This window comes from Oncorhynchus mykiss, chromosome 12, assembly GCF_013265735.2.
Source record: "Oncorhynchus mykiss isolate Arlee chromosome 12, USDA_OmykA_1.1, whole genome shotgun sequence".
NCBI classification, from domain to species: Eukaryota; Metazoa; Chordata; class Actinopteri; order Salmoniformes; family Salmonidae; genus Oncorhynchus; species Oncorhynchus mykiss.
Genome location: NC_048576.1, coordinates 64,636,632 through 64,780,810, shown reverse-complemented (window position 1 = coordinate 64,780,810; position 144,179 = coordinate 64,636,632). Strand labels below are relative to the sequence as shown.

At 42.1% G+C, this 144,179-nt stretch overlaps 4 protein-coding genes across 10 annotated transcripts; all 4 read left to right on the top strand.

Moving 5' to 3' along the window:
- The first annotated feature begins 31,759 nt into the window (after positions 1–31,759).
- On the top strand, positions 31,760–33,965 carry LOC110538935 (aquaporin-5). Its single transcript, XM_021625903.2, has 4 exons — positions 31,760–32,303; positions 32,510–32,671; positions 32,877–32,957; positions 33,086–33,965. Exons 1-4 carry the CDS (start codon positions 31,794–31,796, stop codon positions 33,251–33,253), a joined length of 921 nt encoding a protein of 306 aa, XP_021481578.2. The 5' UTR covers positions 31,760–31,793; the 3' UTR covers positions 33,254–33,965.
- Positions 33,966–34,518: 553 nt separating this feature from the next.
- itga2b (integrin, alpha 2b) lies at positions 34,519–48,731 on the top strand. Its single transcript, XM_021624569.2, has 31 exons — positions 34,519–34,939; positions 36,527–36,657; positions 36,826–36,923; positions 37,294–37,465; positions 37,869–37,918; positions 38,120–38,165; positions 38,754–38,873; positions 39,137–39,181; positions 39,505–39,548; positions 39,639–39,704; positions 39,865–39,917; positions 40,093–40,168; positions 40,615–40,750; positions 41,060–41,245; positions 42,240–42,285; positions 42,424–42,531; positions 43,059–43,114; positions 43,217–43,368; positions 43,733–43,843; positions 44,002–44,069; positions 44,251–44,398; positions 44,676–44,768; positions 45,181–45,260; positions 45,574–45,654; positions 46,042–46,147; positions 46,381–46,533; positions 46,754–46,852; positions 47,133–47,249; positions 47,469–47,570; positions 47,757–47,879; positions 48,127–48,731. The coding sequence occupies exons 1-31, from the start codon at positions 34,758–34,760 to the stop codon at positions 48,250–48,252; spliced, it is 3,174 nt and encodes a 1,057-aa protein (XP_021480244.2). The 5' UTR covers positions 34,519–34,757; the 3' UTR covers positions 48,253–48,731.
- Positions 48,732–48,941: 210 nt separating this feature from the next.
- fam171a2a (family with sequence similarity 171 member A2a) lies at positions 48,942–113,403 on the top strand. The gene is made up of 8 exons (XM_021624570.2): positions 48,942–49,257; positions 69,068–69,295; positions 79,033–79,125; positions 95,629–95,787; positions 96,256–96,435; positions 104,973–105,086; positions 108,201–108,327; positions 108,772–113,403. The coding sequence occupies exons 1-8, from the start codon at positions 49,092–49,094 to the stop codon at positions 110,423–110,425; spliced, it is 2,721 nt and encodes a 906-aa protein (XP_021480245.2). The 5' UTR covers positions 48,942–49,091; the 3' UTR covers positions 110,426–113,403.
- A 494-nt stretch (positions 113,404–113,897) lies between these two features.
- On the top strand, positions 113,898–140,280 carry syngr1a (synaptogyrin 1a). Of its 7 annotated transcripts, none has more exons than XM_036938084.1 (5): positions 133,010–133,228; positions 133,769–133,828; positions 135,932–136,169; positions 137,148–137,293; positions 139,431–140,280. In XM_036938084.1, exons 1-5 carry the CDS (start codon positions 133,175–133,177, stop codon positions 139,638–139,640), a joined length of 708 nt encoding a protein of 235 aa, XP_036793979.1. In that variant the 5' UTR covers positions 133,010–133,174; the 3' UTR covers positions 139,641–140,280. The 7 variants fall into 7 exon arrangements, with proteins under 7 accessions (XP_021480241.1, XP_036793982.1, XP_036793979.1 ...); XM_036938083.1 differs by having other exon boundaries at positions 133,191–133,304; positions 133,774–133,828; XM_036938086.1 differs by lacking the exon at positions 139,431–140,280 and adding an exon at positions 137,933–138,902 and having other exon boundaries at positions 133,191–133,304; positions 133,774–133,828.
- Positions 140,281–144,179: the final 3,899 nt, after the last annotated feature.

Genomic DNA, 144,179 nt, shown 5'->3' with positions numbered 1-144,179 from the left:
TAACACAGTATCCAGAGAAGGGCCATATGTATACAGAATGGTGTTGTCTCCATAGAGGTGGATCAGGGAATCACCCGCATCAAGAGCGTTGATATATACAGAGAAAAGAGTTGGCCCGGAAATTGAACCCTGTGGTACCCCCATAGAGACTGCCAAAGTTCCCGGACAACAGGCCCTCCGATTTGACACACTGAACTCTATCTGAGAAGTAGTTGGTGAACCAGGCGAGGCAGTCATTTGAGAAACCAAGGTAGACAAAGAGGAATGTGTTTGCTCAAATTATTCTTCTGATATGATATTGACACTGAACTATTGCCAGTTGTCTTTCAGACAAAATGTTCCTTCTCTGTCCTCTAAGATGCAGCATGTTCCTTTTCATTGTTTGTCTTGCTTGAAAGGTCAGAAATGACTGATTAGTTTTAGGCCTCAAAGCTAGAGATGTAACCTGTATCCCTTCGAAAGAATAAGCATCCAATTGACTTCATACGGTATGTACCAAAACCAAAGTACAAAGTCAGTTGGTGGTATTTTTTGGGAGTGTCTGAGCAAATTCATATGTCAATGTGGTGTCCTGGTGAGAACCCCTTCATCTTGCCAGCATTACGTCAACAATTGCTTTCTTATAATACTGTTTATTTTCCAAGATAGATGGCTCAACCCCTGTCTAAGTCCAAGGCCCATACACACATAAAAATGTATCAGTGTGATAAACCGATAGTTTTGCTGTTATAACAGAACCGCTTTAAATCAATATGTTTTCCCGCTTGTCTTAAATGCGGTGGTATGCTCCCCCGTCTGTTTATGTTAGGCAGGGGATGAAGATTTACCGGTGTTCCATCTTTCTTGTAACTGAAGAGTGCTTTTCTACAATGATTAGCAAAGCAGACATGGGACCTATTTTTTAATAGGTCTCATCCACAAAAAATGTCAGACGTCTGCCAACTCAGAGGGTCTCGTAGACAGTGATTGTTGTTTAAACGCTTGACCACATTGCTTTATGTTCTTTCTTTTTTTCTTGGTATCCTTGAGACAAACTACGTGATGGCGGGGCTTTTGAGGTAGAGGGAGAAAATCTCTAACTATTGACAGCTTACTATATATTTTCATTTTTATATACTCTCAGATTTATATTGTGACAAAAACAACATTTAAGTGTCCCATCAGATACACCACAATATATTGTACTAGGTTGATTTGATACACATGTGCAATATTATTGTAACGACCGTTGGTGGAAGAAGGTGAGGACCAAGATGCAGTGTGGTAAGTGTTCATCATTATTTTAATAAACTGAACACTAAATACATCAAGGAACAAAAGAAACAACCGAAACAGCTCCGTCAGGTGCAAAACACACTAAACAGAAAATACCTACCCACAACCCATAGTGGGAAAACAGGCTGCCTAGGTATGGTTCTCAATCAGAGACAACAATTGACAGCTGCCTCTGATTGGGAACCATACCAGGTCAAAACCAGAAATACAAAACATAGAACAAAAACATAGAATGCCCACCCCAACTCACGCCCTGACCAAACTAAAATAGAGACATAAAAAAGGAACTAAGGTCAGGACGTGACAATTATACATATTTAGGAACATAAGAACATTGTTATTCTGTAGCTCCCCCTCTCTCAGTGAGATCATGGAGGCCTCAGCAAAAACATAAAAATATCTTGTGTATAAGACCTGTAAACAACTCTTTTATAAAACCATCCAGTGCTTGACTTGGACTGAGATATGTACCGGTACTGTTTACATCTGGGTGCAGGAGATCCACAATATTCGAAGCTTCTATTCGAGGTGTCGGTACTCAGCTTCGGTGAGCCCCTGCCCTGAAAATATAATCTTGTTTTCAGGAGAAAACAGCCCTATTGAACCTTAATCCTCAATCCCCTTTCATTAAATGTAATTTGTCTCTCATCTCGCACAATAGCGCACACAAAGCCATCGAATTGCGTCTGTATCTTATTTAAAGGTTTGAAGTTAGGCTGCTGAAAATAGGTGTAGTAATTGAATTTTTAAATGCTGACACGTTGTGATATTCCTCTACCTGGGAAGGAAAGAAATCACCACAGATGAGTCCCCATGCTCAGGTGATACCCTCCGAATGCCTGAGGAATTGTAATGACTGCTCAAAACCTATTTCAGTAATTCCTTCCCCAAAAACGTTGTTTTGTCCTATAAATGCTGAATATGAAGTGTACTGGATGAGATTCCATAACACACCAATCAATCAGGTAAGTCTTTCGGCCTGATGGCCACTCATCAGCCTTTTCTTTAAAGGAATATACTGTAATATTTGTACATATAGTAAGTAGCTCTATAGTCAACCAATTCAATAAATGCATTAAATATGTCACATTACAAAACAAAGCAGTTCAATCATTCTCATAGATCATTATATGATGTTAACATCCTAGATTAAGGGAAGGAAGGGGTTAAGGTGTGCATTTCTTAAGATTGAGGTCAATGTTCAAGCATCTTAATGAGTAGACACATACATGAACGCATATAGCCTACCCATATAAATACGTAAACATCCGGTGTCCCTGGACACAGACCAGGCCCAGTCCATGTCTGGAAAACCGGCCCTCAGGCATCCACATATCCATCCTCTCATGTATTGGTAGAGATGGGCATCAGAAATCAGGCCTGTAATTGCATCCCACATCTTGTTATGTCGTAATTCAAAATTCAGGACAGTTTTTCCAAAATAAGTGTGTCCAGACAAGTTCTGATCCACATTTCCTCTGACACAACATCACTATTCTTCCAATTCAGTGACGTTTAGCACACATACACGAAAAGGACATTCAACTTCTTTCCAAGATGGTTCAATAGACATATCCAAAGGGACCTATATTCCGATGTTCCATTCCGATAAGGGCTGAAACTGATTTCAATACCATGGACCAGTATCGGATTCATTTAGGGTATTTCCAGATCATATGTATAAATCGTCCATTGCCACCACTACAGAGCTAACATTTGTCAGACACTTTCACTTTCAATGAGTTTCAATTTCCTAGGAGTAAGTTAAGCTCTACGCAGAAATATTAAATTGATAATTTTATTCCGAACAGAGTTGGACTCTTTGCATGTTTTTCCAGATATTTCCCATGTTTCAGGAGAAAGGTGGACACTCAAATTATTCTCCCAGCACAGTGCTACACCGTGGCATACAGAAGATCTGGAGTTATTAAGGAGTTTATAAAGTTGACTAGCTACAGTATGTGTCTTTTGGACAAAAACAATCCCCCCCCAAAAAATGTCAGTCTACTCTCCTACATGTTTTGAAAAAAGTGACCTTATTTGTAAGTAGAGTAGGAAGTATTTATTGGGTAAATTGAATTAATTTCTGAGTTGTTCACGCAATCTCATATTGTTTTCATCAAAGAAATCAGAGTCCGTGGAAATGGCCGCTCATCAGCCTGATGGCAAAAAAACATGATGTGTCCTGTTGAGTCAGAGACTGACTCCTAAATAGTTTCCTCGCACCATCTCCTTTCTGTCATTACCACTGAGAAGTCATAGGACTGGATAGATCTACCCCAGACCTAGAGTGCCAGATGGGTGGGATTTGCACTTTTGGGACTATTGCACCAGTTGCACCAGGTAATATAAATCAAGCCTGTTTGAAGCATCCGCAATGAATTGATTAGGCATGCTGAGCTCCTTCCATCAGATGTATGACTCGGGTAGTTAAAGACCATTGTGTTTGAGAGTAAGAGGTGGATCATGAGGGGTTGGTGGCTGCTGAGTGCTAAATGAAGGACGAGGTAAATGACAGTGGAGAGGGTGCATCAAGGTTGCCTCGGGTGGTGGATGAGACTGGGGTGGGGACATCATTATTGACTCCAGCTTTCTGAAGCTAATATGGATGATGACGCACATGATGAGTGGTGACCTGCCAACGTCACCATAGGTGTTCATCTTTATCACAGCGCCTGCTTGCCAGTGAGGTGGCCATATGTCACTAAGCACATGGATGGATCGGCACAGTCTGCGCCCTCTGAGGGTACAGCCCACCTACCCAGCACAGAGGCCTGAGGTCTGTTCAGGAGGGTGAAACTGTAGAACTTAAAAAAACAAAACAGAGCTCACATAATTGGACTAACTTGCACATTGTTTGGAGTTTTGTGGTACAGAAAAAATGTACCCTAGAACATTCTGAACATTGTATCATATTGTTTGTTGTGGTTTGTGTACTGTTCAGTACCATTTTAAAAAGAGATTTCACCTTGTCATTTCAATTTAAAATAAAAACTGTAATTTGGAACTTAACTCTGACTCTCTGGTGTCTGTGTTGGTGTGGCCGGTAATCCTAAAACCTGAAAGGAAAATACATATGTTTAGTAACTGTTACAAACCATAAGTGAAAAAGTTTTATCTTCACTGTATTATCTCCAAAGGGAATTCTAGCAAGACGATGGAAGACATTTGGTGTCTTATGAAATCTTTAATGTAATCGCCTTCATGACAATGCTTGTCTCAAATTAATTTGCTTATTTATCCCTTTTGTCAGGCAAGACCTCTAAACAGGGTAACCAGAGGACCAAACAGGGTAACCAGAGGACGGAACATAATAGAAACCAGGGAATCCTTCAACAACCTGCAATTCATTGCTAGAAAACATTTAGGCCTAGGCTACAAGCTGTGATGTACACGGTGACAGTCAGTCTGTATAACAGTGTTATGTTGCAGCTTTCTGGGCTATGTTAATTCAGTGCTGTGTGTTTATTTTTAGAGCAGTCCTCTTGGAATTTCTTCTCTGAGTTGTTGCAGATTTTTTCGCAATGACTTCCCTGAGGAAGGAAGACACCATGCAGATTAGTTCATCCCTGGCACATAGGGCTCTGGTCCAAAGTAACGCACTATATAGGGCATAGGGTGCCATTTGGGACATAATCCAAATATTTTATTCCTCAGAACAATTAACCAATAGGATAGTCTATAGAAGTACATTAATAGCGTTTGAAAGAAATATACTGTCTGTTCTGGGGCTTTTTTTCTTTGTTGCGGCGGTTGTTGTTGCAGTGGAAATGGAATCAGCAAAATCGGAACGAACACACAATTGCCCCTAAAGCATCCGGTTAGAACTGATGGATAAACCATTCCATATTATATCATTCATTTCTAAGGCAGGAGGATTGTACAGTAAACCTCCCACATACATTCAACTGTTAAAAGGCTTATATTCCCTACTCTCTGTATCCACAACACACCAGACCTGAAGTACTGTCTCAGCTCTGTCAAGGGGATCTCATGGAGAATGCACATTGGATATGTCACTTAAAAATGATTTCTCTGTTGGTGCTATAGGCTTCTATAGTCCATGTCACCTCCTTTCAGTCGTGATTACGGGTGATATTTGTCAGGATTTGGCCAGGATTGTTCCGGTTTTGGTCACTAGATGCCCCCATTGTGCCTTTTTGACCCTTTTGTTTTCCCTTGTTTCCAGTTATTATTTGCACCTGTGCCTCGTTTCCCTTGAATGTATTTAAACCCTTAGCTTTCCTCAGTTATTTGCTCTGTGTTTGAATGTTAGCACCCAGCCCCAGTGATGCTGTGAACGTTTGTTACTCCAGTTGGACTCTCTTGTGGTACTCTGTTTTTGTTCTCGTTTATTTATTTTTGATTATCTTTTGAGGCTTTTTCCCTGCTGTACCTACCACCTTGTGGATTTTACTTTTGACTTTATGACCTTTATCTCTTGGAATTACTTTTGACATTGTGGATTTATATTTTTGCCTGAAGAACCTTCCTTTTTACTTTATTAAAACACTGTCTCAAGTACTGCTGTGTCTGCCTCATCTTCAGGGTTCTGCCGACTATTAGTGGCTCAGTTTGCTAAGTGACTGTTTCTCACACCGCAGACCCAAGTTCGTAACCGGGTCCTGACAATGTTATGAGTGGGCTGCTCCCCTCTGTCACCTATATGATGTGTGACTGTGAGAAGTTGGAGGGGGTGGTGGGAGGAAGGTAGATGGTCAAAGGTGTAGCCCTGGTTTACACTTCATGAGTATTCAGGCTTCTGCACATATTAAAACCTGGTTTAGTTGACTAGTTTGGTTCAAGCACAGGCGGAGACTTTGTAGGTATTTAAATTGGAGCTGAAGTACAGTAGACGTGTTTTTAGGGGGGTTATCAATACTGTAAGAATATTGGGTCTTAAACATAGCCGTGGGAAGTAGTTTGGGGGTGCTTTAGTTTTTGAGATAATCAGACTTCTGTCAAGGGAGGAGCTGGTTTTTACATATTACATATTTATTTATTATGCTGAATGTAAATTCTTGCCATTTTTTCTAAATGCTTACTTTTATTTCACTAGCTGGACAGGCAAACACCGCTGAGTACTAAAGTGTAAACCAATCAAAAATGGTAGACTATCCATCGTACTATCTCTGCTGATCACGTCTGCCAATCATGTTATCCAAGCCTATGGCTTCATCTTCATCACTAGAGTCAGTGTGCCGGGCTGGGCTACTCAAGGACATTCATAGATTTGTCCCAAAGCCACTCCTGTGTTGTATTGTCTGTGTGCTTAGGATCTTTGTCCTGTTGGAAGGTGAACCTTCGCCCCAGTCTAAGGTTCTGAGCAGGTTTTCATGAAGGATCTCTCTGTACTTTCCTCCATTCATCTTTCCCTTGATCTGTCTCCTACTCCCTGCTGCTGAAAAACATCCCCACACCTTGATGCTGCCACCACCATGCTTCACCACAGGGATGGTGCCAGAATTCCTCCAGACGTGGCACATGGCATTGAGGCCAAAGAGTTCAATCTTGGTTTCATCAGACCAGAGAATCTTGATTTTCATGATCTGAGAGTCCTTTAGGTGCGTTTTTGCAAACTCCAAGTGGGCTGTCCTATGTCTTTTACTGAGGAGTGGCTTCCGGCCGGCCACTCTACCATAAAGGCCTGATTGGTGGGGTGCTGCACAGATGGTTGTTCTTCTGGAAGGTTCTCCCATCTCCACAGAGGAACTCTGGAGCACTGTCAAAGTGACCATCGGGTTCTTGGTCACTTCCCTGAGTAAAGCCCTTCTCCCCCGACTGCAACAATCTATAGGACAAGTAGTGTAAATCTAATACAGTCATCAAGGCAGGACCCACCAATTCCATTCATACTGACAAATAAGACATGCCTCATTATCCCTGTCAATAGTTGGAGTAGGATGATTGCGGGATGTTAATTTAGCTCACAACCTACATTCCTTTGCTGTGATGATTTATTTGATTTATTCTTGTCACTCACTTTTGTCTCACATGATCCCTGAGATCAGCCAAGTACTATTCACCAAGCAAGGGCTGATTCATTCATCTATGAGGAGAACCATCCCTCTGCCACTTGAACTAGCCCTACTGTCACTATTTATATTCTGGATTCTGTCTAACACAGTCTAGTGTGTCTTAGAAGAACACCCACTTGAGATACACATGCTTGTTTGAGCATCTTTATTCATTGTCTCACTTTTCTCTCCCATGATCTATTCACCAAGTCCTTCAGTTTGAACTAGCCCTGCCATCACTATTTAGACATTGAGACCACATGTGCATTTGCCTAGCAGTTGAGTGTTGGGCCTAGTAACTTGCTGGTTTGAATCGCTGAGCCGACTAGGTCAAAAATCTGTTGATATGCCCATGAGGAAGGCACTTGTACTTAGTTCCTCCTGTAAATCGCTCTGGATAATAGTGTCTGCTAAATTACTAAAATGTCATGTAAATGTCTCTCTCTACATCAATCAGCTACATTGGTGACCAGGGATCCTTTTGATATGCCTATGAGGCCTGGGCACACACATTTTCCTAGAGAGAAGCATGTGTTGATGACAGTTCCACAGTCTCCATTAGAGGCCCAGGCTTTTGGCATAGTTGGTAAAGCTCTCATTTCAGGACTGCAATATAGGATTGTGCCTTCCACAGCACTTGATATACATTGATTTGTAGGTTACACTACAGAACAAAAAATATAAACGCAACACATAAACTGTTGATCCCATGTTTCATAAGCTGAAATTAAATATAATTTTCCATATGCACAAAAAGCTTATTTATCTCCAATTTTGTGCACAAATTTGTCGACGTCCATGTTAGTGAGCATTTCTCCTTTGCCAAGATAATGCATCCACCTGACAGGTGTGGCATATCAAGAAGCTCATTAAACAGCATGATCATTACACAGGTTCACCTTCTGCTGTGGGCAATAAAAGGCCACTGGGTTTTGTCACAACACACACAGATGTCTCAAGTTTTGAAGGAGGACACAATTTGCATGCTGACTGCAGGAATGTCCACCAGAGCATTTGCCAGAGAATTTAATGTAAATTGTTCTACCATAAGTTTCCTACAACATCATTTTAGATTTGGCAATACGTCCAACCAGCCTCACAACAGCAAACCATGTGTAACCATGCCAGCCCAGTACCTCCACATCCAGCTTCTTCACCTGCAGGATCGTCTCAGACCAGCCACCTGGACAGCTGATGATACTGAGGATTATTTATTTCGGTAATGTGAGGAAGAACTCATTCTGTGCCCCTGCCCAGCCAGGACTGGGCAGGGGCACATTCATGGGTGGGCCTGGAAGGGCATAGGCCCACCCACTGGGGAGCCAGGCCCAGCCAGCCAGAATGAGAAATCCATAGATTAGGGCCTAATTAATTTATTTCAATTGACTGATATCTTCCAGCCAGTCATAATGTGAAATCCATAGATTAGGGCCTAATGAATTTATTTCAATTGACTGATATCTTCCAGCCAGTCATAATGTGAAATCCATAGATTAGGGCCTAATGAATTTATTTCAATTGACTGATATCTTCCAGCCAGTCATAATGTGAAATCCATAGATTAGGGCCTAATGAATTTATTTCAATTGACTGATATCTTCCAGCCAGTCAGAATGTGAAATCCATTGATTAGGGCTTAATGAATTTATTCCAATTGACTGATTTCTTTATGTGAACTGTAAAATTGTTGAAATTGTTGCATGTTGTGTTTATATTTTTTATCAGTATTGATACTTCAAATACAGTCAGACACCTTTGCTGTTTGTCTCGGTACTCAATACATAAAACACCTTGTGATGGTGTTCTTTGTTCATGTGTATATGCATGAAATCTACATTATGTAAAACATGTCTCACTCAGTCATAGTTAGTAGAATAATGAAAAGATTGGCAAGATTTTAGCACAGTTCACTTTTAGTTAGAAAGTTAATCATCTAAGCCACCTAAATATACACACATTCACTGAACATTTAGTATTTGAAACTCAAACATTAATTTCCCAACTGCTTTTTATATAATACTAAAGGCTCTTGATCATTCTCCATACCAGATTTTCCAATGCATCCATCATTATGCATGCCCACCATTGTATTTGGAACTGCTATTTGACAACTCATCTGGTTTAGAAATCAAACTCTTGTTCTCTTATTGCAGAGCACATTGTACAACTGTTTTTAGAGAAGATTGTATTGTAAGGTATGCTATATGTGTAGCCTATGTGTTACAGGTTTTGGCTTTTCCATTTCTATTTTGAGATTGGACTTTTAGCGTGTAAAGCACACCGATTGGTGTCACCTCGTTAATCAGTATGTGTTGCACCTGTGCTGGCTTGTCCATCTTGTTAGACGGAAGGTGTTTCACCTGTGCTGGCTCAGGTGATATTTAAGAGTGGCTGGCCTAGTTCTCCAATTGTCTTGAGAGATGTGGAGTCTACACCTTTAGTTGGCTTTCCCGATTTGATTTCTAGAAAAACATTCCTTTGATCTTCCCTGTTTTCATTTTGCTCAACTTTTTGGTTTGCTTCCTGTCTTTAAGTTTGCTGTGGGATTTTTTTGTTGCCTCTTAGTGGGCAAATTTGGTGGTTGTCTTTTAGAATTGAGGCTGTTCTGAGGGCAAAAGTGTGTGCGCGACTCAATATTAGGAAAATGTTCCTAATGTTTTCTACACTCAGTGTATGATTTGAATGTTTCTTGAAGCCTGCAGTTAGTTACTTGAAATAAGACGCTCAAAAATCAGCTCCTCCCTCGACGGGATCGATCAACTTCACGTTTAAAGGCTTCGGCCCACCACCTAGCTGGCTAGTTATTGTCATAAACTGAAGTTCAATTTCATTAAGAGAACAATGTTTCTTGAAGCCTGCAGTTAGTTACTTGAAATGAGACACACTGTAGAATCTTGACAAAACATTACTCAACTATTGAATTCACTGACAGAGAGAGCTAATGAAACACAATTGACGTGTACAGTAGCTGGCTAGTCTAGTCTCTAACGTTGGCTAGCTTTCAATAAATTTGATAAATGGTCAATGGAGTTACCTCGAGACAATTTGTATTGAAAGCTGCATATTTCAAGCGCACAGATATATCTTATTTCATTCTGGGAGATAGCTAGCTATCTCTGTTCATCTTCATCAGACAGCAGCTCACATTTTCACAACATGCTGTGTTTACATTGTACTGGCTGCCTTTATCATGAGGGGTGCGTGTGGGAGTTTTGATTGGTTCCAAGTGTAGTCGTTCGGCAAATTTGCCTGAGTGTTGAAATATACTTTATGGTTAATCTGCAAGAATTGAAGGAGCCAATAAATGTTATAGTCATCATGTTTTACTGTCGTATACAAAAAACAATCTCCTCCCTCGACGGGATTGATCAACTTCACGTTTAAAGGCTTCAGCCCACCACCTAGCTAGTTTATTTCATAAACTGAAGTTCAATTTCATTAAGGGAACAACAAGTGGCTGCCCAGTCACATGGATTCCTAAATCATTGCTAAGAAAATGTAACATTATTGCAGTTTTCAGATTGGTTACATTGGTGCTAGTGCTACGTAGGAACCAATCTAAAGCTAGCTAGCTACAATCCTTTCTGAAAGTATTCACCTGTTGTTTTTTTTTGGTCACTGGCAATACCCCATAATGTCAGTGAAATTGTTTTTCAACATTTAAAAAAATGTATAAATGTAAAGCTGAAATGTTCTGATTTAATAAGTATTCAACCCCTTTGTTCTGGCAAGTCTAAATAAGTACAGGATGAAACTTTTGCTTAACAAGTCATACGTTGAATGGACTCACTCTGTGTGTAATAGTAGTGTTCAATGTGATTTTTGAATGACTAAATTATCTCTGTACCCCACATTTACAATTACCTGTAAGGTCCCTCAACCGAGCAGTGAATTTCAAACACAAAGACCAGGGAGGTTTTCCAATGCCTCACAAAGAAGGTCACATATTGGTAGATGGGTTTTAAAAAAAGCAGACATTGAAAATATCCTTTGAGCATGGTGAAGTTATGAATTACACTTTGGATGGTGTGTCAATACACCCAGTCACTACAAAGATACAGGCGTCCTTCCTTTCTCAGAGGAAGGAAACCGCTCAGGGATTTCACCATAAGGCCAATGGTAAGTGACTTTTTAAAACAGTAAGATTTAAATGGCTGTGATAGGAGAAACCGAGGATGGATCAACAACATGGTAGTTTCTCCACAATACTAACCTAATTCACAGAGTAAAAAGGAAGCCAGTACAGAATAAAACATATTCTAAAACTTGCATCCTGTTTGCAAAAAGGCGCTAAAGTAAAAAATGTGGCAAAACCATTTTTTTTCCTTGTCCTGAATACCAAGTGTTATGTTTGGGGAAAATCCAATACAACACCTTCCATAATACCACGCTCCATATTTTCGAGCATAGGGGTGTCTGCATTATGTTATGGGTACGCTTGTAATCATTAAGGACTGGGGAGTTTTTCAGGATAAAAAAAATAAAAGGAATGGAGCTAAGCACAGACAAAATCCTAGTGGAAAACCTGGTTCAGTCTGCTTTCCACCAGACAGAGATGAATTTACCTTTCAGGAGGACAATAACCTAAAACACAAGGCCAAATCTACACTGGAGTTGCTTACTAAGAAGACAGTGAATGTTCCTGAGTGGCCGAGTTACAGTTTTGACTTAAATCTACATGAAAGTCTATGGCAATACCTGAAAATGGTTGTGTAGCAATAATCAACAGCAAATTTGACAGAGCTTGTAGAATTGCGGAAAGAATAATGGGCAAATGTTGCACAATCTAAGTGTGGAAAGCTCATAGAGACGTACCCAGAAAGACACACAGCTGTAATCACTGCCAAAGGTGCTTCTGCAAATTATTGACTCAGGGGTTTGGATACATATGCTCAACAAAAATATAAATGCAACATGCAACAACTGAAGATTTTACTGAGTTACAGTTCATATAGGAAAATCAGTCAATTGAAATAATTAGGCCCTAACCTATGGATTTCACATGACTGGGAATACAGATTAGCATCTGTTGATCACAAATACCTTTTAAAAAAAGGTAGGGGCGTGGATCTGAAAACCAGTCAGTGTCTGGTGTAACCACCATTTGCCTCATGCAGTGAGACATCTCATTTGCAGAGTTGATCACGCTATTGATTGTGACCTGTGGAATGGTGTCCCACTCTTCAATTGCTATGCGAAGTTGCTGGATATTGACGGGAACTGGAAACCGCTGTTGTACACTTCAATCCATACCACCCCAAACATGCTCAATGGGTGACACGTCTCGTGAGTATGCAGGACATCGAAGAACTGGGACATTTTTCACCTTCCAGGAATTGTGTACAGATCCTTGCAACATGGGATCGTGCATTATCATTATGAAACATAAGGTAGATGACAGCGGATGAATGGCACGACAATGGGCCTCAGGATCTCGTCACGATATACTGTATCTGTACATTGAAATTGCAATCTATAAAATACAATTGTGATCGTTGTCTGTAGCTTATACCTGCCCGTACCATAACCCCATCTCCATCATGGGACACTCTGTTCACAACATTGACATCAGCAAACCTCTCACCCACACACACCATCTTCCCGGGACAGTTGAAACAGGGATTCATCCTTAAATAACACTTCTCCAGCATGCATACTAATGGCCATTGAAGGTCTGTGAGGAAGACGAGCATGCAAATGAGCTTTCCTGTTACGGGACAGTTTGTGCAGAAATTCTTTGGTTGTGCAAACCCTCAGTTTCATCAGCTGTCCAGGTGGCTGGTCTCAGACTATCCCGCAGATGAAGAAGCTGGATGTGGAGGTTCTGGGCTGGTGTGGTTACACGTGGTCTGTGGTTGTGAGTCCAGTGGAACGTACTGCCAAATTCTCTAAAACAGCTGAGGCGGCTTATGGTAGAGAAATTAACATTCAATTCTCTGGCAACAGCTCTGGTGGACATTCCTTCAGTCAGTATCCAAATTGCACCCCCCCTCAAAACTTGAGACTGTGGATTTGTGTTGTGTGACAAAACTGCACATTTAAAGTGGCCTTTTATTGTCCAAGGTGCACCGGTGTGATGATCATGCTGTTTAATAATTTTCTCTATATGCCACACCTGTCTGGTCGATGGCAAAGGAGAAATGCTCACTAACATGTAAACAAATGTGTGCAAACATTTTGTGATGTGATTATAGAAAATGTAGGATCTTTTATTTCAGCTCATGAAACATGGGACCAACACTTTACATGTTGCGTTTATATTTTTATTCAGTATAAATGAGATTTCTGTATTTCATTTAACAAATGTGCAAAGATTTCTAAAAATATGTCTTCACATTTGTCATTATGGGGTATTGTATGTAGATGGATGAGAAAATAAATCATTTTAATCAACTTTGAAATCAGGCTGTAACACAGCAAAATGTGGAATAGGTCAATGGGTATGAATACTTTCTGGAGGCACTGTAGCTACCCCAGAAGTTGCTAATAACATCCGTATAAACTATATTTGTGAGTCACTTTGTTATGCTGCAAACTGAAGTCACAATGTTGTCAAAATGATTGATTGATTATTTTTCTGTACTTTGACTAGCTAGAATGAATCAGGTGCAACTGTTTGAGATGTGGCTGGCAGGCAGAAGCATTTTACATGTCAAGTAGTGAATATTTATTGTCCCGCAAAGACCCAAACGAAGTTCCATAACCTGATGGCATATCTAGAACCAGACTACAAGATGCCATGTCTAAAAACAGTGATTGCCCGGATGGAGAAATTGTATAAACGTCCATCATTGCTGAGTGGGTAGAGGACAGCAGGAAGGTGAATGCCATCTGGTAGCCATGACTGCAGTAGATGGAACTGCAGTGCTCCCTAGCAGTCATACGTGGGGCCATATCTGCAGTGTGAATTCACATGTCATGTTAAGATTTTTTTTTCTTATCCTGGAATAAACATTTAAGTATATAGCTTGGACACATTTGTGACTTTCAGGTCAAAAAGGTCAAACTCGGTGTTTGAAGAAATCTTCCTTTCCCTTGAGCATCACTGTGCATAGGAAGTTAATGTACCGCTACCACCAATCCAGTCCTGAAAGCATTTGGTCGCAAAATAACGTTTTCTTTATGATTTTTTTTTACAATCGCTTTGGCTCATTTTTTTTAAAGCACTCTTAATAACATTCTCTAAACTGTAAGTGCAATTGTCACAACTGTTTTATGGGACATCACAACTCTATTGCATGTCTGCAAAATGTGGTAACTCACCCAAAACATTGAATTCATGCTTCAAAACCTAGTTATTGTGTCAGTAAATTGGCCAATGCCGCCAAAATGATTTTTTTCTTTTTGTCATCGTGTGAGTCGTACTGGTTTAAAATGTTTAGATGTTTTTTCACCACGGCAGTCAACCCTGGAAATGTTTGTTATATACAGCTTTTTAGATACCAATTTCAACAGTAGGTCAAAGTTTACAGGGAAAAGTCAATACTGTACAATACTGTAGTCCACAGAAAAGGAAAAGGTGTTACATGCAAAACAGAAAATTCACATTTGCATGTCTATTTTTACATATTTCTTACATGTAAAGTCATATATAGTGAACAGAAAACTGGCCACAAAATGGCATCCATGCAAAAACAAATACCCGCAACAATGAAAAAACCTGCTATAGTTCTGTAAAAAAAAAAAAAAAAAAAATGTACCTCCTCACAGTACGTAACACTACAAGTTCCCATCTTCTTGGTGGACATCCTGTCGCTATTGTTGGTCTGGCCAGAGATTTGTCAACGTCACATCTGATGTTTTCACATCTGAAATCTCCTTGCGTGGCGCAACCATCCCCTGCAATGATCACCTGTGATGTCCTCACAAGCAGTATTCATGGCATCTAACAGGGACATCTGATCTTGTGTCCGATAGTCATATATTCCACCTCCATGCTGAAAAAAATCGGATTCAGGAACGGGGAGGATGGTGGAAGGAACTCCATGGTTATCCTTTCATGCGCAGCAAAAAACTTCCCCAACAATGTTGGTTCTGGGGAAGCTGACATTATCCCACACAGTCACATAATTTGGCAAATCTGGTCTAACGTAATCTCTTTTGTGTTCTGGTACCAGGTGAAGTTGAGTGTTATAGGTCCCAATGTGTGGAATATGTGTGCTCACACCATTCTCAGAAATGGTAGCACACATTATAATATTGCCCCCACGTTGACCTGGTGTGCCAATTGTGGCTCGCAATGAGATTGCGGCCACGTCTCCTGCCTTTGGCCAGATTGAACCCAGCCTCGTCCACAAAAACAAGAATGTGGGTCATTTCATGTCCTTCCAACTACATTATTCTCTATATAGTAACACAGACACAAAATATAAATTGAGTTTTGTACAGCCTATTCTAGAATCGGACAGTTTAGTAAAGTAGAAATGTTTTCTGTTCTTATGGGTATCTACAACTTCAAGAAGTATATACAGGCATCATTGAAGTACAGAACCCCCTCCTAGTCATTTGATTTTGTTTCACAACTCTGTTGATATTTGCAAAGATATTGTTGTCATTTATGATTGCACTTTGGATCTCTCTTAGCCTGATGGAATTGTTGGCTATGACCATGTTGCACATTTCTTGTTCTTGTTGATGGCTGAATACTGCTGCTCTGCCACCAGCAGAGCAGCAGGTTGTTGTGCAGTCCTATATATGACACGTAGAATTCACAAATAGATCATGTTACAGAAGTATATTGTATTCAATTTATGCTGTATTGCTGTATATTCCTAATACATATCTTACAGTACATTGTGATTTTCAGACTTGCATTTACAGTGCCTTGCGAAAGTATTTGGCCCCCTTGAACTTTGCGACCTTTTGCCACATTTCAGGCTTCAAACATCAAGATATAAAACTGTATTTTTTTGTGAAGAATCAACAACAAGTGGGACACAATCATGAAGTGGAACAACATTTATTGGATATTTCAAACTTTTTTAACAAATCAAAAACTGAAAAATTGGGCGTGCAAAATTATTCAGCCCCTTTACTTTCAGTGCAGCAAACTCTCTCCAGAAGTTCAGTGAGGATCTCTGAATGATCCAATGTTGACCTAAATGACTAATGATGATAAATACAATCCACCTGTGTGTAATCAAGTCTCCGTATAAATGCACCTGCACTGTGATAGTCTCAGCGGTCCGTTAAATGCGCAGAGAGCATCATGAAGAACAAGAAACACGCCAGGCAGGTCCGAGATACTGTTGTGAAGAAGTTTAAAGCCGGATTTGGATACAAAAAGATTTCCCAAGCTTTAAACATCCCAAGGAGCACTGTGCAAGCGATAATATTGAAATGGAAGGAGTATAAGACCACTGCAAATCTACCAAGACCTGGCCGTCCCTCTAAACTTTCAACTCATACAAGGAGAAGACTGATCAGAGATGCAGCCAAGAGGCCCATGATCACTCTGGATGAACTGCAGAGATCTACAGCTGAGGTGGGAGACTCTGTCCATAGGACAACAATTGCACAAATCTGGCCTTTATGGAAGAGTGGCAAGAAGAAAGCCATTTCTTAAAGATATCCATAAAAAGTGTTGTTTAAAGTTTGCCACAAGCCACCTGGGAGACACACCAAACATGTGGAAGAAGGTGCTCTGGTCAGATGAAACCAAAATTGAACTTTTTGGCAACAATGCAAAATGTTATGTTTGGCGTATAAGCAACACAGCTGAACACACCATCCCCACTGTCAAACATGGTGGTGGCAGCATCATGGTTTGGGCCTGCTTTTCTTCAGCAGGGACAGGGAAGACGGTTAAAATTGATGGGAAGATGGATGGAGCCAAATACAGGACCATTCTGGAAGAAAACCTGATGGAGTCTGCAAAAGACCTGAGACTGGGACGGAGATTTGTCTTCCAACAAGACAATGATCCAAAACATAAAGCAAAATCTACAATGGAATGGTTCAAAAATAAACATATCCAGGTGTTAGAATGGCCAAGTCAAAGTCCAGACCTGAATCCAATCGAGAATCTGTGGAAAGAACTGAAAACTGCTGTTCACAAATGCTCTCCATCCAACCTCACTGAGCTCGAGCTGTTTTGCAAGGAGGAATGGGAAAAAATATCAGTCTCTCGATGTGCAAAACTGATAGAGACATACCCCAAGCGACTTACAGCTGTAATCTCAGCAAAAGGTGGCGCTACAAAGTATTAACTTAAGGGGGCTGAATAATTTTGCACGCCCAATTTTTCAGTTTTTGATTTGTTAAAAAAGTTTGAAATATCCAATAAATGTCGTTCCACTTCATGATTGTGTCCCACTTGTTGTTGATTCTTCACAAAAAAATACAGTTTTATATCGTTATGTTTGAAGCCTGAAATGTGGCAAAAGGTCGCAAAGTTCAAGGGGGCCGAATACTTTCGCAAGGCACTGTACCTTTACAATAGTGGCTGTATTGTTGTGAATTAAATGATGTAACAAAAGTTTAAAAAATAAATATCTATATATTTAAAGTAAAGGACAAGTACATATTTACCTGTTTTCCTTATGGAATGTTTGCACAATTGATGACACTGTGGACCTGTTTACTCACTGACCAGCCTCTTCCATTGTAAGACAATGGTTTATGACATGGTCCACATTTGTGGCTCTGATTTCATCAGGGACTCTTAATCTTTGCCTTCTACCTCTTCGTCTATTATGTCTTGCCCTAACACCACCACCACACATTCAAACACATCTTATTTCTCTTCCACGAGCATGTAGCTGCTGTTCAGGGTTGTGATGTTCCTCCATGTTTAAAAATGGTAGTGATTGTGCCGTGGGCAAGCTCCATATATATGCTTCCAAACTTGATTGGTTGATTGGTAAGATTGTGTTTCCTATTTCAGTACTATGTCACCTGGCAGGTAATTTTCCAATTTAGCAGACATCACAAACATTCCATGTCATAGATAATTATAGAAAATACCTGTAAGTGCATCGAGGACGTTGTCCCCACAGTGACTGTACGTACATACCCCAACCAGAATTCATGGATTACAGGCAACATTCGCACTGAGCTAAACGGTAGAGCTGCCGCTTTCAAGGTGTCGGACTCTATCCCGGAAGCTTGTAAGAAATCCTGCTATGCCCTCCGACGAACCATCAAACACGCAAAGCGTCAATACAGAGCTAAGATCGAATCATACTACACCGGCTGCGATGCCCTTCTTATGTGGCAGGGCTTGCAAACTATTACAGACTACAAAGGGAAGCACAGCGGCGAGCTGCCCAATGACACGACCCTATGCTCGCTTCGAGGCAACCAACACTGAGGCATGCATGAAAGCATCAGCTGTTCCGGATGACTGTGTGATCACGCTCTCCGTAGCCGACGTGAGTAAGACCTATAAACAGGTCAACGTTCACAAAGCTGTGGGGCCAGACGGATTACCAGAACGTGTGCTCCGGGCATGTGCTGACCAACTGACAGATGTCTTCACTGACATTTTCAACATGTCCTTGATTGAGTCTGTAATACCAACATGTTTCAAGCAGACCACCATAGTCCCTGTGCCCAAGAACACGAAAGCAACCTGCCTAAACCTGCCTACTAGCACTCACGTCCGTAGCCATTAAGGGCTTTGAAAGGCTGGTAATGGCTCACATCAACACCATTATCCCAGAAACCCTAGACCTAATCCAATTTGCATACCACCCAAACAGATCCACAGATGATGCAATCTATATTTCAGTCCACATTGCCTTTCCCATTCTCACCTATGTGAGAATGCGATTTATTGACTACAGCTCAGCGTTCAACACCATAGTACCCTCAAAGCTCATCAATAAGCTAAGGACCCTGGGAATAAACACCTCCCTCTGCAACTGGATCCTGGGCTTCCTGATGGGCCGCCCCAGATGGTAAGGGTAGGTAGCAACACATCCGCCATGCTGATCCTCAACACTGGAGCCCCCCAGGGGTGCGTGCTCAGTCCCCTCCTGTATTCCCTGTTCACCCACGACTGCACAGCCAGGCACGACTTCAACACCATCATTAAGTTTACAGACGACACAACAGTGGTAGGCCTGATCACCGATAACGACGAAACAGCCTATAGGGAGGAGGTCAGAGACCTGGCTGTGTGGTGCCAGAATAACAACCTGTCCCTCAAAGTAACTAAGACTAACGAGAGGATTGTGGACTACAGGAAAATGAGGACCGAGCATGCCCCCATTCTCATCGACAGGGCTGTAGTGGAGCAGGTTGAGAGATTCAAGTTCCTTGGTCTCCACATCCCCAACAAACTAGAATGGTCCAAACACACCAAGACAGTCGTGAAGAGGGCACGACAAAGCCTGTTCTCTTTACTACCGCATGGCAAGCGGTACCGGAGTGCCAAGTCTAGGACAAAAGGCTTCTCAACAGTTTTTACCCCCAAGCCATAAGACTCCTGAACAGGTAATCAAATGGCTACCAGGACTATTTGCATTGTGTGCCTCCCCCAACCCTCTTTTACGCTGCTGCTACTCTCTATTTATCATATATCCCAAGTCACTTTAACTATACATTCATGTACATACTACCTCAATTGGGCCGACCAACCAGTGCTCCCACACATTGGCTAACCAGGCTGTCTGCATTGTGTCCTGCCACCCACCACCCGCCAACCCCTCTTTTACACTACTGCTACTCTCTGTTCATCATATATGCATAGTCAATTTAACCATATCTACATGTACATACTACCTCAATCAGACTGACTAACAGGTCTGTATGTGGCCTCGCTACTTTTATAGCCCCGCTACTGTGTGTAGCCTCGCTATTGTTATTTTTCACTGTCTTTTTCACTGTTGTTTTTATTTCTTTACCAACCTATTGTTCACCTAATACATTTTTTTGCTCTATTGGTTAGAGCCTGTAAGTAAGCATTTCACTATAAGGTATAAACTTTGATTTGATGTCTGACAGATTTTGATAATTGAATGGATCATGTTGCCTGTGATGGTTCACATGATTAAAGAATGTTTAGAAGTTGTGAAGAGTATGACATTTTCACTGAGAATCAATTAATCAGTTTTGATCAGCAAGCCATGTGCACGTAGTAATTGTGCAAATTGTAGACAATTTACTTACTCTTTTGCACACGTGCCAAAACACGTGAAATTTGCTTAAATGAATAAAAAAATTAGGTCTCTGGTTTGAACAAGAAACTTATTGTTCAGAGATTTTAACATATTGCTTTGAAAAAAAAAATTCTAATTTGAGAATTGAGCCAAAGCGATTGAGAAAACTGTAATAAATGTTTGTCTATAGCTTGGATGCATTTGTGATTTCCGTGTTTAAAGGGTTCCCCCTCCCTGTCTTTCCACATAAACATGGTTGACTGAAATTTCCAGCCCTCACTCTTTGAGGTAGCCTCTCGGGAGGACATTTTTGAAATAAGCCCTGAATATCCCTACTGATTTAATGTCCTTCTGGTCATAAAGAGCCAGTTGATGATGAAGAATGGACTAGAAGACTGGTCTGGACTGGAGTATCCTCTCTGTCCAGCGTCCAACACAAACCTGTTTTCCTGTAAAAACAGGGTGAAGATAACAAGTCTCTCTCCAGTATAAACAAGCTGAGGGATTTATTGAGTGCCTGCTAAATTTGTTGGTTCCCCATTATAGAAGATCCTCATTCTTGAAATAATAATGAAAACACATTATGTATGTGAGTGGAGTGTCATTGCATAGTATGCATACAATACATACCTGGAACTCAGCAGGTACAGTATATTATGGGGAGAGAGGTCTAGCTAAATATTACATCATTTTAGAAAGTCTATCCAACACGATGAGACAATGAGTATGTGTTGTATTTCAACTTGAACTCTTCACGGTGATACGAAGCTTCAGGGAGGATCCCAAGTATCACCGTAAAGTGGTTCCAAAGAGCCAATGTCTCTCATCGAGCTCATTGTGATTGGTTAATGGGATGTGTAAGCTCCCATGGCTATTCCAGTGACATCTCTGGGTTTGTGTACTTTGCAGTATTCCCACTATTTTCGAGCATGTACTGTTTGACCACAGAGGATGGCGTTTGTTTTGTAAACACTTTGTCAAAAATGACTACATGTAATATGCAGCATGATAAAGGCTACCAGAATATTGTGAATAATTGTGCAAATGTATCTGCTTTTCTCTTAATGATGAATTTAACATTTTACAAATACGGACATAATGGTTCTCCATGTGCTGAAAGTGTCCATTTAAGACGGTAAGTTGATGAAAATTGAACATAAGTGTTTTGAACAGTTTGGAAAAAAGGACAGATCAAGAACAATTGAGCACTCTGTTCCAATCAGTGGCTTTATAGATATAGACAAGCACAGCTCCTCAAACTAAAGCAACTGAATGGAGAGGAGTGACCGATAGAAGCCCTAATATTCTGTCACAGTTCACTGTGACAGCCTCTCTAGGCTTCTGCTGATGATCACCGTCTACCATTTAGCCATAGGAAACACTCTCAAACAGTTGACCAGTTGAACAACACCCATTGGCGACACTACCATTTATTCAGCAATTAGATCCTGGTCCAGTGTCATCGTGATGCGACGTGAACACTCCTGGCTATTACTAATCTGTCCGGAACTGGAGGACAGAGAATGGGAGACCTTGAAGGCCGGGAGCCTCAACCTTGATCGTTTTCTGAGGCATGCGACTTGCCTGCCAACATAAACTTCTCTCCACGTCAGCTCTTATTTCACTGTAATGTCCGAATACAATACTGAGCGAGGCGCCATAGGATTGTTTGTGTTCCGCTGGATCACTGCCGTTTCTCGATCCAGCAGCCTGCCTCTCTTGGATTCTTCCTGTCTCAGTGTCTCTTTCTCTCTCTCTTGTATAGTAAGTAACATGTAAGAAATATGAACTAACGCATTGTACAATTACTTGGCTTTTCATTTCATCTTTATAGATTCACATGTACCCTTGAAAAAAGATCATGGGATACTCTGAGTTGTTTGATTAGGCTCACTGCTTTGTGTCGGGGGGAGCCACGAAGCTCTGTTTTAAACGAGTGCAGATGTTACCAAGGTGATGTCAATTACGTGCAGACTTACTGTAGGAGAGGGATTTGCCGTCTTTTGGGGATGAAGGGTGGAGGAACTCTCAAAATCATGTTTTTAGCACAGTTTATTTGCTAAACAAATCTGGAGCACTACATCAATGTTCAAAAGAGATGAATGAACTACATTGTATTTTGAGAGATGACCTGACGAGTGGATGATCAGTTCAGTTAAGTGTTGTAGTGCTGGGCTGGAGGAAAAGCCTGCTAACTGAAGGTCACCAGAACAAGGTTTGGTGAGTACTACTACAGTATATCTGACTGAGTTGGTGATTTTTCAAAGAAGCAATGTTGCCCTCTAGTGAAAATAGTCTTTAAAAGCATGCTGTTCAACTTGTCCTTTTGAGCTTGTTTACTGGCTTTCTGAAAGCCATTAGAAAACTAAGGTTTAAGAACACATGCAGACATGTACGCACAAGTGCGTGCACACACACATTTTAAGCAGACATCCATCTCCCCACACTGTGCTCTTAAACCCTTTTTCTCCTTATCCCTCGTTTCCATTAATAATATTAAGGGTGTTTGACTGACGCATAGCTAATGATTTCACAAACACAACTTAAACCATAACGCCGCTGAATGGTTATTTAGCGTACCAAACACAGCATGAAAACAAGCTAACATTGACATTTTGCCACATTTATGATGGGCTTACTACAGCACACAAGCCTTTCCAAAAAAAGCTTTCCAGTCGTGCAATAAGAAAGTGTTTATGATTCCTTCATTAGATTAGTTTAACTGCAATAAAAAATTTAAAAAGCCAGAGAAGCTCGATAATAAATTCCCTGCTTCAGAAAACACTCTTTTTCATTAAGGTCTGACCATTTCCATCCTCAAATGGTTCTGGCAGTGTGCATTACGACTTCTGACTCTGCTGCCAAGGTCATATAGCCATCAACAAAATAAAACTTAGCTGCTAAATGATGTTGGCTGCGTCGCAAATGGCACCCATAGCCCTTGGTCAAAAGTAGGAGTGCTCTATGGACACTGGACAAAATAAGTGCACTATGTAGGGTGTCATTTGAGACGTAGGCTGTGACTCAGTTTTTCCAGCCCAGTAGAAAGACATAATGAGACAATCAGACCATGAACAGCACATTGGAACAGGTGTCATCGGAACTAATCACGATTTACAAGCCGTTTGCATTTGGCGTAACCCAACCCAGGACAGGGGCCCCGAACAGGGCCTATATCAATGAGATCCTTGTGTTTTGTTTGAAGGTCCCCAAGGTAGACTCCTACACAGCTACAGTGCCTTCGGAAAGTATTCAGACCCCTTGACTTTTTCCACATTTTGTTAGTTTACAGCCTTATTCTAAAATGTATTAACAAAAAAATAACAAATCCCTCATCAATCTACACAAAATCTTCTTGGGTATGCCTCTACAAGCTTGGCACAAATGTACAGCTATTTTTGAGTCTCTCCAAAGATGTTCGATCGGGTTCAAGTCCGGGCTTTGACTGGCCACTCAAGGACAGAGATTCAGAGACTTGTCCCGAAGCCACTCCTGGGTTGTCTTGGCTGTGTGCTTTGGGTCGTTGTCCTGTTGGAAGATAAACCTTCACCCAAGTCTGAGATCCTGAATGCTCTGGAGCAAGTTTTTATTAAGGATCTCTCTGTACTTTGCTCCGTTCATCTTTGCCTCGATCCTGACCAGTCTCTGCCACTGAATAACATACCCACAGCATGATGCTGCCACCACCATGCTTCACCGCTGCAGAGATGGTTATAATCGGTATAAGACACAGGCCACCCATTGGATTGGGTCATGAGCAATACAATAGACCAGGCAAAACTTTAAAAAAGATATATAAAATTGCCATTTCAATAAATACTTAGGACTACAATCACATTACTGTCACTTTTAAAGCAAATGTCATTTATTCATTATCATAACAAATCTACCTGGTGAAGCCACCTTCATCAAAAGTATGGAGGAGCACAGGGAGTGGTGCTTGGAGCAAGAACTACAAACGATAGCCTACAACCCTGAACACGGTGTGAACTACGTTTAGGACGGATGCCAGTATGAGTTTGCCCCAGCCAGAGCTCCACAGCTCAGACTAATGTAGTTCTTGTACTCCAGCACCATGGCCACGCTCCTGCTCCCCACACTGCCCTAACACCTGTGCACCATAGTTTATATAGGAGGCAGAGGGCGTTAACTGCAATGAAAGAGAGTAGTTTAGGGGATGCTCCAATCAGGAGGGTGGTTAAAAAGTTCAGACCTTTAGGCACAGCAAATCACAAAGTCACAGCACACACATGCAATCAATTAAGGACAATCAGCAATCAATTAAGGTCAATCATTTGTGAGAGCATGCAAATATCAGTGGAAATTCTATTCATAGAAGAGCTAAAGTCCACCCTATTATTTATTGAACTGCATTATTGGTTAAGGGCTTGTTAGTAGGCATTTACAAGACCCTGCTAGGTAAAGTCCCGCCTTATCTCAGCTCGCTGGTCACCATAGCAGCACCCACCCATAGCACGCGCTCCAGCAGGTGTATTTCACTGGTCACCCCCAGGGCCAATTCCTCCTTTGGCCGCCTCTCCTTCCAGTTCTACTACTTTGCACATTCACCTACTGCAAATCTACAATTCCAGTGTTTTTAATTGCTATATTGTATTTACTTCGCCACCGTGGCCTTTTAATTGCCTTTACCTCCCTCATCTCACCTCATTTGCTCACATTGTATATGCACTTGTTTTGTGTTGTATTATTGACTGTATGTTTGATTTACTCCATGTGTAACTCTGTGTTGTTGTATGTGTCGAACTGCTTTGCTTTATCTTGGCCAGGTCGCAGTTGTAAATGAGAACTTGTTCTCAACTTGCCTACCTGCTTAAACAAAGGTGAAATAAATAAATACATTTCACGATAACGTCTACACCTGTTGTATTATGCGCATGTGACAAATACAATTTGACTTGATTGGACATATACACACACACCTTTATAGGGCCTGTGGTGCTTCATAGATGGGAGGCCTGTCAAAATAATGACTGATGGCTTTAGGTGCCACTGCCAAACAGCTCTTACAACTGAGTTATGAATGATTAATAACAAACATATTAATACTGTACATAAATTCAGCCTATTTGCTCTAACATGAAGGTCAAGACATTTGTACAGTCTCAGGGTTTGGGGCCCTGAACAACATGAGAGCTCATCTCACCCATGGCACTTTCTGAATGATTTTCTATGATGAATTGGCACTAAAGAGTTTCACATGGGCATAGAGGGAACACTAGGTTGTTTGTGGGCACAGATTTTTGGCGCTGGAGAAAAACTGATAGCCCAGGCAAACGCATGGCGCCAGAGTGTAGCCTACCAGACACCTCTTCTCTCTAAAGTAGGACAACGAGATGTAATGTTTAGAAAAATACATATAAAAGAAGCAGTGTAGGCCTACCGTTGAGAGATGTTGGAATATCGTTAGAATTTTACAATCCTCCTGTTTTTTAGTTCACAGGGTAAATATGTTTCCTTTAAATGTTCCCTTTTGGCAGCAATTACAGCTGTGAGTCTTTCTGGGTATGTCTCTAAAAGCTTTGCACACCTGGATTGTACAATATTTGCATATTATTATTTTCAAAATTCTTCAAGCACTGTCAAGTTGGTTGTTGATCATTGCTAGACAGCTTGCCATACATTTTCAAGACGAATTAAGTCAAAACTGTAACTAAGCCACTCAGGAATATTCACGGTCATCTTGGTAATCAACTCCAGTGTGTATTTGGTCTTGCATTTTAGGTTATTGTCCTGATAAAAGGTGAATTTGTTTCCGTGTCAGACTAAACCAGCTTTTCCTCTTGGATTTTGCCTGTGCTTAACTCCCTAGTCCTTGCCGATGACAAGCATACCCATAACATGATGCAGCCACCACCATGCTTGAAAATATAAAAAGTAGTACTCAGTGATATGTTGTGTTGGACAAACATAAAGCTTTGTATTCAGAACAAAGTTAATTTCTTTGCCAATTTTTTTGCAGTTTTACTTTAGTGCCTTATTGCAAACAGGATGCATGTTTTCAAACAGGCTTCATTCTTTTCACTCTGTCATTTAGGTTAGTATTTTGGAGTAACTACAGTGTTGTTGATGCCATCCTCAGTTTTCTTCTATCATGGCCTTTAAAGTTCCCATTGGCCTCATGGTGAAATCCCTGAGTTGTTTCCTTTCTCTCTAGCAACTGAGTTAGGATTAATACAATATTGGCCTCTTGCCAGATTGATGACTAAAGCCATAGATAAATGGATGTCAGCTCAACTGGATTTATAACTATTAATGAGTGTTGAATTATACAAAAAAACAACAGAAATGTGATATTTGGGGTCTCCTTTGACATACCAAATCACTGCTTAATTTTCATGCAAGGAAAACTGGGTCCGGTTTTGTAAGGCTTAAACACCATATGACGTGATTAGAAAAAATCTGGGCCCATCATAGCCCATATAAAACAATTTCACAGCTGATTTATTACAAGGGTCTGCAGTTGTATCTGGTTAGGTTAGCCTACCAGATCAGGAAAAACTCTGGGCCCCATGAAAATAACCTCACGCCTCGAAATGTTGAGATAGTATTGACGTTTATATTTTAAACAATAGGTGGTGGGAATTTGCATACATACACTGGTGACATCTGCTGGTCAGGAATAAATATAAGCCTATTTGATGTTTACCAGTTCCTTCAGAAAGTATTCACACCCCTTGACTTTTTCCACATTTTGTTATGTTACAGCCTGAATTCAAATGTATGAAATTGAGATTTTTGTCACTGACTTACACACAATTATTACCCATAATGTCAAAGTGGAATTATATTTTTCTAAATATTTACAAAATAATCAAACATTTTAAAGCTGAAATGTCTTGAGGCAATAAGTATTCAACCCCTTTGTTATGGCAAGCCTAAATAAGTCCAGGAGTAAAAATGTGCTGAACAAGTCACAATAAGAAATTCCTTTTGTGGAACTAGTTGCTCTCGTTCAGACTCACCACAAATCAAAGCATTCAGTGATTGTCCAGAGGTTCAAATTTAACTTCCATTTTCGGAAATCAGGTCAGTCTGTTGCTAACTTTGTTGCTGAATTATGTGAGCTCTCTGAACATTGTGAGTTTGGGGCTATGTTAGAGGACATGCTCCGTGACTGATTAGTCTGTGGCATTAATGAGGACAGCACACAGCGCCGTTTGCTGGGGGAAGCCACACTGACTTTCAAGAGAGCATTGGAACTCTCTCAACGGATGGAAATGGCCGCTAGTAAAATATTCAAAAGACCAACAGTGTCAGTTGTGCAGTGCATCAGGTGACGAAAGAGGCGTCAGAAAAAAGGGGAAAAGCAGTGGAAAGTTTCAGAAGTGGGGGAACACATTAAGCAAACAACTGTAAGTTCAAGGATACGGTCTATCACAATTGCAACAGAAAGGGATAATTAGCAAAACAATGCATGGGTCCTAGGAGCAAGCCAGATGGTGGGCAGACTGGGCAGACCATGTTCACAGCATCGAAGCAACAGTCAGCAGCGCACCACCTAGAGAACGCAGGGGAGGAAGAGCATTGTTCCTTCAACATGTTTAATGTGAGTGAGCCGCGTGCAGAGCCTATCGATGCTACAGCGGAGGTAGATGAGGATGGAGGTTGACACGGGGGCCTCTACCTCTGCTGTCAGTGAGGAGACCTACAAACAAATGTGGGGCTCAAAACAGGCTTCTTCCCTCACACCGGTAGGAATCATGCTATGAATCATGAATCATGCTACATACACCGGGGAGACCATACCATTGCTGGGGGCTCTGGAGGTGGACATTGCATACAACAGCCAGGAAGCGAGAGCACAGCTCCTGGTGGTGAAAGGTAATGGCCCTAGTTTACTAGGGTGTGACTGGCTCACCAAAATACAACTGAACTGGGGTGTGTCACGCCCTTGCCATAGAGAGGCTTTTTATTCTCTATTTTGGTTAGGCCAGGGTGTGACTAGGTTGGGCGTTCTATGTTCTTTTTTCTATGTTTTTGTATTTCTTTGTTTTTGGCCGGGTATGGTTCTCAATCAGGAACAGCTGTCTGTCTCTGATTGAGAACCATACTTAGGTAGCTCTTGCCCACATGGGTTTTGTGGGTAGTTATTTTCTGTTTAGTGTGTTTTGCACCTGGCGGAGCTGTTTCGGTTTTTTCTTTTGTTCCTTGATGTATTTAGTGTTCAGTTTATTAAAATAATGATGAACACTTACCACGCATCTTGGTCCTCAACTTCTTCCACCAACGGCCGTTACATAACTACCCACCACAACCGGACCAAGCAGCGTGGTAACCAGGAGCAGAGGGTTCTGGACTCCTGGACATGGGATGAGATTTTGGACGTCAGTCAGGAGCCGCCACAGCCGCCCGTCAGTCAGGAGCCGCCAGAGCCGCCCATCAGACAGGCGCCGCCAGAGTCGCCCTTCACTCCGGCGCCGCCAGAGTCGCCCTTCACTCCGGCGCCGCCAGAGTCGCCCTTCACTCCGGCGCCGCCAGAGTCGCCCTTCACTCCGGCGCCGCCAGAGTCGCCCTTCACTCCGGCGCCGCCAGAGTCGCCCTTCACTCCGGTGCCGCCAGAGTCTCCCATCTATTTGGGGCACGCTGCAAGGGTCCCCAGTCCGAGGTTGGCGGCGAGGGTCGCAGCTCCAAAGGCGCCACTTAAGTGGGCCAAGACTATGGTGGAGTGGGGTCCACGTCCCACGCCAGAGCCGCCACCGCGGACAAATGCCCACCCAGACCCTCCCCTATGGGTTTAGGTTTTGCGGCTGGAGTCCTCGCCTTTGGGGGGGTACTGTCACGCCCTGGCCATAGAGAGGCTTTTTATTCTCTATTTTGGTTAGGCCAGGGTGTGACTAGGTTGGGCGTTCTATGTTCTTTTTTCTATGTTTTTGTATTTCTTTGTTTTTGGCCGGGTATGGTTCTCAATCAGGGACAGCTGTCTGTCTCTGATTGAGAACCATACTTAGGTAGCTCTTGCCCACATGGGTTTTGTGGGTAGTTATTTTCTGTTTAGTGTGTTTTGCACCTGACGGAGCTGTTTCGGTTGTTTCTTTTGTTCCTTGTTGTATTTAGTGTTCAGTTTATTAAAATAATGATGAACACTTACCACGCATCTTGGTCCTCAACTTCTTCCACCAAAGTCCGTTACAGGGTGAGATAAAACACACATGAGTGAGATTTTCAAAGATGAACTGGGCACACTGCAGAGCACTGTTCGTGGATCCTCAGACCGAGCCTTGCTTTTTCAAGCCCAGGACAGTGCCACACACCATGAAAAAGAAAGTTGAGGATGAGTTGGAGCGGCTGCAGGAAAAAACACCATTACTCTCATTCAGTACTCCCGCTGTGCAGCTCCAATCGTTCCTGTTCTGAAAAGTGATGGCACAGTGCATATTTATTCCAGTGTGTCCTATGGCCATGCAAATGTCAAAAGTGAGTCTAGAGTCGAATGTGTTAGCGTGACCACTGCATGGGGAGTATTGGCAGGCCATTGAAAGTTCAGAACCCAGTCTCATAATTTAATCTCTGTTAGCTACAAACTGAGACAGAGTCCTCCTAACGTTTCTGGAGAGTGGAGAGGAGAGGGACTCACAAATAAGTGGGTCATCATCGGATACATGGGGAATGGGCCAGGCATGGGAAACAGATTAGGCACACGTAGTCATCTGAGCGAATCGGCCCCATAGAAGAAAAACAAGTTGCTCAACCTTTGCAGAAAAGCAAAGGAGGAGGGAAACGTAAAAGGAACAAGTGCACAACACCTTAGATTCTGTTGCCGCCAATTCCCTGTGATGGTGCCACGGCACACGTGACTGTCACAGTCCAAATCCCCTATACCCATTTATCCATTAGTGTTAAGTACTGAGGGCCACTCAAAGCTGTTTTAATCAGGGGAGGGGGTGCATAAAGGAATTCTTTGTCAGTAAGGAAGACAGGAAAGCAGGAGAATGAGGATACAAGGAGGCAGGAATCAGTAGAGATGATGGAGGATATCACAATGGATCGATGATTACTAACTGAAGGACAGCAGATTCTACACTAACTGAATTAATCGATATATTGTATTTCATTGCACAGCATCTGCAGCTAACCATTCTTAACTTTTGCTCTAGTTATAAGAAAAAAAAGACTATAGTCTGCTTTTTGAAGATACCCACCTCATGTTTTTACATGACAAACATTTCACAAATGCAGGCCTCAATAGTCTCCCCTTGTTACACACACACACACACATACTGTAGTCTCCCTGTTTTCCGTTTTATGTATAATGTCCTACTATGACATTCCCTGTCATCTACATTCATCCCCATCTCCACATGTTGTTGAAACACCATCTCTCCATATCATATTTTACAGTTATCCCTGTCCTGATTCAACCAGCCTCAGGTACTGTATCAATTTCCATGACCTTGGTAGGAAGCTATCTCTGCAGGGGAATCTCAGTATAACTGTACTGCCATTGTTCCTTACTGACCTTCACATGCTTTACTGTGGTCGTGTTTAGTTCCCCCACCCTCTCTTAGTCACCCTGTTACACTAAAGCTTCCCTGGCCACTCTCTGTGATGAGAGAGCTCCCTTTGAGGGGATTAAAAATGCCTCTCTCTTGGCATCCTTTACCTGCTACTGCTGGCTTAAAATGCTGTATCTGGATTGTTTTTTGGGTGGACAGTATCTTGATCAGTTTATTTAAAATTATCCTAAACTCTGGTTGACCCCAGGTCAGGAAAGTACAGCTTTTCGATTAATCCCAGGGCACCACTAATTGCAAATCAGTTAGTTGGCTTTGGCTTGTTCAGCTCAATCCTCAGCCACACTCCTCTTCTACCTGAAAGATAGAAAGCTTCAGGTAACCATATAATCCTCTCTGGTGAAGCACTTTTCTTTGAGAAACAGAGGCAAGGGGGAATGTGAGAGAGTTAGAAGAAGGAAGAGGGGAGACTCCCCAGCTGCAAAGAGAGACCAGAAGTTAGCGCCCCCTCGCTAATGGCTGCACATTACCTATGGGTAATTCTGTGGCCCCCCGGAAAGAAGACACCACTCGACATTTACCGGCAGCCATCTGAGAGTACAGGAAAGCAGAAAGCCAAAACATGCATTGGCTAAGCTAAGCCTCCCCACCTCACCTCACCTCCACCCTTACCCACCTTCAGAACACATCACAATACAAGCAGTATACTGAGGGGACAGGTAAATAATCGCAGCGGGGAAAGAAAGAGGCCACCTTCCTGATATATGCGTCACACAGCGGTAGATGCCCCCTCTATATAGGTTCCCATTGCAGTCCCTTGTGGTTGTTTGGTTCTGCTGCTGCTGACTCCTGGATGTGTTTCATGGCAGAGCAACAAAAAAACAGAGAAACAGCACAACAGAGAGACAGAGATTCATTCATCCATCATGCAAGTCCTTTCCAGTCTGGCGTTGGTTCTGAAGAACATTTGGACACTTTCTTTCCTCCGGGATCTCCTGTGTGAATTTGTGGGCACTGCCATCTTCCTCTTCACCAGTCTGGCCTCTGTGGTGCTATGGCCCCAGCTTCCAGCCTGGGATGGGAGCCTCTCCAGTCCCACCAGTGATCATCATCTCCATGACTTGTCCTCAGAGTCCGACCCATCCTTTCTCTCGGACTCCCAGCCCCTCTCCGAGTGCCACCCTGACCCCCTGCATGTGGCCTTGGCATTCGGGGCCTCCGTGGCTGTGGTGTCTGTGTGCCTGGGTCCTGCTACCTCTGGAGGAGGGGTCCACCTGAACCCGGCTGTGACCCTGGCTCTGGCTGCAGGACTGAGGGTGAGCCCCTGGAGAGCTATCCTCTACGTGGGGGCACAGCTCCTCGGTGCACTCTGTGCTTGTGCACTTCTCATGGGAATGGTGCCTGCCCCGCTCAGAGGGCATCTGGGGCTGAACGAGGTCACGAGTCATGTCTAATATATTTGTATTTGATTCTAGGTTGTAGTGAAGTATTGTTTTCCTGTAGTATTGTAGCTTCCGAAAAGTCATGATTAGAAATGTTTTGCCAAAACATTTTGTATGGGCTTAATTGATTATGGGTGTTTATAAACATTTTAACTTAATGAATCCAGGTCTGATATCTGTAAAAATGTTTATTTTTCCAGGTAGGCTTGGGTGTCCACCCATGCCAAGCCTTCACAGTGGAGACAGCCATCACCTTTCAGCTGGTGGTCTGTGTCCTCGCCACGTCTCGACCCACATCAGCCTTCCACCTCCTGGGTCCTGTAGTGGTCGGCTTGTCTGTCATTCTGGGGAATCTCGTGGCAGTAAGGAAGAATCCAGATCCTATTTGTGTTTGTTTAAATTCTGTCTGACCATAATAGATTTTCTATGGGTAATTTGATGGATTTTGTCTAGTAAAACATTTTGTAGATCTTTACATTTTTCCTATGACTTATCTTTGATTTCACCCCCCCCCCTCTCTTTTTCTCCCCCTCTCCCTCTCTCTCTTTACCTTCAACCTTTGACCAGATTGGGTACACTGGCTGTGGGATGAATCCTGCTAGGTCTTTTGGTCCAGCTGTGGTCACTTTAAAATTTCAAAACCATTGGGTGAGTCTGGCCAAACACAAGTTGACTCTATGAAATTACAAAAGTATTATTGACACTATTTACTAACATCACACCACAGTTCACACATACAAATCTACTTACAAAAAAAGTTTCTCTCTCCTCTGCAGGTGTATTGGGTGGGGCCGTGTGCGGGGGCGTTACTAGCTGGCCTACTACATGACTTGGTGCTCTACCCACGGTGGGGTAGCCCTGGCGACTGGTTGGCTGAGTTTAAGGAACTGTTTCCCAAGGATCCACTCAAACAGCCCACCACCTTGGAACACACAGTGGAGTAGAAATGGAGGCAGTTATCTTACCATTGTCTGACCATTGACCAAAGGTGACCACACACACCATTCTCTGATATCTGACCATTTGCCACTGGTGTACACAAGTGGTCATGCTAGCTGGGTCCATCGTTGAGTACCACTGAGTGAAGAAACTCAACATTTGTACACATCTACAGTATTCATGCACATCTACAATGTAGCTATGATAATATACTCTGCTGTATTCTCTGGGAGACTGCTTTCTCCTCTCTTTTCCTGAGTGTACTGGATAGTTCCCTTTCTGGCCAGTTATCTGATATTTCAGAACTGAACAAAACACTAATCCACCCTCTCAGGTTCTTCACAATCATGTTGTTTGTCAGTTTGACTTCACTTTGTGCATCGTTGTACCTCTCTGAGATGTTAAACCATCTATAGAAGCAGATCATGTATATTCAGACCAAAGCCTGGACATGTCAATGAGTGTCCAAGGCGATTTCATTCAGGTCAGTACGGGTACGGGTACCAGCTGTATAATCATTCACATTACGGGACAGATCACTATAATATGTGTTTTTATATACCGCTATCATGGTGTTTGTCTTGTTATACATATTTAAATAACGGCTGTATGACTCAGTAAAATGTTCTTTATTATATCATGAATTTTACATTTGTTTTTCACTATATTGAAACGGAATGTAATGTTTTTCATGTCCTCTGTGCAAGAGTTTATTAAAGCTGAAAACCGAACTGAGTCGTCCTACGGAGTGTATATGGGAGGGGGGGGGGGGGGGGGTGTAAAGTGGGTGTGAAGCTACAGGAGTCATTTTGTGTCCGGTCCACTTACAAGTTCCATCTGTTTCCATGAAATGTCATGCCCTGGGGAGGACTCATCTAGGAAGGAAGGGCTTGGGTGTAATTGACCAGTGTCTCCATAATCTCTCAAACCCAACAACCCTGCCCTGTGTGTGTTTCTGTGTGTCTGTATCTGTGTCTGTGTGTGTCTGGGTCTCTCTCTTTCTCTCTCCCAACAATGAAAAAATTTTGAAAAATGTGTATTTGGATCCACGTCGCGATAGTTTTATACCTTGGTAATGCACACTCTTGAATCGTGTACTTACTTTTTTCATTTATGTACTATGAGACATTGTTTACGGGTTAATATAACACTATAAATATACGTGCCAATGTGTCTGAGAGCTGCAGTTCTGTTCTGACAGACTGACATCTCTTCACTTCATGTCACAAAATATTCTCTGCGAAGTCCTATCTGCAGGAAACAGTTAGTTACACTCCACTCAACACAATGCAATGAGAGCCGCAAATACATTTTGCTTAGCAAGAAAAAAATCCTTCAACTCACATCAACAACTCTGCCCTATCTATGACAGCCCTCTCGACATTACTGTGTAAGTTCCCTGACTTGCGAAAAACAACTGAAGATGATAAGAATTACTCACATAGGAAGAAGAAATTTGGATTCCAGTATCATTTGCAGTGAGGGAGTTGACGGAGACATAGAAGAGCTATGAAAAAGATGGAGGAACACCGGATTCATAGATCAATACAAATGATGGGTCTCCTGCTATTTGCTCTCCCACATTACTCTGACACCTTAAATCTAAACCTGGTTAACTTCACTGAGTTCTCTGGCCCCGAGGGAAGCTTCTTTGGCTTCTCTGCAGATTTCTATCAGTTTAGCAACAAAACGTGAGTATTGCAATATACTATTTGGTAAGTTTTGGCTTTGCTTCATTCAGTAGGCTTTGCATCATTATTATGATATCTGTTAAACTACACTGTATAGTTAAAAGTATGTGGACACCCCTTCAAATTAGTGGATTCGGCCATTTCAGCCACACCCGTTGCTGACAGGTGTATAAAATTGAGCACACCACCATGCAATCTCCATAGACAAACATTGGCAGTAAAATGGCCTTACTGAAGAGCTCAGTGACTTTCAATGTGGCACTGTCATAGGATGCCACATTTACAACAAGTCAGTTTGTCAAACTTCCGTCCTACAAGAGCTGCTCTGGTCAACTGTAAGTGCTGTTATTGTGAAGTGGAAACATTTAGGAGCAACAACGGCCCAGTCGCGTAGTGCTAGACCACAGGAACTCACAGAACGGGACTGTCAAGTGCTGAAGCGAGCAGCGCGCAAAATGTGTCTGTCCGCGGTTGCAACACTCACTACTGCCTCTGGAAGCAACATCAGCTCAAGAAGTCTTTGTTGGGAGCTTCATGAAATGGGTTTCCAAAGCCAAGCAGCCACACACAAGCCTAAGATCACCATGAGGAATGCCAAACGTCGGCTGGAGTGGTGTAAAGCTCGCCTCCATTGGACTCTGGAGCAGTGGAAACGCGTTCTTTGGAGTGATGAATCACGCTTCACCATCTGCAGACCAACAGATTAATTTGTGTTTTGCGAATGCCGGGAGAACGCTACCTGCCAAATGCATTGTGCCAACTGTAAAGTTTGGTGGAGGAGGAATAATGGTCTGGGGCTGTTTTTTATGGTTCGGGTTAGGCCCCTTAGTTCCAGTGAAGGGAAAGCTCAACGCTACAGCATACAATGACATTCTAGACGATCCTGCGCTTCCATCTTTGGAAGGCCCTTTGAGGAAGGCCCTTTCCTGTTTCAGCATGACAATGCCCCTATTGACATCCAGGCTGTATCACAACCGGCGGTGATTGAGAGGCCCAGCGTCGTCCGGGTTTGGCTGGTGTAGGCCGTCATTGTAATTAAGAATTTGTTCTTAACTGACTTGACTAGTTAAATAAAGGTTAAATGTAAAAATGTCAACAACAACAACAAAAATTGACAAAGCGAGGTTCGTACAGAAATGGTAACTCGAAATCGGTGTTGAAGAACTTGACTCTCCTGCACAGAGCCCTGACCTCAACCCCATCGGTCACCTTTCTGATGAATTGGAACGCCGACTGCCCGGCCAGGCCTAATCGCCCAACATCAGTGCCCAACCTCACTAATGTTCTTGTGGATGAATGGGAGCAAGTCCCCGCAGCAATGATCCAGCATCTAGTGGAAAGCCTTCCCAGAAGAGTGGAGGCTGTTACAGCAGCAAAGGGGAGAACAACTCCGTCTTAATGCCCATGGTTTTGGAATGAGATGTTTGATGAGCAGGTGTCCACATACTTTGGGTCATGTACTGTATATGCTGGTATTACTCTCATATTAAATTGGACAAGGTATGTGGAGTTTGAATGGCTTTTCATTAGATTCTTGTCTGAAATCCCAAAGAGAATATTTGAACCATAGTATTTTCTGTCCCACAGCATCAGTGTTGTGGTTGGGGCCCCTAGAGCCAACACCAGTCAGCCAAGAATCACTGAGGCAGGGGCTGTGTACCTCTGTCCCTGGGCACAGACAGGAGGGGCCTGTACTACCATGACCTTTGACACAAAAGGTAAACCTTTCCTAATCAAAAGTCCTATTCATGCATTTCTCAATGTTTTCTAAAGCTGTGAACATATTATCATACTGTAGATCAGTAAGTAAGTAAAGAAGATATTTATTTATTCTGGGCTCAATTACAAAAAAGGTTGAAAAACTGGGCTGTCTGATGTAACTACAGGTGATGAGGTTTATCCTCACCAGAACTTAGTGATAAGCTCTTCAAAGTCCCACCAGTGGTTTGGTGCTACTGTGCGATCCTCCGGAAACTACATTGTGGTGAGTTTTTCCAGCCGTTGTGGCACAATACTGTTACCACTCTCTCACTCTTTGAATTCTCATAAACCAGTCACTCAGGCTGCTGTATACAGTCACTGTGCAGTATAGAATGCATCAGATATCGATCCTCTAAATCTTTTACAGAACCTCTCTCCCTCCCTCAATTTATTTTCCTTCCTCTCCCAACCACCGATCCCCTCTCTCTTTCTACCAATGTGTGTATGCCTCTGCTCCTTCTTAATTTGACTTTCTTTCTCTCGCGGTCATTCTCTTCATCACTTTGTGTTACCCTTCTCTATATCACGTTCCTTCTCCCCCTCTTTCTCTTTCTCTCCTCCCTTCTCTCTCTCCCTCCCTCCCCCTGCGCCAGGCCTGTGCCCCCCTGTTCCACTGGAACGTAATAGACGTGGGGGAACGTGACGAGGCCCAGAACACTCCAGTGGGGACCTGCCTAGTGTTGAATACACTGACGGGTGAAAAGGTCAACTACTCCCCCTGCAGAGACGTCATGACTGAGAAAAATTACAAAGCCCTGAAGTACAGTAAGAGATATTAGTCATGCCAGTAGTACCTGTACAGTACAGTAAGAGATATTAGTCATGCCAGTAGTACCTGTTCTGTACAGTAACAGGTTCCTCTGTCCACTCAAAACTTAAAGGCTGCATTTATACATGCAATCCAAATTTGATCTTTTGCCACTAAATGTTATTTTGACCAATCAGATTGGGCAAAATAACAGAATTGGGCTGCCTGTGTAAACACAGCCAAACAAGTATCTTGTCAGAACTCTTTTGGTAATTGAGTATCATTCTCACTGCTATGCCACAAAACACCTCGGGTATATCCTTCTTAAAATAGCAGTTGACTTCATGTTCAAACGTTTGCCTGCTGGTTTTTCTTTCTACTCTGCATGTTTTCATCTTTGATCCTGATCTTTATTCTCAGCTACCGACAGACGATACTGTGAAGTGGGATTTAGCTCTGACATAACAAAGGTGCCCGCCATCCAAACATTTCTCATCAAACTTTTTATTTTTGACTCATATAATGTTATATACTACACAGCAATGTATGGTAGCAGAGTAGATCATTTAGATCCACGTAGTTTATGATACTGTAATGTAGTAATTACACCAACAGTGTTATGATACCATCTATAACAATAATTTGATTTGTTTCTTGCCGTACTATTCTAGGAGGGAAGGCTCCTTATCGGTGCTCCTGGAGGCTACTATTTTCAAGGTAACATGTGCCATCTGGTGCCATTATTAGCCTGGTTAAACTAGATTTCACGCTACACCTGAGGTAAATCTGCCGGGGCATAAAATTGCTGGGGCATAACATTTGCTGCTGGGGCATTGGAGCTGGATGCCACACTTTCTGAGGCTGCTGTGGGATGGGGGGTTTGTTGCTTCCGCTGCTGGAGCATTGAACAAAAATGGGGTGGACAAACACTAAAACACTAAGAACAAGAAATATAAAATGTCACCATACATGGTTCTTAGGCTGGTGGCTTCCGTAATTATGGTGGCTTCCATTATTGCATTGTTCAACACTCCTAGGATAAATGTATCCACTAATAGCCCTGTTGTTGGAACGTCTCCGGGAAGGTTGATGATGACTGAGCATGATGAATTATCATATTGTCATATAGTCTCGCAAATGCCAGCCCTAGGGCAACAACATGTCAGAACATTGTTAAAGTGGGAGGCAACCTGCATGCTTAATTTGACTAATGTTACTGAAAATATTATGAAATAAATATGTATAAACATTACTAAAGGTGTCTTCTCCAAATGATGGTTGCGGTGTTTAACCTTTCTGTTGCAGGTCAGATCATCAGTGCAGGACTGCCTGACATCGTCGACAGTGCCAAGAGCCAGAATGCCAAACCTTATGTGGTAGGACAAACCCATTCCCCTGAGACTGGTGGATACGATCATTACCATGGTAAGAGGGTGACACGCAAGACTTGTGGTCTAATGCAATGGTTTTCAAGCCTCTTCTCCGAGACGCCAAGATGTTTCACAATTCTGTTGCAACCCTGAACTAGCAAACCAAATTCACCTCATTAAGTGCTTGATGATTAGTTGAATCAGGTGTTCTACCCCGAAGAGAGGTTTGAGAACCACTGGCCTAAAATATTCAGTACAAAGATATTCAGTGACATTCTTCTCAGTTCAATAAACCCGAAAGGTTTCGTTCGCCAACAGGGTATTCTGTGGCCACTGGCGAGTTCACTGGAGACTCAATACCAGGTGAGAAAGTTCCCGTCAAAAGTGTCCACACAACCAGATAATTACTAGCCCGGTCCCAGTTTGTACTATCATTCCGACTCATTGTCATGCCAAACATTTGTTCATGTTTTGCATGACAAAGAATGGCGCAAGGAATGGAATATTAGCACATAGGCCCATACTTCCTACGTTTTATGTGCCTGGTAGTGATGCTGACAGCTGTGCAAAACCTTCAAACATTTGTCAGTAAGATACAAAAGGTTGAAACATTTCTCAATAATTAATTTGTTAAGTCTGTTTTACTGTGTTTTAAATCCAGTACACGTATTTATTTTCTGTTTCAGATTATGTGGTTGGAGTGCCTAATGATCGCAACACAGCAGGCTCAGTAAGGGCTCCCGATGGCGTCATTATCATTTACTTTTCATATTCATTTATTAGAGAGTGATCTAAGCTAATGTTGTGGCTTTGTATCCAGGTCAAAATCTATAATGGAGACACACCTGGCTTTTTGGGAGTTAAACGCACATTCTTAGGCTCTCAGGTGAGACTGCATTTCCATCATTTCCATCACATTTTATTTCGATTGACTTGTTTACAGGAGAGTGATGAAGAAGTGTCTATACAGATATGCCTTTGTGTTGATATCTGAGTCCCGAGCAACGTAAGTCCACTCAAAACCACATGCAACTTTCATCTTGCAGGTGGCCTCTTACTTCGGCCACAGCGTTGCAGTGACTGATATTAACAATGATGGGTATGTCAGAACTCTCATACTTACTTTTTTTTAAGTCCTTGATCATGGAAGTATTAAACATGAATTAACCACCTAATAACATCTAAGCCACTGTTTGCTGGCCTGCTGTCTCAAGGAACCATGAAAGAGAGCTCAAATGTCCAGCCATTCTTGCTCTGTCCTCTGTCCCCTACAGAATAGACGACATCCTAATCGGGGCGCCCCTCTTCATGGAGCGTGTGTCGGGCCAGCAGTTGCAGGAGGTGGGCCAGGTGAGTTAAAACCTGATGAGTCCTGTGTGGTCTAGCACATGGGAGCATAGTGTGCAGTCTAGCACATGGGAGCATAGTGTGCAGTCTAGCACATGGGAGCATAGTGTGCAGTCTAGCACATGGGAGCATAGTGTGCAGTCTAGCACATGGGAGCATAGTGATGCAGTCTAGCACATGGGAGCATAGTGTGCAGTCTAGCACATGGGAGCATAGTGTGCAGTCTAGCACATGGGAGCATAGTGATGCAGTCTAGCACATGGGAGCATAGTGTGCAGTCTAGCACATGGGAGCATAGTGTGCAGTCTAGCACATGGGAGCATAGTGTGCAGTCTAGCACATGGGAGCATAGTGTGCAGTCTAGCACATGGGAGCATAGTGTGCAGTCTCCATTCACCTTTTTTTTATACCCAGCTCCGAGACAATGGATGTGTGTAATCCTTTCCCAGGTGAGTGTGTACCTGCAGAGAGAGCGCTCCACCTTCCACTCCAAGCCAGACCAGAAGCTGACAGGTTCCCAGTTGTACGGACGCTTTGGCAGCACCATCGCCCCCCTCGGTGACCTGGACAAGGACGGTTTTAGCGGTGAGGCTCTAATATACAATCATTTGACTTACAATATACGTATCTTCCCTTCTAATATAGTAACTGCCTCAGGGGCAGCAGAATCAGTAGTATCTGATTTTCTGGGTAACTTAAACAAGGAATGATATTAAATGTGAAAATGTCCTCTGCAAAGACTTTGTTTCCGAAAGGAGATTCATCTTTGAGTTCATGATTCCCTCTTGAAATGCTACATTTTCTAACGGTGAGGAATGCTTTTGTCATAGCAGTGTTTCAATGCACTCCGTCCGTGGATTACTCATCATTATAAAGTGTTTCTGTCTCTCTCAGATGTTGCTGTGGGAGCCCCATCCTCGGGCGTTGAAGGGAGGGTTTTCATCTACATGGGGACTAGTGATGGACTGTCTCCCCAGTATACCCAGGTCATCGAGAGTCCCTTCCGGTCCCTAGGCTCTCCAGCACAGTTTGGCTTCACCCTGAGAGGGGCCACTGACATTGATTCAAATGGCTACCCAGGTTAGTCTGAAAACGAACTCTTCGGAAACTGTAGGCTCGTTTACCTTGATTTAGAATAGATGTGGATTTGATTATATTGGGTGTTGTGTTTTGACTTGATGTGTTTTGACTTGAAGTATTTGATTCTAGCCCAAAAAACGTGAAATAATAATCTCATCAAGATTTGAGAAGTTATGGAACAACAAACCTTACCCCGGCCAACAATTCCCAACTATGTCCCTACCTCTCTTGTTAAGCCACAGTGTCAATCCTGCCAAGACCACTTGGAGATGTCAACCTGTAAGATCACGTGGAGGTCACTCTCTTCCCTTACAACTCCACAATCAGCCTCTGGCGCAGTTCAACAACAGCAGCTGCAAATATTTCTGTTGTCTTTTTCATTGTAGTTGACTACTACCCAAGGACAAATTGCCACTACTTAACAAAGTCCTTTCAGTCCCAGTAAAAACGTCCTCTGACATGTTGTTTGTCTCCCGTCCCCCTGGAGACCAAGGCAAAGTTTCTCGGACACACGAGAGAGAAACAGAAAAGTCACTCATCCAGTAGAGTGGCCAACATTTGTCGGGGGAGAGCACTAAAATGGAGATACATTTAGTGTCCCTTGGAGACTAGTGAACTACTCTCAACACAGCAATGCTTTTTGATGTGCAACACCTCTGGCTTTTAAAGACACTCATGGCGCTCTTTGTCTCTTGTTCCCCCAGTGAGCCTGTTACAGTTCAACTTTTTTTTCAGCTGACCTCTTTCCCTGAAAATAGTTTTGTTTCCTACTTTAAGTTTCTTAGGAGTCACTGTGATATGAAAGCAGAGGTCCTGGCTGTTACCAAAGGGCAATCAATCCCATGGACTATTTTTTTGATAGCACTTTCTCATGAAAGGGTATCAATCATGTCATTTTTTCCAAAGCTGTTTCATGACGTTATATTTCTTATGTTTCAAGACTAGAAAAATAAGAGCTTGCAACTTGTTATTGTCAATCTTTGTTGCCTCACAGATCTAATTGTTGGTGCATGGGGAGTCAATAAGATTGCTGTGTACAGGTACAGTAGTGTGAGACAAACAAACAGTTTATTTATTACTTTAAATTAACTTGAGAAATGTTATCTGGAGCAAGTTTAACATTTGCATTCACAATGTACCCACACCGTCTATTCTCTGTTTGTGTGGGGTGGTGCCAGGGCTCAAGCCGTGGTGATGGCCAAGACCCAACTCTCCCTCTACCCTGACTTCCTGAACCCAGATGTGAAGGAGTGTCAGCGCCCCACCACCAACGAGCCTGTGGCCTGGTAAAGATTCTTCTCAAACCAGAGTATCATACCATTAGTGTGGGCATTATCCATAGCCGTGGGAAGTTGTTTGGGGGTGCGGGTGCTGTGTTAATTATGATGTATATTTGATATTTTTGTATTTTCAAGGGGTAGTAGAGGTGCTGAAAAAACATTTTGCCTGCCCTACAAACACTATATCGGTCCGCTAATACAGCACTATTAAAGATCCAGTGCAATACTTTTGTGACAAAATTTCTTTTAAATCAATATTATTTTTTATAACAATTTTCAGGGGGTGCTGCAGCACCCAACTGGGAAGAACATTTATGATGGACAAATGTTGGTGGGCACGGCAAACATGCACGTGTTGTCACTATGTAGAATTGCTGCAGTATCCTAAGTGCCAAACATTTTATTAAGATGTGTGACATGTCTGGACAGTTCCTGGTTGTGTTAGACTGATCTTTCCCGTGATGATGTGTGAATTTGTTCTTGTAAATTCAGAATGGCATTATGACTGATGCGGTCTGTCTCTCTCCTTACAGCTTCACAGTCATGATGTGCATTAGTGTGTCTGGCCACAGCATTCCAGAGGAGATAGGTAGGAGACGCATACTGAAGTAATTTATTCATGTGGAAACATACACATTCTCCTTGAGTTTCAGTTTTCTGTTTGTTCAAGACCCTAAATCCACTCTTGTAGTTCTAGATGCAGAGCTTCAGCTGGACAAGATGAAACAGACAATGGCCAGGAGGACCCTATTGCTGCAGACCAATCTGCCCCAAGAGTATTTTCAGCTAACCATTCAGAGAGATGTGGGAGTGGTCTGCAGGAACCAAACTGCTTACCTACGGGTGGGTTGCTTGTGCCAGTTTAGCCAATTTATAGACCTGTATTTTGGTTTACAATGGTCAGAGCTCAAAACCTGAAATAAAACCATAATGGTGCAGCAGTGTTCTCATCAGGCTGAGGCCCCCAAGTGGCCATTCACTGAAGTGACACTACAACAGGCTCCAATCACAATACCATTAGTAACCTCACAAAAAGGTTGTGAACACTGCCATTGTCAGTGGCAACAGACAAACCTGAAAGGGAAATAGATTTATATTGTCTTAACACTATGTGATCCACTAAACTGCAGTAGATCTTTACTGAATTTCAACTGAATTGAGGGTTAATTGCATCAATGTCAGTACTGCTTCCTGTCTCTCTTTCCAGCATGAGTCAGAGTTCAAGGACAAGCTCAGCCCCATCTTCATCTCCTTGAACTACAGCCTGTCCAACTCCCAGGAGGCCATGCTGCATGGCCAGAGAGCTGTGGTCGCACAGGTGACATCACGCATTACATTCTAAATGTATTAAAACATTTTCATTTGCAAAGGAAAAACATTTATAAGTGGTAATTACACGGTCGAAACCTATGAATTAGCGTAGGTGTTTGTTTCTTTGGGTATAAAAATGTGTGTGTGTGTCTGTGTGTTGTGCAGACCAGGATCATTCTGGACTGCGGAGAGGACAACGTCTGTGTCCCTGACCTGAGGCTGACCGCTGAAGCGTGAGTGTCAAACTCCCCTGAGTTCCTCATCACTCAGTAGTGTCATCTGTTTTCTTGGTCATTCTACATGTTCAGGAATTTGACCAAGTAAGGTCTCGTGGGATCAGTGTGCGGAGATAATAGGGTTTAGTTAGAGCATGTTATTCCGGTCTACTAATACAACCCTTTGACCCATCCTCAGAGGTACTGGCCGTCTTCTGATAGGGGATGACCACCCTGCCCTGCTGGTCATCACAGCAGAGAACAGAGGAGAGGGGGCCTACGAGACCGAGCTGGAAATACGCCCACCAGCCAACACACACTACCAGAGTATGGTGACTGACAGAAAGGTGACTGTGACTCTCCTGTTCATAATAAAAGGGAATTGTTAACAGAGTGGCATCAACTGTCCCACACCTGCAGGAAAAACTTTGAGCCCAGAGTTTTGCTGGTTAGGTTATTTGGTCAGCATAGCCCACCGGCCCTAAGTAAAACACACTCTCTGCGTCTGAAATGGCACCCTACTCCCTATATTGTGCACTACTTTTGACCAGAGCCTCATGGGCCCTGGTCAAAAATAGTGCACTATATAATGAATAGGCTGTCTGAGTGTGCCATCTCTCCCAGGACTTCAGCAGGTTGATTTGTGCTCAGAAGAAGGAGAACCAGACGGTGGTGATGGTCTGTGAGCTGGGGAACCCTATGAAGCAGGGCCAGAAGGTAACCACCATGTTATTAAATATAGTGTAAGTAAATACCCTCGCAAGTGCCTTGCATGAGTCAGAACGGCTCATTGGAGCAGGAGCCTATCTCCTGTTTCTGTAGCATGAAGCAGCTTGATAGACAGGACACTAATCTATCACCTTAATCTCCTTAGTGCTGTCTGAGTGCCAAGCAGAGACTCATTGGGTACCTTTTTTACATTCTGTAGTATAACTTGGCCGGGGATCGAACTCCCAACCTTCCAAACTCTGGCCGGACACACTGAGTTGGCATGGAATTACACATAGAGTAATAGTGCCGTTCTGGGTCTTCACTGTCAACGGATGTGGATGACATGTGACTGTGTTTGCAACAGCTCTGTCAGTCTGAATGATGCAGTACAGTATGTTCTTCTCTCTGTCTGTCGTAGCTCCAGGCTGGTCTGTTCTTCAGCGTGGGGAACCTGGAGGAGGTGGAGAGCCACGTGTCATTCACATTACAGATCAAAAGGCAAGAACAACACTTTCATCCCTTCTTGAGGTTTTAATGCCTTCGATGCTACCAAGGCTTTGTTTTTGTATTTTTAATACAACATTTTAATGGGGAAATTCAAGATCACTAAAGTTAATGTTTAGTGTAGAGTGATCAGCACAATGTAAGGCATATTTAGGGTCTTTGAGATACACATGGTTTACATGCTTGTTAATGAAGTTGTCTGTATTTTAGACATTCAAGGTGTCAGCTGAAGGTTCATGGCCTTTCTAATGACACAAGGGAAATGGTCAACATTCATTCAGCTTCTTCCTTCCTTTATACTCTCTAGCAAGAACAGCCAGAACCCTGACAGCAACGTGGCCCATCTGAGGATTGATGTCAGCGCTGAGGCAGCTCTGGAGATGCGGGGGTGGGTGGGCCTTCCTTCATTGTCTTCCAATTATCCTCCAATTATCATCAGAGCCATAAACTGTGCTGTTTTGTGCTACCATGGAAATGAGCACTCCTCCTGACTCCCGAGACACACTTTCTGTTTGACAATTCAGAGCTGCCAATCCAGACAAGTAGCAGACTGAATATCTAATATCCAAAAAGGATGAGTGATGTTTGCCAATTGGAAGACGTTGTCCTAAAAAGAGCGTAATACAGTACAGTAACACCATGGTTTCCTCTTGTCCTTGTAGTTATTGGCTTTCCCAGGACACGTAGTTACTAATTATCACTAGGACCAGGCTAGTGTTATCAGTGTTGTCCTCAGCGTTTGGTCCACTCTTGTAGCCTGTTGTTTTTTGGACAGGGGCTCCTCTCCACCTGAGTGTGTCCTGCCCATTGCCAAGTGGGAACAGAAGGAGCATCCTGCTGACCTAGAGGAGGTTGGCCCGCTAGTGGAACACGTCTATGAGGTAACCTTTTTATGGTTCACTCGGAAAAGAAACAAGAGCATTTAAGACATTTGTCTCTCTGAGGTTGGTGCAGTTTTAGGTCAAGATGCGTAACATCTATTTGAAGAGTCCATAAGGCCCTTATAGAGTAGGTTTTGTATATGTTATTTCATATATAAGCGAAGACAATGAGATCCAACTTAGTGAGCGAAATCTGAAATCATGTATTTTTTTGTTGTTGTTGAACCACTCAGTTGAGAAACCTGGGTCCGAGCACGGTCAACGCCAGGGTGCAGGTGGAGTTCCCTACCCATCACCATGGAGAAGTCCTGCTCTATGTGTTCGCCAATGCTTCTGAGGATTTCCTCACCTGCCACACTGACTCCCCTGACATCGACCCATATCAGGTGAGAGAGGTAGCATGATGTGGCCCTGCAGTGTGCCAGACAGCAAATCTTTCTATAGTGGGAAAACTATGTTGTTTTTCCATGAATTATGTTTCATTTAAAAGGAAATCACTATTTTATTTTATATTTGCCTTAAATAGAAGCAAAACCAGATGTTCTATTGTTCTTTTGATGATGTTTTGGTCATATGAAATTGGAGTACACTCTTTTGTTTTGGCAGTTGGTGAAGACCGGGAATGCTACTGTTGGTAAAGTGTATAAGGTCAAACAGAATAAGGTGGCACAGCAGGAGCCTCAGCGCAAAGAGACCGTTCACGTGGTAAGCAAGTGTCGCCTCACTCGATTAACATAATGACATGCATCAGTGTACTTCTGACAGCAATACAATCAAACTGTCTTGTCTTTACTTGATACTGTACGATAGGCTAGTTCCTTTTTGCTGCAATTTCAGGGACAATTTGCAATATTCTATATGTGCCACAAGAGGGGGCTAAACAACAAAATATTACATCTCATGTGGATGGGTACATTCCATTGATGTGTAATGGGGGAAACAGGTTGCCTCAGTTAGGTCTGTTCCTCTCTCTATTTCTCTACAGAACTGCACCAGTGGAGATACCTGTCTGAGGTTTGTGTGTGAGGCCACAGGTCTGGAGAGAGGCTGGAGCGCTGTGGTGAAGGTGATGTCTCGACTCTGGGTACAGACCTTCCTGGAGGTGAGAGGGACGGAGGCAAGAAGAGGGAGGGAGAGATAGGGAAAGAGAGAATCACAGTGACATATTTTCCACACAATTTTCACTATATCTGCATTCATAGGTGTAAAGGAAAAGTGCTCCAAGACAGCTCTGCATAATTTTGAGATAGCATTTTGTAAGATCTTACTTCGTTGACATTATTCCGTAATGATTATGGAACCCTCATTCTGTTTCCCCTAGAGGCCCTATGAGAATTATGTTCTCCACTCTACAGCACGCTATGAGGTTATAGATATGCCCTCCAAGATCCAGCCTGAAGAGCTGCCAAGTGGACAGGCTGAGGTAAAAAAAAATAAAAAATAATAACGTTTACCCTTTCCACTAGTGTGTAGACAACACTTATTTACTAATGACATAAACGGCTGACTTGAGGCACATACACAACCGTATCTCACAAGGTAACCATTTCTTCAGTAGTCATTGGACAGATTTAATTGGAGCCAGTTGACCATGTGTGTATGTGTGTAGACCCAGACCAGTGTGGTGTGGAGGGCTCCTGATGGAGAGAAGGAGGTGCCGGTGTGGTGGATTGTTGTGGCTGTGGTCTCTGGCCTCTTCCTCCTTGCACTGCTGGCTCTGATCTTCTGGAAGGTAATGTGCTGACATCGTTAAAACAGCAGGTGGCGCAAGATTGGGCCCTATAACTGGGTAGCATTTAGAAGGTGCTACTCAGCTATCATCGAAGTATTGATCACTCAGTCTTTTTTAATGATATGTTTTCTTAAAATGGAGACTATTTAGAGGGGACATAAAGGAGAATGTCCTCGATGACACACGAATGAAACCGGAATCGGGAAACAATATGTGGAAATGTAAATGTTTTGAGTTTGTGCTTCAGGTGGGGTTCTTTAATCGCAACCGTCCCCCGTGTGATGATGACGACGACGATGCAGAACACCTAGCTGGGGCTGGACAGTCAGAATACGCTGAGATGCCCACAAACGCAGAGGACAAGCAAGCATAAACAACTGCTGTTATCACCCTGGAAACCCTGGTGTTTTATGTATTTATTTGGTTTGACACGGACGCCCACACTTTTCCCGAGTGTTAAACTGTTTCACATGGTTTGTAAAATGTTGCTGTGGGCTTCTTGTTTTACTCCCTATAACTGCACATTTTCTATTGTGTAGCTGTTGCATTTTGTTTTAAAATAATCATATGATCGCGATTAAACACTTTGTGTCCTTTTGAAGCCAAACTGGCATTCCAATGTTCACAGAGGGGATATCCTTGTTAGTGTGATGGCATCGGCCTGCTCTCTAAGCAACCATTGTGTTGGGGAGACCGTCATGACTCACTGAAGGCTGAGCCAGCTTCCTGTTGTTGTAGAGGGGAGACCCTAGTGACAATAACACTCAGACCCGGCAACCATGTGTTTATAATTAAAAAGAATAATAAATAAATACACAGATATGGCAAGAAAAGTACAATACACATGCTTGTTTTTTTGTTACATTGACATTTTATATGCATTTCAAAACAACTGCAAATGAATAGCGGCTATTGTGCATGCAAACAGATAGATAGCCTACTTTTAAGTGATATGGAACACTGTGTTCTTACATTTGTAATTACACCGTCCTCCTAATAGGGTTCGAGATTGACTTATAAGGGCCCATAGACCTTCATAGGGGCCCATCTGTGAACACACTCTACTTTGGTACCATTAGGGGGCGATCACGACCACCCACTAAGCAGAGCAAGCGTCCCCTCCCACGTAGGACAATGGAATTGTGAAGCCACTCCGGAGCGCGAGCCGAGCAAGGAGTAGGCATCCGAGGCAGCGTGAAAAGGGAGCAGTCAATGCCAACCTCAAAAGCAATATGGATGAATGGCCACCTAAGTGGAATTGGTGATGTCGCAGTGAGAATGCCACCACCGCACATATCACGTCTTCTTTTTCTCTTTATTTTTCTCGGCAATCTCTGGGAAGGACTTGCTAAATCCATTCCGGACCAGGGAGCACTTGGTGAGTTATTCGTAGAGATTCGTCAAGGTTCGAGTTTTGAGGGGAAAGTCTGTGATGGCGAGTATGATAGGCTGCTGTAGCTAACGCATTGGATGTTGTTATTATTTGTGCCCCTCTCAGTGATGAGGATGTGTTATTATGTAACCGTCGCATTTATTCAGCTATAACAGTCTACGCACGAATGAATACAATGTAGTCGCCGCATGCTCTGGTCTTGTAGCTACTTCATTGCAGAATAGGAAACAAAGGATACTGAAGTGCAGCACCCTCCCCTGATGGGCCATCTGTAGGTTAAATCTGTAAATCAATCTAATTTAACGTAAGGCAATATATCCGATCAATAGCAGCTGCATTATTCCGTTACGATGTCCAATAGCAATTAGGCTATGATGAGGCGTCAGTTTAGTTCAAACTTCTATCCCTGCCCGTTAACTTTATGTAACTTTGGAAGATCCCAACTAGATATTTTCAATTAGCAAACGGTCAATTGTCAGACACCAATGGTTAGTAGAACTATTTAAAAAAAAAATCAAAATCAATAAAATCATTCCATGCGAGAAAAATAGGCCTATAATATATTGTGCATTTGTGAATGCGAGATGGTCGACAAGCTTGGTTTGGCTACTGTCATTTGCACGCACCCATTGTTGACATTGTTCTTGTTGTTGTTGTTATGTCCCAAGAGGCCTCATGAATGGCCAAATGACATATTATAATTTCAACAATGTTTGTTTTGGGTTCACAGGACTTTTGACACATTTAATTTATCCTGTTTCAAATCAGTTTCTCAGCAGGAATCATTTCACCATTTTATATTATTATTAAATAGGCTGTCCTGAGTCAGTAGACTATGGTTTGCAATTAAACAAACTGATATAGGCCTACTGCCTGTCATTGTAACTGAACAGGAGAAAGGGGAACTTTCAAGGTGCTTGAAGTGGATGCTAGTTTCAATGCTTGGTAGTGATTTAGACCCCCTCTCCCATACAGCTCCCTATCCTTCAACTGATCCAAGCACGGTTTAGTTCAGATACTTTCAATATGTTGCAATTCCTTGTAGATGCCTCTTTTTATAGCTAAGCAGGCTTTTAAGAAGTCGTGTCCGCTATCTATATTTCATTAGCTGAGCTGTTTCCCACCAAAGAAGCCTATTTCTGGAAGATGTGCTTATTGCTTAGTGCTTTGGACAAGACTGTCAAGATGGGTAGAGCTTCTTAACCCATACATGTCAAATTCAGTGTCATTTAATATTTTAGCTTCTCTAATCTGATCTATGAATAACCATAGATTATCCATGTGAATACCACTAGTTTCACAGACTGAGCAAACTGGTTGTGGTTGGTCTAATAGTTTGTCCTTGCAGTATAGCTATATAGATTCAACTTTCTTGAAACACTTTCAAATGGGAAATCACATCAAAGTCTCTAGCACCTTGTCGTTATACCATGCTATTACACCGTGGGTTGATAGAAAGTATCCCAACTGGAGAGACAGGAAATGTTGATTAATTCATTTGAAGGTGTTGTCGTCAACCACAACCACACCTTCGCCCCATATTGATTTGTCAGACGATGTTCTTTCATTACTTTATCATAGAGCTCATGGCCTCAATCTCTCCTCAGAAGTAGAGGTCCCTTTGAAGCAGTCAGAGAGTTTCCCATCCGAAGCGAAGTTGAGTCGCTGAAAGAATTAGGCGTTTGTGGATGGAACTGAGGCCGATGGGAAAAAGCTGGAGTGTCTTTCTTTTTTTTTATCGCAGTAGAAGTTCCTTTCTTTTAACAGCTCAGTAGCTCAGCAAGAATGAGATGAATCACCACAGCCTATTTTTTTTAAAAGTATCATATTACCAACAAAATGCTTGGTCTAGGAATTAAAAGGAAATTATTTCCGAGATCAGTGGAGGGTGATGCTGTGGACAAAGTCAAATCGTGACCGACTGTTGTCTTGTCAGCTCAGCTTCTCCTGAAGATTCATATTTAGTTATGGGTAGGTGTTTGGATACGTCCCAAATGGCACCCTATGTCCAATATGCCCGGGTTAAAAGTAGTGCACTTCATAGGGAATAGGGTGCTATTTGGGAGGCAGATTTTCGGTGCACACTTTCTGCAGCATCAGTAATCAAGGCATACATATTAATGAATGTACTGTTGAAATGTATTATGTAGGGATTAAACCTAGTCATGGGGATGTTATCTATTCAACATTTAGTCTAATAGCGCAATATTCAATGTAAGCCTGATGTCTCCAGAGAGCAGGTTTGTATGGTAGAAGAGTTAAGGATACTTAGAAATACTATATATGAAAATGGTCACATTTTTCTTTCAAACAAATTTGACATTTCACTGACATTAGAAATCCTCATATCTGAATTATTGTCCTGAAAAGGAACTTTTGATTCCAGGTCATCTTCAGTATGATGTTAACCGTGATCTTGGTTTGTCTTAACATTATTCCATGCTGAATTCTGAGATCAGAGTGACTGAGTGGAACGTGTCTTCTCTTTGTCCTCTCTTCGTCACTTGATGTTGTTGCCATTGTAATCTGTCCATGGTGAGTCCTGCCCCTTCCCCTCTGTGACCTCTATGTTGTCTCCTACCCAGTTGAGGCAGTTTGTCACATGTCCATTTGTGGCTTTCTTTTGAAGTTTGTGTTTATCTGTCTTACAAGAGCCAGGTGCTGTCTGTCATTCAGACAGAGATACTCATACGGTTGTTGATGCTTCTATGATACGAATCCTTGATTTTTCAAACGTCTGAGGCGTATTGCTAGCTACTTAGCGCCTGAGGTTGATTTTTTTTTTTTTTTTGCGAGGACGGAGGCAGTGTTGCTATTGTTGAGTTCAGGGGTTTATGTAGAAGCATCAGCTGTGTATACTTGCAGACTGACTGTGCCCACTGCCCAGAGCAACAACCAAAGCATGAAAAATGTGTGTTATTCTTGGGCTGTTTCTGCATGACCAACACCTAACTGTTCTAATCGGTCTGACAACCTTTGCAGCCTGCCCCGGTCTGCGGACAATAGCCGGCTGATGCCTGGCCAGGCAGGGGTCATATGTGAGCTGACTGCCATGGATTTGTGTTGTCTGTACCCCCCATCTTTCTCTCCACTGCCGCTGGGCAGGTGAACCATACAGGCGCAAATTCATAATTGTTCAGATTCGTAATTGTTTGGCAGAACAGTCGCTTCTGTACCCTGAGATCTAGGTTTTATTGTGTTTTTATTGAGCAAAATTATACATTTTCTTGTTTGTTTTCTATCGATGTCATGGGGTAATTTAGTTACGGGGTGGTTGTTCTGCATAGCTACACTTCAGGGGTAGTCTGTCCATATCTATACACTGCTGCACTTTGAGCCTTTGAGTTTGTTTAATTTAGGAAAACTATTCACAGGTATAAATTGATAGTTATTTTAAAATACAATCGATTTTTGGGCTAAATTGTGGTCGATTTGCAGTGTACAAATTATTATAATTATGTTTCCGGCCCCCGGACCATACGCTCCAACAAAAATTGTCAGTTGGTGTTTTATCTTTTTATGCCTCCAGCATCCATACAGTTTTTATGGAGTTTTTCCCTCATTGTGGTCATTGGGGACCCATTTCGCTTAGGGCGACAACCTCTCCAGGTCATATTATTTGATGTTTAGCCACAAAAAAAATATTGTGGATCTTTTGAAAATCTCAAAATGTAACATCTGGTTAAATTGTGATGTGAAAATGCTGTCTCACTAATCCGTCTGGGGGAAATAGCAGGCAGTGTAGAGTCGACATACACTTATGTCAAATATGGAAGCAATGTCAAGAAGAGGTCAGTTGTAATTAGCAACTCAATCGTTTCTTTTTAATTATACATTCTACTGCTGGGAGTGGAGCTGAGACACGGGCAAATGAGTTGGTTTCTACTGAGAGTACTAAGAGTCGTAGCCTGGTCCATGATCAGTTTGTGCTGTCTTGCCAAATCATATGGTCACAATGACCATAGGAGTTGGCAAGACAGTATAATAATGATCTAGGACCAGGCTAGAAAGAGTGGGTGTATCTGACTCAGGAACTTGCTCTGACTGACATCCTGTATTAGGATTCAGAGCACCGTGGACCAGGACCAGCCAGGCTGTTTTGCTGTAGCGGTAGCCTATGAAGGGGGGCTGGCTGTCTGCCGAGGAATTTTTGCCCAGGCAGCTGTACAGTGGGAGGAATCCGACTGTTGACACCTAACACCCTCTCTCTTCTCAGAGGAGACTAGTAGAGCTGTCTGGACATAGCATAGTAGCACAGCATAGCACCCCTTTAGAAATATAGACAGCCTAACACACCCGGCGCAGTCCTGCTATGACAGAGACACGCCCTACTCATTGAGTACTCAATCTTTTCTTTTATTCTATAGAATGTCTTTATTGGTTGTTCTTAAAGCACAACAAAAGTCATGTCCGTACATGGATTACTTCTCAGCAAAAGTTTTCCATGGTTTTTGTGTGCAGGACACAGGTTAATGGTGCTTCTTGTTTTTTTAGACCATACATTACTGTGTGTATATATAGGTGGACCATCATTCAAGTTATACACACATGCACTTATTCTTCCTAGGCTGGTGATAGCATATTTGAACAAATAGGATTCGTACTGGACATTTTGTTGACACAGGTCACATTTTTTTGTTGTTGAAGTCTTTTAAGACCAACAACTGTGGATCCACAATGGGTGGATCCCTGAACCGTGGCTCTTTCCTCGAATTCTTGCCTTGTGATTTCATTTTCCTCCTAATGACAAGTTTATTCTGGAATGAGATTCATTTACTCCACAGGTGAGCCTGATCAAATCTAAACAACCTGCCTTGTCTCGAAACAAGGACTACCAGCAAGCAATACCTAAATACACTGCTCAAAAAAATAAAGGGAAGACTTAAACAACACAATGTAACTCCAAGTCGATCACGCTTCTGTGAAATCAAACTGTCCACTTAGGAAGCAACACTGATTGACAATACATTTCACATGCTGTTGTGCAAATGGAATAGACAACAGGTGGAAATTATAGGCAATTAGCAAGACACCCCCAATAAAGGAGTGGTTCTGCAGGTGGGGACCACATACCACTTCTCAGTTCCTATGCTTCCTGGCTGATGTTTTGGTCACTTTTGAATGCTATAACCCACACAAGTGGCTCAGGTAGTGCAGCTCATCCAGGATGCCACATCAATGCGAGCTGTGGCAAGAAGGTTTGCTGTGTCTGTCAGCGTAGTGTCCAGAGCATGGAGGCGCTACCAGGAGACAGGCCAGTACATCAAGAGACGTGGAGGAGGCCGTAGGCGGGCAACAACCCAGCAGCAGGACCGCTACCTCCGCCTTTGTGCAAGGAGGAGCAGGAGGAGCACTGCCAGAGCCCTGCAAAATGATGTCCCGCAGGCCACAAATGTGCATGTGTCTGCTCAAACGGTCAGAAACAGACTCCATGAGGGTGGTATGAGGGCCCGACGTCCACAGGTGGGGGTTGTGCTTACAGCCCAACACCGTGCAGGACGTTTGGCATTTGCCAGAGAACACCAAGATTGGCAAATTCGCCACTGGCGCCCTGTGCTCTTCACAGATGAAAGCAGGTTCACACTGAGCACGTGACAGACGTGACAGAGTCTGGAGACGTCGTGGAGAATATTGTGCTGCCTGCAACATCCTCCAGCATGACCGGTTTGGCGGTGGGTCAGTCATGGTGTGGGGTGGCATTTCTTTGGGGGGCCGCACAGCCCTCCATGTGCTCGCCAGAGGTAGCCTGACTGCCATTAGGTACCGAGATGAGATCCTCAGACCTCTTGTGAGACCATATGCTGGTGCGGTTGGCCCTGGGTTCCTCCTGGGTTCCTCCTAATGCAAGACAATGCTAGACCTCATGTGGCTGGAGTGTGTCAGCAGTTCCTGCAAGAGGAAGGCATTGATGCTATGGACTGGCCCGCCTGTTCCCCAGACCTGAATCCAATTGAGCACATCTGGGACATCATGTTTCGCTCCATCCACCAACGCCACGTTGCACCACAGACTGTCCAGGAGTTGGCGGATGCTTTAGTCCAGGTCTGGGAGGAGATCCCTCAGGAGACCATCCGCCACCTCCTCAGGAGCATGCCCAGGCGTTGTAGGGAGCCTCATTTTGACTTGTTTTAAGGACATTACATCAAAATTGGATCAGCCTGTAGTGTGGTTTTCCACTTTCATTTGGAGTGTGACTCCAAATCCAGACCTCCATGGGTTGATAAATTTGATTTTGTTGTCAGCACATTCAACTATGTAAAGAAAAAGGTATTTAATAAGAATTTTTCCTTCATTCAGATCTAGGATGTGTTATTTTGGTGTTCCCTTTATTTTTTTGAGCAGTGTATATCGTTTGACTTGCTATATAGTTTTCAGTTTGGCTAGGATACTCACAGTTCATATCCAACTTTCCTGCCCTTAGTAATGGATCAATTTCTGCTCCTTGGAAAATGTGATATTTGGAAAGGCTTCCAGTAAGAAACCATATCAAATCCTCTGTGGATTGGCATTTAAAACTAAGTCCCCTCATTATTTTCTGTTTCTATTATCTCACTTGTGTTAAGTAGGCTTCCACATTTTAATATGGATTATGTTTGAGAACAGTTGACTAATTTGGCATGTAAAGCTTATTTGCCACACATACCCGTTTTATAAAAATGTCCAAGGAGAATTTGCTTCCATATTCCCAAAATACAGTTGGCACACAACGTATTTTGTAAAGAAAGAATGACTCAAAAAGACTGGTAAGAAAATAACTTTTTTTTCAACGCTCTTATCCAAAGCCATTTACAGGAGCAATGAGGGTTAAGTGCCTTGCTCAAGGGCACATCGAAAGGTTTTTCACCTAGTCGGCTCAGGGATTCGAAACAGCGACCTTTCAGTTATTGGCTCAATACTCTTACCTGCCCCTTTATGACATTGCAAAGAAAATGCAAAAAAGTTGCAGGAAATTATGGACACAACAATGTATTCAGTTTCGCAACTACCCTTTCTCGGTGTGAGGGTGAGTGAGCTACATCGTCGTATAACCGTCATATCTTTCCTTGATTTAATATGTTAGGTTAAGGCATGAACAGCCATAATTCAATTGTGAGATACTGACACTGTACACGGTTGTTGTATGTATGTCAGTGCCATATACTGTATGGAGATACTGTATGAAAGGCTCTGTGTATGTAATTCACCTCCACATGCTAGTTTCTCTAGCTACTCCTCTTAATCTTCTCACTGACCACATGCAGTACAAGCCAATGTGATGTCCCAGGCCAGCTTTAAACATCTGGGCTAGGCTGCAGAGATCCAAAACATCTGGACATGATGACCAAGTTGTATTACTGCATCCCAGCAAGCTGCCGTGGCCTCACTCTGACCACAGATTATTCCGAGTGTAACCAGATCGTGCAATTGTGTTTTTTTTCCCTTCCAGCAGCTGTTTGATTCAGATACCACTCTTTTTGCTCAGAGTGCTACGAGTGCCTAAACACTGTAGATTCAACTCTTCTGTGAGTTATGTATTACTATCCAACACAAAAGCTTTTGATACCATTAATATGTACTAGCTGGGGTTTTGTGTGGGCGCGGGTGAGCGTGTTCTTCGGTGATTGCCATGGTAACAAATTGCCGCATTCGGCCTGTTGTGTAGACGTCAGGTGCTGTGGAATTGTGACTGTTAACAATGGAAGTATCGTTCATTTGCACGCCACTCATTCATGTGGTGAAATCATGTGATTTTATTGGATTATTCACCACTTCCTTCTTGTGCAAATGAGCAGAAACAATTACTGTTACCCAGCAATGAAATGTAGTGACCCCCTTAATGATATGAATCAGTGTTCATAATTACAGATCAGAAATGACTATTGGTTTCATATGGAGCAGGATGGCACCGGTAAAGAAAAAGCAGGGACGGTGCATTAACTCTGAGTTGATTGTAACAGTTATGTTTCTACTTCATCAATCAGAAATGGTGCCCTCTGTTTGATTGGTGTGTGTTATCCTGTTTTCTCATATCAAGAGTATTTAGTGTCCTCTCCTTTTTCCTCTGTGGTAATCAAGGGGACTAGCCTCTTGTCACTGGGATCCTGGCTCTCAGGGAGAGCACAGTAGGGGGAACTGTTTGTGGACTTTGGCTTGGAACTGTGTTTTCCTGTACTAGAACAGCCTTGATGTGTCCTGTGAGGCTGTGCTTCCACATGGAACAATGTCTTGCACCAGGGCCAACACTGTCTGACCGGTGGATGGGTTTCCTCTCTGGGGACACTAAGCAGTAGTTTATGACACTTGGAAATCAGCCATATCAACCTGTGTACTTTTCATTTCATCAAAACTTTTACTTATGTAATGACAAGCTAAGCTATCATCGCTTGAAGAGTTAGTCAGAAACCTCCACGCATGTTACGACAAAAGCAGCAAACCATTCACTTTCTAAGCTCATCTCATGCTGGAGAGGAGCTGTAATTATTCTGAAATGTCTTGCTAAAGATGAAGTGCTTTTGGGGCCCTTCTTGTGTGTAACCCAAGATAACATTTTTAGCATGCAGGTGGTAGGGTTCAAGCTGAAAGTCTCATCCAAAGCTGTAACCCAACTTTAAGGACCCCTAACAACCTTCACACACCATATAACTCTCCCCCTGGGCCCTGGTAGATAATGGTGTTGAGGCCTGAGAGAGATCCTCTCTACTGATGTACTCCAGCTGTGGACCTAACCATGGACCCCCCCCACCCACCATGTCTCTCTCTTTCCAGCTCTCTTTGCTCTCTCTCTCCTCTCCCCCTCTCTGTGCAGCCTGAGGAAGTCCATCATGATGACTTCCAGCAGGTCAATGCGAGTAGGGAGGAGGTGATTTGGTTTGATTTATCTCCTCTTAACTCTCTCCTCGCCCCTTGGTACCTCTACCTCAAACCCTTTGTGTTTCATTTGGGTTAAGAGTGAGTCAGTCTTCTTAGATCAAAGAGTTTCCAAGGAGGTTTGACCTTGCTCACAGCAGAAGGACAGACTGTGATTGTGACACGTCAGCCTTCCATCCTATCTGCCCTCTCAGGAAACTCACCCAAACAGTTTTACAAGGCTGTCCAGATTGAGGAAGCCCTTATGGCAAAAAAAACCACCAGATTTCACATATTTTGCACATGCAACAATTTATTTTGTAATGTTATTATTGTTATTATTATAAATAATGTAAAACCATGTGGTTTTGGAAAACTTCACGTGATGCTATTTCACGCGAAGTTCTGTGAAATTTGACTATGTACTCTCTCATCATTGATTACATTTTTTTAATCTGAGGGTTTTCAAATTGCTGAGAGAAATACATTTGATCAATGATGAGAAAATTGTCAGATTAACAAATAACTAAAATAACAGTGCAGACGGCACACATTTGCTACGTGCAGAGATGTACTGTATTATAGGTAATGAATGTGTAGGGGACTTCTGAGAATTCTACAACAACAAACATTATTACACAGTTTAGCTCAACAGTGTGCCATTTAGCTTGAAGCTAAAGACCTTCATTGAAACAATACCAAAGCTGTCACTCCACCTGTGTTTTGGTGAAAAGCTGAGCGATGGGCCTGGAGAAATGTAACCCACTCTCAAATTCGTAGACAGAGCAAAATTGTATTTTTAGCCATGTTTTGTGGCTATGCAGTGTTTGTTTACATTTGCTGTTTACAAACATTGTAGTAAAACAAGCTTGTATTTTGGGTTGAACTAAGCTGATGAGGCATTTAAAAGTTATATAATGTTTTAATAAGTTAAACATTCAAATATTGTCATGTGTAGTTTCGTGGTTTCACATTAAATCGTGTTTTCACATGTGTAGTTTCTTGATATCGCATGTTGCTTTTACATTTTGTCACATTATCACATTAACTTCACATAAGATCACGTGAAATTCATGTGGTTTTTCCATAAGGGAAGTTCTTACCCCACGTCAGATACAAATTCTACGGAGCTATTCATCAGTCAAAGTGCTCCACCATATCAAGCAGTCCCAGGAGAGCTGTCTGTCTGTCTGTCTGACTGACTGGATGGAGGGCCCAGAGTCTGCTGGCTACTGAAGAGGGTCACAGGCAAGGACAGACATTCCTGCATGGCTGTGGTCTGTATGCTCCTGCTCCCCCCACCTCGCTCTCCTTTAACAAACAAGACCGCTATCTCTCTTTGGCTCTCTCTGTGACGGAGCCCTTGTTACTGAATTGCATTCTGGAACAATTACTGCTTGCACTGAGACCACCTGATAGTGAGTGTGTAATCGATGGCACATTTTAACAAGAAGAGACCGCAGCAGTGTATATAGAGGCATCGGGACAGAGGAGCTAAAGACACACAATGAAGATGATCTCCATTTTACACCCTCGTTCAGTGGAGGCATCCTCCTCGGTGAATTTCATAAAAATAGTGAAACATTAAAGTTATAATTTTTAGATTCAACTATACTGAATATATTTACATCACCAAATAATTGATTAAAACTAGAGGTCGACCGATTATGATGTTTTCAATACCGATACCGATTATAGGAGGACAAAAAAAGCCGATTACCGATTTATCGGACGATTTAAAAATAACAATAAATGTATTTGTAATAATGACTAATACATCAATAAAATAAATGTAGCCTCAAATAAATAATGAAACATGTTGAATTTGGTTTAAATAATGTAAAAACAAAGTGTTGGAGAAGAAAGTAAAAGTGCAATATGTGCCATGTAAGAAAGCTAACGTTTAAGTTCCTTGCTCAGGACATGAGAACATATGAAAGCTGGTGGTTCTTTTTAACATGAGTCTTCAATATTCCCAGGTAAGAAGTTTTAGGTTGTAGTTAATATAGGACTATTTCCCTCTATACCATTTGTATTTCATATACCTTTGACTATTGGATGTTCTTATAGGCACTTTAATATTGCCAGTGTAACAGTATAGCTTCCGTTCCACTCCTCGCCCATACCTGGGCTCGAACCAGGAACACATCAACAACAGCCACCCTCGAAGCAGTGTTACCCATGCAGAGCAAGGGGAATAACTACTCCAAGTCTCAGCGCAAGTGACGTTTGAAACGCGATTAGCGCGCACCCCGCTAACCATTTCACATCGGTTACACCAGCCTAATCTCGGGAGTTGATGGGCTTGAAGTCATAAACAGCGCAATGCTTGAAGCACAGCAAAGAGCTGCTGGAAAAACGCACGAAAGTGCTGTTTGAATGAATGCGAATGAGCCTGCTGGTGCCTACCATCGCTCAGTCAGACTGCTCTATTAAATCATAGACTTAATTATAACATAACACATAGAAATACGAAATACATTAATATGGTCGAATCCTTAAACTATCATCTCGAAAACAAGACGTTTATTCTTTCAGTGAAATACGGAACCGTTCCGTATTTTATCTAACGGGTGGGATCCATAAGTCTAAATATTCCTGTTACATTCCACAACCTTCAATGTTGTCATAATTACGTAAAATTCTGGCAAATTAGGCGGCCCAATCTGTTGCATATACACTGACTCTGCGTGCAATGAACGCAAGAGAAGTGACAATTTCACCTGGTTAATATTGCCTGCTAACCTGGATTTCTTTTAGCTAAATATGCAGGTTTAAAAATATATACATCTGTGTATTGATTTTAAGAAAGGCATTGATGTTTATGGTTAGGTACACATTAGAGCAAGGACAGTCCTTTTTCGCGAATACGCACCGCATCGATTATATGCAACGCAGGACACGCTAGATAAACTAGTAATATCATCAACCATGTGTAGTTAACTAGTGATTATGATTGATTGATTGTTTTTTATAAGATAAGTTTAATGCTAGCTAGAAACTTACCGTGGCGTACTGCATTGTGTAACAGGCGGGCTCCTCGGAGTGCAATGAGAGGCAGGTGGTTAGTGCATTGGACTAGTTAACTGTAAGGTTGCAAGATTGAATCCCCGAGCTGACAAGGTAAAAATCTGTCGTTCTGCCCCTGAACAAGGCAGTTAACCCACCGTTCCTAGGCCGTCATTGAAAATTAAGAATGTGTTCTTAACTGACTTGCCTAGTTAAATAAAGATTAAATAAAGGTGTAAAAAAAAAAACCCGGCCAAATCCTTGTCCAAAAATACAGATTTCCGATTATGAAAACTTGAAATCGGCCCTAATTAATCACCATTCCGATTAATTGGTCGACCTCTAATTAAAACACACTGTTTTGCAATCAAGGCCTACAGTAGCTGCCGGAACTCTATAGGGTAGCACCATGGTATAGCCGGAGGACAGATAGTTTCCGTCCTCCTCTGGGTACATTGACTTCAATACAAAATCTAGGAGGTTTATGATTCTCACCCACTTCCAAAGACATGCACAGTAATTATGACAACTTCCAGAGGACATCCTCCAACCTATCAGAGCTCTTGCAGCATGAACTGACATGTTGTACACCCAATCAAAGGATCAGATAATGAATCTAGCTAGTTTGCACAGCAGTGCATAAAACGAAGAAGCAAGAGAGAGAAAGAGCCAGCTATATATCTTTTCTCACTTTCACTTACAGTATTTGATCCCCTGCTGATTTTGTACGTTTGCCCACTGACAAAAAAAAATATCAGTCTAAAATTTTAATGCTAGGTTTATTTGAACAGTGAGAGACAGAATAACAACACAAAAATCCAGAAAAACGCATGTCAAAAATGTTATGAATTGATTTGCATTTTAATGGGGGAAATAAGTATTTGACCCCCTCTCAATCAGAAAGATTTCTGGCTCCCAGGTATCTTTTATACAGGTAACGAGCTGAGATTAGGAGCACACTCTTAAAGGGAGTGCTCCTAATCTCATGTTCACAGAAGCAATCAATCAGATTCCAAACTCTCCACCATGGCCAAGACCAAAGAGCTCTCCAAGGATGTCAGGGACCTACACGAGGCTGGAATGGGCTACAAGACCATCACCAAGCAGCTTGGTGAGAAGGTGACAACAGTTGGTGCAATTATTCGCAAATGGAAGAAACACAAAATAACTGTCAATCTCCCTCGGCCTGGGGCTCCATGCAAGATCACCTCGTGGAGTTGCAATGATCATGAGAACGGTGAGGAATCAGCCCAGAACTACACGGGAGGATCTTGTCAATGATCTCAAGGCAGCTGGGACCATAGTCACCAAGAAAACAATTGGTAACACGCTACGCCGTGAAGGACTGAAATCCTGCAACGCCCGCAAGGTCCCCCTGCTCAAGAAAGCACATATACATGCCCGTCTGAAGTTTGCCAATGAAAATCTGAATGATTCAGATAAGAACTGGGTGAAAGTGTTGTGGTCAGATGAGACCAAAATGAAGCTCTTTGGCATCAACTCAACGTGTTTGGAGGAGGAGGAATGCTGCCTATGACAACAAGAACACCATCCCCACCGTCAAACATGGAGGTGGAAACATTATGCTTTGGGGGTGTTTTTCTGCTAAGGGGAGAGGACAACTTCACCGCAACAAATGGACGATGGAGGGAGCTGAAGGTTCGAGTTGCCAAACGTCAGCCTCAACCTTAATGACTTAGAGAAGATCTGCAAAGAGGCGTGGGAAAAAATCCCTCCTGAGATGTGTGCAAATCTGGTGGCCAACTACAAGAATCGTCTGACCTCTGATTGCCAACAAGGTTTTGCCACCAAGTACTAAGTCATGTTTTGCAGAGTGGTCAAATACATATTTCCCTCATTAAAATGCACATCAATATATAACATTTTTGACATGCATTTTTTTGTTGTTATTCTGTCTCTCACTGTTCAAATAAACCTAGCATTAAAATTATAGACTGCTCATTTCTTTGTCAGTGGGCAAAAGTACAAAATCAGCAGGGGATCAAATACTTTTTTCCCTCACTGTAGCTAGTGAATGCAGCTAGCTTGTTCAGCCTACTCAAACACCAGGCTCTAACGGCGAGGGATGCAGTGTTAGATAGCTGGTTATGGCTATCCAACACTGGAACTCTTCCAAGTTAAGGTAAGCTTTTGGTTTTATAAATTTATTGCAACCCGGGGCCCACCGGTGTAATTACTAAACTGCTAGCTGACAACACTGTACTGCATGATTCTAGTGGGTTTACAAACATGTTAGTTATAGTAGTTATGTTTACTATGACTTTAGCTAATATGGTGACAACGATGTAGGCTGTGTGTAACAGTTATATGGTTTGGCTTGGATTTTTTTTTTTTTTTCTTGCCTGATCTGAGACAGCTGATGTGTTGTGCACTGAAGTCCACAAGCGAAGGGAAAAGGTAAGGGAGTGCGTAGATTCGAGTAGGAGTTATACAACGAGCAGAAATTATCATACTGTTTGTATGTGGCTGCTATGAAAGTAAACTGTGTTTACGTGTGATCAAGTGTGTATTCATTCCGCCGATTCTGTTGAAAAACATTTCTTAAAATCGAAGCAAACGGAACCAAACTGGGATTACAATATAAACAATTTTGTAATTGTTGGACTAATGATTACACCCTAGATCAACTTGATGCAGGCAGGAGTGTGCAAGGCGGTATTGAATGTGTCACTGTCTGTCACTTTGATTACTCAAATGAATTCCCTCGACCTGTGTACCTACGTTAAAAACTTTCATTCATAGGCTAAGTTAGATTGTTGCAACCTCATGATGGGTATAGGGAAAATTTGTAGCCTAAACCTATTGACGTTACATTGAGCTGGGTGAATGGAATATGAATGACAGTCATATTCTGTAATAGAAATAAGGCCATGCTCATAATAAAAAAAAAAAACTTCTCCCTCATCTTAAACGTCACCGACCGGCACTGTCCTCGTTCACCCCCTAAACCTCATTGTTAGTAACCCTCACGTATGCTTGAATAGGTTTGTGCGTCATGTCTGTGGAGGCTAAAGAAAGAAAGTGTGTGAACGTTGAATAACAGATGATTTCTATTCAAATAGCCTACAGTACCTCAATCAGCAAAATCACCAATTTATATTGAGTTGTGTAGTGTGAGCGAGGTGTGAAGTGACTAGATGAGATTTGGCCCGTAGCCAGAATGAGATGGCTCAGATCAGATCGTGGTGGGTAATGTCTGTGTTAAACAATGGAATGGAAATGAGCTTACTGCACATACAGGAAGAGCTGGCTGTGAGCAAACATGGAAATGGGACGTTGTTCGATTGCAGGAATACTTACCTTCCTATTCCAAGGCCACCCTGCTGCTCAGCTTCCCTCAGCCTTTTCTTAATACCCATCTGCAGAGGGAGGAAGGGAAGGAGGGAGAGAGGGAGGTGGGGAAAAAAAGAGGTACCAGAGGGAGGGAGAGAGAAAGAGGAGTGAGCGAGGGTGGGGGAGCCTATTCTCATTGACAAAAGTTGAAGGAGCGGCACTGCAACAAGACGTTAATTGACATATGTACATACACTTTTCAATTTACATCACATCTTTGCCTTACCTTTTGTTGCAGCTGGCAACATGACATTATTGCTCTGCTGCTCCAATTTGACTTAAACATCAGAGTAGCCACTAGCCGATAACAGGTTTTAACTCCGTTACACTTGTTTATGGCTGCAATCCCCCAATCGGGATAAGTGTCATCAACAACCGCTGAATAGCATAGCGCTACATACAATAAATATTACTATAAATATTTATATTCATGAAATCACAAGTGCAATATGTTAATCCACCTGTCGTGTCAGATTTAGACATTTTGCTTTACAGCGAAAGCAATCCAAGCGTTTGTGTAAGTTTATCAATCGCAGGATAAAACATTAAGTACACTTAGCATCAGGTAGCTCGGTCACACAAATCAGAAAAGCAATCAAATTAATCGTTTACCTTTGATCTTCGGATGTTTTCACTCACGACTCCCAGTTACACAACAAATGTTCCGTTTGTTCCATAAAGATGATTTTTATATCCAAAATACCTCAGTTTGTTTGTCACGTTATGTTCAGAAATCCACAGGAAAGAGTGGTCACGACAACGCAGACAAAAATTTCAAATAGTTTCCATTATGTCCACAGAAACATGTCAAATGTTTTTTATAATCCATCCTCAGGTTGTTTTTAAAATATATAATTGATAATATATCAACCGCAAATGTCTTTCACAATAGGAGAGGGAAAGGAAATGGCTGTCCAAATTCTGTTGTGCAAGCAAAACTCATGTGACCACTTGACGCGATGTTATCGTTCTGGCTCATTTTTCAAAATAAAAGCCTGAAACTGTCTGAAGACTTGACACCTTGAGGAAGCGATAGGAAAAGGAATCTGGTTCATATCCCTTTAAATCCAGCAAAGGGAGGCTATGGAACATGGCGTTTTCAAAATAGAAGCCACTTCCTGTTTTTAGATTTTCCTCAGGGTTTCGCCTGCAATATCAGTTATGTTATACTCAGACAATATTTTGACAGTTTTGGAAACTTTAGAGTTTTCTATCCAATACTAATAATAATATGTATATATTAGCAACTGAGACTGAGGAGCTGGCCGTTTACGATGGGCACCTTTTCATCCAACCCCTGCAGCCATATGAAGTTTAGAATGTGCCATAAGCTCACTTCAGAGCTGGCTTGAAATGTTGCGGATGGAGCCATCCAATCAGTAACTTTGAGGTGTATCAAACTGTTGGTACGTTGTCAAAGAGTGCGGTAACGTGTGTTGCAAAGCAGAGGATCACTGGTTCGAGCCCAGTATGGGGCAATTGGACAGTGAAGGAAGCTAAGCACACTGATCCCCGCAAGCAACTTTTCATCTAAAACAGCGCTTTTACACTCTTAAATAATACAACCAACCCATATTACACTCTTGAATATTGCAACCCATACGAATATAAAGCTACAGAGCTTGCTTGGTAGCAAACTAAACTAAATGATTTCTGCATTCTCCTTTGCTACATCAGCTAGTTAGCTGAATGCTGACGTTAGGGGACATTAGCTGAACCATAGCTAGATAGCGCTTAGGCCTACATTACCACTTCAGCGTATTACATGAAAGGCTCACCCATTTTGAATGTTATATTGTGTTTGTGCATCTCTGAGTTATGTTCTATTGATTCTCTGGGTCATTTCATGTTTTCATGTGTATCTGAAATATTGGCATTCAAGCAGGCAAACTTCACGCCAGTATGACATAGCACTGATTAAGTCGCTCTCACTACACTGGAAGTTAATAGGAATACGATTTTTAGAAAACGTCTTTCATACATGTCAGATTTCAATACTGGCTGATATCATAACTCGGGAGGATGTCTTCTCTCAAATAAGCCATTGATCATATTTTTGCGATATTCCTATCTCGAGAAATTTGTAATTTAATGGAGGGTCTAGCACATTTTTCCTACTCGTCTGCCTCTTTAGTCCAGGGTGCATTGCATGGTGCCGTTGCCAGAGATATTATAGAAATGAGATAGGAATCCAATGAATGAAGGATCGAATAACGCCCGACTGGTCGACCAATCGCGTTCATGCTGTGTCACGCGGTTTCTAAACTAATCTCGAAAGTACGAAATTGAATGATTCCAAAGCTATACGATATTACAGATAGCAAGTTAATTATCTCACATCTCAGAAAAGAGGTTGACGAAATTCATGCACATGTTGGGTTTTTGAGCTAGCGCTCAATAGACTCCCATTCATACCTTGAAGGAGAGCGCTCCTTGTCCCAGAATCATCCAGAATGCAACGCGTGACCATTGGCGTATTATTTTCAACGTTTCCGATCTCCTCAAAAGTTTATCTACGGTGGCGAATGTTAGACTCCACTTTGAGAGGCACATTGATCTGCAGGTTGAACATGGTGAGATTGTAGAGTCCTAATTTGATAGCTGTAAAATTACCTAAACAAACTGCGCTAACTAGCTACTTTACATTCTGATATTGTCTTTGGTATTGTGTGTAGTGACATTTGCTAGCGTGTACGAACAAGAAATAAACCCTTTAATTGTTTGCATATGGTTGTGAATTGTTGCAATATTCAAGAGTCTAATATTTGCAAATATAATATATGTCTATTAATTTCAGTTGTTTCAAAAACATTGCTGTGCTATTGCAATTTACACCGCACTAGTGTTGGGCTCAATGAGATAATTCTGTTTATATTGCCCTGCTTGGAGAGGAGCGAGTGTCGTACACAACTTCAGGACGTAGTGGTCAAGACGTGACACGTTTGCAAGTTTACATTACAGTAATAAGTCCATTCTCAGGATTTTGTTTGATACCTCTCGAGAATTTCCTTCACCTTTCATCAATGCAAAAAGAACCAAAGAGATATGTACCAGAGAGTGTGGTTGGAAAGATAGCAAGAGAGGGGGGGTACTGTAAGCCAGTTCAGTGTCAGGTTTAATATGACATTTAATTTGCATCTCCTTGTATTTCCTGACCATGATTTCAGCCTTTTGGCTCTTGGCTCTGTATCCTCAAAAATCAAGGAGGCACTCTCAACAACCTCAGCTTGCTGCATTGGCACAATAATATTCTGCCTACCACAACAGTATATGGTGGACCACCAACAACCTACTGATGTCACAGAGAAAGTGTTTTTGTAATCTGGGCACATAGAGTAATTGAGTACCCCTATTGAGTACAGGTTCATACAATGTGATTTCCCTCATAGCTTCATGTGGGTTGTTGTGTTTGTTGATTCATGTTGTATGTTAATTATGGAGATGATATCATCTTCTCGGTATGGCACCATGGAATCACTGGGCCTTGTCCTCCGTGCTAGATGGAGCTGGCAAGTGACCCATTTTCCCAACATTTTTATCTGGGGACACCTCATAGCAGCCTGCATCAATTGAGCCATTGACCCATTTAGAATTGAAAGAGTTTTCTGAAGGACACTGGAAAATGTGAACTGGGCCAATCAATGGTCCTGTGAATTGGCTAGCCATACACACTTTTTAAATTGTTTTATTTATTTCACCTTTATTTAACCAGGTAGGCCAGTTGAGAACACGTTCTCATTTACAACTGCGACCTGGCCAAGATAAAGCAAAGCAGTGCGACAAAAACAACACAGACAGACACACACACACACACACACACAATTCTGCATAGTGTTATCCCCTACAGAGTCTGTATCACGGTATGTTGAGAGAGAGTATCACAACCAATAAAAGCAACTGTTAACTTCCTGTCAAAAGACCTTGGACTGTGTGTGTGTGTGTGTGTGTGTGTGTGTGTGTGTGTGATCTCATGATCACGAGAGAGGATGTTTTCCATGGAATATATTCTTGAACTGAATAACTAGAATTGTACTGAACAGCTTATGAGGAGTATGCCTGTATGATCCAGGTCATCACCATGGGTACTAGAAAGCACATGGTCATAGCAGTGGAATCAGCCAGCAGTTCTGCCCCTCCAGACAGTTTGGCTGGGGTTTGGAGGATCAATCGAATCTGATGGCAGAAGTCCCAGCATGTCCTCATAGGGTCGGGCACTGTACCGCTAAAATCCATGAAAATGCTTTTTGATCTCATGGTAAACAACGATGAGTCAACATGCCTTGTCAGCTGAGAACTAGAACACCTGAACAGAGACAAGCTTGCCCAGTCACCTACTTTATGTAGGGTAAGATGACACTTTCATTTTTTAAATAAGAGCAACACATTTCCTATTGTTAGCTGCAAGGGAACTTAGAAATTACAACCCAACTATATGTGAAAAAGCAGAACAATCTGCATGTTCTCAGATTGTACGATGGCCTACAAGTGTAGCCTCCAACTTTTAATCACAACCAAACAATACTTTTGTGCGTTCACTGCAAATTATCCTGTTGATTTCTGATTTAGTTTGAATAATTGAATCATTCTATTTCCTGTCTCTCCACAGAGGTGCTCATCAGAGTCCAGGTGTTTGACAACAGTGACCTTTCACCTCTGGCAGAGGCTGCAGTGGAGGTTTATGGGAACCAGTCTAACTTGGCATCCAGCAAGGCTGCCAAAGATGGTGTTGTCATGGTCACCTTCCTGTACCGCCCTGGCACCTGGGTCATTGTCACGGCAACAAAACAGGGCTTTGTCACTAACTCCGCCCCCTGGCATGCCAGCCGCATCCCCTGTAAGTATTGCGTTTCATCCCTAACATATCACTCTTTCACCTCAGGAACGAAAAGAATGTTGTGTTGTTGTGGTTTACCACCATTCCATCAAAGTCGTATTCATGCTACTTTGTGCGATCACGTTATGAGAACGTACTCTTCACAAAGCTATGTTTTAAATACTGATGGTTAAACTATGCAAGTAATTGAAGAATTACCAGAATCCTTTGGGACGTTTGATGGAAACAAACAAGCTGTCTCTGCCAATCTATCCTCTGTGGGGTGGGGACAGTCCTACCCAGTTGTTGTTGTTTAACCTCAAATCCCCACCCCATTTCCCCTCCATTGCCTTCTCCTCTCTGGGTCCACTGCCAGGGTGTTATCCATGTAACACAGTCTGCAGTATCTCTGTGTCCACCCGCCCACCCCATCTCACCCAGTTGTTGCTGTAGTTATATCCCACCCTCGGAGCTGCAAATTCAGCGGTAAGGGAAAGAGCTGTCCTGTCGGCACTAGCGGCTGGAAGCCACTTAGCTGTTAGTGCTGGTTTACTTTTAGCATTAGAGCCAAAAAGTGACAGGAGCCCGGGCCTGTATGAACTGTATGTTGTCTTCCACCATCCACCCTTAAGAGTTAAGCAACCCCATGGTTGCATCATGGGCCCTGGTCAAAAGTAGTACACTACATAGGGAATAGGGTGCCATTTGGAATGCAAGATGCAGACAATGGCTGTGGTGTTTTTAGAGCATCTCCTCTCTGACATGGCACTGGTTCTTGAGGGTAGAATTGCATGGATGCCGTCATGCCATGGATAGGGCTGTGACAAAAAAAATTAAATAACCGTGTAATCGACAATTATGGATGAAGACCGGTCATGAAAAGAAAATAACCGTCATAACTGTTTTAATAAAAATTAAAAAATCAATTTCATATTCAAGTCGACAAATTTTACACAAAAGCCGCAAAGTAAAAGTAATCCTGATTTTACATCTAACAGCCAATATAAGGACAAATGAGAGGAAGAAAAACTAGCCAGTTTTAGAATTTGATGTTGTGGAACAAACAGCTAACTGAAGATGGGATGGCCGGCAATCAAAAAGAGGACGTGCGGTAGGGTTGGGCGGTATCCAGGTTTTCATACCGTCATAGGTTTCTGTACCATACAGGGGTATACGGTATTACCAGAAGTGCACACAAGGGCTGCTATTTACATTTCTTTTTTTTATTATATATTTTTGGGCCGCACAAAACAATTTAGGCAACAGGGCTCTTGATCCAGGAGGGGATTGAATGTCTCTGCTGTAACCAAGAAGCTTGATCTTGACCTCTAGCCACTTAGCTAACAAATGAGAAAAACCAAATGTATGTAGGACCCCTGAGCTGGATATAATTAATTTTACACATTAGATTTCTTATACTTAACTTAATTTGACCCGGATCCTGCCGGGACAGATTTGACTTAGTTTGTTCCGGCACCTATTTGCACAGATCCGGTACCTCTCACGGCATGATTTATTAATTGTTTCACAGTTCGCACTATAAACATTCTAATAAAAGTGATCAGAGTTAAGTCAAGTTGCCTCCTCGATATTTCTACCGCCCACTCAGAAAAACCATCTTGTCAAAGCGCAGCGATCCTTCACTGATTACAGACCTGCTCTCTCATTTCTACAGAGAGGTTATGGGGAAGGTCGGTGGGGTAAGTAGCTGATCTTGACACAGGTCTTGGTAGTGGTGATCAGCTAATGAAGAGGTCCCTCTGTAATCTTGTCACTTAGCCTAGGTTAGTCATCTTCCTACTGAATTTGAAATGTGGGAAAGCCAAATTAAAAATGGATAAAGAAAGACAATCGAGTTTTATGACATTTTCAAACCCAAAGAGAAAGATGGTGAATCGAACCCGAAACAAGCCGGAGAACGGTCAGTGCCGGAGGAGAGGAATGAGGGGCAATGCCTTAGCTAGCAGCGCTGCTAATCCCACCAGTTCAGCACCACCACAGGCATTTCCGCTAGCTAGTAGGCCTACTGGTGAGTCAGACTCGGCGGGAGAGGGGGACTGGGGAGGGTTTGGGGGACAGTGAATCCACCGACGAAGTGCTTGGAGCAGGTGCAGTTTGGACGGAAGCTCAGTTCAAGAACAAGCAAATGTATAACTCCTGGTGTTTCATGCAAAATTCAAAGCTGGGCTGTACAACATGCAAAAAGGTAGGGAGCTTTGGTCTAGAAAAGACTACAGGGATTAAATTAGCAAAAGAGTAGGTGGAATGTACAGTAACATACCTGAACCAAGGTGTGTTTGGTGGCAGCAAGCATTGTAGACAAGGCTAAAGAGGGTGCCCAGGCTATAGTTAACATTCAAAATTGAAAAATAGACACTACAGCCAGAGTCTTCCAAACAGCCTTACAAGGAGACTAAACGTCATGGCTTTGAGAAATAACGTACTGTCAGGAGTTAAGAACCAGTGTATCTTTAATTATATGTAAAACATGTATCTTTCGTCAAAGTTTATGATGAGTATTACTGTTATCTGGCGTACCTCTGTAATTACTCCAGATATTTTGGAGGCATTTCTGAACATGGCGTCAATGTAAACCGAGATTTGTGGATATAAATATGCATATTATCGAACAAAACATAAATGTATTGTGTAACATGATGTCATATGAGTGTCATCTGATGAAGATTAGGTTAGTGATTTAATTTTATCTCTAATTCTGCTTTTGTGACTATCTTTGGCTGGGAAAAATGGCTGTGTGTTTTTTGGATTTGGTGGTGATCTAACATAAATATATGTTGGGTTTTCGCTGTAAAACATTTAAAAAATTGGACACGATGGGCAGATTAACAAGATGCTTCTTTAATTTGCTGTATTGGACTTAATGTTAATGTGTGAAAGTTAAATATTTCAACAACAAAAAATAAAAAATTCCCAAGCTGCCTTTTCAGCGGAATGTTGGGGGGGTTCCGCTAGCGGAACCTGTGTCCTAGACAGGTTAAATGGACTTGACATGGGGAGAGTCATTGTGGGAGATTTTGAAAACTAAGGTAGAAATACATTTTTCCTTTACAAACTAGGCCATTCCAAGACATTGAAATGTTTCCCATTAAACCACTTGAGTGTTGCTTTAGCAATATGCTTAGTGTCATTGTCCTGCTGGAAGGCGAACCTCTGTCCCAGTCTCAAATCTCTGGAAGACCCGAAGCCTTAGCTTTGTGCTTAGGGTCATTGTCCTGTTGGAAGTTGAACCTTCACTCCAGTCTGAGGTCCTGAGCACTCTGGAGCAGGTTTCCCTCAATAATTTCCCTGTATTTAGCGCCATCCGTCATTCCTTCAATTCTGACTTGTTTCCCAGTCCCTGTCGTTGAAAAACATGGGATGGTCTCTCGGGGTGATGTAAGGTGTTGGGTTTGCACCAGACATAGCGTTTTCCTTGATGGCCAAAAAGCTCAAATTTGAGTCTCATCTGACCAGAGTTCCTTCTTCTATATGTTTGGGGAGTCTCCCACATGCCTTTTTGTGAACACCAAATGTGTTTGCTCATTTTTTCTCTTTAAGCAATGGCTTTTATCTGGCTACTCTTCCATAAAGCCCAGCTCTGTGGAGTGTACGGCTTAAAGTGGTCCTATGGACAGATGCTCCAATCTCCGCTGTGGAGCTTTGCAGCTCCTTCAGGGTTATCTTTGGTCTCTTTGTTGCCTCTGATGAATGCCCTCCTTGCCTGGACCGTGAGTTTTGGTGGGCGGACCTCTCTTGGCAGGTTTGTTGTGGTGCCAAATTCTTTCAAAATTAATTATAGCGGATTTAATGGTGCTCTGTGGGATGTTCGAAGTTTGGGATATTTTTTTATAACCCAACCCTGATCTATACTTCTCCACAACTTTTTCCCTGACCTGTTTGGAGAGCTCCTTGGTATTCATGGTGCTGCTTGCTTGGTGGTATTTTATTTTATTTTTTATTTTTTTTGTCGCTTCACCAATTTGGACTATTTGTGTATGTACATGACATGAAATCCAAATAAAAATCCATGTAAATTACAGGTTGTAATGCAACAAAATAGGAAAAACTCCAAGGGGGATGAATACTTTTGCAAGGCACTGTATACTCGAGTATGTGGGGTGTTCTAAAGTGACATCTAAAATGCTTTAAATTAATCAGCACCTTGGAGAGCTCTGTCCATTTCACCACCATAGATAGTAGTCTACTTGGCTCTTTAGTCTGCCTGCTTCAGATGGGATGGAGCATTACTGTAGCTCTTTCCTCCATTATACCAACTGCAGCATACCTTCTTTTTTTTACCTGCGCTCTCTGATACTTTAGCCTGCATTCAATGGCATATGGTCATAATGATTTAATGAGAAACAATGTTCATCCAAGTGGTAAACCTCTTGTCTTTTTAGTTTTCTCTTTTTGTATTTCTCATTTTCACAAACCCTTCTAATTGCTCTTTCATTTCATGCCTGAATTTGTCCCTAGCCATTGTTGTCTCTGTCAACAAGTTCTCTCCACAGAGCACACACACTGTCAGCAGACCATAACATTGTCTATTTCTGTATACCCATAATTCCAAACTTCATTGTCCTCAAGTTATCCCCCTGGGCACTGCCTATTAACCCAATTAAGTTTCCATGGATTCTGGAATCATTCTGAAGTGAACTGGATTGATTAAATTAACTTCACTTGGAATATATTTCATAATATATGTATTCTCTATAGGTCTATACTATAATCCTATTCTATTTAATTACAGTATATCCATATAAATTCCTGAGCCATTTTAACAAGGCATTATATGGAAATTCGAGAGGACTGCAGAGTGCTGACAACAGAACAGAATCATGTCTTTGATGATTGTGATAATGAGAATCCGCTCAGTCTGTTTGCACTTCACAAACTTTATAGACACTTAAGCCATTATGACATTGCAGAAATCTGAAGGGGGATGCTAGCCTGGTCCCAGATCTGTTTATATAGTCAACTCATACGGTCGTTTATCATAGGGTAGGATTTGGCAAGACCGCACAAACCGATCTGGGACGAGGCTGGAGATATACACCATTGTGTCCCTATCACAATAACTACCATATATTAAATAATATCTATGGGTAACTGTTAACGTACTATAACCATGACTCAACAATCTGAGAGAGGGTCAGCCATGCATCCTTTGTCCCTTATGCTTTCAAACCCAAAATGCCTTCCCCCTTAGAGAGATGTCTACAGTCTCCGTCAGTAGTGTTCTGTTTATCACTGACTTTGTTCGCCCCTCTATTCTTCTCTCATATTTTATTATCGTTGGTCTAAGAGAGACCAAATGTTTTTTTTTTAACTGCAGTGTCCTACAGCCCGACTAGGCTATCCCCTCCAGCCCTTCTATAATCTGTGGTTGTCATGCAAGTCCCAGGGATGGATGACTCACTGCCATCGCTCAAATTGTTCCTTGTGCAGCAAGACGAGGTGTCTCTTGCTCACAGCTCTTGATTGACTCAGCTGAAGTCAGAGGACCGAACCCGAACTGAACACAACCTGAAAGGATGGATGATAAAACTGGTGTCTTGGAGGCATTTTAGCGTTGCTTTCTTGTTATGTTGACTCTCTTTCCCCTAATGTGGATTCTCTCTCTCACTTTTCCCATCTCCATCTGTCTTTCCTCCCCATCCCCCTTCCCTTCTCCCCTGTGTCAAATTCACACAAAAAAATGTCTCCCTCTGTTGCACAGTCTTTTCTGGCTCTTGTCTCTTCCCCCATCTGTGCCTCAGGCCCAGTGCTGTATATGCTCTGGTCTGACAAGCAGTCACCTTCCCTTTTCTCTGCTTCCCATGGTGGAGAATATTAAGCACTGTGGGATCTGCCTGTGTGTATGTGTGTGCGTTTGCGATCTGTGTGCTTGCGTGCTTGTGTGTGTGTGTGCATGAGAGAAAGGGACGAATGTCCCAGTTCTCTCAGTTAAAGCAGCGTCTATGAACCTGGGCTGGCGTAACCTGCCAGGCTCACGCTAACTGTAGCTCTTAGCTCTTGGAAAGCATCCACCCACACACAGAGCATACTCATACAGCCTAGTAATTCAAGCTGCAGGGAACGGTGTAAACACTGCATGCTGCATCAACTCTCCTTGTCAACCACAGTGACTTCAATACAGACATCTGCACACAAAGCTTTCCCTTTATGGAGTGATCAGCATTTAACATGCAATACACAGTCTATATCTTACCAAGCTGTAGATACATTGTGCATCCAGTATAATAAAATATATAATAATAATTTTCATTATTGTCTTTTTAGCTCTTGCAGATTGTATCAAGCAAATGACAACTGTATACCAATTGACGTATGCAGATGAGTGTGCACTTTTACTGTGAGGATCTGTGCAATGAAAAAATTCACAAAAAGCTTGATAAATGTCTTGATGTCTCTGTTGCCTTATGCACACAGGCTTATAGCTCAGGGGGTACATCAGTATCAGCAACACCCTGATTCTTCTCAATTACAGATTTTAAAAATACATTTGACCTTTATTTAACTAGGCAAGTCAGTTCAGAACAAATTCTTATTTTCAATGACGGCCTAGGAACAGTGGGTTAACTGCCTTGTTGAGGGGCAGAACGACAGATTTTTACCTTCTCAGCTTGGGGATTCGATCTTGCAACCTTTAGGGTTACAAGTCCAACACTCTAACCACTAGGCTACCTGCTTCCCCAATGGGCATTAACCTGGTTAACCCAGACTGAACACTGGTTAATTCATTCATGGTTCAGTCTGGTTAAACCAGGCTAGATAGGCACTGGGCACTGCAGCTTACTCCAGCCACCATGCTAATGTGTCCTAGAGAGTAGCCAGCACTTGCTACAACTTCAGAGAGTCCAGACAGCCCAAGGCTACACTGGTCAGTGGGTATAGTCAGATCCCTAGAGACAGATGGGGGATAAAACGTTCTGGAGAAAACAATGCCCAAATGCCACACAGTTGAGTTGTCATTTCTGCTGATGCTAAGCCAAGTAAACAAAGCCATTCAATAACCTTACTCTACTTCAGTGGTTCCCAAACTGTGGGGCGGGAATGGCCCCCAAAAACTCAGTCCTACTCCTGAAAGTTGTGATAGTATAATGCGCAAGGTGCAATTTTGAAATTGGGTAGTGCATCAGCAGTTTTCCTCTTGTCATGTCAGTTATTACTGAGAGCTATTTGTAACTTAGAAATGTCCAGATCAGCTAAAGTTTGTTTAGCAAGGTTTTTTTAGCCCATAGAAAAAAAATCTAATGTTTGAGTCGCTCAAATATCACATGAACACATAAGATATGGGGAAGTGTGTAGAATTGTAGAAAATTAGCCATAAAACTGAAAATGTTTTCTCTGCACCCCATGAGAAAGTGTATCGAATTGCAGGAAATTAGCTTTAACACTAGAACCGCTAGGCCTTTAAGCTAATGAGCAGTAATTCTGACTGCAACGTTCTAACAGTGTTATTAATACATTTCATATATGCTATCGCAAAAATAATAATTTTGTTGTGTTTATGAAGGTCTTGGGTAAGATTAGAATTTTTTAAAATTTTATTTCAAATAAAAATAGGATTTTCATGAGTTTGTTACTGTATATGTAAAAACAAAAACAACTAAAAACACCAACATTCAAGTGTTCAATCAATCTTTTTTTTTTTACCTTTATTTAACTAGGCAAGTCAGTTAAGAACAAATTCTTATTTTCAATGACGGCCTGGGAACAGTGGGTTAACTGCCCTGTTCAGGGGCAGAACGACAGACCTTGTCAGCTCGGGGGTTTGAACTTGCAACCTTCCGGTTACTAGTCCAACACTCTAACCACTAGGCTACCCTGCCGCCCAAAAAGTGTGTTATGTGTGTTATGTTACCAGATGTCGCGTTCTAGTTTCTTAGTCATCGAAATGGAGGTAGCGCATGATCTCTCTGTAGCGATCCCATGACATGCTATCTCCAAAGAAAGGTATCCAATACATTTTGGGCTGATAATCGTCCCGTAGCATTGTCACCGGCTTGTTCTATCCAAAAGGTGCTGTCCCTTCCTCACTCCTGTCTCACGGTTTCATTTTGTGGTAGCCCGGTCAGCTTTTTTTGCGCAATAGGCCTCGGAGGTGTGATCTCTCTGTAGCGATCCCGTGACATGCCATCTCCAAAGAAAGGTATCTAATACATTTTGGGCTGATAATCGTCCCATAGCATTGTCACCGGCTTGTTCTATCCAAACGGTGCTGTCCCTTCCTCACTCCTGTCTCACGGTTTCAGTTTGTGTTAGCCCGGTCAGCTTTTTTTGCGCAATAGGCCTCGGAGGTGTCATGGTTAATTTCTTCCTCACCATTTAAGTTGTTTTCATTCAGATTTTTGAAAATGTACACACACACTCACTGTGTACTCCAAGTAGGCCAGAATAGACTGTTTGGACTGCTGTTCTTCATTCACAATTGGTGATTACATGATTATGCATCATTCACTTCCTCTCTAATCAACTCACCTATTCTCCCCCATTTATACTACTTTATTTATTTCATCTGTTGTAATACGTGTGAAATTATACTCGACACGGCACTTTCAAGTGTTGTGAGAAGGAGCGGAGCAAGCACTACTGTCGGGAGACGGAGAGGCAATAGTGGAAAACCATTAATAAAATGACATGCCCTCTTAAAACTGATCATAACTTCAGTTCTGTTTGTGGTATTAAGATTCTAACAACGACAGTGTGTTATGTAGATGTGTTAGGAAAAGGCAAAGACAGAGGGGGACATGACTTAACAAGTGGAAGAGTAATATTTATTTTTCTTTCATGAGCAGTCCAAATGACGACAGCTTTTCTATTGTTAAAATGGCAACAACAAAAAAGCCTCCATCCCATGGAAAAAATGTGTAGAATGGCAGGAAATAAGCTTTAAACCTGCAAAATGTTTTCTCCACCAACCAGAGGCGTGTGAACAGTTTGTGTCATGAATAGTGCTTGTACCCATAGAAATATATACCCGGTGTGGGATGTTCCCAATGCTGGAAGGGGGGCTTGAGTGAAAACGTTTGAATGGCAGGAGCCATGCTCTCTGTAATACCCCACTTATACCTAATGCTAATACCTGACAACAAACAGAGACAGGTCCTAGGTTTCACCAAATAGTGCTGGTTGTTTAGTCTACACCCTTTCGAGATTTATAATCCAATACATGTAACTCTCTTGACCAGCAAAGCATACACCTGTCACGAGTGTAAAGACAGCACACATCCTTCCACGCCCCCTGAACACAAACGCGAAAGGATAGAGATGCTTGTCAATGTCAGTAGTGTTTTGAATCTATCCTGAGCGCTTTCCCTCTGGGTGGATTTCAATGCCTCGTCACAACTGTTATTGCTCATTGCCAGTGTCTCCTCCCCTAGTGGACTCGGGTTGCAGACACACACACACCTCTCAGTCTGCCTGTCTCAGGGAGGGAACTCTCAGGTGGGATGCACTAGGATTTCCTCACCACACGTATATAGTATCCTCTGTGGACCGATGATGAATGAGGTGGCCTGGTTTCTTTATATAACCCCACGCTGGCTGTATTTTTGTCTTGCTGCAAGGCTGGAAACACTTTGAAGGGAGCAAAATAGGTCATGACTGTCTCTCTGTGTTTGATAAACATTGTTTTGTTATGACTGGGTGTGGGGGGGACAAAACGGCAGCAGTCAACAGAGACGGGTGTCTGTCTGATTGATGACAGATCTGTCATACCTAACTCTCTCTCTCTCTCTCTCTCTCTCTCTCAGTGTATGCTACAGTCAGCCTCTACCTGCTCCCCCAGCGGCCTGCCACCCTGATCCTGTATGATGATGTAGTCCAGGTGCTGCTAGGATCCCCAGGTGAGTCTCTACATACTATACGTGCCTGGTCCTGTATGTGGTTCTGTATGGCTCAGTTGGTAGAGCGTGACACTTGCAGCACCGGGATTGTAGGTTTGTTTCTCGGGGCCCACCCATTTGTGATATGCACGCATGACTGTCAGTCACTTTGAATAGAAGCGTCTTCTAAATGGCATATACAAAAATATGAAAAATATATACCTGGCTCCACATTATACTTACATTTATACTGTCACGTATCTCTCCTCTTCTTCCAAAGGCAAATCTCCATTACAAAATTGCTGGCTTGTGGCTTTTTAACACGTCTCCATATGGCCTTAGATCAGTAATCACACATTTGTAAATATAAATACTAAACATTTTCACATGGTTGAGGGCCCAAATATATTTTCACAGTGGACTGTTAGGGTTTAAATAACACATAAAGCATAGCATTGGGTTCAGTACACCCTAGCACAGACAGACATTGCCGTCAGCCATCAACCATTGAGGAAATGCTTCCTTTGAAATCAATGAGAGCTGCTTCACTGCCTGTGTTGCGCTCACGTTGCGCCACGCCCAACGGCAGCATCCAAGCTCAAGAATCGCCATGGTTAAATTCTCTATGGCTGGCCTCCCGAGTGGCGCAGTGGTCTAAGGCACTGCATCGCAGTGTTGCGGTGTCGCTACAGCCTGGGGTTCGATCCCAAACTGTGTCACAACCGGCCGTGACTTGGAGTTTCATATGGCGGCGCACATTTGGCCTAGCATCATCCGGGTTCGGGGGGGGGCTTTACTTGGCTCACCGCGCTCTAGCGACTGCAGAATGACTTGTCATTTGAACAGTGTTTCCTCCGACACATTGGTGCAACTGGCGAGCGAGTGTTAAGAAGTGTGGTTTGGCGGGTCATGTTTCGGAGGGGACGCATGACTTGACCTTCGCCTACCCGAGCTCATTGGGGAGTTGCAGCGATTAGACAAGATCGTAATCACGAAATTTGGGAGAAAGGGGGGGGTAAAAATTACAAAAGTAAAATGTAAATATTTTGATGGCTGATGCGTGTTCATTCTATCATTTGAATTTAAATAATGACGTCACAAGAAGCTACTGCTAGCTACATTGACTAGCTAGGTTCACAATGTAAACAAAAACAACTTGTGAAATTAGAGGATCATTTAGAACAACCACTAGCAACAATTTAAAGGTTCATTATGCAGAAAATGCTCTGCCATTTCCTGGTTGCTACATTCAGTTTATGTGACAAAACAAACATAGAGAATCATTGTACCATCTATACTATATATTATTTCAATAATCCAGCTTTTTGAAGCTGGTTTACAAAAACAAATTTAAGAACAGGAGGCACAGAAATCTACCACTTCTTAGACTTGCTTTCAATGAGACTGACAGATCTATAACTCTTGAGAATTTGGTCAGGTCGCCCAAAAAGTTACATATTGCAGATTTAATGAGTACCTGCGAAAAACCGGACCAAAGCTACTCTTTTCCGCTCTCAAAACAACGCTCGGTGTAGCAGGTAAAACGCAACACAACCCTTATAGTGGAGCTGAAGAGTAATTGGCAGAACAAATGGAGCGTGCGGGCCTCTCTGTATTCAAAGTCAGTTACATCACTGATACATCACTCGGCCGCTACACTACAGCAAACGAGAAACAGGCTTTTATTGTCTAATCAGCTAATCACAGCTCTTAATTTTGTGTGTGCGTGTACGCGTGCGTGTGCAGATGGTGTGTGTTGTGTTCATTACCCCACCGGTAAATCAATACAGAAAATGAAGCATCCAAACGAAATCGACCTAGATATACAGCACTCTATCTGCCTCAAGGCATTTCTAGGCAATCCAAAAAGGCTGTAAATGTCTTTCAGAATTTACACCTGTTTAGGAATTGGCTGGGTGTGAAGTCCATGCTTTGTTCATCTCTATTAAACCAATTCAAGAAAGACCTATAGATTCACTGGTCGTTGTTCCAAATGATTTTAATAATTGCTTTCACAGCAGCAGCGGCAGCACTACGTACTATTGTTGTGTTGTTATAGCCCACATTATGGGATGTGATAAACGTGATAGATACTGTATGTTTAGTGATACCCTCTGGGTGTGGACATCTCATTTAATCATATGTATTTTTAAAACCCCTTTTTACATCAGCAGTTGTCACAGAGTACTTTACAGATACCCAGCCTCAAATCCAAAAGAGCAAGCGATGCAGAGTTAGACGCACAGTGGCTAGGAAAACAATCATGACATGCAGTTGGGGGTGTGTGTGTTCCGGGGAATGCTGGGTAGGAACAATACCCAATAATTTTAGAAAATGTTCCATCTTTCCATCTGTACTCCTCTTAAATATACAGTACGAGGTGTTAGCAATAGGCACAGTGTGCACCTCCCTGTCTTCTCGCCATCCTTCTTCCTCATTCTCGTCATCTCTGTCAGTTTCTCTGCTTACGCTGCCAGTACGGTGCTGTACGTGGTGCCACAGCCCTCAACGTCCTGTCACCTGTCCAGTCCAATGAGTGAGCCAGAATGATGTAATCCGCTCCAACCAAGGCCCCTTAAGAAAGCTGTACATGCGACATGCTCCCACTTTCTCTGTAGATCATGCTCTCTCTTTCTCTCTCTCTTCCTTTCTCTCTCGCTTTCTCTCTCAGACCCACACAACACACATTCTCTTTACTGTCGATCAACTGAATCTCCATACCTCCTACATTTCTCTCTCTTCCGCCTCCTCTCTGAACTGTCAAGCCCAGGGCCCCTGATGCAGCGGTTTTCCCTGGTCTCCTTAACGATCCCAGAATCCGGGACTGACGTGACTGTATTTGTGCGCGTGCGTGACAGGATGAGAGGCATTTTATTGTGACTGCAGCACATTGATTTTTGGTAGCAACGGCCTCAATGAGAGCCCTGTCTGTCCACTTTATTTATGCCCCAGACAGCAAAGGAATAAAGAAAACTATTCCCTCTGTCAAAAGGGCCTTTCATACCATAATTGACTACATATTACTCCATCCCCCCTGTGGGGTTTTAGTAGTGTGTTGGTGATTTATGTGGCGAGGAGAGGCATCCTTTACTTGTTCAATTGATTTGGGTCCACCTGAGGTAGTTGTATGTACAACTGTTGTACAAACTTAACCCACCAGACATGTCTTTTCACTGTCCCCAAATTCAGAAAAAAAAACTCCCTCCCTTCAACAGCCAGCCTGGTTTACAAAAACAGATAAAGCAACACCTCACAATGCCTCTCCCCCATTTTACCTAGATATTTTGTGTGTACTGTATGTATTGATATGTAGGCTGTGTGTGCCATTTCTTTTTATTTATGTAGTTAATGTTCTGTAATATGTTTCATGTTTTGTGTGGACCCCAGAAATAGTAGCTGCTGCTTTCGCAAAAGCTAATGGGGATTCTAATAAAATTGAAGAAAAAAAATACCTAACCAGCTCCAATGACCAGATTACCCCTGTGTTCTTAGTTAGTTAGTCAGGTTTGAATAATACTTTAATTGAATCAGGATGAGATACAGTTACCCAACTCTCTTGTTAACACGTTGGAGCATCTGGCAACTTTTATAGAGGGACATGAATGGAGGATGTGGTCGTTTTGCTGACACATACATTTACACACACACACACACACACACACTCTCCCACTCTCTCTCTCAATGCCTCCAGGGTAGTCTCGCTCAGTCAGTTAAGCGAGGAGCAGTTTGGTACGTTTGCTCTGCTGTATCTTTAAGCGGTAGAGACGAGTCTCTCAGGAGGACCAAGCACGGTAGTGTGTCGCGACGAGGGCTCTAGTATCAGGGAGAAGACAGACAGTAGACCCCTGTGCTGACGGATAGGAACTGATGAGAGGCCATCTGAAAGTGCAGCTCTCAGTGCTGAGGCTAGTCACCATGGAGACGACCCGGTGGCAGGAAACTAAAGTGTTTTGAAGAGGTGGAGGAGTGCCAGTGAGGGGGGGGTGGTAGTTTTCAAGCTGTGTTTGACAAAACCCAAAATGCTGTGTTTGGTAGAATGAGATTGTTGGTGTGACTGTGTACTTGAAAGCATACAGCACGTGATTGGCGTAATAAAGCTGTGTAATCACAAGGTATGTTAGCCATTTAGTAAACATTGTAGCCTGTTTGAGTGTTAGTGCATTCTGTGTTTATTGTCATTATGGTTGAAACATCATTGCGCAAGTAGTAGCAGCCAATGCATATCATTCAAGGACGGCCTGCAATGAATGCATCATTGTACAACCTTGATCTTTTTTACCTCTTTTGTTACATTGTTGTAAAGATGATTCAATATACGTTACCCACTTAACACTATCTTTGCCCATAAAACCTACCTGTTAAGTCTCTTGGGTCAGACGTCATGATAATGCATTACTGGCGATAAAGCAGTGTTACACACAATTCATTGGAGCAACACGGAAGGCAAAGTTATCCCCTCGACAGTCTTTTGGTGGAGGCATATGCAGGCTCTGAAAGTATTATGCTGCGAGTGGTTGTTAGCCAGTCATAAGCCCTAGACGTGTGTCTAAACCTTTACTCATTTGGTTGTGTCTTATCTGTGTGCTTCATGATAGGAACCATAGCAGGGATATCAACAAGGCTATTTCTCAGCTATGGCATTGAGCCTGATGTGTCCACATCGACAGAAAAACCTCCAGGGAAGTGAATTGGTAAAAAATGGGCAAACACATACAGTGTCAGCAGTAAGTGACTATAACATAACCAACACAAATCATGCTGTGATTCAATCAATCACTGCATCCCAGCTGCACTTCTAACTCAAATGTCATGCCTTTACAACACACACACACACACACAACATTATGTAAATTTAGAGCGGCCTCCGCGTCTGGCATATGCTGCTCTGTGGTGGCTACGCTCGGTGATCACACTTTCCCATCATGCCTCCCTCCATATGCTCTTCCCTGTCCATTGTTTTTCTCGATGCTCTGTGATGTCTTACTGAACACCTGGGCCTTGTCCGTTGGTATGGAAACAAGGGAACAAAGGGTTCACTAAAATCACAACTTGTTCTGTCTCTAAGCCTAGCCATGTCGCAGCATCAAGCCATTTTATATGTTGATTAGTGCTGTGGCATATAGCACAAGTATTCAGCAGCATCCATTTAGTACGAAGCCCTGTCTTTGAGTCTGGATGAGGTAGGGGCATACATTTTTGTGAGTATGGAACATTTCTGGGATCTTTTATTTCAGCTCATGAAACATGGGACCAACACTTTACATGTTGCGTTTATATTTGAATTCAGTGTGTATATATACAGTTGAAGTCGGAAGTTTACATACACTTAGGTTGGAGTCATTAAAACTTGTTTTTCAACCACTTCACAAATTTCTTGTTAAACAAACTATAGTTTTGGCAAGTCGGTTAGGACATCTACTTTGTGCATGATACAAGTAATTGTTCCAACAATTGTTTACAGACAGATTATTTCACATATATAATTCACTGTATCACAATTCCAATTCCAGCAATCGATTATTTGGTCCCCATACACCAAACGCGATCACGATACGCAGTTTAAAATATCAAAACAAACTCTGAACCAATGACATTATTTTGGGGACAGGTCGAAAAGCATTAAACATATATGGCAATTTAGCTAGTTAGCTTGCACTTGCTAGCTAATTTATCCTATTTAGCTAGCTTGCTGTTGCTAGCTAATTTGTCCTATTTAGCTAGCTTGCTGTTGCTAGTTAATTTGTCCTGGAATATAAACATTAGGTTGTTATTTTACCTGAAATGCACAAGGTCCTCTACTCCGACAATTAAACCACACATAAATGGTCAACCAAATTGTTTCTAGTCATCTCTGCTCCTTCCAGGCATTTTCATCTTTGAACTTGTATGGTGATTGGCATCTAAACTTTCATTGTATTACTACACCAACCGGCAACACGGTTCGTTATTCAATCAGGTGGGTATAATCAATGAGGAGATGGGAGAGGCAGGACTTGCAGCGCGATCTGCGTCAGAAATAGGAATGACTTCTATTTTAGCCCTTGGCAACGCAGACGCTCGTTGACACACGCGAGTAGTGTGGGTGCAATAATTGAATAACATAGATGCCTACATTTATTTTGCAACGCACGTGACTTGAGTGGTGTGGTCAGCCTGTAAGTTGACTGTGCCTTTAAACAGCTTGGAAAATTCCAGAAAATTATGTCATGGCTTTAGAAGCTTCTGATAGTCTAATTGACATCCTTTGAGTCAATTGTAGGTGTACCTGTAGATTTATTTCAATGGCTTACCTTTAAACTCAGTGCCTCTTTGCTTGACATCATGGGAAAATAAAGACCTCAGAAAAAATTGTAGACCTCCACAAGTCTGATTCATCCTTGGGAGCAATTTACAAATGCCTGAAGGTACCACGTTCATCTGTTCAAACAATAGTACACAAGTATAAACCACGCATCTGAAATACCGCTCAGGAAGGAGACGCGTCCTGTCTCCTAGAGATTAACATACTTTGGTGCGAAAAAAGGGGGAGGAAAAAGGGGGAGGCTTGCAACCCGAAGAACACCATCCCAACTGTGAAGCACTGGAGTGACAGCATCATGTTGTGGGTGTGCTTTGCTGCAAGAGGGACTGGTGCGCTTCACAAAATAGATGGCATCATGTGGCAGGAAAATTATGTGGATATATTGAAGCAACGTCTCAAGACATCAGTCAGGAAGTTAAAGCTTGGTCGCAAATGGGTCTTCCAAATGGACAATGACCCCAAGCATACTTCCAAAGTTGTGGCAAAATGGCTTCAGGACAACAAAGTCAAGGTATTGGAGTGGCCATCACAAAGCCCTGACCTCATTCCTAAAGAAAATGTGTGGGAAGAACTGAAAAAGTGTGTGCGAGCAAGGAGGCCTACAAACCTGACTCAGGTACATCAGCTCTGTCAGGAGGAATGGGCCAAAATTCATCCAACTTATTGTGGGAAGCTTGTGGAAGGCTACCTGAAATGTTTGACCCAAGTTAAACAATGTAATGGCAATGCTACCAAGCACTAATGGAGTGCATGTACACTTCTGACCCACTGGGAATGTGATGAAAGAAATAACAGCTGAAAGAAATCATTCTCTCTGCTATTATTCTGACATTTCACATTCTTAAAATAAAGTGGTGATCATAACATCATAAAGTAATCATAAAGTAGCCACCTTTTGTCTTCATGACTGCTTTTCCAACCGTCTTGAAGGAGTTCCCACATATGCTGAGCACTTGTTGGCTGCTTTTCCTTCACTCTGCGGTCCAACTTATCCAAAACCATCTCAATTGGTTTGAGGTCGGGTGATTGTGGATGCCAGGTCATCGGATGCAGCACTCTATCACTCTCCTTCTTGGTTAAATAGCCCTTACACAGCCTGGAGGTGTGTTGGGTCATTGTCCTGTTGAAAAACAAATTACATTACCACTAAGCGCAAACCAGATGGGATGGCTTATCACTGCAGAATGCTGTGGTAGCCATGCTGGTTAAGTGTGCATTGAATTCTAAATAAATCACCAGCAAAGCACAGCCATACCTCCTCCTCCATGCTTCACAGTTGGAACCACACATGCTGAGATTGTCCATTCACCTACTCTGCGTCTCACAAAGACGAGGCGTTTGGAACCAAAAATCTCAAATTTGAACTCATCAGACAAAGGGACAGATTTCCATCGGGCTGATGTCCATTGCTCATGTTTCTTATTCTTATTGGTATCCTTTTTAGTAGTCGTTTCTTAGCAGCAATTAGACAATGAAGGCCTGATTCACGCAGTCTCCTCTGAACAGTTGATGTTGAGATGTGTCTCTTGAACTCTGTGAAGCATTTATTTGTTTCTGAAGCTGGTAACTCTAATGAACGTATCCTCTGCAGCAGAGGTACATCTGGGTCTACCTTTCCTGTGGTGGTCCTCATGAGAGCCAGTTTCATCATAGATCTTGGTGGTTTTTGAGACTGCACCTGAAGAAACTTTCAAAGTTTTAGAAATGTTAAGGTTTGACTGACCTTCATGCCTTAATGTAATGATGGACTGTCATTTCTCTTTGCTTATTTCAGCTTTTCTTGCCATGAGCTAGCTTGTGTATACCTCCCCTACCTTGTTACAACACAACTGAAGGAAGGAAAGAAATTCCACAAATGAACTTTTAAGAAGGCACACCTGTTAATCGAAATGCATTCCAGCATTCCACCTCATGAAGTTGTTTGAGAGAATGGGTGGCTACTTTGAAGAATCTCAAAAATAACATATATTTGTTTTGTTTTTTTACACTTTTGGTTACTGCATGATTCCATACGTGTTATTTCATAGTTTTGATGTGTTCACTATCATTCTACAATGGAGAAAAAAAGTAAAAAATATAGAAAAATCAGTTAATGAGTAGGTGTGTCCAAACTTTTGACTGGTACTGTATATGTATTATTGTATTTTGTTTTTTGGGGGGGAGGGGCATTTCAACCAGCACACTCTAATTGAAGATGGTCTGTCCCTTCTGATAATTGTCAGAATTGCCAGACCGCCAATCCGCCCATGCCATGGGAGTTTTTACATGGTGTGTCCAGCATGATAAAGTACGTAGAGAGTGCCTGCAGAAAGACATTGGAAAGCTGTCAAACCATCCCAGACCACAGGCACCTCTGCCCCCTCAGCCAGCCACTGAACTCTAAACTCAATGGGGTTAGCGTTAGCATTGGCTCTGCAGCGCAGCACACAAAGAGGTGCTCCCCAGTCCTCACTCCTGGGTGTTTTCCAGTCTTGTTGACAGATGGCACGCTTAGGCTGAGCTTTCACCCCCAGCCAAACCCTGGCTCTGGGCGGCATCAATAAGACTAGATCACACAATGCAGGGCACCGCCATTCATTAGTCACCTCTAATGGCGGTACCCCCTCAAGGTCAAAAGCACTCAGTTCTCAGTTGTCTTCTATCTTCTATGCATGGCCTTACTTTTTGTGAGTGAATGAGTAATTACATTATATGGCCCAATGAAACTCCACCACGCTTTGTGAAATGGAGTGCAGTACTTTTAACTGATGAATGGCTGGGTGGAATGAATCAGTGTCCTATTCCCTCTGGGGGTCTCTTCTTAATCGTACTCAACCAGGCTTTCAGCAGACATTTAGGTGATGGATGACCCATGTTCTCTCTTGGGACCCCTACTGCCACTCTCCCCCTTTGATCCCTTTGACCCCTGCAACCACCCCACCACTCCCTCCTTGGCCCTTCCCTCCTCTCAGAGCAGAACCCAAGGAGTGACCCAGTCTGCCTGCCTCTCAGGGCCATTGCAGAGTCCTTTTGAGGTTTGTTTGTGTGAGTCTTCAAACTCCCCTCTCCTCAGTCCTCTTCTCTCTCCAGCTTTCCTTTATGCCATTGCTTCCTCCTCAGTCTGGCTGGGATCCTGCTCTGTTTAACAGAAGGGCACTGTTCAGAGCTCCTCATGGCAAGAGGACCCAGAGAGGACCACCTGTACCAACCAATCAGCTCTGTATTTTCTAGAGCCAAGCCCCAGATCACGTCCCTGCCCTGGGCTAGCTTCAGTGAAGGAAGGGCAGCAGCTTGGCCCCTCTGATGGAGAGGGGGGGGTACAGAAAGGAAGGAGCACAGAGGCAGGAAAGGGATGGTGAAGAATAAGAAGTTAAAGCACAGCTCCACCAAGGAGTGGTCTGGCTTCTATGAGGAAGTCCGCACTTCACAGGTGCATATAATTATACTGAACACACATATAAACACACCTGACAGGTGTGGCATATCAAGAAGCTGATGAAACAGCATGATCATTACTCTGGTGCACCTTGTGCTGGGAACAATTAAAGGCCACTCTAACATGTGCAGTTTTGTCACACAACACAGATAATTTAATGTTAATGATAGCAATGACAAGTTTAAAGTTCATAGACCACTATGGGGTGGATTTACAGTGGTTTAAATGGACATGTAAAATCTGATTTTTTTATTTGTCTTTAACTCTTTTGGCCAATCCCTGAGCTTTTTTTTTCTCAAACTATGTTAAGCCGTGTACAATTTAGACTCATTTGGTCATATGATTCATGAGAGGAAGATTTTTTTTTAAATCATATTTTTGCTAGTGTATGCGCTAATAAGTATCTAATGGTATAGTGTGGCCATCTGAATGCATCAGCATCATTTTCTCAATCTCTTTAGGGACTATTGTGATGAGTCCAAAGACCCAACTTTGGAGTGAATCTGACTTTTACTCTATGAGAAGACAAATGTTTTCTGATTATTTGAAGCATTAGCGTTACATTGTCCAAAAAGTTTTTTTTAAGATATCAATGCCAAACTGAATTGTTTATCATGTTAATGTCTTTGATCACCTAAAAACTCTCAGGTTGATAGGCCATTCAGAAATGGATTTAAACTGAACAAAAATATAAATGCAACATGCAACAATTTCTATGATTTTACTGAGTTACAGTTCATATGAGGAAATCAGTCAATTGAAATAAATTCATTAAGCCATAATCTATGGATTTCACTTGACTGAGAATACAGATATGCATCTGTTGGTCACAGATAGCTTTAAAAAAAGAAAATAAGTTGTGTGGCTCAGAAAACCTGTCAGTATCTGGTGTGACCACCATTTGCTTCATGCCGCGCAACACATCTCCTTCACACATTGATCAGGCTGTTGATTGTGTCATGTGGACTGTTGTCCCACTCCTCTTCAATAGCTATTCGAAGTTGCTGGATATTGGCGGGAACTGGAACACGCTGTCATACGCGTTGATCCAGAGCATCCCAAACATGTTCAATGGGTGGCATACTCTGGTGAGTAAGAACTAGCATATTTTCAGTTTCGAGGAATTGTGTACAGATCCTTGCGACGTGGGCGTCCGTTATCATGCTGAAACATGAAGCGATGGCGGCTGAATGGCACAAAAGTACGCCTTAGGACCTCGTCACAGTATCTCTGTGCATTCAAATTGCCATTAATAAAATGCAACCGTGTTTGTTGTCCGCAGCATATGCCTGCCACCGCCACAATGGGGCATTCTGTTCACAACGTTGACATCAGCAAACCACTCGCCCACACAACGCCATACACGCGGTCTGCCTTCTGCCCGGAACAGTTTAAACTGGGATTCATCCGTGGAGAGCACATTTCTCCAGCGTGCCAGTGACCATCGAAGGTCAGAATTTGCCAACTGAAGTCGGTTACGTAGCCGAACTGCAGTCAGGTCAAGACCCTGGTGTGGACGACGACCACGCAGATGAGCTTCCCAGGTGTTCTGCGGTTGTGAGGCTAGTTGGACATACTGGTAAATTCTCGAAAACGAAGTTGGATGCAGCTTATGGTAGAGAAATTAACATTAAATTATCTGGCAACAGCTCTGGTGGACATTCCTGCAGTCAGTATACCAATTGCACGCACCCTCAACTTGAGACATATGTGGCATTGTGTTGTGTGACAAAACTGGACATTTTAGAGTGGCCTTTTATTGTCCCAACTCAAGGTGCACCGGTGTAATGATGATGCTGTTTAATCCGATTCTTGATATGCCACACCTGTCAGGTGGATGGATTATCTTGGCAAAGTTGAAATCCTCACTAAAAATGGATGTAAATAAATTTGTGCACAACATTTTGTGAAATACGTTTTTTGTGCGAATGGAACATTTCTGGTATATTTTATTTCAGCTGGGACCAACACTTTACTTGTTGTTGCATTGATATTTTTGTTCACTATAAATGGACACACAAAATCAGATTTCCTGATTTATCAATAACTCAGCCATATCTTAACCAAGCTTTTCTCAAATTATGTTAAAAGATGTACCATGGACCTACATACCGAATGTTGTGTTATTTGCACTTATGGTTCATGAGAAGAAGTTCCACGATGGAGGAAAATCTATCCTGAAAGACCTAATGGGTCTTTGAGGCAAATTTGTTCAGCATGAGGAAAGACGCCTACATACAATGACTGTTCAATGATCCAAGACCAGCTCAGATAATCCCTACCATTGTGACAATGAGTCGTCATAATGCTGCATCAAATGTACATGATCCTAGGGGCATTGGCAAACACAATGTAAGTAACTTCATTTATGTGCCCCTAATTGCACCGAATACTTCTGTTTATCCTACAGCTATTGTATGCAGTAATCATGAGCCTATGAACCAGAGTTACACTGTTAGCACTGAGGCGGTGTGCCCTAGTAGGAAGACCACTTTGTGCAGCTCACCCTGCACTACCAGCTCCAATATAACTAACATGAGTAAGTCTACTTCTGATAAACTTACCAGTAAAGCATTAAAAACAATCAAGCAACCCAGAAAAGTGCTAAACAATAGCCCATATTAACATAAGCAGCCGGAGAAACAAGGCCCATGAAGTCAAGAACTTGCTTGTAACAGATGACATTGATATTCTGACTATCTTTGAGACTCACTTAGATAGTACCTTTGATGATACAGTGGTAGCAATACATGGTTATAACATCTACCGAAAAGACAGAAATGCCAACGGGAGGCGGTGTTGCGGTCTATATTCAAATCCACATTCCTGTTAAGCTTAGAGACAATCTAATGTTAAATACTGTTGAAGTAATATGGCTACAGGTTCATCTGCCTCACCTAAAGCCCATTCTTGTGGGAAGCTGCTATAGACCACCAAGTGCTAACAGTCAGTATCTGGATAATATGTGTGAAATGCTTGATGATGTATGTGATATCAAAAGAGAAGTGTATTTTCTGGGTGATTTAAATGTTGACTGGCTATCATCAAGCTGCCCACTCAAAAAAAAACTTTAAACTGTAACCAGTGCCTGCAACCTGGTTCATGTTGTCAGTCAACCTAGCAGGGTAGTTACAAACAGCACAGGAATGAAATCAACAACATGTATTGATCACATCTTTACTAATGCTGAAGAAATTTGCTTTAAAATGGTATCCAAATCCATAGAATGTAGTGATCACAATATAATAGCCATATCTAGGAAAAACCAAAGTTCCAAAGGCTGGGTCTAATATAGTGTATAAGAAGTCACACAATAAGTTTTGTGGTGATTCATATGTTGATAATGTAAAGAATATTTGCTGGTCTGTGGTGTGTAATGAGGAGCAACCAGACGCTGCACTTGACACATTTATGAAATTGCTTATTCCAGTTACTAATAAGCATGCAACCATTTAAGAAAATGACTATTCAAATTGTTAAATGCTCTTGGCTTGATGAGGAATTGACTAATAATATGGTTGAGAGGGGTGAGGCAAAAGGTATGGCAAATAAGTCTGGAAGCCCAACTGATTGGCAAACATACTGCAAATTAAAAAATCATGTGACTAAATAAACTATACTTTGAAACAGATAAATTATATAAAGAATGATAGTAAAATGCTTTGGGGCACCTTAAATTACATTTGGGGGGGGGGGGGAGCCAACTCGGCTCCACCATTCATTGAATCAGATGGCTCATCACAAAGCCCACTGATATTGCCAACTGCTTTAATGACATTTTCATTGGCAAGATAAGCAAACTCCGCAACAAACGCTGACGCTACACATCCAAGTATATCGGACCAAATTATGAAAGACAAGAATTGTACTTTTGAATTCTGTAAAGTCGGTGTGGAAGAGGTGAAATAATTATTGTTGCCTATCAACAATGACAAGCCACAGGCTCTGACAATCTGGATGGGAAATTACTGAGGATAATAGCAGATGATATTGCCACATCTTCAATTTAAGCCTAATAGAAAGTGTGTTCCCTCAAGACTGGAGAGAAGCTAAAGTCATTCCGCTACCCAAGAATGGTAAAGCCCCCTTTACTGACTCAAATAGCCGATCAAACAGCCTGTTACCAACCCTTAGTAATCTTCTGGAAAAAAAATTGGACCAGATACAATGCTATTTCACAGTAAATACATTTAAAACAGACTTTCAGCATGCTTATATAGGGAAGGACACTCAACAAGCACAGCACTTACACAAATGACTGATGATTGGCTGAGAGAAATTGATGATAAAATGATTGTAGGGGCTGTCTTGTTGGACTTCAGTGCAGCTTAGGACATTATCGATCATAGTTTGTTGCTGGAAAAACGTATGTGTTATGGCTTTAATGTGGACAAATAGTTACTTGTCTAACAGAACACAGACGGTGTTCTTTAATGGAAGCCTCTCAAATGTAAACGAGGTAGAATCAGGAATTCCCCAGGATAGCTCTTTAGGCCCCTTGCCTTTTAAAATATTTACTAACGACATGCCACTGACTTTGAGTAAAGCCAGAGTATCTATGTATGAGGATGACTCAACACTATACACGTCAGCTACTCCAGCGACTGAAATGACTGCAACACTTAACAAAGAGTTGCAGTTAGTTTCAGAGTAGGTGGCAAGGAATAAGTTAGCCTTAAATATTTCTAAAAGTAAAATCATTGTATTTGGGACAAAACATTCACTAAACCCTAAACCTTAACTCAATCTTGTAATAAATGTGGAAATTGAGCAAGTTGAGGTGACTAGACTGCTTGGAGTAATCCTGGATTGTAAACTGTCATGGTCAAAACATATTGATATAATAGTAGCCAAGATGGGGAGAAGTATGTCCATAATAAAGCGTTGCTCTACCTTCTTAACAACACTATCAACAAGGCAGGTCCTACTGGCCCTATTTTGTCGCACCTTGACTACTGTTCAGTCGTGTGGTCAAGTGTCACAAAAAAGGACTTTTGCAAAAATTGCAATTGGCTCAGAACTGGGCAGCACGGCTGGCCTTTGGATGTACACAGAGCTAATAGTAATACTATGCATGCCAATCTCTCCTGGCTCAAAGTGGAGGAGAGATTGACTTCCTCACTACTTGTATTTATGCGAGGTACTGGCATGTTGAATGCACCGAGCGATCTGTCTAAACTACTAGCACACGGCTCAGACACCCATGCATACCCCACAAGACATGCCACAAGGGGTCTCTTCACAGTCCCCAAGTCCAGCACAGACTATGGGAGGAACACAGTACTACATAGAGCCAAGACTACATGGAACTCTATTCCACATCAAGTAACTGATGCAAGCAGTAAAATTGGTTTAAAAAACACCTTATGGAACAGCGGGGACTGTGAAGCAACACAAACATAGGCACAGACACATGCATACAAACACGATAACATACGCACTATACACACACATACACATGGATTTAGTACTGTAGATATGTAGTATTGGTAGTGGTAGAGTTGGTACCTGAGGGCACACAGTGTCTTGTGAAATCTCTTGAATGTATTGTAATGTTTTTTAAATTTTATGAACTGCCTCAATTTTGCTGTACCCCAGGAAGAGTAGCTGCTGCCTTGACAAATACAACGTTTCAAGTATTTAGATCAAACAGGGTGACAGATATGAGGGTTTAAGTGAGACAGCTTATAGCAAACGGTGGCATTCTTATTGACCAAGTTACTCATGGCATCTAGTTACTCATGGCATCTAGTTTCTTACCAATCTATGCTTGAGTTATTTGACAATGTCAACAACAACAACAATTATTCAGAGAATAACAATAGGTTTCAACCCTTAATGAGAGTAGAAAAAATATTAAGAGAGATATCATCTCCAATGCCGGGACAGAGAAGGTGTCAAATAGGGATATGTGAGTGAAAAGACAAACTGAACACGTCTCACAGAGATTGACAAAGAGAACCTGAGAAAATAAGTGCCAACAAGCTACTCTAGAGATGAGGTGGAATGGAACGATGAGGGAGGGAGAGGGGGACGGAGAGAGAGAGGGAGAGAGAGAGAGAGAGGGAGAGAGAGAGTGAGAGAGAGAGGGGGAGAGAGAGAGAGAGAGAGGGAGAGAGAGGGAGGGAGAGAGATACTACATTACAGCCGGCCTGGGGTGTTCAGTATAGTATAGACCCTCTGCATGGACATGCTCGCCTGGCTGTCTGCACAGATCAGGCCCCATGGTCACCAAATACTAATCATATTAGACAAGTGGCACCGTTACGAGGGGCCAGTGTATTTTTAGGCCTCTTTTTTTCCCCTTGTGGCAAGCCGAATCAAACGGGGAGAATGGGATTATAGTATGACAGGCAGGTAGACTGTTGTCCAACCTGCAGGGTTAGTCTCTATTGTCTTACTATAGACCAGCAAATCCTGCTAGCTGTCACAATCCCTGGATGCTGCTACTGTATGTGTGCTGGTTGTCATTTCAATTTGAGGGTTGGATTGATCCCGTGGTTAGGTTCTGTATAATCGGAATAAATTATACATAAATAATTTAGTGTCTCTCTAAAACTGTTTTGTGGGGGAGGAAATATTGTTATTCTATTATTACTAGTATTATAAACAGTACGTTCTATATTCCATGAAAACTGTCTACAACTTTTCACTTTGTATTATCCCATTTCATAGGCCATATGATTGCCACACCAATGCCGTAAACATTATGCTGCTTGTTCAGTTGCACCACCAATCTCACAGACTCCTCTCTCTCTCTCTCCTCCTTCCCCCACTTTCTCTCTTCTCTCACCCCTTCCCCCTCCAGGAGTCAAAAACCAGCCATGGATACAGCTCCAGAGGAAAGCAGTGACTCTGGCCCTCAACTCTACCAACCCAGAGCTCTCTGCTGTGCTGACCTCCGCACAGAGTCAGTATGAGATAGGAGGTTTCCCCTACCCATTGGGCCTGGAGAGCAATGCCACCGGTGAGAAATAGAGGGAGGGGGTGGAGGGGAATACATGGGTAAAAGACAGGCTGAAAATGCAGAATTGCTCAAGTGGAAAATCCAGAGATTTTGACCAAAATAGATTTCTGTCAAAAACTCCCAAATTATGAGAAATGATGGCAGGAAACCATGGGAGAAGTATGATTACATAGTATTATGTCTGAGTGTCATGAATGATGAGAAGCCAATGCATAGTGTCTGTTGGAAAGACTCTTCTGACAAGTGTAAACCAGGTCAACCATGATGATGATGATGATGATGCCTTAGAATGGTGAACCAACGGTAAAATGCTGAGGGTGAATATTGTGATGTTTGCATGATGACGGTAGCGTTGGCGTTATTTGTGTTGAGAGGCGTGGTAGCGAGCCTTGTTTGGGATTTTCTACTGTCGGGTTCCACACCACACTGGTGTTTGGTCTAAAGACATTTTGCGTCGTCTCTCCCCAGGGTCTAACAGTAGCTGGGTCGGCCTGACTGCGGTGGCGGCGGTCAATGCCCAGCTCTTCAGTCGTAACGGGACCAGTGTTCAGGTGTGGGACCCCGTCCATATCTGCATCCCCCTGCCTTTAGACACACCCCTGCAGTCCGCCACCAGTGTCCCCGTGTGGAGGTTCGACGACAAGACAGGTAAAGGGAACCACCCACCATCATAGCTGACCAATACTGTGAGCCCTCCATGTACAAGTGTCATCAATTTGTTTGATAGAGTGCTGACTCTTGAGTGCTGTCAGTTGAAAATGGTTTCCCTAAAAAAACGTCCTTGTGTACAGTAACATCCTCGTACATACTTTAGCCAGTTTCATTTGTTCATCAACATTGGGCTTACTGCTATACTCAAATACATACATAAAAATGCCTGTCAATAAAAAAAACTGCCATTGATAGTAAGCCACCGTCCGTCGGACCACAAATCTAAGGCATATAAATGGCAGTGGTCTGAGCTTGGAAAGGGGCGAATAAGAGGAACCTCCTGTCCATCTGCTCTAACTATGGCTGCCTGGACTCCCAGCTGGTCACAGGTAGCCTGGTTCAACCAGACTGAACGCTGTGCCCAGCAGTGTTTTCCTCGGTTCAGTGTGGTTTACCCAGGCTAGCTGATCCTGTCTCACATGGGTTAATCCTCTTCCGCGCTGCTCCTCAGTGTCTAAAATATTGCAGTTCACTTGGCTGACAGTACTGTTATACAACTGCTGTGCATGCTTTCATAGGGAGGGAGCCACACAATGCTCTCCATCTCTTTCTCTTACACATCTCTCTCTTTCTGTCTCTCTCTCTCACACACACAAACACACTCTTTCTCCCGTTCATTCTGTCTCCCCCTCTCACGCTCTCTTTCTCTCACATACACTCTCTCTGCCTCTCTCTTGCTCTGCATCTGCTTCCCTCTCTTTCCCTCTTGCTTTCTCTCTTTTGAATTTTGTATTTAAACGTAACCTTTATTTAACTAGGCAAGTCAGTTAAGAACAAATTCTTATTTACAATGACGGCCTTCCCCAAACACGTCCGGATGTGATACAGCCTGGAATCAAACCAGGGATTGTAGTAACGCCTCTTGCACTGAGATGCAGTGCCTTAGACTGCTGCTTCACTCAGGAGCCCCCTCTTTCTCTCTCACGCACACACTCTCTCTGCCTCTATCTCTTTCTCTCTCTCTCATACACTCACTTTCCTCCGTTGCTTTATGCAGTGCTGTAAAGTACTTAAGTAAAAAATAGTACTACTTAAATACTTTTTTGGGGTATCTGTACTTTACTTTTATATATATATTTTTTTACTACTTTTACTTTTACTTAGGAAAATATTGTACTTTTTACTCCATACATTTTCAATGACACCCAAAAGTACTGGTTACATTTTGAATGCTTAGCAGGACAGGAAAATAGTCAAATTCACACACTTATCAACCGAACATCCCTGGTCATCCCTACTGCCTCTGATCTGGCGGACTCACTAAACACACATGCTTTGTTTGTAAATGATGTCTGAATGTTGGAGTGTGCCTGTGGCTTTCCGTAATAAAAAAAAACAAACAAGAAAATGGTTCCATCTACTCTGCTTAATATAAGGAATTTGAAATGATTGATACTTTTACTTTTGATACTTAAGTATATTTTAAACCAAGTACTTTTAGACTTTAATTCATGTAGAATTTTACTGGGTGACTTTTACTTGAGTTGTTTTCTATTAAGGTTTCTTTACTTTTACTCAATATGATAGTTGGGTACTTTTTCCACCACTGGCTTTATGGAACCGATGCCTAAAAACTCCAGACCAGGGTTATTTCTTGTCCTGACAACCGGTCCGGACTTCCCATGGCAGCCATTGTTCCAGTGTGTCTGAACCGGAACATGCAGATCACTGCAGATCTTATTGACATGCCTGGCATTTCCCTACCGAGATTCACATTACCATAACTATGCTGAAGAAACCCTGGTAAACACTTCCTATGAATGTCCTCTTCATTATGCAGTATGGATTTAGTCATAGATGTTTATGAGCAGGTATTAGTGCCTATGTTGTGCATTATTATGCATGATTCATAGCTCAGGCGTTCTAAATGGGCTTACAATGCATTATGAAGAGGGTATTCATAGGAAGTGTTACCGAAGCCATGGGCCTATTTCTACAGATCTCCATGATAACCTCAACTTCTTGAAGTTGGATGTCAAGGATGGGACAGTACACAATGGACTGAGAAGAGCAAGTCTAATGAATAAAAAGTAATAACCAACCAGACACTTGCCCTGTCTGGATATGTCTTCCCAAGGGTAGATGATGAAGCACCTATCTGGCAGGCTCCATTTGGATTCCCGGGGTCTTTCCATGATTGTATCTTCAATACAGAGAGCAATATGCGTGCGCAACTCGGAACTATCGCATTTAGAAATCATGGACATGCATTGATCGGCAGATCCCAATGTTGCACAAAAGATGGGTGTGTCATTCCGATACCATAGTTGTGGGTTCAATGTGCAGCAAACATGAAAACAGACTTTGTGTGAACATCCCTTTTTAACACCCTGTGTGGAAAACTGCAGCTGAAGAGTGTTGCTGTCCTGAAGCCTGATGATGTGATTAGGCCTGTTATGTAGCTCCAGGAGGCCTGGGACAGAGGAGGCAATGTTCCCCACCTCTCTGGTCCTATGTTGCCACGGTGACGTGTTATGAGATGCAAACAGAGACACAGATGGACGAAGGAGGGAGGGAGGAGAGGTTTGAAGGGTTAGTTTTTTTGAGTAGAGGAGAAAGGGGACAACAAAGCTGTGGTGGAGGGAGAGATTTTGGATAGTGGGATGAGCTGGTCTGTTGGAGTTAGCTGTAGGCTATTGCTCACATCCTGTCAGGGTGGCTAAGATGACTGAGGATTAATGGTTGTGAGTGCTGACCCTAATGTTCAGTGTTGGGACAAAACAAGTTACTGAGCTTGGGACAAAACAGGTTACTGCCAATTGACTAGGCACCCCCCACTAACAACAATCTCTCACTCTCGCGCTCCATTAAGTGGCTTATATTGTGGGTATTTGTGGGTGTTGAATTTAGTAGTTTGCTCAAATTCGATGCATGCACATGTTTTACTCTGTACCGTAGCTGAGAGTAAATGGAAATCAAATCTTTACAGTAAAACCCAAAAGAACAATATAGCACAGGATTTAAGCAAACTGATTAGTCAAACAGAGCGTTGCAGCATTAGGTTCATGCATTATTTAACTGTATGGGTTTTTATTCAACCGTCCACGAAGTGGGAGGCCCAGAGCTCATATCTCATTATCTGCAGTGACGAACGAACAGTTAGCTAGGTGGTGAGAGGCTTACTGATTATAATGTGGACACCAGGGTGGATGTGTTGTTTAACCGTGTCATCTCTAAAGGGGTCACCTCTAATTCCACCATGCACACACACATACACACACCCTGCTCTGGGGATGTGGGCTTTTGTTTGCTTAAGAGGGAAGAGTGCCCCCCACTGACCCTCATGTAGTACTGCAGCAAGTGGTGTCCTACAGTATGTCTCGAGTGCTCTATACAGTATTTCACTATATATTGTATACATAAAAGCGGGTTCACTTCTGAATAACAGCGCATAGGAATAAGGAATTCTTTGTTTCCGTCATGGTTTAGTTTACGTCCAACGAAGTCCCTGAGTTATCCTGAGTTTTCCCTGACCTATGCAGAAGCAGTAAACCTGAAAGTTTCTACTCAAAACAAATCAAGTAACATCGCAGGTTCACCCAATGTCAACAAGTACTAGACAGGTAGAATCCCACTCTGAATCCCACACAGAGCAATAAAATAAACTCCCGTGGAACTTTAAGATCAGTGTTGAGTAGAGAAATGGGCCTCTAGTCTAGTATGCCCAGGGGGTCCTCTAGATTTATGAGTTACTGTAAGTCTGGATGCCTGGGCCTCTCTTCCAGAGTTAGGTTTTACACCAGATTTCTCTCTCTCACACACACACACACACACTCCACTCCTCCAGTGTGCCAGGTTACACTTGCAAGACTTTGTGCTAAGGCTTTAAATCCACAATGTGTTTTGTAGATGTTTGGGGCAGAAGGGGAAGTTTGGGAAACCTGCCAGGAGCACTCGGAATACTCTAGCAAATAGAATCAGGTGCTGCCATGGAAGCCTTTAGTTGGTGGGTACTGTAGTGTACTGTGGCACTGTGACAGATCTATCAAGGAAGAGCTAAATGGGCTGTAATGCCAGGCTGCTGACTGTCAGTCTACATTGAGACAGAGGAAATTCGATTTTAGAGTGAAACATGGAGAAGATTAATATTCATTGGACGTGGGTGGATGGCCAGAGTGAGCTGCTGCTGAAGAGAGAAATGGATTTGTTTCGGACTGAATCACACGTTTGTGTGTATGTGGGTGTGCGTGCAGTCTGCATATCCATTTGCACATATGCATGACACTTGAGTACAAGAGAAAATGCAGTGTGATGATGAGTCAAAAAAGTTGAATCAAAGTTGAACATGACCCTTTCGTCAGGCGGGAGGAAAACTCTCTTTCTTTCTCTCTCTCTCTGTCCATGATGACCCCTCCCATGTGATCTCCTCCCATCCTCCTCCTTCAAGGCGTCTTTAAAAGGGAAAGGAGGAGGAAGAAGGACGACAGTGTTTCTTGTTCCATATAGCCCAGGAGACACTAAATCAGAGGCGCCATCTCTCCAGACTCAGCTGTGTGTCTGTGTTTGTTTTGGAGACGGATCACATGCATGCACACACTCTGTCAGGGGGTTGTGGGGGGTGGCTTGGAAATCCCCCTGCCTTATACTGAGGAGATAAACAAAAGCCCCTACTACTGTTCATCTGTGTGCATGACGACCCCTAGTGGTCGATATACATAACTACATCCATGGTCGAGCACCTCCTAGATAAGTGATCTGGCATGACACACATTCACACTTCAATTCACTCTCACCTCCCTTTTACCCTACTTTAGAGGATTGTTGAGTGTGTTTCTATTCACACCACTTAGGTTGTGTTAATTAGAGCTTGGCTCAATATGTAGCCTAGATGTCCAATGTTGACTTCTCAGGTGGTTCAATGTTTGAGGTTGTGGATGCCAGATCGTCTATTAATGTCTAAAAAAGAGATGTACTGTAGCCAATGGGCAGTAAAGCTGGCCTAATGGATTTCCAAGCCTCTGTCTGTATTCACAAAGCGTCAGTAAAAGTGCTGATCTAGGATCAGTTTTGACTTTTTGATCATAATAAATAAGATGACCTGATCCTAGATGAGCACTTTTAATTAATACAGGCCCTGGTTGTATTGCTGCTGTGATGACAAAGGCAATATTCACAGACTTCCCTTGCCTGGGGTATTAGCACTAAAAGAGTCCAACAAATGTTTGTAGTCTAAACAGATGATATTGATCTAATAGTTATTTAAGCAAATAGTTGTATTATTCGATTTGAAAGGCAATGTTATGTTTATTTTTTTCAAATATGTTATTAATCATAAGCTATATCTTACTTTAAACTTGACATTTTTATTTTAGACCACTGTTTCTCCCCTACAATGTGTTAAAATCTTTCAGGACACTTGCATAAGTAACATGTAGGCCTAATCTTAACCTGCCTCTGTGTTTGTTTTCTGCAAAGTGAAAATGCTAACGAGAATGACAGAAATTAAAACTATTTTAGGAGCGGGAGGATGATGTAGAAGGGGACCTTGGGTGTACTGTGGGCAGAGGTCTCCCTGTCAAGACGCATTAAGCTACTGAATCGTGACCCTCTCCTCAGGGCGCCTGGCATCATGGGAAATGGTTCTTCTCTTCTTCTTTTCTCTTTTTTTTGTGACCAAGTTTTTATTTATTTTCTCTTTTTTCTTTTTTTTCCCCCCTCGCTCCTCTTTTGTTATTGTGGTTATGGTCGGAAAGCATCTCCCTGGACTCAAAGCTGTCTTCCTTCCCTGAATCACGTTATTCGCTCATCATTTGTGTATGTTCTGTACAGACGAGCTACGCATCACTGGATATGAATGCATAACACCGCTGGCCTTATAATGTGAAGTAATAGATTCACAGCACACGTTCAGTACAGTAACGATGGAGCTGTTCCATCTGCTTACTCCAGGATTACATAGAATATACTGTGTACAGTGGGGAGAACAAGCATTTGATACACTGACGATTTTGCAGGTTTTCCTACTTACAAAGCACGTAGAGGTCTATATTTTTTTTAATCAAAGGTACACTTCAACTGTGAGAGACAGAATCTAAAACAAAAATCCAGAAAATCACATTGTATGATTTTTAAGTAATTAATTAGCATTTTATTGCATGACATAAGTATTTGATCACCTACCAACCAGTAAGAATGACGTTTTTTCCTTAAGAATCCCTCCTGTTCTCCACTCATTACCTGTATTAACTGCACCTGTTTGAACTCGTTACCTGTATAAAAGACAACGGTCCACACACTCAATCAAACAGACTCCAACCTCTCCACAATGGCCAAGACCAGAGAGCTGTGTAAGGACATCAGGGATACATTTTTGACCTGCAGAAGGCTGGGATGGGCTACAGGACAATAGGCAAGCAGCTTGGTGAGAATGCAACAACTGTTGGCGCAATTATTAGAAAATGGAAGAAGTTCAAGATGACGGTCAATCATCCTGGGTCTGGGGCTCCATGCAAGATCTCACCTCGTGGGGCATCAATGATCATGAGGAAGGCGAGGGATCAGCCCAGAACTACACGGCAGGACCTGGTCAATGACCTGAAGAGAGCTGGGACCACAGTTTCAAAGAAAACCATTAGTAACACACTACGCCTTCATGGATTAAAATCCTGCAGCGCACGCAAGGTCCCCCTGCTCAAGCCAGCGCATGTCCAGGCCCGTCTGAAGTTTGCCAATGACCATCTGGATGATCCAGAGAAGGAATGGGAGAAGGTCATGTGGTCTGATGAGACAAAAATAGAGCTTTTTGGTCTAAACTCCACTCGCCGTTTGGAGGAAGAAGAAGGATGAGTACAACCCCAAGAACACTATCCCAACCGTGAAGCTTTGAGGTGGAAACATCATTCTTTGGGGATGCTTTTCTGCAAAGAGGACAGGACGACTGCACCATATTGAGGGGAGGATGGATGGGGCCATGTATTGCGAGATCTTGGCCAACAACCGCCTTCCCTCAGTAAGAGCATTGAAGATGTGTCGTTGCTGTGTCTTCCAGCATGACAACGACCCGAAACACACAGCCAGGGCAACTAAGCAGTGGCTCCATAAGAAGCATCTCAAGGTCCTGGAGTGGCCTAGCCAGTCTCCAAACCTGAACCCAATAGAAAATCTTTGGAGGGAGCTGAAAGTCCGTATTGCCCAGCGACAGCCCCGAAACCTGAAGGATCTGGAGAAGGTCAGTATTTTATGTCATGGAATAAAATGCTAATTAATTTCTAAAAAATCATACAATGTGATTTTCTGGATTTTTGGATTCCGTCTCTCACAGTTGAAGTGTACCTATGATAAAAATGACAGACCTCTACATGCTTTGTAAGTAGGAAAACCTGCAAAATCGGCAGTGTATCAAATACTTGTTCTCCCCACTGCATATGTGATTATCCTTGAAATTGTTGTGCACAGGGATTATGAGCATGCTTTGGGGAAAAAATAAATTGGAAATCAGTATTGTTAGTGCAGAGCAGGGATAGTCACACAAATACACTGCTCAAAAAAATAAAGGGAACACTAAAATAACACATCCTAGATCTGAATGAATGAAATATTCTTATTAAATACTTTTTTCTTTACATAGTTGAATGTGCTGACAACAAAATCACACAAATGATCAATGGAAATCAAATGTATCAACCCATGGAGGTCTGGATTTGGAGTCACACTCAAAATTTAAGTAGAGAACCACACTACAGGCTGATCCAACTTTGATGTAATGTCCTTAAAACAAGTCAAAATGAGGCTCGGTAGTGTGTGTGGCCTCCACGTACCTGTATGACCTCCCTACAACGCCTGGGCATGCTCCTGATGAGGTGGCGGATGGTCTCCTGAGGGATCTCCACCCAGACCTGGACTAAAGCATCCGCCAACTCCTGGACAGTCTGTGGTGCAACGTGGCGTTGGTGGATGGAGCAAGACATGATGTCCCAGATATGCTCAATTGGATTCAGGTCTGGGGAACGGGCGGGCCAGTCCATAGCATCAATGCCTTCCTCTTGCAGGAACTGCTGACACACTCCAGCCACATGAGGTCTAGCATTGTCTTGCATTAGGAGGAACCCAGGGCCAACCGCACCAGCATATGGTCTCACAAGGGGTCTGAGGATCTCATCTCGGTACCTAATGGCAGTCAGGCTACCTCTGGCGAGCACATGGAGGGCTGTGCGGCCCCCCAAAGAAATGCCTGTTGTCTATTCCATTCGCACAACAGCATGTGAAATGTATTGTCAATCAGTGTTGCTTCCTAAGTGGACAGTTTGATTTCACTGAAGTGTGATTGGCTTGGAGTTACATTGTGTTGTTTAATTGTTAAGTGTTCCCTTTATTTGTATATATTTTCAGTTTTGGGAATATATTTTGGAGTGATAAGTATCCTAATGGAAATCTACACATACATGTCTTAAATTGTTAAGGAAGTTGACGTACAATGTTTAATGTAATTCCTACTCTACTACTAACTAATTCTGCCCTCATGCTGACTTCAACAGGACTCTGGGTCAGGAAAGGTACCGGATACATCAAGAAAGAAGGAGCACAGCTGACATGGAGTTTTGTGGCCAACCAGCTAGGATATTGGCTGGCTGCCTTTCCCTCAACCACAGGTACAGTAACTATGTGAAATATGAAATATGTAGTTAAATGACTTCTGAGTATTTTGCTATTTGTATTACAATGGGCTGAATTACACTCCACTGTATTTTGGAACAAGATACTTTCGAGAGCTGGAATTTGTATTTTCATAAATACTTTTCTATACCATTTTTTAAAGTTTTTATAGCTGTTCACAATTTTGTCCACTGTTCACAGTCTCCCTTTCACCCTGCATTGGTATCCGAAGTCTTATGGCACTATAATTTTGCTATGTTCATTTTCACATATACATTTTGGTAATTTAGCAGACAGTCTTATTCAGTGACTTACAGTCCCTGCATTCAACTAATCTAGATAAACAGCATATCACAGTCATAGCAAGTAAAACGATTCTGTAACCATTACTGAGAATGTTGTTGCTGCTCGGGCCAACTACTAGCAAATGTATTTTCTTGTTTTAAAATACATAATACATCCATTTTAATGAAATACATTTCAAAATACAAGTATTTCGTCATTTATTTTTGATACAAAGATTTGTATGGTATTTTGTAATTGTATTTTGTGATTTTTTTTGACTATGTCAACAATGTTGACATAGCTCAGGTTTGCATCAGTCTTGACATTTTTTTCTACAGCCCCACTGTAGGCCCCCTACTGGCAGCCCTTGGGTGATGTTATTTGGCCCCCTAAGTTTTCTAAGCAAGTTTTTCATTTTGGAAATCTGTTCCAAAGTATTCCCACGCATAATAGAGAGACCTATGTGATTGTATACAAATGTATGCAAGGTTTGAAATGATTATGCTTTAGTCTGTTTGAACCTTTTGAGGTCAATTTGCAGTCTACTGATTATTTCTAATTATGTTACGGCCCTGACCATCCGCTAAAAAAAATGTTTAAACGTCCCGCTGCTGAATCTAGTTGGTGATGCCTGTCTTAAGGCTATGTCAATGTGAGATAGAAATTGAATAATGAACACTTGTTTGTGCACTCTTGCGAAGAAACTGTGTAGCTAGGGGTTGTGGTCTGTCCATTACAAAGCTTTTTATAGGGAGTCCTGTTGCAGACTTGGCCCATCCTAGTATCTTATTTATCACTGTAACAAATTTCTGTGAATTTACTGCTAAACATTTTGTTAGCTATTGTACTTCTATATTAATGTACAGTACTCTAAAGAGCAATGCATTATGGGGGCTCAATGGCATTCCGCTACACTGCGGTAAAATTACAGTACTGTAACTGTATTGTATTACCTGTTTTGCTGTATATTTACAGCAACATAATGTGAATGATGGTATATTGTGGGAAAATATTGTGGGCGGGGAAAGAATCTCGGTCTATTTAAAATATTTAAAAGCATTCCTTGTAATACGCTATATTTGTTGCACCCATTAGTGAGACCGCTGTACACCATAGAATACACTACCATACCGTATTTTTGGAAACTAAAACCTTGACCTGTAAATTGACAGTAATTTACTGACTAATGTGCTGCCAGGAATGTACTGTAGTACAGTACTAGATTCTATTTTTGGAATCTAAAACCTGTTCCGGTAATCTACAGTAAAGGAACAATATTTGGCTCATTAACATATTCCGAGGCATGCCTTGTAAGTAGCTATATTTTTTTCACCCGTTAGTAAGAATACTGTACCATCTGAACTAATATGTGGTAGTAGTGCCCTAACAATTAAATATGTATAGGGACAGGTCAGAGTGGCAGCAAGTCTTAAACCTTTACTGTTTGAGTGTTTTGCCAAGTCTGTTTTGCCCTGTAATCTATCGATGTTATGTTTGATACCGGCGTTCCGAGATGTATCACTTTATCAGAAGCACATGATCAATGACGTCCGAAACTTTATTTTTTTGTCGAACAACCACCTGATTGGTTTTGGTAGAAGACGTCATCTATATAAGTTGTCTGTTCTAAATGATTTTGACCAGCAGGTGCCACTGGTGTACACTGTGTTGATCAAAGCCTTGAGTAATGAACCTGTTTTTGACACAATTGTCTGGAAAAGCCTCAATGCTACTAGAAGCTTCATTTCCCGCCCACTACTGTAATCACGGACAGTTTGGAAGCCTTTGTTTAGGCCTCTAGAAGTGCAAGTGATATAAAACACCAAATATTCATAAATATGCTGTAATATACACATACCTAGCAGCCAACCTGCTTGCACCAATCCCATGTAATTGCAGTAAAATACCAATATTACGTTTACAGTAGCATTTACTTTCTTACTGTACTGTATCGTTGCTCTGATATTACAGTAAGTTACAGGAACCTAGTAGCAAGTTACTGTGAATATTACCGTAATGTACTTGGCACTAGCCAGATCTGGGCAAAGATACATCAAAAGGTATCTTGTTACAAATAGAAAATACCTTGAAGACCAATGTATCATTAACTACAACAACATTCTCAGTAACAGTTACAGAAACATTTTACTTGCAATGACTGTGATATGTGTTTTGTTTAATGACTGTAAGTTGCTCTGGACAGAAAAGTCTGCTAATGACCCAAATGTCAATTTTAAAAAGGAACACATTTTGTTTGGGGGTAGAGCTCATTAGAATAATACCCAGCAGTGTGTGTTGCAATTGTTCATTTTTACATTTACATTTTGGTAATTCACTCATCCAGAGTGACTTACAGTGAGTGCATTAAACAAGAATGTTGTTGTAATTAAGCGGGCTACTTGCAGGTTTATATTTGTATTAGAAAATACAAATACATGTATTATAATTAAACTGTTACAAAATACATGAATTGTACTTCAGGCCAGTGAAATACAAATGATTGGTATTGAAATACCTAACAGATATACTGCCCATCATTGGCGCTAGCTGCCTGCACTGTAAATCTGCAACAGTTTACCAACCACTACACTTCCAGTAATGCACTGTAAATTTGGGAAAGACAGCATGTAGCTGTAGTCAGGTGTAACAGTAATATTTTGTACATTTGTGTTTCAGTAAAGGTCCTGTAAGTCTACAGTAATTTACTGGCTTCTGTGATGACAGTATTTTACTATAGATTTACAATAAGCAACAGGCTACTGTGCTGCCAGTAATTTACTATAAAAATGACAGGAAATGTTTGACAGTGCACCCCTATGTTGCAGGCTCAGCTTTGAACCCCATGGGCCTGCGAGACATCACCACCTACCACACCATCTTCCTCCTAACCATCCTGGGCTCCATGGCTCTGCTGGTGCTGGTGCTGCTCTGTCTGCTGCTCTATTACTGCAGGTTGGTATCAGGCCCAACGTGTCTCAACTCAGGTCCTGGAGTAGTCAGTCCCAGTGTGGCACATTTTTGTTCCAACCCAGCACTAGTTTTGAACTAGCTACTCTATGAGTCATCAAGCACCAGGTTTAGGGTAAATTCCAATTAAATTCCAGTCACTTCAGGAAATACGAAATTACAATGTCAATTATCTTCAATGCTTTTCAACAAGGAAAATGTGGAACTACTTTCTGAATTGAAATGGAATTGACCCCAACCCTGTCAGGCACTTGCTTAGTTGAATCAGTGACGTTATTACTGGCCTGGGTCCAAAGTGTAAAATAAAAATATAACCAATCCGGGACTCTATTTGTTGTTTAATTTCCTGTTTACAGGGAGTCAAATGTGATACATGGATGCGTGTGTTTGGTTGCATTCTCCCTTTAATCCTTCCCTGTTTTGTTTTAGGCGGAGATGTCTGAAACCACGGCAGCAGTACCGTCACGGCAAGATGCATGTCTCCTCCGGCATGGACGGCTCCAAAAGAGATCAATGCACCTCCATGTCCCACCTCAACCTCATCAGCTCAGGCCACATCCACATCGACACAGCTTCCTCCACCGGGGGTGACCCAGACGCCCTCAAATCAGACCTGTCCTCCACCCGGGATCTCCACAGCTCCAGGGAGGATTTCTTCCGGCACACGCCACCAGGAAAGGCCCAGCGCCACTCCAAGGTGAACACGGACAGTATCACCAGACGTGGCGGTGGGGAGAGTTTTCCCATGAAGGTGACAACACGCTCTACTAACACTAACAACTTGGACCCTCAGCTGCTGCTCCACAACGACACCCGCAGCTTCAGCTCAGCGGAGGATAATACCCATGATCCTCGACGTCGCCACAATCACAACGCCAATGACAACCAGGCTTACTCCTCAGATCCACCATCTCCACCACCTTTACTGCCTCCCTTCGCCGGGCACTACCAGGAGTACTCTGGCCTGCCCCCGGAGTACTCAGCGTCCCAGACCGGGGACCTCTTAGCCAGGCCCAACTCTCTAAACACCCAGCCCGGCCAGCTCATCTTCTGCCACTCCATGGACCAGATGAAGGAGAGCATGTATCGGAGTGTGGTGCCCACGCTGGTCATCCCGGCCCACTACATGCGCCTGTCGTCAGACCTGTCGGCTGTGGAGCAGGCCTTGGAGAGGCAGCAACAAATGCAGCATGACATGGAGGGAATCCAGGTTAGCATGACTCTGCCCAGGCAACAGGGACAGGTACACCAGAATCAGCAGCAGAAACCACAGAACCAGCAACAACAGAATCATCAACAGGAAGACGAGGAAGGGGAAGAACCAGGCCAGCAGAGAGAGGACTCAGAAGGACACTCCAACTGGGCCTCGGACCCTAACGCGGCTCCAGTCCACATCCCGGTCCTGTTCAATGACAACACCATATCTCAGATGAACGGAGAGCTGCAGGCGCTGACGGAGAAGAAGCTTCTGGAGCTGGGGGTGAAACCGCACCCCCGGGCCTGGTTCGTCTCCCTGGACGGTCGCTCCAACTCCCTGGTTCGCCACTCCTACATCGAGCTGGGGGGAGACACTCTCAGCATCCCTGGAGGAGGGGGCGGTGGAGGAGCCACGGGGAGTCATCATGACAACCGAGTAGACGTCGCTCGCGAAGCCAACATGAAGCAGCGGAAGGGAAAGGAGGAGAGGAAGGCCAAGGAAGCAAAGGAGGCTGCAGCTGCGGTTGAGAGGAAGGGTCACGCAGGGAAGACCTATACTAAACTCCCCTGCATCGACACCACAGACCCCCCCAGCAGCAGCAGCGAGAGCCAGGCTGCCATGTACTCTCCAGAGGACAATTCTCTGGCACCGCTGCTGGATGAGGCCCCGGAGACGACCCCCCGTGGGGGCACGTTCCCCCGGAAGAGCCGTAGCCAGGATAACAGCGCCCAGACCAGTACCACCACTACCACCAGCGAGGTGACATGCAGGGACTCAGCCACCAGCCCCGAGGATGGGGAGGATGCCGATGATAAAGACGAGGAGGGGAACAAGAAGAGTCCCTGGCAGAAGCGCGAGGAGAGACCCCTCATGGTATGGAAGTAAGATATACCTAGGGCTCTCAGGGAACATTGAGCTACAAGAGAACAGGGGGAGAAAAACCACTGTGTCAATGAACGCCTAATTTCTGACTGTGTCCCTTGTAGATTCTCTACAGAAAGAAGAGCAGAGAATATGAGAGTTTGTCTTGGAGAACCAAGAGAAAGACGTGTGTGAAAGAGATTATGAAGTGAGAATGGAAATCAAACAAAGAAGCACAATTGTCACATGAGTCGAGAAAGGACCAGATGTTTTGAAGACCCACATTTGCTTGTAGTCATTACGGAGATCAGTAGCTATATCTGCATCTCTAAAAACATCACTGAGATCGGTAGCTATATCCGTATCTCTAGAAATTTCACATGGCTGATGATTTATTTATTTTTAAAATCATGATCCCTAAGCATGTGGATGGGAACAAATGGGAGAGGGAACAAATGGGAGAGTTCCTCTGACTGGCTGGTATTCTGAGATTCTTGAGAAATGCACTATGCTGTTTGTAGAATTCCTTGGAAATGTTACCTATCCGATTTTGCTGTTACCTTAGCATTAACCTCAAGTCATTTTTACAGACCTTTTGGGAGGTGTCAGCTGGCCAAACAGAAACTTTTGATTCCTATGGAAAACCAAGACTGTCGGCCAGAATTGGAATGAATTAGTATATATTTTTTTCAACTCTTTAATCTTGTTTTTTTTTAACAGATTAGATGGCCTTCTTTTTATGACTGAGTGGTACTTAATGTCATTGAGGAGTCAGATCAATGTATTAAACATTGGAAAAAAGGTTGCTGTTGTGATTGTGAAATCCTAATAAGTAAGTCCTAGAACCCAGGGTTTACAACAATGTTGTTGTTTCATTTTGTACTCTAAAATGTTCCTTGGAGATAATGGCAGAAAACCACCTCCACGTTACTATCACTGAAGCCTGGAGAATAATGCAAACCCTTTTGCGTTGCCATTTTCCTTACTGACAGAAAATGTTAGTCATGTTTTTTTCTTCCTTTACTAACCTGCTGACCTGGTGACTTGTAACATTAAAATCTATGGAAGCATGTACCTGACAAAATTATTTGAAATGTTCATTAAGCAGTATGGCTGGAAACAAATTAGAGCATCACAGAAAAGGTTTGCTAGAACATTTTTGTTAGCTTAGCATTGCAAGTCTGTACCTTTTTGTTGCAATATCAATTTAAAGTCAGACATGGATTGGATGATACCGACATGTAAGACATTAGCTTAAAAAAAACTGAACAATTGGGTATTATTGCAAACTTGAAAGATGTTGTGAAAGGAAAAGACACTGAGTTGACTGAGTGGAAATCACAATGACCTAATGTTCCCATAAACTGTCCCATATTATATTGTCAGTAATCTCCACTGGCTCATCTTCTCAAAACATCTAATCATTAGCCTTCAGATCAATAAGACAGGAATCCATCCAGGTTTTCTCAGACCTAAAAATGTTCATGTCCAACAAATCACACCAAACAATTAGTCTCTTAAGTGCCTTTTTTTTTAGCATAAAAAATAATGGCTTGGATTCAAGGCCTCGGTATGTTAACCCAGCAGTTGTACCATTGTACAACCATTCAGAAAGCAACTGGCTAAACCTGGGGTTTAACACATACTCTGTAACATGGTTTTTCTCATTATTTTCAGGTTACGATATTGAGTCATACACAATGTTAAGCTATCGTTAGCTAATCAACTTTGATTTAAACAAACAGTACACAACCTTGATGATCAGGGGTCATTTGAAGGCAATCAAGCCATACACACACACTATCAGGTTTATGAAGTCCAGTTGAAGTTCTATCACGTTGCCTTGTGGACTAATATACAGCACGGCCTAAAGGAAATCAGGTGTAGGGCCTTGCTTAAGATGCACAGCAATGGTCCTCTTAATTTCAAACCTGCATTGTCACAATCCCTGTTTTAAACCCACTGTTTTTGGGGGGATAACTACACTGTCACTGCTCTCTCTCTCTCTCTCTCCCCCCTTTCTCCATTCAAAAGTATGTGAATGACCCTTGAAAATCTATTTTTAAAGTTTCACACTTTCCACATTTTGAGTTACTGAGTTGATACAAGTATGTGAAGTGGTTTCCCTGTGGTTTGAGACTCAAGATTACAACGAACATGCATGTTCCTCTTCTCATAAGCATTTGTGCAGTTGTGGTCTTTTTTCAGCTTCTCTCAACTTCAAAATGGTTTGATGTTTTAAGCTTGCAGAATTGAGCCACCTGTCTCTGTGAATTAACCAGCTCAGCTCTGATATGGAATCTCCTTAGACTATTTCAGAGAGAGATTTGTTTCTTTTTTGGGGGCCAGGGTATGTTTTGGGGATGAAGTTAACGTCCATTTTAAGGGATGAGGTTGGCACATGAACACTACTAGTTATATTGGCCCTACGAAGCACTACTGAATCGTGTGTTCTATGTGGCGTCATCAGAAATTGACATCAGAAATTATTCTGAGGACAAGGATAATACTGATGTTTGACGTCTATAAACAAGACAGTCAGAGCTTTGAAAGTGTGTCAAGTCTCTCCACCCCTGTCAGTGCAGGGCAAGCCACTGATGAAACTACCCATATTAGCAAGTGCAGCATCTGTGTATTCTGACAAATCACAACCTACCACACAATGGTGTCATTGCTGGAAACAGTGTAAATTGGGTGTGTTGTGTTCTGATTAAATATGACTTGAGAAAGTTATTTTTGTTTACTTTTTTTTTTACCGTTATTTTTATATATATGAATGCCTGGCTAATCTTAATTCCTATAGGCCTACTGTTTGAGTGCTTATACAAGGTCAGTTGTTGTCTCCTAGGCAACAGACAGAGGGATGATGTGCTGTTATGGTAAACTGGTGCCACCTCCTTTCCCCCTCAAATCTATATTTCTGAGGCAAATCTTTGCAAACTTTTATTGCTTGTTATTAATAATGTTAATATACAATCCAATAATTAAAGCATTTAACAAGTCATCTGCGTGCTTGGAATATGTACCATGTGCGTGGCATCAGCAGCTCACTTAAAAATGTTTTTCTATGCATTTATTGTCCTAATGTCATTCAGTTAGCTTTGAAGAAAAAGCAATAGGCTTATAAAGCTATCTTTTTTGTGGTAATGTCACAATTTCTCATGAAATATAATTTTACATTGGGATTTGTAGGTGTCTCTTTAGGCCCTGGACTAAAAACTCAGTCTGTAAACTACTTGAACATACATTCTAGATTTATAACCAACACAATGCATAGTCATTAACAATCTTTGCCTAGTGAGAGCCACTGCCAATAGTTATCCGCCAGGTGGCATAGGCCTCTCCAACACCGTAGACTGTGGAGACGAACAGATTGAGCAAAGCAGTTGATCCCATTTGTAAATCAGGAAGAGATCGCTGATTATCCATGCATATATTGAATATGTGAGCCTGTAGTGAGTGGGCTTGTGTTTCTCCCCACTTCAAGTTCTAGCGTGTACGTTTCTTTTTAAATAGTGATTTTTTTTGTGTTATTGAATAAGATCATGTTTTCTGTCAGGAGCGCGCCTGTGATTGTCGAGAGTGAGTGCGCGTCAAAAAACTTGACTGCGCCGTATGCGCGCGCTACTCACAAGAAATGCTTGTCTGCTCGGTTTATTTCTCTCCACCTTTCAGATGAGAAATGGCTATATAGGGAGAAGGGGAAGAGGTTGTTTAGGGAAATAAATTAGCTTCAAAACCACAGAAAGCAGCCACGGGTGGAAGGCTTTGGATTGGCAAAGGGGCAGAGCAGAAACTAGAATACATTAAACCCGAGTCAATCCCGTTCCAACGGGCAGCGTTATAATCATACCAAGGTCAATACACCGAACGAGCGCACAAACCCACGTAATTTAACGTATTAGGCTGGGTACTGAATTCGGAGACGGGGAAATCACCACCAGAAGCTGAAGATGGAGGGGGTGATGCAGGGGATGCAAGCATACGGAGCGGGGAAGGCTGGAGGAGCCTTCGACCCTTTGACGTTCTTTCAACAGCCTCAAACTATCCTTCGGCTTGTGTGCTGGGTGAGTGGTCATGTTTTGTGTTGTTTATTTGAGCATGTCGTTTTAATAATAATTCGGGCATCTGTGTGTACAGCAAAATATCTACAAACATTCGAGAAATGTGTAGGATTTAAAAGCAAACCGATTGATTCCTAGGCAATCTGTTAACCCCATAGGTAAGGCTATATACCCTGTTTACGCACACATTTGAGTGGAAGGGCGTTAATGGGGCGCACAAAATAAATATTGTTTTCAGACTATCATAATATTTGACTACTGACTATAGCTACCTTGTCTTGAAAACCATTTGTCTTCAATTAAAATGTTATGGCTACCATTGAATAAAATACCCCTATTTTATAGACTACTAAATGTCAGTTAAAGTGGCAATCAGTAGTTCAAACAATTCAAAGCCACACACCCAGCCACTATTACCCCAAAAAGCTGAGGAATGGAGCTGGAGTAATGTAACCACTCTCAAATTCATAGACAGAGCTATGGATCCAAGGACTGACCATCCATACTATTAACATTTTAGTTTTAACCATGTTTTGAGGGTATTGAGTGTTTGTTTACATGCACTTTGTTTACAAACATTGGAGTAAAAAAAGCATATATTTTGGGGTAAGACAGTTGAACTAAGCTCATATGGTATTTCTAAGTTATACTGTTCAAGAATCAATGGGTACATATCAATCATTTGTTTGTCCAAAAATGGATGTAGCAACTGCAGATGGCCCCTTTTAACAGGCTGCGTTTACACAGGCCAACCTGGAATCAGGGGTAGACGTAACATAGTAAACCAAAATCAGGGACATTGAAATAAGCATGATTTGTTACTAATTTGTGGATGTCATCTATTTCGAATGATATGTTACGAATTACAATTCATGTGATATTTTACGAATTGCAATTAATACAATGTGTTACGAATTTGCAATATTTATGATATGTTACCAATTCCAATTTGTTGTTGCTAACATTAGCTAGGTAGCTAGCTAGGTGGCTAACGTTAAGGATTGGGTTAAGTGTAAGCTGTGTGAAATGGCTAGCTAATTAGCGGTGCACGCATTTATATTGGTGACATCACTCACTCTGAGACCTTTAAGTAGTTGTTTCCCTTGCTCTGCAAGGGCCACATCTTTTGTGGAGCAATAGGTAACAATGCTTTGTGGGAGGCAGTTGTTGATGTCTTCAGAGGGTCCTTTGTTCGAGCCCGTTGGGGTGAGGAGAGGGATGTAAGCCACACTGTTATGTTGGTGCCAGATCACTGGTTGCAGCGGAAAAGGTTGTTGTCAAAGGGGGAGGAGTAAGTGTAACTGGTGTGAAATGACTAGCTAGTTAGTGGTGCGCGCTAATAGCGTTTCAATCGGTGACATCACTCGCTCTGAGACCTTGAAGAAGTTGTTTCCCTTGCTCTGCAAGGGCTGCGGCTTTTGTGGAGCAATAGGTAACAATGCTTCGTGGGAGGCAGTTGATGTGTTCACAGGGTCCCGGATTCGAGCCCAGGTTGGGGAGAGGAGAGGGATGGAATCAGAACTGTTACATAAGGATGGGGTTAAGGATTGGAGTTAGGTTAGCTAACATGCTAAATAAACTAAAAAGAAATGTCCGCTCACTGTCAACTGCATTTATTTTCAGCAAACTTAACATGTAAATATGTGTATGGTGCATAACAAGATTCAACAATTGAGACTGAACAAGTTCCACAGACATGTGACTAACAGAAATTAAATAATGTGTCCCTAAACAAAGGGGGGTTTGTAAGCGGGACAGCGCCCGCTTACAAAAGCATACAAACATTTTCCAACCAAGTAGAGGAGTCCCAAAAGTCAGAAATAGCGATAAAATTAATCACTTACCTTTGAAGATCTTCATCTGGTTGCAGTCACAAGAGTCCCAGCTACACAAATGTTTGTTTTGTTCGATAAAGTTCCTCTTTAAATCCCTCTTTATATTTGTTGGCGTGTTTTGTTCTGTAATCCACTGGCTCAAAGGCGGTCAAAACAATCAGACAAATACATCCTAATAGTACCGGTAAAGTTAGTCAAAACATGTCAGACAATGTTTATAATTAATCCTCAGGTTGTCAATTGTCTACATAATCGATAATATTTCACCTGGACAATAGTGTATTCAATAGAAAGGAAAAAGAATGAAGGGCGTGCAAACCAGCACTACACGCTTCCCCAATCCCCTCACAGAAAGGTCTCATTCTTCTTAATTTTTCAGAAAACAAGCTTGAAACAATGTCTAAAGACTGACATCTAGTGGAAGCCATAGGAACTTCAATCTGGGTCCTAACCCATTAGATAAGCAATAGGCATTCAATTGAAAACCACCCACATCAAAAATATCCCACTTACTGGATGGATTTTCCTCAGGTTTCTTTTTCTTTGCAATCTTTTTAATATTCTTTTATTTTTTATTATTAAACATTTTTTATTTATTTGTAATAATGACAATTACAACAATACTGAATGAACACTTATTTGAACTTAATATAATACATCAATAAAATCAATTTAGCCTCAAATAAATAATTAAACATGTTCAATTTGGTTTAAATAATGCAAAAACAAAGTGTTGGAGAAGAAAGTAAAAGTGCAATATAAGTGCAATATATATAAGTGCCATGTAAAAAGATAACGTTTAAGTTCTTTGCTCAGAACATGAGAACATATGAAAGCTGGTGGTTCCTTTTAACATGAATCTTCAATATTCCCAGGTAAGAAGTTTTAGGTTGTAGTTATTATAGGAATTATTGGACCATTTCTCTCTATACCATTTGTATTTCATATACCTTTGACTATTGAATGTTCTTAAAGGCACTTTAATATTGCCAGTGTAACAGTATAGCTTCTGTCCCTCTCCTCGCCCCTATCTGGGCTCGAACCAGGAACATATCGACAACAGCCACCCTCGAAGCATCGTTAGCCATCGCTCCACAAAAGCCGCGGAACAACTACTCCAAGTCTCAGAGCGAGTGACGTCCCCGATTGAAACGCTATTAGCGCGCACCCCGCTAACTAGCTAGCCATTTCACATCCGTTACACCAGCCTAATCCCGGGAGTTGATAGGCTTGAAGTCATAAACAGCTCAATGCTTGAAACATTGCGAAGAGCTGCTGGCAAATCGCACGAAAGTGCTGTTTGAATGAATGCGTATGAGCCTGTTGCTGCCTACCATCGCTCAGTCAGACTGCTCTATCAAATATCAAATTATAGACTTAATTATAACATAACACACAGAAATACGAGCCTTTGGTCATTAATATAGTAGAATCCGGAAACTATCATTTCGAAAAACAAAATGTTTAATCTTTCAGTGAAATACGGAACCGTTCCGTATTTTATCTAACGGGTGTCTAAATATTGCTGTTACATTGTACAACCTTCAATGTTATGTCATAATTGCGTAAAATTCTGGCAAATTAGTTCACAACGAGCCAGGCGGCCCAAACTGTTGCATGTACCCAGATTCTGCGTGCAATGAACGCAAGAGAAGTGACACAATTGGACAACAACCTGGATTTATTTTAGCTAAATATGCAGGTTTAAAAAAAATATACTTCTGTGTATTGATTTTTTTTTAAAGATATTGATGTTTATGGTTAGGTACAGTCTTTTTTCGCAAATGCGCTTTTGTTAAATCATCCCCCGTTTGGCGAAGTTGGCTGTCTTTGTTAGGAAGAAATAGTCTTCACACAGTTCGCCACGAGCCAGACGGCCCAAACTGCTGCATATAACCTGCTCTGTTGCAAGAGAAGTGACACCATTTCCCTAGTTGAAAGAAATTCATGTTAGCAGGCAATATTAACTAAATATGCAGGTTTAAAAATATATACTTGTGTATTGAATTTAAGAAAGGCATTGATGTTAATGGTTAGGTATATGTTGGAGCAACGACAGTCCTTCGCAAATGCGCACCGCATCGATTATATGCACCGCAGGACATGCTAGATAACTACACATGGTTGTTGATATTACTAGTTTAACTAGTGATTATGATTGATTGATTTTTATAAGATAAGTTTAATGCTAGCTAGCAACTTACCGTGGCTTCTTACTGCATTCGCGTAACAGGCAGACTCCTCGTGGAGTGCAATGTAAGGCAGGTGGTTAGAGCGTTGGACCAGTTAACCGTAAGGTTTCAAGATTGAATCCCCAAGCTGACAAGGTAAAAATCTGTCGTTCTGCCCCTGAACAAGGCAGTTAACCTCTCTGGGATATGTGGGACGGTAGCGTCCGAACTGGCCAACCCCTAAACTTTCATTAAATCACGTATTCAATATACCAAATTAAAGCTACACTGGTTGTGAATCCAGCAATGTGTCAGATTTCGAAAATGATTTATGGCAAATGCAAACAATGCTATTATCTGAGGATAGCACCCAAGCAAACAAACACAGACCATCATATTTCAACCCTCCAGGTGTGACTCAAAATACAGAAATAAAGATATAATTCATGCCTTACCTCTGACGAGCTTCTTCTGTTGGCACTCTAATATGTCCCATAAACATCACAAATGGTCCTTTTGTTCAATTAATTCCGTCAATATATATCCAAAATGTCCATTTATTTTGCGCGTTTGATCCAGAAAAACACTGGTTCCAACACGCGCAACATCACTACAAAAGTTACCTGTAAGCTTTGTCCAAACATTTCAAACTATATTTTGTAATACAACTTTTGGTATTTTTTTACGTAAATAATCGATAAAATTGAAGACTGGATGATCTGTGTTCAATACCGGAGGAAAACGATGTGTAGCATGCTTTCAGGTCACACGGCTCTAGCAAAGAGTACACTTCCCTCGAGCCTCATTCTGAACATGGCTACTTCATTTCTCAAAGGAAAAACCTCAACCAATTTCTAAAGACTGTTGACATCCAGTGGAAGCGATAGGAACTGCAAGAAGGTCCCTTAGAAATCTGGATTCCCAATGAAATCTCATTGAAAAGAGAGTGACCTAAAAAAAAAAAAATCTGAATGGTTTGTCCTCTGGGTTTCGCATGCCAAATACGTTCTGTCATAGTCACAGACATGATTCAAACAGTTTTAGAAACTTCAGAGTGTTTTCTATCAAAATCTACTAATAATATGCATATCTTAGCTTCTGGGCATGAGTAGCAGGCAGTTTAATTTGGGCACGCTTTTCATCCAAAATTCCGAATGCAGCCCCCTATCCTAGAGAAGTTAACCCACCGTTCCGAGGTTGTCATTGAAAATAAGGTGTTCTTAACTGACTTGCCTAGTTAAATAAAGTTTAAAAATAAAAAAATCGGCCAAATCGGTGTCCAAACATACCTTTCCGATTGTTATGAAAACTTGAAATCGGCCCTAATTAATCGGCCATTCCAATTAATCGGTCGACCTCTAGTCTGTACCAAAACAATTTGAGCTTCTACTTCTAAAAATGCACCTTTCCAGAAACAAGTGTCTAATATCGTGGCTGAATCAGAATTAGTTAGGTAACATTGATCAATAAGATGTTTTATTTACTTAATAATGCTTATGTGATATTTGTCATTAGGATGTTTTCTTTTGGATAATCCTGTTGGCAGTTGCATTTTCCTCTCTCTTCTCCACGGCTTAGTCACTAGGGGCCCAGAGAGGGAAGAGGTCAGGCTTGTCTTCATATGTCAATGTATCTGTTAAACCATGTGATGCTATGAAGAATATCAGAAGGGGAGGAGGACAGAATGGAGGCTTGTCTTCTTATGGGAATGTGTCTGTAACTATTGTATGTCCCCTCTGAGGTTGCCCTTATCTTGACCTAGTATATGACCTAAGAGGCTCACTGTCTCCGTGAGCTTGTCCAGGAGGGTTTGTATTTGAGATGGGAGTATCTAGAATTGACAATTGATATATGCCATTGGATGAGGTAATGTTTTGGTCCTAAGTGGTACCAAGAACGAGATTAGAATCACGTCTAAAGAGACCAAACTGAACGATAATTTATAGCTAATGCTATCTAGCTATGGGATACTCACCTTTCAAGTAAAATGTTCTTTGTGAACTGTTCCTGAGATCTGTGTTTCGTCATGTGAGTTGAGATAGGGGTGTGTCTTGGTTATAAATTATACTAAGAATTGTTTTGAAAGCACTCTCAGAGAATTAATTTATAGACACTGAATTGATCTGAGAGTCACCGGGCTATGGTGAAGCTCATATATAATTAAAGATGGACTTTATAATATAACTCTGACTTGTGTGTGTGGTTTGCTCTCTCAATGTTTAGTAATACAGAAAATTACCACGACACTCACCGTTGCCGCTTGCTATAGACCATCCTCTGCCCCCAGATGTGCCCTGGACACCATATGTGAATTGATTGCCCCCATCTATCTTCTGAGCTTGTGCTGCTAGGTGACCTAAACTGGGACATGCTTAACACCCCGGCCATCCTACAATCTAAGCTTGCTGCCCTCAATATCACACAAATTATCAATGAACCTACCAGGTACAACCCCAAATCCGTAAACATGGACACCCTCATAGATATCATAGTAACTAACTCGCCCTCCAAATACACCTCTGCTGTTTTCAACCAAGATCTCAGCGATCATTGCCTGCATCCGTAATGGGTCTGCGGTCAAACGACCACCCCTCTTCACTGTCAAACGCTCCCTAAACACTTCAGCGAACAGGCCTTTCTAATCGACCTGGCATCCTGGAAGGATATTGACCTCACCCCGTAGAGGATGCCTGGTTATTCATCAAAAGTGCCTTCCTTAAATAAGCATGCTCCATTCAAAAAATTTAGAACCAGAAATAGATATAGCCATTGGGTCACTCCAGACCTGTCTGCCCTTGACCAGCACAAAAACATCCTGTGGCGTTCTGCATTCGCATCGAATAGCCATTGTGATATGCAACTTTTCAGGGAAGTTCGGATCCAATAGGAAATAGGAAATAGGAAAGCTAAGGCTAGTGTTTTCATGCATAAATTTGCATCCTGTAGTACAAACTCAAAAAATTCTGGGACACTGTAAAGTCCATGGAGAATAAGAGCACCTTCCATCTGCCCGCTGCACTGAGGCTAGGAAATACTGTCACTACCGATAAATCCACAATAATTGAGAATTTCAAAAAGCATTTTTCTACAGCTGACCATGCTTTCCACCTGGTTACCCCTACCCCGGTCAACAGCCCTGTGCTCCCCACAGCAACTCGCCCAAACATCCCCCACTTCTCCTTCACCCAAATCCAGATAGCTGATGTTCTGAAAGAGCTGCAAAATCTGGACCCCTACAAATCAGCCGGGCTAGACAATCTGGACCCTCTCTTTCTAAAATTATCTGCCCGAAATTGTTGCAACCCCTATTACTAGCCTCTTCAACATCTTTTTTGTATCGTCCAAAGATTGGAAAGCTTCCGCGGTCATCCCCCTCTTCAAGGGGGGAGACAATCTAGACCCAAACTGCTACAGACCTATATCTATTCTACCCTGCCATTCTAAGGTATTTAAAAGCCAAGTTAATTAGGCGGCAGTATTTTCACGTCCGGATGAAAAGCGTGCCCAAAGTAAACTGCCTGCTACTCAGGTGCAGAAGCTAGGATATGCATATTATCAGTAGATTTGGATAGAAAACACTCTGAAGTTTTTAAAACTGTTTGAATAATGTCTGTGAGTATAACAGAACTGATTTGGCAAGTGAAACCCCGAGCACAATCCATCCAGGGTTATTTTCTTTTGAGGTCAATCTGTTTTCCATAATTTTTCTATGGTAAGCCCTTTTTAATAGGAATCTGGTTGCAGTTCCTATGGCTTCCACTAGATGTCAACAGTCTTTAGAAATTGGTTGATGTTTTTCTTTTGAGAAATGAAGAAGTAGCCCTGTTATTTCCATGTGTCACCCCAGGTGGACTCTAGTCTTTTGGTGCGTGCGACCTGGAACGCGCTTCACTTTGTTTTCGTCCGGTATTGAACACAGTTTATCCCGTCTTAAATTGTATCGATTATTTAAGTTTTACGATACCCAAGTTTGGATTAGGAACGTTGTTTGAAATGTTTGGACCAAGTTTACAGGTAACTTATTAGATACTTTGTAGTCATGTTGGGTGAGTTAGAACCGGTGTATTTTCTGAATCAAGCGCGCCAAATAAATTGACATTTTGGGGATATAAAGAAGGAATTTATCAAACAAAATGACAATTTGTGATGTTTCTGGAACATTTTGGAGTGCCAACAGAAGATGACCTTCAAAAATGTAAGGTATGAATTATATCGTTATTTCTGAGTTTTGTGTCGCACCTGGCTGATTGAAATGTAATTTTCATGTGTTTGTATGCGGGGTGCTGTCCTCAGATAATCGCATGGTATGCTTTCGCCTTTTTGAAATTTGAGACTGCAGCTTGGTTAACAAGAAGTTAAGCTTTATTTTGATGTATTATACATGTATGTTTTGTGAATTTTTATTGAGTATTTCTGTTTTTGAATTTAGCGCGCTGCAATTTCACTGGATGTTGTCAAATCAATCCCGTTACCGGGATCTGAGCGGGAAGGGATCACTAAGAAGTTAACAGATTACTGACTTCCCTCACTAGCTTTAAGCACCAGCTGTCAGAGCAGCTCACAGATCACTGCACCTAGCTCATCTGTAAATAGCCCATCCAATCTACCTCATCCCCATACTGTATTGATTTATTTATTTATCTTGCTCCTTTGCACCCAAGTATCTCTACTTGCACATTCATCTTTTGCACAACCTACCATTCCAGTGTTTAATTTCTATATTGTAATTACTTCGCCACCATTACCTATTTATTGCCTAACCTCTCTTATCATACCTCATTTGCACACATGCTGTTTATAGATTTTTCTACTGTATTATTGATTGTATGTTTGTTTATTCCATGTGTAACTGTTGTTGTATGTGTCAAACTGCTTTGCTTTATTTTGTCCAGGTCGCAGTTGCAAATGAGAACTTGTTCTCAACTAGCCTACCTGGTAAAAAAATATATATATTTAAATGTCCACTTTGGCCACAATGAATGGATTTTTTTTAGGGGGCATTATTGTCATACAAGGGAGCATTGACGGGCCATCAATGCCACCAGGGAATCCAAGCCCTGGTAACCATTCCAAATGTAACCTATAAAACTAATTTGAGGGGCCCGGATTTTCGTTTACTATGTTACGTCTAGTCTGAGACCAACCTGCACAGGCAGCTCAATTCTGATATTATTTTTTTTCTCACTAATAGGTCTTTTGACCAATCAGATCAGCTTTGTAAGAGAGCTGACGTGTAAAGATCTGATTGGTCAAAAGACCATTACTTGGCAAAATATTAGAATTGGTTTGTCTGTGTAATTGTAGACAGGCTATTTTTGGAACCATCTCAGAATCAGTAAACAAGAATGGAAGGATTTTCAGTCTGACACATCAATGTGATAACCAGAGCTTGATTTCCTCTCGTTAAAGGGAGATTTCAGGATTTTGGCAATAAGCATGCTAGTAGATATCCATATACTTATTGCGCTAACACAAGTTAGCATTGGCTCTCAAAACTACCTCTAACTTCCTTCATACTGGACACAGAGACATAACAATGGTATTCACAAGTTAATCTGACTAGATAAAGGGCTTCATTGCCAAAATCCCAAACTATCCCTTTAATGTTATTGTTATTATGGGACTCTTTGTGCACAATTAGTAGTGACAAGGCCTTTGTAGGCTAGTATTTACAAAGACAATGATCAGCAAGCTTAGGATTTAAAGAGTTAGTAAGGACAAGGCTTTGTAGGCTGTGATTACAAGCTCAGGTACAGTGGTGGCACGAGCCTGGCGCCTCGTCAGTGGCTGTGGACCGTCAGGTTCAATCACTGGAGCCAAAGATTCCTGTCTGCTATAGGCTAGGTACAATTACAGGGGTGGCAGGTAGCCTAGTGGTTAGAGCGTTGGACTAGTAACCGGAAGGTTGCATGATCGAATCCCCGAGATGACAATGTAAAAATCTGTCGTTCTGCCCCTGAGCAAGGAAGTTAACCCACTGTTCCTAGGCTGCCATTGAAAATAAGAATTTGTTCTTAACTGACTAGCCTAGTTAAATAAAGGTTTTTAAAAAATGTTCAGGTTCTCAGGCCCTTAATGTTGCAAACAGATGTAAATGGCATGAGGCTATTATTTTGTATCTAAACTAACTAGAGAGACAAAAAATAATACATTTTCTCTTGTTCTGGTGTTTCATTTAGAGCTGCATAATGAATGATGTTTCCAAATAGTCCTAATCAATAACTGTAGTAATCAATAGCCAAGCCTAAAATACAGCATCTCTCAAGAGTGTGTGTCTCTGTGATATGTGTGAGATGAGTGCAGGGATGGAAAAAATTGACAAAATATCATAAAGATCAATATTAAAATAAACAAAAAAATGCTTATAGTTTGAAATGTATTTAGTTAAAAACATTCATTTTGGTATTTTTAAATACAGAAACACATTTGCAAGTAGCCAGCCCAAACAACAACAACAACAACATTCTCAGTAATGGTTACAGAAACATTTTACTTGCTATGACTGTGATATGTTGTTTATCTAGATTAGTTGATTGCAGGGACTGTAAGTCACTGGATAAGAGTGTGTCTGCTAAATGACCTAAATGTATATGTGAAAATGAGCATACTTAAATTAACTGCAGCGCACACTGGGTATTATTATTATTATTATTATTATTATTATTATTATTAGCCTTTTTGGAGAGGGGGAAGGAGGACATTAGAATAATACCTAGCATGCTTTGCAATTGTTCATTTTTACATCTACATTTATATTTAGTTCATTTAGCAGATGCTCTTATCATACCATAGTGCCATCAGACTTCTGATACCAATGCAGGGTGAAAGGGGAGTCACAAAATGGTGAGCCGGTGTAGAAAAGTATTTTGCATTTTGAAAATACAAATTGCAACTCTTGGAAGTATCTTGTTACAAAATACATTGTAGTGTAACCCAGTGCAATACAAATGACAAAATACTCAGAAATAATTTAAATACATGTAACAAATACTGTGTATGTCTGTCTGTCAAGCATAGTGATTAGAGAAAAGGTGTACAACACTATATAGGACTGCAGCATATTTGATGTTCAGCAGATTGGGGTGGGAACTCCAATGATCATGGAGGTTTTATTCCTCATTCAGCTACGATCCAGAAATGTGTGATCAGAACCTGCTTTCACAAATACTAAGGCAAAACAAAGATGGACACCAACACATATTTGTCTTGGTGGAGAGATCTGCCATTGTATATCGAGAAAGGGAATGTAAGCTCAGCCACTCCCATTTTAAAGTCTGCCATTGTAGCCCTCCGTGCTGTGGTGATGATGATAGGTTAGTATTAACTTGTTGGCCCACAGCTCTCTCTCCAGGATGAGAGGGAGGCGCCCCCCCCCCACCCCCCACCCCGACCGAGATCCTGATTGGCTGATTGAGATCTGCTGTGTTGGCATGACGACTGTCAGAGACCACCGGCAAGATGTCACCGGCAAGCACACTCATGAGAAAGGGATGCAGGGAGGGAGGAATGGGGACAAATAAGAGGAGACTTGCTCACGACACAAGTATGTTATTCACCAGAGGAAGGGGATAGGGACGGTCTTCAGAATGGCTGGATCTTTTATATCATGGCAACCTTGTAACTAGGGGTGTTATAAGATGTACTAAACTGTCACGTTACATGACCTATCATCCCCGTTTAGTTCAGCCTTCTTTTCCTTGTCCGATCAAGTGCTGCCTTTTCAGTGTGAAGCCTTTGTCTGAGCAAATAGAATAGTCGTGCTTGCGGGTCATGAGGGAATGTGGAATGAGTTGTCTGTTTTTTTTCTTCATTCCATGGAAGCATTCTCTGAATAACATGGTTATTTTTCTCTGCTACTCCTGTTAATGTTGTCACTGGGATCTGTCGAGTGATATTGGGTGATGCATGATGGTGTCCAATTGGGAAATGCCTGTCACCAGATCAGTACAAGCTTTATTGAGCTAATTGATGAAGGGGACCTGGAAATAGAGAAGCATTTTCTTTGGGTGGGTCTCCGGTCCTGGAAGGCTGCAATGTCTGCTACTTTGTCAATGTTGTTACCTTGTAATTAGCAACTGATGCTTAGGTTTGGTAAATCAAGGGAGTGTAGTCTCTATTTAGTCAATGTGTTTAATTAACCAATTAGGCACAGAGGCTCAAATAAAATAAAAATATATTTTTTAAATAGACACTTATACCCTATTCACAATACTGAGCAGAGCCGAGCCAAACTCTACTGCACTGGCCTGATGACGCATCCACCATAGTTGATGGAACTGTATTAGACAAGACTGTGTGGGTGGATGGCATGTTCATTCAGATGTCTGAGTCACTATAGCCAGAGCACTATTAGTTCATTTCCACAGTCAGGCTTTGTACCGGTGTTTGGCAGTAATGCTGGGGACATTGGGACAGATTTGAAATGTTCTCCAGCCAAAGAGGAATGTTTGTTTGTTTGTTTGGTATGTAAGATTAAAAGGTGACAAGGTTTGGATGTTGAGCTTTTTTACCTCTGCAGAATGTTGCTAGTCCTGGTCCTTTTGACTCTTGCTTGCTTTCCAAACCATGTTCAGTAGGGAGAATTGTAAAAGAAAATGTGGAGTTACCACATGGAACTTGTTTTGTTTTACGTTGCAAAACGTTTTGCTACGGTGTGTCCTGCTGAAAGCCACAGACTGTTCTTTCTTATGCCACATGGCAAGCGGTACCACTGCACAAAGTCTGGAACCAACAGGACCCTGAACAGCTTCTACCCCCAAGCCATAAGACAACTTAACAAGACTGCTAAATAGCTAATCAAATGGCTACCCGGACTACCTAGGTTTACTTTTTTGTTGTTGTTTCACTAACTCTTTTACACTGACACACACCAACTTTCACACTCACCACATACGTTGCTGCTACTGTTTTGTTATCCATCCTGTTGCCTAGTCACTTTACCCCTACCTATATGTACATGGTCACCTCAATTACCTCGTACCCCTGCACATCGACTCGGTACTGGTACTATGTAGCCATGTTATTTTTTTTTAATCTTTATTGTTATTCATTATTCACTGTGTATTTATACCATGTGTCACTATTTAATCTTGTTGGAGAATGACCCGTAAGTATGCATTTCATTGTTAGTATACACCTTTTCTTTACAAAACATGACAAATAAATTTGATTCAATTTTTTTTATTTCAACATGACCCTGATTGATCCGAAACGTTGGTTGACCCTCGTTTAAAACTTGTTGGCGTTACCAGGAGCCCTAGTGTGCAGGAGTTTCTTTTTCACATATTAACTAGAAGCCAGGGATACCTTAAAATGTGTTGATTTTTGAATGGAAGTCTGAAGTGAATTTTAGTCTTGTGTTGGTAGGCTATATATTAATTCCCAGCAGCGGTTGAGGTAATAAGCCAGAAGACTAGTGATCTAGTGTTCATGTTTTGGATGCTCTCTGTTATTTTTCAGCTAGCAAATTAATAAAATGCGGCCTGTTTCTTTTTGACAGTTCAAATTGAATAAGTGTGTGTGTGCCATGAGTGTGTGTGTGTGTGTGTGTATATATATATGTGTATATATATATATATATATATATATATACATATACATACATACATACATACATACATACATACATACATACACACACACACACACACACACACACACACACACACACACACACACACACACACACACACTATGGTACAGCAGCTAAATGTCATTCTAAAGCTACACTTCACCACCACAATACCAATGCTATCTTTCTCTTCTCTATTACGAGCACTACGTTCTCGACTAGCCGTGTCTTTTCCTTCCGTCTCTCCTTGTGCTTTGTGTGATGATGATTCGCTGCGATGTGGAGAGGACCTCGGAGTCTGTGTGTGTGTGTGTGCGGCTCGTTGGAGCAGAGCTCTAATACAGTTACCCAAAACAACAATGACCGTGTCATTGAGTGTGGTTTTCACACTTGTTTTTAGATAATAGTTGTCCTGCCAAAACCAGCATCTGGATCTAGACGCTCTACTGGGCACAGGGTTTTCGCCACAGCCTTTTAGGTGCAGATGGACTGGGACGTGTTATAAGGACTCATGATGTAAGTAGCTGAGGCCAATCTACTCCGAGAAGACTAGTGGAGAATATGGACATCACTTAGCTTTCCAGGGACATGGTTGTAGTAGGTAGTGGTGTGTTCAAAAACACTGTTTAGCCTTTTGTTTTGAAGTTGCAAGTGCCAACCTTGCTCTAGCAATCGGTTTTCATTTTGTAACTGGTTTTCGTTCTGTTTTTACTGTAACTAGTTAAAAACATTGTTCTGTTGACATTTCCATAGCAAACAGTGGGTTTGAAGGTTGGTTTGTCTAGGATGGAGGTGCCTTTTCCTCCTGTGTTTGTTTTTGTTGAGCTGTATGCTAGCTATGCGTTCAAGTGTAAACCTGTAACCTCATGGTAGGCCTATATTCAGCTAGTCATCTCTATGTAGGGAGTTAGCGTTTCTGGTTTCCTGGTAGTACTTATGTGGGCATTAGGATGGAGAAAGACTTCCAGTCTTGTGACTCAAAGAATCTGACAGTCTTGGTTGCTCCGGCTCGCTCTCCGGCTCGCTCTCTCTCTCTCTCTCTCTCCCTCTCCATCTCTGTGTGTGAACACAAGGTCACAGAGATTAAAATGGAATGATTGTGGGGGAGGGCAGAAATGTGGTGCCTGGCCAGCAAGTGGTCTGTGTGATAGTGTGTGTGTGCGCGTGTCCATGTTTGTTTGTCAAGGACTCCTTTGTGTACTTCTGTATCAATGGTACTCCATGATGGAGGAGACCACACTGACGACTGAAGGAGACTAGCACAAGCAGATTAATTGAGGGGAGAGAAGGCATCCAGTGCAGTCTGCTCACAGTATTGCTATGACAGCAAGAGTGAATGGCCTCTGTAGGGCTCTGTTGTAGCTTGCAGCAAAGCTAAGGGGCTCTAGCTGTGATGGTGTGCATAGCCTGATTGACTGGTAGGCCTGCCTGAAAGACACCCTGCACACTAATAGGCACAACCTGGAACTCAGACAGTAATCCAACAGGATGTATGAGATGTATTTAAGTTTTAGTGGTACAGCAGTGAAATTGTAACAGACTGCTCATCTTGAGAAAGTCATGCATAAGCAAAGTTGTATTATTTTTTTGATCACATGATACACACACTAAATCCCATCAGGAGCATAAAAGGCCTACTGCTAATGATCACAGGATCAGGATCCCACGTGGTGCCAGCCACAATGCCTGCCTTCATATGTCTGTGAGGTGCTGGGGCCTTGTGCTCCAGACAGGACTGAGAGCGGTGCTGCTAGCCTGGTAATTATAGATCGGAGTAGGTGAATGGACCAGGAGGGAGACCACACCAGCAGACAAAACTAGAGAGTAGGGAATTCACAGATTTATGAAATCCTGACCAAAGATCATGTCCACAAGCAGAACCGCTATCCTCTTTGCATTATCAAAGTTTGTCATACGCACAGGCTACAGTGTAAACGGTGCAATGAAATGCTTACATTAGGAACTATAAAGCATGGTTAAGAGGAGTTTGGGATGAGAAACGAGGGCAAAGGAAGACTATCACTATTGCGATCAAATAAAGCAGGAAATTATGGAGCAGATTTTTATTTAACCTTTTATTTAACTAGGCAAATCAGTTAAGAACAAATTCGTATTTACAATGATGGCCTACCCCGGCCAAACCCTAACCCGGACGACCGCTTGGTCAATTGTGCGCCGCCCTATGGGTCTCCCAATCACAGCTGATTGTGATACAGCCTGGAATCGAACCAGGGTCTGTAGTGATGCCTCTTGCACTGAGATGCAGTGCCTTAGACTGCTACGCCACTCGGGAGCCCAAAATAGCAGCCAAGCCACTCTTACTTATTTATTTTAATTTTCAGAACATGGAAGAAAGGAGGCAACGATACAATCTTCATATAAATACTGGACGGTTGAAACTAGGCATTGTGAAGAGATGCTAACAAGCATGTGAGCACTTAAAGTATTGAGAGTGTAATACCTCTTCTGTCAAAGGATCTGGTTATATAGTCTTTATAGTTTTCGGCTGTCAGTTCACCTTGTACCCTTGAGAATGTAATAACATGAAGTTCCCCCTTGCTTTCTCTTCTGTCAAGGGATCTGGTTATATACAGTAGTCTTTAGTATTCAGCTTTCAGTTCGCCTTGTACCTTCGACATATTGTGTATATACAGTCTGTATACACACTATATAGTGTATGTTTCGAAGGTAGCATATTCACATTGAATGAGTATCAGTTTAGTCAAAGAGCAGTGAGCGTACAACACTCAATTGGTTATGAGCCTGAGGTGTTGGGAGTTCCTGGCAACCAGGGTGGGCCAGCTTCAGCACAGCTAATAATGGTTCAATGGGAATGATGCACATTGAAAGCAGGCTAAAGGCCATGACTCTCTAGCTTTCTTTCCTCTCTCGCACTCTTTCCTCTCTCGCACTCTTTCCTCTCTCGCACTCTTTCCTCTCGTACATATGGTGTTTTTATCCACTCATCTGGATGCTTACCAGCCACGATCCATCAGATTCCCACGCTTCACTTGACAGATGGCTGGGTAACCATCACACACACTCACACTGTGTATAGGGAATTGATTGACAGCAAATGGAAAAACTCTGCCGAATTACAATCTATTCTTTAAAGGCACTACAGTGTGTATTTTCTGATCAAACACACACACTTGCAGCTCACCAAACACACAGTATTACATCAGAGATGCTCTATCATACCACCCCACCCCCTCGTGCATGCTCTCTCTCTGTCTTCCCCACACACACACACACACACACACACACACAACACACACACAGTGCTGTCTGATGAAGAGGCCAGCTGTTAAAACTAGGGATGCACCGATATGACATTTTTGGCCTATACCGATATCTGATATTTTCCTTGACAAAAAATTCCAATACAGATGTTTAAATTGTAGCAGACTTTTAAGCATTCTAGTACAGTTAAAGACACACACAGACCAAAAAGTTATTTTGTTGGCATTTATGTATGTCCCCATTACCAGTAAAACCTCATCAAAACCTATCTCTTTCACTTACTTGCTGTGCTGTTTCGTTGTTCAGTCTTTTCATTCTCAACCAGGATTTCATCATACATGTCAAGCAGTGAAGTTTCAGCTCTCTGTCCATGGCCTCTTCTGTCATGGGTCCTCTTCCTCGATGCGGCAGGGTAGCCTAGTGGTTAGAGTGTTGGACTAGTAACCGGAAGGTTGTGAGTTCAAACCCCCGAGCTGACAAGGTCGAATCTGTCGTTCTGCCCCTGAACATGTCAAGCAGTGAAGTTTCAGCTCTCTGTCCATGGCCTCTTCTGTCATGGGTCCTATTCCTCGATGCGGCAGGGTAGCCTAGTGGTTAGAGTGTTGTACTAGTAACCGGAAGGTTGTGAGTTCAAACCCCCGAGCTGACAAGGTCGAATCTGTCGTTCTGCCCCTGAACAGGCAGTTAACCCACTGTTCCCAGGCCGTCATTGAAAATAAGAATTTGTTCTTAACTGACTTGCCTGGTTAAATAAAGGTAAAATTAAAATTAAATTAAAAACTGTGTCCATTTCCATCTTGTCCAGCTGTGTCTGTAACATTTCACGTAAAATGTTGTCTACATTGAAGTAGCGGTCCTTGTACCTACCATCGAGCATGGTGGAAACACCGTAAAGAGGCTCAGAGAACGCCACCGAATCGCTTGCCTCCTAGTAGAGTACTTTTGCAAGTTTTAGGTGGGGTAGCGTTTCAATGCCATAAGAGGGTATCACATCTGCTGCAGATGCAGTTGATGAGTTTATTTCTCGAGTCAATTGTTCGAATGGAGCTTGGAGTGTGTTCATGTTCTCAAATGCCATTGAAATGGCAGCAGCGGTATGAAAACTAGCACATTCTTGAGCATGCAATACGGCTTTCCTCAGTACGAAATCCTCGCCGACCCACTGTGCTCTGACTCCGCATGCGCATGGGGCTGACATTGCTGGTCCAAATGTCAGTTGTGAAGCTAATAGCAGTGACGCCCATAGCAAGTAGCTCATGGATGTGTGTTTCAACACTACTGTGTAACTTCAGTAGGGCAACATCTAAAAAAATAGCGCCTACTTGGTAGTGTGTACCGGGGCTTTAATGAAATTAAATATGTATTCATGTTTATTTTCCCCCATTAAAAAACACTCTTACATATCTTCTAGGTTGGAACTATTGCTGTTAAAATAAAATAAATCATTTTCATTCTGAACTGGAATAAATGGATTGATCACATCAAACAGATGAATAACAACACACACAAACGTTTTGATAGTGCAACCCTAAGTAACAGTACAGATGAAAAATGATCAGGCCTACTGTACTTCTTATTGTAGAAATGATTGTTGAAAGAAAGTCTAGGTTGGAACTGTTGCTGTTAAAATCAATACAATTCAATTTGCAGACATTGTGGGCTAGGTTATGAATACTGTGTTGCACGTGTAGCGCTGTATTTTTCGTGGCGTCATTGCGTCATCTACGTTCATATAGGTATGCACGTCAGCTTTGACAACGGTTTTGTAGGCGGATGTTGGCATTTTTAGCTAATCTCGGCCGATTTTTCCACTATACTTACCGCTATATCGTGCATCCTTTTTAAAAGCGCAGGGCTTTGCCAGGACGGCTCCCACGCTAACCCCTCACATGCCTAGTGCTGGATGGGGAACTCTATATACAGACACACGGACGGACGGATGGGTATGCCTGTGGTATATAAAACAATATACACACCCCAAGTGGAGTCAGGACTGTGCACAGTTCCTTCGGCGAGCAGGTGCTCAAACTGACATTAGAAATAGAGAGAGGGCTATCATCTGATCGTTGATGATTGATGGAAATATATATATATATTTTTTTACAGTTCGTGATCTATGTCTTATGCTTTCAAAGATAACTTCATAATATTCATAGTCTTCTAACTCATGATATAGCTAGCCGGCTAGTGGCTTGTGTGGATATTTTAGTATATGGTGGTTAAACTAGTCTAGACTACCTGTGCTGCCGATTGAGGAAGGGATGGAGTTGGGTCGGAGCGAGGGTCGTTGATGCAGCTGCTCCTCTCTTTCTGCCTTTCTCTGCTGCGTGTATCAGCCAACCAGACCGAATATTAATAATAATGTTAATCAAATGTTATGCCGCTGAGGCAGCACTGTTTAAACTAGTTGGCTTGCTACACACACTTGACCGGTGACCTCATCTTAAACCATGCATGTTTGCACGCCCGATATCCAATCTCAGTACAGGGCAGACCAACGGACCGGTTTGGAGGTGGCGCACTTGACAACATCACAACGACTTGTGAGTAATGGGTTCAGAACAACAACGACAAAAACTTATACATAAAATAATAATTATACCACCACGCAAAGGGGCACTTGGCGAGTGGGAGTTCAAAGGGGAATATGCTGGGCACAGGTTGACTCTTATCTGTGCACGTGCCTGAGCGTAATAGATGCAGTAGTATACACAAGCCTCCTAATATCATTCCGTCTCATCATCAACAAAACAAACATCAACCCTGACCTGAACCTAGATTAAAGCAGTTGGGACGTACTCTAGTATATGAGTCATTTTTCTAATGTATGTGAATTAAATGAGTAGAGGTTTTTAATGCTGCTATAATGCTAGATGGTTTCATGATGTAGTTACTGGCATTGGTGCAAGAGGGGCCAGTTTTGACTTCGCTCACTGTTTCACATTGTGTCATTGGGATCTTCCTTCATCTACACTCATGTCAGATCAGGTCCTGTCATGCATGTATCTGAATGTAGACAACTGGGTACAAATGTGGATGTGTAGGTTTTTGGATTCACCTTACCCCAAAGTGTCAGTTAGCCTAATTGAGGTGGATGGTGCGATGATATGATCATGTTGTGTCTTCTCTGCATTACGCCATACATTACTACAGTGCATTCGGAAAGTATTCAGACCCCTAGACTTTTTCAACATTTTGTTACATTACAGCCTTGATTGATGAGGAAAAACATTTATTTCATTTACACACAATACCCTATAATGACAGTGAAAACAGAAAACATACCTTATTTGCATAAGTATTCAGACCTTTTGCTATGATACTCAATTTAACTCAGGTGCATCCTGTTTCCATTGATCATCCTTGATATGTTTCTACATCTTGATGGAGTACACCTGTGGTAAATTCAATTGATTGGACATGATTTGGAAAGGCACACACCTGTCTATATAAGATCCCACAGTTGACAGTGCATGTTAGAGCCAAACCAAAGCCATGAGGTCGAAGGAATTGTTTGTTGAGCTCAAAGACCGGATTGTGTCGAGGCACAGATCTGGGGAAGGGTACAAAAAAATGGCTGCAGCATTGAAGGTCCCCAAGGACACAGTGGCCTCCATCATTCTTAAATGGAAGAAGTTTGGAATCACCTAGAATCTTCCTAGAGCTGGCCGCCCGGCCAAATTGAGCAATTGGGGGAGAAGGGCCTTGGTCAGGGAGGTGACCAAGAATCTGATGGTTCCTCTGACAGAGCTCCAGACTTCCTCTGTGGAGATGGGAGAACCTTCCAGAAGGACAACAATCTCTGCAGCACTCTTAACAATCAGGCCTTTATGGTAGAGTGGCCAGACAAAAGCCACTCTTCAGTAAAAATCACATGACTGCAAGCTTGGACTCTGACCATGAAAAACAAGATTATCTGGTCTGAAACCAAGATTAAACCCTTTGGTTTGAATGCCAAGTGTCACGTCTGGAGGAAATCTTGCACCATCCCTACGGTGAAGCATGGTGGTGGCAGCATCCTGTTGTGGGGAATTTTTGCAGGGACTGGGAGACTAGTCAGGATCGAGGGAAAGATGAACGGAGCAAAGTACAGAGATCCTTGATTGAAACCTGCTCCAGGGCGCTCAGGACCTCAGACTGGGACAGATGTTCACCTTCCAACAGGACGTCAACACAGGAGTGGCTTTGGGACAAGTCTCTGAATGTCCTTGAGTGGCCCAGCCAGAGCTCAAACATCTCTGGAGACCTGTAAATAGCTGTGCAGCGACGCTCCCAATCTGAGAGAGCTTGAGAGGATCTACAGAGAAGAATAGGAGAAAGTCCCCAAATACAGGTGTGCCGAGCTTGTAGTGTCATACCTAAGAAGACTCGAGGCTGTAATCGCTGCCAAAGGTGCTTCAACAAAGTACTGAGTAAAGGTTCTGAATACTTATGGAAATTAGTTATTGGAACAAAAAAACGTTTTACTTTGTCGTTATGGGGCATTGTGTGAGATTTTAGGAAAAACATTCATTTAATACTGGAGCTACTGATTTTGCCAGGTTCTTCTCCTTTGCATTTCTCCTTTTCTCCCTACTCTACCCTCTCTCTCCTCAATTCACTTTCTCACACCCTTTCTATATTCCCTTCCTCTCTTCTTCCCCCAGCTCTTCTCCATCGTGATCTTTGGCTGTATAGCTAACGAGGGCTATGTGAACCGGCCTGACGAGATTGAGGAGTTCTGCATCTTCAACAGGAACCAGAATGCCTGTAACTACGCCGTGGGGATGGGCACCCTAGCTTTCCTAAGTTGTGCTGCCTTCCTGGCCCTGGATGTCTACTTCCCCCAGATCAGCAGCGTCAAGGACCGCAAGAAGGCTGTGCTTGCTGACATCGGAGTGTCTGGTAAGCTCTGGAGTGTAGTTTCCCCTAGGCACCGATCTAGGAACAGCTTCTCCTCCCCCAAGCCTAACCTTAACCATTACTATGGTAAATGCAAAACTGAACACAGATCACTGTCTAGGGACAACTTCACCCCACACAGGAAGGATGTTGTTTTGGCTTGTTGGTGTGGGTCTACGCTATCTTTGACTGGGGGATGGTGGAGGTTATTGTGTGTTCGTTAACAGCAAAGACAGGTTGTTTTAGTTGAAGTTGGTCATGATAAGAGTTTGGAGGCACGTGGTTTTTCTGGGGGCTCTGTGGAGATTCGGTTCAGAGGTGGATGTGGCCTTTTGTCTATAGCCTTTCTAAACTCTTAGGAAACACTGATCAATACATGGACATTGATAAAGGTCTTGTTTCTTCAATAGCCATTAGGTGTGCTGGGGCCCTGTCTGTATAATCCCTCCTTCCTCCTTTCCTTGATGCAATCACTCCGACGTGACTGGGTTGGCGTAGAAGCAAGCTCTTCACTGCATTGCTCTCACAAATTATATTATATCAAGGAAAAGATTAAAGAAGGATGCATATTAATAGTATTGGAACAGAGCCCTGGAATTTGAATCACCGCTCTAGGACATTGGCAGACTTGAGTACTGTAGGTGCCATTTTGTATGTGCACAGGTTCCCCCCTCTGGTTAGTTGTGGTGTGACTGATATACCCTAATATACTTGTTATGAATGTAGAGGCTCGGTTTTGATTACTGTGAGGCTTGTAAAATGGTTGCAAAATATGTTGTCTATCAGTAGTTGATCTAATGTTTTTATATTGTTGCATGACCAGTCTGTTATTGGCATGACATTTGTAATCTGGTATTACTGAGTATGTTACATTTTAAGAGCAGATTTTTTTTCTTTAGTTTTACCACCCATAGTATTAATGGTTTCTGTTTGTAATTCTCCCTTTCTCTATCTCTATCTATCATTCCTTCCTTCCTGTAGCATTCTGGTCATTTGTCTGGTTTGTGGGGTTCTGTTTCCTGGCCAACCAGTGGCAGGTTGCCAAAGAGGAGGACAACCCTTTAAGGGAGGGTGCGGACGCAGCCCGAGCCGCCATTACCTTCGCGTTCTTCTCCATCTTCACCTGGGTACGTACAGTACAACAGCCCACCATTTCATTAACCTTCCTGTCTGAAGTAATGGCCATTTGTGCATCTACAATATAGAAAATATTATGTATATTACACAAAATGTATTCATATCACATTTTTCCATCAGTGCCCTTCAAATAAATTGGTTACATAGCGCCTCTGCCTTCTTCATCTGGCTCTAATTCTGCTCTGTCTGAAGCTTGGTCCTAACATTCTGCTCCTCTTTGTCAGTCTTAACTTACCTCTGTTTAACACTGCTTTTCTTAATCTTTAGAAGTGTCTACTGTCTCTGTTTTTCTGCAGTTTTGAAACCTGGATCTAAACTTTCTCTCCTTATTTTATCTTCTCCCTTTGGGTCTGTTTCGATTTCTCTTTTTCTCGATTGCAATCTTTGTCTATGCTATATTGTTGTCCACAGTAACGTCTAATCTCTGTTTTAGCTAGATCTGAACTACATTTCTCCCTCTTTGCCAATTTAATCTTTGCTTCTGTCTTTTAAGAAAAAGCTTAAGGTTTTTGTTATAAAATGTTACTTTATGGAAGGATTGTATCAGGTGAATATTGGGGTCATCCTCGCCACCCTTTCTACCATAACTGTTCACTGACCCAGTCCCTGACCTGTCTGTCTCTCTCTAGGGTGCTCTGACACTGCTGTCCCTGGAGAGGATAAAGAGAGTGTCGTTCGAAGAAGAGTACAACAAACTGTTCATTCCACAGCCCACACCACCACTAGCCTAATGATAGATATCCTGACCCTCATCCTTAACATTATTTCCCTCACACCAACTTCCCATCCAGGCTTTCTGAATGATATCCTCCTTAGATGGCCAAACACAGTGAAGGAGTACCTTGTATTTGTTTACTATGATTGGCTAGTGTTTACAGCTAGGATATGCTTGCTGGATTCAGATTGCACTTCCAAAGTGCCTTGATATTAAAACATTGCCGGAAATGAGTGTCTTTGTGGTGTTAAAACAGTGGTACTGTTGACATATTAGGTTCTCATTGCCTGGCATAGTAATCCACTTTGTTATCTATGTTTACCTTTGCTGGTTGTCTCTTTTTTTTTTTTCTTTTGTTAAGAACTTTTTGGTGAAATCATTTGATTTCATGGTACCATTCAAATTAGATTGAACATTTTCTGTAGAGCCACTTTGCATGGTTGGGGTCAATTCAGGAAATTATTAGACAGTGACAAATATTTACAGCGTTCATACCAGTTTGACCCCAGACCTTGATAGATTGTTTCTTAGATATGTAGTAATTGTTAATTTTTTACATTGTATTTCAATGCCAAAACTGCATATCTGTGAAGTAAAAGCCTAGCTATGAACTCTGTTGACCTCCTTTCCCTAATCTAGCCTTATGCTCCCCCATACACACATGCCACAGCTGTAGCTAACTACTACAGCTTAATGATGTGCCTTTAGTGTTACCTGGTCCAGCTGACTGCAACCACTGAATCTTCCTCTGTTATTTTGTATTATGAGTTAGGATTAACATCAGATTTTTAAAATTTTGTTTGAATATTTTTGCTTTGTATATGACACTGGAATAATTTGTATGTTTATTATTAAATCGTTGTTGTTGTGTTGAAAAGACAAAACAAAGACGGTGCCTGATCAGGTGAAAGGTTACTCACTTCATTCCAAGACCACTCACTGTAATCTGTTTTGACACTCCCCACTTAAAGCCGACTAACGGATTTAATCCTCCCGCTCTAACATTTTCTCTCTCTCTTCCTTCCTTCCTTCCTTTTTCTCTCTCGTTATCCCACCATTCTTATCATCTAACTACCATTCATCCTCCTAATCTTACTTCATACCTTTTTAATCAATGGCATGCTACTTGATATCCCCAACTATCATTGGTTGAGTCGATCGTGTCATCTCATTCTGCCCATCTGTCATATTCAAATCCCACCCACACAACCCCATGTTAATCCCCCCTACATATTGTTTTGCTATTGCTTTCATGTTGTTGCCCATCCCCTTTCCAATCGCTCGCTGCCCCTTATGGTCTGTGCTCCCTCTTCCCTTCTCAACGCATACATTATTTTGCCATCGCCTCTATACTATTGCCCATTCCCTTTTCAATTGCTCGCCCGCCCCATAACACCCTCTCTGCTCTGAAGGCGGTGCAGGCCTTCCTGGGCTTTCAGAAGTACAAGCTGGGGGCTGACTCGGCCCTCTTCTCCCAGGAGTATGTTGACCCTACCGCCGACCCCAACGCTGCGGCCTCCATGGGCACTGACTACACGGGCTACACCGCCGACATTGACCCCGCGGCCAGCACAGAGCTAGCCTTTGATGGCTCCACTGGCTACCAGGGCCAGGAATACTGAGTCAGAGGGCCAAGGGAGGAGGAGAAGGCCCAGGGAGGGGTATTCAGCATCAGGGGTGGTTTAAGGGGACATGTTTGTGGTTTATGGGACATGGGGTGGCTTAAAGGTAGCCAAGTCCCAGATCTGTTTGTGGTAAGTGTGATAATGAAATACAGAGCCTTCAAAGTATTCAAACCCTTTGACTTTTTACACATTTTGTTGTGTTACAGCCTAAATTTCTAATTGATTAAATTTAGATTGTATCACTGGCCGACACACAATAGCCCATAATGTCAAAAGTAGAATTATGTTATTAGAAATGTTGACAATTTTTTTTATTTTTATAATTAATTTAAAGCTGAAATGTCTTGAGTCAATATGTATTCAACCATTATTTATTTTATGGCAAGCCCAAATAAGTTCAGGTGTAAAAATGTGCTTAGTTTGAGCATGGGGCAGTTATTAATTCGACTTTGCATGCTGTATCAATACACCCAGTCACTTCAGACACAGGCATCCTCCTAACTCAAGGAATCATCTCAGAGATTTCACCACGAGGCCAATGGTGACTTTAAAACAGAGTTTAATGGCAGTGATAGGGGAGAACTGAGAATGGATCAACAACATTGTAGTCACTCTATAATACTAACCTAAATGATAGAGTGAAAAGGAGGCCTGTACAGAATTAAAATATTCCTGTTTGCAATAAGGCACCAAAGTAAAACCTGCAAAAAATGTGGCAAAGAAATTAACTTTATGTCCTGAATACAAAATGCTATGTTTGGGGTAAATCCAACACAAAATAGCACTGACCACCACATGATTCATATTTTCAAGCATGGTGGTGTCTGCAACATGTTATGGGTATGCTTGTCATCGGCAAGGACTAGGGATTTACTTTATTTAATAAAAATAAATGGAATAGAGCTAAGCACAGGCAAAATATTAGAGGAAAACCTGGTTCAGTCTGCTTTCCAACATACACTGGGAGACAAATTCACCTTTCAGCAGGACAATAACCTAAATCACAAGGGCAAATATACACTGGTGTTGCTTACCAAGATGGCATTGAATGTTCCTTAATGGCCTAGTTACAATTTTGACTTAAATCAATTTGAAAATCTATGACAAGACTTGAAGAGGCTGTCTAGCAATGATCAACAACTAACTGGACAGAGCTTGAAGAATTTAAAAAAGAATAATGTGCAAATATTGTACAATTTAAGGTGTGCTAAGCTCTTAAAGACTTACCCAGAAAGACTCATAGCTGTAATCGCTGCCAAAGGATCTAACATGTATTGACTCAGGGGAGTAAATACTTATGTAAATGAGGTATTTCTGTATTTAATTTTCAATACATTTCCTGAACTTTTTAAAAACATGTTTTAACTTTGTCATTATAAGGTATAAGGTACATTATTTAATCAATTTTGAATTCAGGCTGTAACAATGAAATGTGGAATAAATCGAGTGCTATGAATACTTTCTGAAGGCACTGTAGGATTTGGCAAGATAGCACTAACAGATCTGAGACTTGAGTACCTGACAGGGACTTTGGGTGGCTAACAGGGTGGAACAGGATCACGGGTTGGCAATGACTGTGTGTGAGTGAATGCTACAACATTGCCGGGGAGGTGGAGGCAGGGTATGGGGGAAAGCGAGGGACTTCTTAGAGACCATGGTCGGTGTATGTGTCAGTGTCTGGAAGCAGTTTGCCTTTAGTGTGTGGGGGGGGGGGGGATGGATGCAGTTTTGGTTGGCCACTTCCATGGGATCAGACAGTTCTAACCAGAAGAGGGGTTCTTTTCTGCAGCCTTACTTCGCTTCTGTGTGTCCCAATTGTCCACACTTCTCCCAAAGTGTGCACTTGCATACTCCCCATCATGGATAAAATGGGATTGGTGTAAGCATTGGCTGGAAGGAGTTTCCACCAACCCTTGATGGGGAGTGCGCAAGTGCTCACTCTGGGAGAAAGGTGGAGAATCAGGATGCAGTCTTGGAACTCATACACACCTATACTCCCACATATATCAACACAAATTAAAGAAGGAACCGTAGGAATACAATTGATGTGCATAACTACCTGATGATATAGGTGATGAGACCAGAACAACACAAGTCCTACCTAACACCACTGTGTTTTGTGGGCCTCAACACTGTGGCCCAGTCATTGCACAATGACCTAGGACCTGCTTGCCATATCTTTTCTGCCAGTTTAGCTTTCTTTGTTTGGTGTATACTCGTGGTCATGGAGGACTGCATTGTTTAATGTTTTCTGCCTATCTATGCCAAGTTAACACCCAAGCCAAATCTACTGTTAACAGTGCTAAATCTGAAAGGTTATCCCATCATACAGGCCAAAGGACAGGGTATGACATACAAGAACCGAACAACTAACAGTAAAGCACAACTATAGACAAGCCACAATTACACATATTGAGCTGTTACAGATGTGTAACCAAATTCTATAACGATGACGTGTAAGCACCAATAAAGAAGACAGACGTACATAACCAACTTAAAAGCCAAGTCCTTTTCCGCCATGCACCAATGTTGACAGCCAACCAAAATGTGACCAACACTGGCTTGGCACTAGTAACTGACATAGAATATGTCCTTAAAATTGAGAATGTCAATTGCATACTCCTGTCCTCTCTCCTCACCTTCTCAAAACCTATTGGAGGAGAAAGTCAGAGGGGTGGGGTGGGATCTCTCATTTGACTTAGCACTAGAATATCAGCAGTTGATTTCAGACAGACCAGTGCTTGTTATCTCTTCTTTCATGCCAACAGCTGAAGACCTTAGTGATTTCTGTTTCCAAATGTTCGTAATGATCCATGTATGTTTGACTGAGAGTTTTTTTCAAGGCAAAACATGCTCAAGAATTGTATATACATAAAAAAAATAGTTTGAGATTTTTAGTCCAAAGTTTGAACACACCTACTCATTCAAGCGTTTTTCTTTATTTTTTACTATTTTCTACATTGTGGAATAATAGCGAAGACATCAAAACTATGAAATATCACATGGAATCATGTAATAACCAAAAAAGTGTTAAACAAATCAAAATATATTTTATATTTTAGATTCTTCAAAGTAGCCACCCTTTGCCTTGATGGCAGCTTTGCACACTCTTGGCATTCTCTCAACCAGCTTCGTGAGATAGTCACCTGGAATGCTTTTCCAACAGTCTTGGAGTTCCCACATATGCTGAGCACTTGTGGCTGCTTTTCCTTCACTCTGCGGTCCAACTAATCCCAAACCATCTCACTTGTGTTGAGGTTGGGTGATTATGGAGGCCAGATCATCTGATGCAGCACTCCATCACTCTCCTTCTTGGTCAAATAACCCTTACCCAGCCTGTAGGTGTGTTTGGGTCATTGTCTTGTTGAAAAACAAATTATAGTCCCACTAAGCGCAAACCAGGTGGAATGGAATATTGCTGCAGAATGCTGTGGTAGCCATGCTGGTTAAGTGTGCCTTGATTTCTAAATAAATAACTGAGAGTGTCACTAGCAAGCACTCCCACACCATCACACCTCTCCCTCCATGCTTCATGGGAACCACACGTGGAGATCATCCGTTCACCTACTCTGCGTCTCACAAATACATGGCAGTTGGAACCAAAAATGTCAAACTTGGACTCATCAGACCAAAGGACAGATTTCCACCGGTCTAATGTCCATTGTTCATGTTTCTTGGCCAAAGCAAGTCTCTTCTTCTTATTGGTGTCCTTTAGTAGTGGTTTCTTTGCAGCAATTTGACCCTGAAGGCCTGATTCAAGCAGTCTCCTCTAAACAGTTGATGTTAAGATGTGTCTGTTACTTGAACTCTGTGAAGCATTTATTTGGGCTGCAATTTCTGAGGCTGGTAACTGTAATAAACGTATCCTTTGCAGCAGAGGTAACTCTGGGTCTTCCGTTCCTGTGGCGGTCCTCATGAGAGCAAGTTTCATCATATCGCTTGATGGTTTTTGCGACTGCACTTTGAAGAAAGTTTCAAAGTTCCTCAAATGTTTAGGATTAACTGACCTTCATGTCTTACGACATGATTGTGTTATTTCATAGTTTTGATGTCTTCATTATTATTCTACAATGTAGAAAATAGCAAAAAATAAAGAAAACCTTTGAATGAGTAGGCGTGTCCAAACATTTGACTGGTAATGCATATACTACAGATATTATGAAAAAACAGGACATTTTTATTTTGTGGTATACATAACAAATGTGTAATTATATATGTGTGAAATAACATTTTTAATACATTATTATTAACCAGATATTACTATGTATTAAACTTAGATAATATATTGTACCTAAAATAGCTTATGTCTATATGTATTAATGCATTTAAAGTGTGTGTGTTTCAAAATAACTGACATCTTCGTCTTTCATTTTGTGAGGTACGGCATTGTTTTCTGAATCAGGAAACATTTTCTTTGTCTTTACTGTTTTACTGTTGCAAACCTTTCTGGGAAGAAACATTTAGGTAAAACTTTCTTTGGATTGTCCGAGGTAGATGGGTTGTAGATGGTCACTAGATGTTCAGTAACTGTCAACA

Bases quoted from the DNA above. Each gene is read 5' to 3' on its own strand.
- LOC110538935 (XM_021625903.2), top strand. From the start codon at position 31,794: ATGCAAGTCCTTTCCAGTCTGGCGTTGGTTCTGAAGAACATTTGGACA. The intron at 32,304-32,509 runs GTCACGAGTCAT...TTATTTTTCCAG, and splicing joins GGCATCTGGGGCTGAACGAG to GTAGGCTTGGGTGTCCACCC. The intron at 32,672-32,876 runs GTAAGGAAGAAT...ACCTTTGACCAG, and splicing joins TTCTGGGGAATCTCGTGGCA to ATTGGGTACACTGGCTGTGG.
- itga2b (XM_021624569.2), top strand. From the start codon at position 34,758: ATGAAAAAGATGGAGGAACACCGGATTCATAGATCAATACAAATGATG. The intron at 42,286-42,423 runs GTACAGTAGTGT...GGGTGGTGCCAG, and splicing joins AATAAGATTGCTGTGTACAG to GGCTCAAGCCGTGGTGATGG. The intron at 45,261-45,573 runs GCAAGAACAACA...TATACTCTCTAG, and splicing joins TTCACATTACAGATCAAAAG to CAAGAACAGCCAGAACCCTG.
- fam171a2a (XM_021624570.2), top strand. From the start codon at position 49,092: ATGCCAACCTCAAAAGCAATATGGATGAATGGCCACCTAAGTGGAATT. The intron at 49,258-69,067 runs GTGAGTTATTCG...GTCTCTCCACAG, and splicing joins TCCGGACCAGGGAGCACTTG to AGGTGCTCATCAGAGTCCAG. The intron at 108,328-108,771 runs GTTGGTATCAGG...GTTTTGTTTTAG, and splicing joins CTGCTGCTCTATTACTGCAG to GCGGAGATGTCTGAAACCAC.
- syngr1a (XM_036938083.1), top strand. From the start codon at position 133,225: ATGGGTATGCCTGTGGTATATAAAACAATATACACACCCCAAGTGGAG. The intron at 133,829-135,931 runs GTGAGTAATGGG...TTCTTCCCCCAG, and splicing joins TGACAACATCACAACGACTT to CTCTTCTCCATCGTGATCTT. The intron at 136,170-137,147 runs GTAAGCTCTGGA...TCCTTCCTGTAG, and splicing joins TGCTGACATCGGAGTGTCTG to CATTCTGGTCATTTGTCTGG.